This window comes from Pinus tabuliformis, chromosome 2_1 (assembly GCF_031772625.1).
Source record: "Pinus tabuliformis cultivar Carrire ecotype Pingquan chromosome 2_1, CPIR1, whole genome shotgun sequence".
In the NCBI taxonomy this organism is placed as follows: Eukaryota; Viridiplantae; Streptophyta; class Pinopsida; order Pinales; family Pinaceae; genus Pinus; species Pinus tabuliformis.
Window position 1 is genome coordinate 342,887,263 of NC_142299.1, and position 121,896 is coordinate 343,009,158.

The 121,896-nt window shown below is 38.9% G+C and overlaps 2 protein-coding genes and 2 long non-coding RNA genes across 7 annotated transcripts; all 4 read right to left on the reverse strand.

Annotated features, from left to right (window-relative positions):
- Positions 1-45,612: 45,612 nt before the first annotated feature.
- LOC149200256 (protein TOPLESS-RELATED PROTEIN 2-like) lies at positions 45,613-48,798 on the reverse strand. 4 transcript variants are annotated; one of them, XR_016253811.1, is made up of 6 exons: positions 48,357-48,514; positions 47,378-48,204; positions 47,078-47,265; positions 46,800-46,984; positions 45,916-46,678; positions 45,613-45,873 (listed from the first exon to the last, which is right to left on the reverse strand). XR_016253811.1 is itself a non-coding variant. In XM_089402645.1 (5 exons), the coding sequence occupies exons 2-4, from the start codon at positions 47,126-47,128 to the stop codon at positions 46,667-46,669; spliced, it is 168 nt and encodes a 55-aa protein (XP_089258771.1). In that variant the 5' UTR covers positions 47,129-47,265; positions 47,378-47,762; the 3' UTR covers positions 45,613-45,873; positions 45,916-46,666. The 4 variants fall into 4 exon arrangements, 3 of the variants coding, with proteins under 3 accessions (XP_089258771.1, XP_089258768.1, XP_089258769.1); XM_089402645.1 differs by lacking the exon at positions 48,357-48,514 and having other exon boundaries at positions 46,800-46,904; positions 47,378-47,762; XM_089402642.1 differs by lacking the exons at positions 45,613-45,873; positions 45,916-46,678; positions 46,800-46,984; positions 47,078-47,265 and adding an exon at positions 48,664-48,798 and having other exon boundaries at positions 47,390-47,692; positions 48,043-48,204; positions 48,357-48,467.
- Positions 48,799-49,355: 557 nt separating this feature from the next.
- Positions 49,356-69,754, reverse strand: LOC149200257 (uncharacterized). The gene is made up of 11 exons (XM_089402646.1): positions 69,549-69,754; positions 69,337-69,418; positions 68,899-68,975; positions 68,304-68,808; positions 68,082-68,142; positions 50,466-50,561; positions 50,315-50,351; positions 49,982-50,051; positions 49,783-49,841; positions 49,585-49,695; positions 49,356-49,444 (listed from the first exon to the last, which is right to left on the reverse strand). Exons 6-11 carry the CDS (start codon positions 50,475-50,477, stop codon positions 49,380-49,382), a joined length of 354 nt encoding a protein of 117 aa, XP_089258772.1. The 5' UTR covers positions 50,478-50,561; positions 68,082-68,142; positions 68,304-68,808; positions 68,899-68,975; positions 69,337-69,418; positions 69,549-69,754; the 3' UTR covers positions 49,356-49,379.
- A 12,395-nt stretch (positions 69,755-82,149) lies between these two features.
- Positions 82,150-84,021, reverse strand: LOC149200258 (uncharacterized). The gene is made up of 6 exons (XR_016253346.1): positions 83,935-84,021; positions 83,768-83,844; positions 83,441-83,649; positions 83,219-83,300; positions 82,737-82,813; positions 82,150-82,646 (listed from the first exon to the last, which is right to left on the reverse strand). It is a non-coding gene; the product is annotated as an uncharacterized LOC149200258 (long non-coding RNA).
- A 6,302-nt stretch (positions 84,022-90,323) lies between these two features.
- On the reverse strand, positions 90,324-119,495 carry LOC149200259 (uncharacterized). Its single transcript, XR_016253812.1, has 23 exons — positions 119,417-119,495; positions 119,087-119,298; positions 118,865-118,946; positions 118,381-118,457; positions 117,798-118,290; positions 117,576-117,657; positions 112,979-113,055; positions 112,660-112,706; positions 112,439-112,519; positions 111,951-112,032; positions 111,472-111,548; positions 110,883-111,381; positions 110,661-110,742; positions 105,206-105,292; positions 105,039-105,115; positions 104,712-104,920; positions 104,490-104,571; positions 104,008-104,084; positions 103,411-103,917; positions 103,191-103,272; positions 90,727-90,804; positions 90,560-90,636; positions 90,324-90,441 (listed from the first exon to the last, which is right to left on the reverse strand). It is a non-coding gene; the product is annotated as an uncharacterized LOC149200259 (long non-coding RNA).
- Positions 119,496-121,896: the final 2,401 nt, after the last annotated feature.

Here is a 121,896-nt window from a genome sequence, read left to right on the forward strand (position 1 = left end):
TTATAGAAAAGCTCTCTATGATGTTCTCTAAGAAAGTTAATGATACACAATTAAAGCATGCAAAGTTTACCAATCATTTCATATAAATATAAGCATTTAGACATGGAACGTAGAAACCCAAGCAATATTCATTACATGCAATAATCATGAAAAATATTCAACAAAATGTACTCGCAAGAGATCCAAGAACAAGCCTTCTTTATCCCAAAGTGAAGTCTCCACAACAAGTACTAGTCTCCAATAGCCAAAAATCCATTAAAGATCAACTCTCCACAAAGTAGCAAAATACGAATAGCTAGGTCGAGGGATCTATACGAGGTTAAGTTTTCCACAAGTGGTGATGAAAAAAGTGATAAAGGCGATCCTCTATTTATATGAGTTCTAACTCTTCTAATTTTGAATAAAAAGCCCCTACACAAGTTTGATTTTTGAGTGGACAAAAATTTAAATTGGGTTACAAGCCAACACGCTAGCTTTAAAACAAAGTATGCCAATACAATCCCACACATGTTAGCTGTAGACCTAAAAAGGTGATGACGTCATGCCCTTTTAGTGATCCAAATGCTCCATGAAGGTAAAATCAAGGTTGAAAATGTCATCAAGCTTCATGATCATTCCCATATGAGGAAAATCCCTAAATCTTGCATCAAGGCAACTACAAGGGTCCAAAATCTAGATGTGGGTGCCACACGTCATCTTCATGGGTGTTAAGTGAGCAACTTGGTGCTCCCTCACTTGAGTGTTAGAGCTCCATAAAGTGTAACAAGCCCTCCTCAATCATCCTAAGGATGATCATTCTCACATGGGCCTTTGCTCATGGCATGCTCATCAAGTAGTGTCAAGGTTAGCTTGGGGGCATGTTGGGTCCATTTGTACATCATCAATAATCCTCCATGATAAGTAAGAGAAACCCATAATTTCCGTTGTTAGGCTTAGGGATGTATATCAATTGCTCAAGTCATCAAAAGGCCAAACACTCTACCAAAAGTTGGCAATGTTGCATCTACAAAGTCATCATGCTCTATGGAATTTAATGTATGGCTTGGTCATCATGTGGAATATGGTTCCCTCGAGGCCTTTGTTGCTCTGGACCACTTGGTAAAACCAACTCAAACTCAAATGAAAGCAACCATTTGTTGGAAACTAAGATAATAAATGCATTTAGATGGGGCCATACTTAAGTGTTATGGGCATATTCATACTTCAAGTTGAGATCACCTTCAAATATATAACTAGACCAAGTCCTGTAAAGCTATTACCCACCTTTGTAGGGGTGGCTAAGTAGTCAACCCTATTAGGTGCTTCTAGTCCCCAAGGGGAGGTGGATTTTCCAAGGATAATCCTTTAATTAATAGGTGTTGGTGTAAGTAAGTGGCAATGGAGAGGAAAAACTTCATGGCCAAGTGGCCTCGTTAAGCATTAGGGGACTTTTGAGGTCTAAAATGGGCCTCCTAAGAAAAATGTACAACCAAAATAAACTTTATAAGAACCAATAGGATTCAAGATGATGATGTCAACCATGGGGGATGATTCACCATTTTTGGAGTAAAAAGTAAAAAGATTAAAAAATAATAAAATAATAAAACTACTTTTTCAACTCGTATTTTCAACTTATCTCTCTATGGGTTTACTCAAATTTCGAGTGGAAACACTCATTGGATGCATAATTTGATTCCTCATCCAAGGAGTACCCATGTTGCATACTTTCGATGAACCCTGCTACACAAAAAATGAGAAATACATGAAAAAACAAGATTGCAATAATGTTTTTAATGTATTTCTCAATTTGCGTGTCATAGGGTCCATCAAAAGTATGCAACATGGGTACTCCTTGGACGAGGAATCAAATTATGCATCCAACGAGTGCTTCTGCTCGAAATTTGAGTAAATCCATAGGGAGATAAGTTGAAAATACGAGTTGAAAAAATAATTTTTTCTTTTTTCCCTCTAAAATTTGATGATGTCATCTAATCTGATTTTATTATTTCCACTATTATTTTATGATTTCCTTAGGAGGCCCATTTTAGACCTCAAAAATCCCCTAATGGGACCAACTAGTGGGAAATCATATATAGGCTAGGGTAATTATCCTTGTTCACATAGGTTAATCTGCACACAATCTACACATTAGTCTCTATTGTTATCAATACATCAACCATTAAAATGCCTTAAGAAATAACACATGCAGAAATAAACCATAAAGCACAAATAAAATCAAGACATTACGAATTAGGTACACAATTGCGAGGGGCCCTCTCATAGGTAGCGCCTAGCTAAATTACTATCAAAGAAAGACTAAAGATTGCAACGAAACCATGGATCAAAACAATCTTCTATTAATCATAATCGAATTAAAACATACCTGCTAATGCATGACTCATACACAGATTCTACAAACTCTGAAAACAAGATATGAAAATGAATACTGACTAGCTTACCCAACATTACAATGTCTGGTTCCATTTATAAGCATTGTATTCAGATATCACCGACAAGAGGCCATGATACAAAGATTACAATAGGCCTGCTAATGCATCGCTGTTAACTTATGATATGTTCTATGCTTATAATAGTTTACTTATCTTTCTTATTATTTATCCACAGATTAGCAATCACATGTACATAAAGTAAAGTGCAGATAGAACATTAAACGATCGACAAAAAACAAGCCAAGACAAGAGACATAAGATGTGGCGGCTAGCCAGGGGCAAACCCCAATGTGGGGAAACCCTTTGATCAAATCTTCCTTTATTTTTAATAATCCAACAAAGAGAAATAATACATAAATTTGATTTACATCAGCAGCAACAAACCCTAGATCAGTCTGAAACAAGGGCAAACAATATCTCGCAAACCGACCGTAGGATTGGCATGATTCCACCACCAAAAAATGCAGCCTTTAGAGGAGATCCAAATGGACCTACAACGCAGTTCTGAGGAGGGAGTCTTCTGGTCAACGCTGGTCAAACTTTGGTTCTGCAGTCATTGCCTTAAAACTGCGTCCTTCCTTCCACATGTGTGAGAGAGAGTCTCTTTTCTGCGCAGTAGAGAAGAGCCTTTTCCTGCGCAGGAGAGAGAGAGAGAGATGTGATGAGATGAGTGAGTGCAAATGAGGAAAAGTCCTGTATTTATACACAACTGTTGATGTTTGAATAGATGCGACTGTTGGGCTTCTGAGCCTACATGCTGTAGGTCGACTTGATAATTATTCCATAATCAAAATAAATTCATATCTCCATAAATACTTATCGGAATTGGATGATCTTTATATCAATCCTACACCTCTCGACGAAAGGAATTTAATAGAAATATTATCAACCATGAATAAGATGACCCACATGGATTTTGGCTTTAGTTGCCAATTTTAACACTCCCTCTCAACTAGGGAGAACTCCATCTGCAATCTGTTTGTTGGTCGCTACTATTCATCCATCAAATGCACTGCCCTTTACAGATTGACCCCTGCTCTGCTCTGCTCTATCCTGCCTGCTCTGCTCTGTTCTGCCTGTTGTGCTTTGTTCTGTTATGCCTTGTTATGATCTGCTCTGCTCTGCTCTGCTTTGTCCGAATTATGAAGAGGAAGAAATGATCAAAGATGTATCACACTGACTTAAAGTCAGTCTCAGAGTATGTACCACTGGTCCCAGACCAGTCTTAACTGACCCGAAGTTAGCGTTATAGTGGGTACAACACCTACCACTAGTCCCAGACCAATATCATCCTCCACTGACTCAAAGTCATTGTCAGAGTGCATACCATTGGTCCCAGACTAGTCTCAACTAACCCGAAGTCAGCGTCATAGTATGTACCACTCCTACCACTGGTCCCAGACTAGTCCTTCACTGACTCGAAGTCAGTCTCAGAGAATGTACCACTGATCCCAGACCAGTCTCAATCGACCCAAAGTCAGCGTCATAGTGGGTACAACTCCTACCATTGGTCCCAGACTAGTATCACTGACTCAAAGTCAGTCTCAGAGTGTGTACCACTGGTCGCAGACCAGTCTCAACCGACCCGAAGTCAACGTCATAGTGGGTACAACTCCTACCACTAGTCCCAGACCAGTATCATTGATCCCAGATCAATGAAGGTCATCCTCGCATAGGGAGTACGGTAGATACAACGATGCGTCTACTATGGTCCCTATCCTCATTTCCCTGCTCATTGATCAGATGAGAGCTACTTCCCATGAGTCCCAGACTGCGTGGGTAGGATGCCTTGACAGGGGAACATAATCAATCATGTCCTCACAGGAGAACTAATCATCCTGCTACATAAACGCCATGGAGAACACATCATCCAAGCCTCACAGGAGAACTAATAATCTTGCTACATAGTCACCATGGAGAACACATCATCCAGGCCTCACAGGAGAACTAATCATCCTACTACATAGTTGTCATGGAGAACACATCATCCAGACCTCACAGGAGAACCAATCATCCTGCTACATAGTCGCCACGGGGTGTACATGTATACCACCAGGGGATGGTGAATCACCCTGTGGTCATATGTTGCTCCAAGAACTACCCCGCACCCCCACAGAGCTCCCAAAGCTCAATGCATCATACAAGACCCTCATCAGAGGGTCTTTGAACAACACCAAGTCGTTCTCGGAAAGTAAAAAATTTGACCTTTCCTAGGGGATTTGTCAGAATGTCGGCGACCTGTTCGTTTGTACCGATATGTTGGAGCCTTATAGCTCCCTGTGACACCATATCTCGAATATAGTGGTCCCTGATATCGATATGCTTGGAGCGATCATGAAATATGAGATTCTCTGACAAATGAATCCCACTCTGGTTGTCACATAGGATCACGGCGGTATCCAATGTAAATCCAAACAGCTCACTGAAGAACTTTCATAACCAGATTGCCTCACAGGAGGCCATGCTAGTACCAATATACTCTGCTTCGGCGGTGCTCAAAGTCACCGATTTCTACTTCCTGCTCATCCAGGATATCGAAGCAGATCCCAAGGAGAAACAGTACCCGGAAGTGCTCTTATGGTCCTCCACATTGCCTGCCCAATCAGCATCAGTGTATCCAAGTAGTCTCACATCTCTGGCAGTGTATCTTAACCCATAAGTGATTGTGCCACGAAGATATCTCAATAGATTCTTGGCACCAATCCAATGTATGTGCTGAGGTTCAACCATATGTTGACTCAATGTGTTGACTGCAAAGCATATGACTGGACAGGAGTTCACTAAAACATTAATGCTCCGACGAGTTGACGATACTCAGTGGCATTTCGCAAAACAGATCCAGTAGCACTACTGCTTAACTTTTTAAAGTCGGGGTAGTTATGGGCTTGCAGTCCACCATACCGAATCTTTCCAGAATCTTCACCACATATTTTCCTTGAGATAGGAAAATTTCCCCTGGCTTCTGCCACACTTCAAGTCCTAGGAAATAGTGCATTAGTCCTCGGTCCTTCATTTCAAATTCAGAAGCCAACTCCTTCTTACATTTGTGAATGAGAGGGTCTGCACCTGTTAGGAAGAGGTCATCCACATACAACACCAGTATGAGAGGTTTTCCATCTTCAACCTTAAAGTAAGGGTTAGGATCAACTTCACTCCTAGTGAATCCCAAATTTATCAAGTAGCTATCGATCCTCTCATACCATGCTCGGGGTGCTTGCTTCAGCCCATAGAGAGCTTTCTTCAACTTGCATACATGAGATTTTCGATCATAAATCTCAAATCCTTCGGGTTGCTCCATGTAGACCTTTTCTTTGATCGAACCATGCAAGAACGCGGTCTTGACATCCCTCTGATGTAGGTTCCATCCTTGTCAAGCCACAAGGGCTATGATCGAGCAGATGGTCATATATCTGGAAAAATATCTCATCATAGTCTATACGTTCCTTGTGGGAGAAGCCACAAGCAACAAAACATGCCTTATACTTTTCCGTACTTCCATCTGCTGCATGCTTTATCTTGTAAAGCCATTTAGAAGTTACCACTGTATTGTCCTGGGGTTTGGGAACTACTTCCCAGACATCATTCTTCATAATAGACTCATATTCTTTGGTCATAACATCCTACCATACTTGATGTTTGACGACATCTGAGAATGATGAAGGCTCATTTTGTATGATCGTGCTCATGATGGTCAGGTATCCCTGATACTTGTTAGGTTTCTTACTTTCACGGAAGGTTCTTCGGGGTGCAGCATGTCCTTCAGCATCATCAAGTAGCCCTTTAAGCCATGAAGGCCTCTTCCTAGAAGAGGAAGGCTCAGGTGGATAAATAGGATCCATGGGTTCCTCCACATCAGGCATTGTTACATCATCTATCCATAGAAACTTCGAAAGTCTTTGATCATGGAGCATGGCACGGACAACTTCCACAATCGTATGGTTCTTCCTTTCCGCCACACCATTCTTCTCAGGAGTATGTGGTGTAGTAGTCTCCCTCTTAATGCCAGCCTAAGATATGCTTGAGTGAACCAACTGTAATATATAAGAGGTATTGCTTTGGCTTGAGGGGAATGGTCCCCTTTTGAGCTTTCCTTCGGCACATCCTAGACATACACCTTCTTTCTCTACTTGAGAATTCGAGCATCCCTCTTACCATTTGTCTTACATCGGGTAGAGCTTTATAATGAAGGTGGGAAAATCTCCGATGCTAAAGTTCAGATTGAAGAGATGTGTCATAAGACATGACACCTAGCGGACTTCCATCGACCTGATATAATGAATCAACATGAAACCGAAGAGTAAAGGAATCTTTAACATTATTTTTCCATACGCGTACCTTGCCATCGCTGAAGGTCACCTTGTAGCCTTTGTCTTCCATTGTCGAGATGGACACCAGGTTCTTTTTGAGGTCAGGTACATATAATACATCCTGTAAGTGGATCATATTACCTTGATTCAATTTGAGAGAGACATTGCCTACACCTTTCACGAGATATTTCATATTATCTCCAAGGAAAATTTTCAGATTAGTTTCTTTCTCTACCAGATTATGGAGAACTTTTTTGTAACCAGTGAAGTGCCTTGAGGCACCACTATCAATGAGCGAAATTCCCATTGAGTCCGAAGGAGCAGAGGTAGATAGAGCAGCTGGTAGATAATATTCATCTTGCTTATTTTCAACAATGTTAGATTCATACCTGGAATTTCTAGCCTTCTTGAATGGTTGTCCTCTTCCTTGATTTCCAGCATTCCTTGTACCTTTGCTATTGAATTTTCCATTCCTTTGAATGCCATGAGAGGGATTTTGATCATCGTCTTGGTGTGAGTCCTTTCTATTAGGGCACTCCCTTGCATAGTGACTTGCTTTATCGCAAATGTAACATCGTCATTTTCTTCCACCCTTAGGTCCAACTTTTCTTTTTGATTTAGTCCCGGAATTATTTCTATTCTTAGCATGAGAAGAAAAGGCAGCAGGAGGACCTTTAGGTATGGGAATTTCTTGCTCTTCTACCCTTGTTTCTTCTTGAATGCATCTAGCCATTAATTCCTTGAAACCAGGAATTACATTATTGTTTAGAAGAGTAGTCATGAACACGTACCATTCGGATGGTAATCCTCCAAGAGTCGTGAGTGCCATTTCCCTATCAATGATAGTCTCCCCAATAGATAGGAGATCGTTCCTGATTTCGGTGATCCTTAAGAAGTATGCTTGCATACTCTCATCTTTACCCTTCTTAATTTCCTTAAGCTTATTTCTAAGAAACAAAACTTGATTTGCATCATTAACTTTAAATAAACTCACCAGTTTATCATAGATTTCCTTGGAGGTGTTCAGGTCGGAGATGTAGGCCACGAAGCGCTTGTCGATAGAGTCCCGGATGATCTTCTTTGTTTTGACTTCTCCGGTTTTCCATTTGCTCTTGGCAGTAGCGATGCATTTGATGGATGCTCAACAGTATTGCCTCTCACATGGTCCAACACTCTTTGATCTTCTAAGGTTAGATTGATAGACATCTTCCATTCTTGATAGTCAGCATTCTCACGGAGCTTGTCCTCGGCAGGAAAGAGTGATGAGGACCCCATAGTTCTTTTAGGATAGCCTTGCCAATCTTTTCTTCGGTGATTGCTCTTGCTCTTGCTCGGGCTTTGTCTTTACCTCAGCTTTGATACCATGTTAAGTTATGGTATGTTCTATGCTTATAACATTTTACTTATCTTTCTTATTATTTATCCACAAATTAGCAATCACATGTACATAAAGTAAAGTGTAGATAGAACATTGAACGATCGACAGAAAACAAGCGAAGACAAGAGACACAAGATGTGGTGGCTAGCCAGGGACAAACCCCAATGTGGGGAAACCCTTTGATCAAATCTTCCTTTATCTTCAATAATCCAACAGAGAGAAATAGTACATAAATCTGATTGACATTAGCAGCAGAAAACCCTAGATCAGTCCCAAACTAGGGCAAACAATATCTCGCAAACCGTTCATCGGATCGGCTTGATTCCACCACCAAAAAATGCAGCCTAAAGAGGAGATCCAGATGGACCTACAACGAAGTTCTGAGGAGGGAGTCTTTTGGTCAACGCTGGTCAAACTTTGGTTTTGCAGTAGCTGCCTTAAAAGTGTGTCCTTCCTTCCACATGTGTGAGAGAGAGTCTCTTTTCTGCGCAGTAGAGAAGAGCCTCTTTTCTGCGTAGGAGAGAGAGAGAGACGTGATGAGATGAGTGAGTGCAAATGAGGAAAAGTCCTCCTGTATTTATACACAACTGTTGATGTTTGAATAGATGCGACTGTTGGGCTTCTGAGCCTACATGAGTTGTAGGTCGGCTTGATAATTATCCCATAATCATCCCATAATCAAAATAAATTCATATCTCCATAAATACTTATCGGAATCGGATGATCTTTAGATCAATCCTACACCTCTCGACAAGAGGAATCTAATAAAAATATTATCAGCCATGAATAAGATGACCCACATGGAGTTTGGCCCTAGTTGCAAATTTTAACAATGGCTCATACATGGATTCCACAAAGTTTGAGAACAAGGTCTAAATCTGAATATTGACTAGATGACCCAACATTACAATGTCTGTTTCCATTTATAAGCATTACATTCAAAAATTGCCTAGGAGAGGCCATAATACAAAGATAAACTTTAATTGTTCTATGAACAAGGCTCCTTGTAGTTACCAAAATAACAGATAAGAGATCTTCTCCTACCTCTATAACCGTCGCTAAGCTTTTCAGTGGTGCAGTGAGGTCGACCAGATCTCGTATGTGTGTTGGTCAACAACTGAAATAGGGTTTTGTTATGGCTCCAATACCGATTGGTGTGGTATGGTACCATCAATGCTTCAATTTGACTTTAGGGTTGCTTGAAAGGGTTTAAATGTGCGCCAAGGGGAAGAATTCCATGCTGCCATGCTCTTTTCCAAGTCCATGAGTCTGATCCTTACGTGGATGGCCACGAATGTGATGAATGATGACTACATGGCCCCCTTGGTGGTACCAGAATCCTTATGTTGGTATGGGAAGTGAACTACATTTCCATCATTAGTAACATAACCTCAAATACACTTAAATCTAGTTGAGAACATAATATTTTAAAAGTTAAGTAAGAAGTACCTCGTCACACTGATGTTAGGTGTTTGGGATCAAGATTATGGGTTTCTGGAGCAACAAAGGCATAATGAAAAAATATAGTATAGAAAAACAATGGTTGGAGATGATAGTGTTAAGGGCCAACACTTTGTATTTTGGTGCATAGTTCAATGATTAAAGCTTGCTCTTCATGGTATAGCATTTAATTAACCCCTTAAGATGAAGCAATTTATCACTTATCAGTGCTGGGACATGTAAGGGTTCCTTTTTATGAGTTGGAACATCAAGTGCTTAGGAACTAGGTGACATTATCTAATGAGTGTAGAGTTGATGTTAGGATTTCCCCACACGCTAACTTATGTCCTGACCATATTTTTCATTTCGATCTTCTTTTTCTTAAATTGTGGCCATATCATGCTTTTAAATTCTTTTAACTGCATCAACTTGCAGGGTAATGTTTTTTGGCCCTACTCAAGGACGTGGATAAGAGAGTGCCAATTCTTAAGTAATTAATCGCAGTTGAAGCCAAAGAATGGAGATGGTATCAAGGGCTAATAATGTGACTTGAAAAGTGTTAAGTATGGTAAAAGGGAAAATGAACACAATATGTCAATCTAGGCCTTTCACATAGTTCCCCTCCTATAATGTAAGGCCTTAAGGGAGGTCTTGCTAGACTAGGGCTAAAGATTAAATCCTTTGTAAGGTGAAAGAAAAAAACTTATAGTGAAGATTAGTCAATCATCCATATCACTCCTTTATCCATACTAAATGCCCAAAACATTACGTAAAAGTGCCTGATTGCACAAATGATCATGAGCGGTAGGCCACCTTCATTCAAGAGAAATGCTAGATGGTGAGAGGTGTAATAACTGGTGCATATGGTGGCGCTGGAATATCATCATCATCAAATAAGGTGTAGGGCTCTTTGCTAGCTTGCTATCCAAAATAGGAGAATAGGAGAAATTTTTTTCTTTGAGGGGGTTACCTATTTTGGTGGGTGGCCGACCTTAAATTTATTAATTGATTCTAGCTAGTTGTGAAGTGGATTTTGCACATCATCATTTTATTGATTTGGTATGGTACAATAACTCTTAAATCCAACAAAAAGTTCTTAAAAGATTAAACATTGGTAAAAGTGTTTGTGAATGTGCACATTAACAAATCCTTTTTTCTTCAAACTCAAAGCTCTAAATGAATAGAATAAACCTCCCTGCCAAGAACAAAAATCCATCAAGGCAAAACACGACTGCTAGGATATTGCTACTTGAACACATGCTATTTGTTTGAAAATGTAGGATATTTGAAAATGACCTCGAATTTAAATGAAATCTCTTCCAACAATTGTATCAAATTTTTCCAAAAAATCTATTTAACCCTATGGTTGTGTTCCAAATCATTACTAGGCCAGATATCCTTATTCATTTAATGGTGTGATGTCTTTAGATTTGGCGGAATATACACCTATTCATTTGAATCTTTGTACAAAGGCCAATTTTTTTTTATTTATTATTGTTTCTCTAATTGAAGACTGAGGTACACATACGACAATGATCTCGACTCTGCCCTAGCTTCAAATTTAAATTGTATTTTTTTTTTGGCTTAGTTATCTATCAATATTAATTAATATATGGAATTTAAAAATTATCCACTTTTCATTAAAAATAACTAAATTAGTTCTTAAAACTATAATACATAATCTTAAAATAAAAATTAACTACTATATATATACATTAAATAAATAAATAATATGTTTTTTGTAAGTTAAAACAATTCATTTCACTATCTTGGTATTTGTGTATGTTACAATTGCCAGTGTCCTCTCACCTTGTGTTGTGTGCCATTTTAAATTTTGGACCTCATTTTGGTTTATGATCAATGGGAGGATTTGTGACAGATTTGATTTGTTTGTAAGCAAATGGGGCAAAGTAAATGGAAGAAAAGAGGATAGGAAATACTATGCATGCTATAGAACAATCTTGCACCACGGTCCACAATTGTGCTCATTTATTCCCATTGTAAATGAACAGAAATGGATTTTTTTTACCATCCTCTAGTGGTGGCAGTACATCTTGCAAGATATTGGCTGCTATATTTTGTTGTAGAGCACATATTGTTGATGTTCCCATACCACAGTCAATATAAAGGCATGTGACATTTTATTTGATTGATGCAGTTGATGCAACACTTTCTAGTGACCCAGAACCACGCTTGCGTAGGCTGGAGAAGGGAGAAGAGACCTATATATAATGGAATGGCTATCCATGTGCTTGGTAAGAAACTAATTTCTCTAGCAGAGTTCAGAATGTATTGAGGTGGAAATTCTCAGGAATCAGTACCCATAACAGGTGGGGAGCTCCCATACCTTGCATATAAGTATGGGTAAGCTAGCTGGATAAATGGGCATTATCTGTGAAACCTTGCCATGTAATGTTCTTAAGTTTCATTCAAGCAATTTTGTTGGGCAGTCTAAGCAACATAATACATGCATGAAAAGACAAATATTGAAACTAGAATCAAAACCAAGCTTGTAAATGTGGCAAGTGGCACCTTATTGGCTCTCCAAGTGGCACCATACTATTATGGAAGTGCTATGGTAATGACTCATCAGTGGTGTCGTTAAACAAGCCCTGTAATGGTTCAATTATTTGATTACAAGTGGCATGGTAGCTCGCTTGGAAATGGGGCCATATTTGATGCCAAGTGGTGCTTATGTGATTCCAAGTCGTTCCTTTTTTTGCAAGTGGCGCCTTGAGCTGGGGCTAAGTGGCATAGTAGAGTTGGTGCTAGGTGGCATAGTAGAGCTGGTGCCAAGGCATCACTTTTGAATCCCAAGTGGTGTTAATATGAATGCCAAGTGGTTTAGTCATCTGATGTGAAGTGTTCCCTAGCTATTGCAATGTGGCAAGTTGAGGGCCCTCAAATCTCGACCATTAGATAGGTGACAAGTGGCAGCCTCAGGGCCCTCGTATTTTGTCACTACAAGGGCGATAATTGGTGGGCTCAAGGCTCTCGGATTTGGGCACTGCATGAGCGAGAAGTTGTGGGCTTAGGGCCCTCAGATCCGGGAGCTGCATGAGCGAGAAGTGGCGGGCTCAGAGCCCTTAAATTTGGGCTTTAGATGATTAAAAAGTGGTGAGCTCAGATCACTCAGATTTGTGCTCTTTTAGATGACAAGTGGCATGTTTAGGGTCCTCAGATCTAAGCTCTCATTGGATGAAAACTGGTAAGCTCTGGGTCATTGGCTCTGGGCTCTCGTTTGATGACAAGTGGCATGATCAGGCCCGTCAAATTTACACACTAGATGGGCGACAAGTGGTAGGTTGAGGCTTGCCAGATTTGCGCACTGGATGGGCAAAAAGTGGTTGGATAAGGACATCAAATGTGCACATTGGATAGGCGACAAATGGCAGGATCATGCCCTTCGTATCTACACACTAGATGGATGAAAAGTGGTGGGCTTAGGGCTGTCGGAGTTGTGCACTGGATTGACGACAAGTGGCAAGATCATGCCCCTTGTATCTGCGCATTGACTGCTAAAAAAGTAGCAGGCTTAGCGCCCTCAGATTTTGGCTTTAAATGGATGACAAGTGGTGGGATCTGGGCCCTTAGATCTGGGATTTAGATGGAGGACAAGTGGTGGGCTAAGGGCCCTTGGATTTGGGCTTTCGTTGGATGACAAGTGGCAGGCTCAAGTACCTCGGATCTAGGATCTGTTGAAGAATGTGTAACTAAGTTCGGTGTTTATAAGTATGAAATGTATTCTTGTAAATAATAAAATGAAAAGAAATTATTATTAGAGCATGTGTTTCATGCTCAAGTTATTTTTATTTTATAGGTAAAGCACCCATTGGGTGCTTCTAGGGTTTGTCCTAGGTTAAAGAGTCATTGTCATATATTGAAGACCCTATGGGCACATTGTATCTTGTAAAGAAAATTTTATTGTTTTTAAAGTGTCGAAATATATCCAAGATCAAGTCGGTCTAAGGAGTTGCCAAATCAGCATACATGAAGAGCCACGTCTACCCTTGGAAGAGCCTATATATAGAGAGGAACTCGTCCTCCATTAAAAACACTCACTCATGTCATTCTATGTGAAGAAGAGGAAGAGAAGAAGTCGAAGAAGAGGGTACGAAGAAGAGGAAGTGGAAGTGCTTGGGCTAGTTCTATCTCTCTTATGAAAGTGGAAGTTAGGGTTTCTGTGTTGGGTCTATCTCTAGATCGATCTTGAAGGAAAAAGAGAAGGAAAGGAAAGTGAAGGTTACATAGGGAATCTCATTAGACCTAAGTCTCAAGGGAAGGAAAGCGAAGGGAAGATAAGGCTATTCAAGGGGGATCAAAGTCTCTAGGAGGAGCAACAACAGTTGTAGCAGTTGCTGTGAGATAGAATTTCAGATCTACAATGGGAGGTCGAAGTCACTACAGTAGGAGGCTGAGTTGATCTTGATATTGGAGGGTATTTGTCTGAGTCACTAGGTCACAATATTCGTTAATAGAAGAATCTATAAGAAGAGAAGAGATTTACAGGTTTTACCCTCAAGAGGAGGGGTTTTGGCCCTGGCTTGCAACCTATATATTGTGTCATTGTTCTTATTGTTTTGATCACTGTTTGATGTATCTCACACTGTAATAGTAAGGAACAAAGCTAATAACGAAAGAGGTAACACAAACAATTATCAAGTTAAGAGAATTGACATACTTACTGCCCTATTGAATTCTCAACATAGTATTAGAGCCAAGGTTACTTAAGGGCATCATGAAGATCTCCTCTACAGTGAACAAGTTCATCAAGAAGATTGCAAGCCATCTCAAGAAAGGTATTAAGGAAACATGGAATTTATTATTCTCTACAAAGAAAGTATTAATCAAAGAAAGGGATGAAGGTCTCTTCTCAACTCTCTCTGGCACTTTTCAATATGAAGACATTTGGGTAATTGATAGTGGTGCATCAAGCCACATGATTGGCCATTCCAATAGATTGAAGACCTTATCATAAGGAAATTCTGCTTATTCAATGGAATTTGGAAACAACAAGAGTTATCCCGTGAAAGGTATTGGATCAACCTCCATAAATTTGGAAGACGGAAGCAACATCCACCTCAACAACATTCTCTTTGTTCCAGGTTTGCACAAGAATTTACTTTCTATTTCGAGTCTAGAAGATAAGAGTGATATAATAGCCTTAATTGATGGAAAGGTTGTTGTTTGGGGAAAAATTCAAGTATAGATCAAGCCAAAGTTATAGGCATTCGAGAAGGAAGACTCTACAGACTGATGACTCATGTGGCCCAAACCCTAGTTCACATTGAAAGTATCCCATGTGAGCTTTGGCATCGAATATTTGGTCATCTACATTTCAAAATTCTTCCAACCCTAAGTTCCATAGTAGATGGAATTTCTAATCTGAAAGAAGATCACAAAGATGTCTGTAAGGGATGTGCACTGGGTAAGAATACCAAGAGACCATTTGGAAGCAATGCTTCACGGTCAAAAGAAATCTTGGATCTCATTCACTCTGATGTATGTGGTCCTATGACTCCTAAATCACTTGGAGGTCATCTATATTATGTCACATTTATAGATGATCATTCAAGAAAGACCCAGGCTTACCTAATGAAAACCAAGGACGAAGTATTTACAAAATTTCAAGACTTCAATGCTGAAGCGGAGAACCTTATGAAAAGAAGAATCAAGATACTAAGATATGATAATGGAGGAGAATATATATCCAAAGAGATTATAGCATTTTGTAAGGAGTTTGGGATTAAGAGGGAGCTGATAGTCCCATATAATCCCAAACAAAATGGAGTTGCAGAAAGAAAGAATAGATCCATTGAAGAAGGTGTAAAAGAAATGTTACACAATCAAGATCTACCTAAGTTTATGTGGGAATAGGCTATGAAACCAACTATCTACATTCAGAATTGAAGTCCCCACAGATCTCTAGACAACAAAATTCCGGAAGAATTGTTCACTGGAAAGAAGCCATCTGTAGATCATCTTTAGATCTTTGGGTGTCTTGTATATATCCATATACCAAAGGACAAAAGAAAGAAGTTGGATCCTTTCGACATGAAGGGAACATTTTTTGGATATAACAACTCATCGAAAACTTATAGGATCTACAAGAGAGATGGACATCACATAGAAGTCAGTCGCGATGTCATATTTGATGAGAGCATAACATTCAAGAAATCAAAGGAACTTTCCAAGATTCGCGATGATGATGATGAGTAGCGCTGAAGCTGAATATGTTGTAGCATGTGAACTAAGCAGAGAAGTAGTATGGTTGAGGACGCTGCTATCCGATCTGTTTGAGGGCCCTTATGGTATGGTTGCACTCATGAAATGCTTGCCCTACAGTGATATGTTGTGATAACACTAGTCGTATATGTTTGTCTGAAGATCTAGTATTTAATGGAAATACAAAGCATATAAACAACAAGTATCACTATATCTGAGAGCTAGTACAAAATGGTGTGTTGCAGCGACAATACATCTCCACTGATGAACATGTAGCTGACATATTGAAAGAGTCACTTCCAAATAAGAAGCTTGTATATTTAAGGGACAATCTTGGCTTGGTCGATGTATCCTCCCTAATTGAGAGGGAGAGATAAACACTACATTCTTGTCTTCACTTGGGAAGAAAGAGTGGAGGATTTGGTAACCATCTAGCATCCGATACTCTTTGAGAATGTGGTAGGGAATTCAAGACAAGAGTAGTAGTGGACCAATATTCTTTGAGGACTAGATATCCAAGATAAGAATAGTCCAAATGAAGGTCAAACTCTATGAACACCTGGGTGGAGTATGTACCTTCAGAAACAATGATTATGGTGTCTATGAATCATTGGTCTCACCAGCACTGTGCTCTGATCATGTGGATAGAGTTGTTAGTTAAGGCCTTGCTATGTAACAATGATGGTTGATATGATGCCAAACAAATGGGTTACCAATCCGAATCTTTTTATGAGATCTCTTCAGATTGAGAATGACCATGACTTCTTATGAATACCTCCCTAGTTAAGAAGGACTGTTGAAAAATGTGTAACTAGGTTTGGTCTTCATAAGTATGAAATGTATTCTTGTAAATAATAAAATGAAATGAAATTATTATTGGAGCATGGGTTTCATGCTCAAGTTCTTTTATTTTATAGGTGAAGCACCCATTGAGTGCTTTTAGGGTTTGTTCTAGGTTAAAGAGTCATTGTCATATAGTGTAGACCCTATGGGCACATTGTATCTTGTAAAGAAAAAAATATTTTGTCTTTGAAGTGTCGAAATACCTCCAAGATGAAGTCGACCTAAGGAGCTGTCAAGTCGGCCTACATGAAGAGCCACGTCTACCCTTGGAAGAGCCTATATATAGAGAGGAAATCATCCTCCATTAAAAACACACTTATGTCATTCTATGCGAAGAAGAGGAAGAGAAGAAGTCAAAGAAGAGGGTACAAAGAAGAGGAAGTTGAAGTGCTTGGGCTAGTTCTATCTCTCTTGTGAAAGTTGAAGTTAGGGTTTCTGTGCTGGGTCTATCTCTAGTTCGATCTTCAAGGAAAGAGAGAAGGAAAGGAAAACAAAGGTTACTTAGGGCATCTCATTATCCCTAAGTCTCAAGGGAAGACAAGCGAAGGGAAGAGAAGGATATTCAAGGGAGATCAAAGTCTCTAGGAGGAGAAACAACAATTGTAGCAGTTGTCATGAGACATAATTTTAGATCTCCAGTGGGAGGTCAAAGTCACTGCAGTAGGAGGCCGAGTTGATCTTGGTTTTGGAGGGTATTTGTCTGATCCACTAGGTCATGGTATTGGTCAATTGAAGAATCTATAAGAAGATAAGGGATTTACGGGTTTTCCCCTCGGGAGGAGGGGTTTTGGCCTTAGCTTGCAACCTATATACTGTGTCACTGTTCTTATTGTTTTGATCGTTGTTTGACGTATCTCACATTGTAATAATAAGGAACAAATCTAATAACGAAAAAGGTAACACAAACAATTATCAAGTTAAGAGAATTTACATACTTACCGCCCTATTGAATTCTCAATAGGATCTAGATGGATGACGAGTGGCATGCTAAAATCGCTCGAATTTGGGATCTAGATGAATGAAAAGTGGCGGGCTCAGAACCCTCGATTTTGGGCTCTCATTGGATGAAAAGTGGTGCACTGAGGTCCCTCAGATCTTGGAATCTAGATGGATAGAAGGTGGTTAGATGAGGGCCCTTGGATATGTGATATACATGGATGCAATGTGGTGGGATTAGCGCCCTTAGATCTGGGCTCTAAATGGATGGCAAGTGGAGAGTTCAGGGCCCTCAGATCTGGGCTTCCGTTGGATGACTATCAACAGGATTAGGCTCGTTGGATCTGGGCTCTGATAAGTGGTGGGCTTAGGGACCTCGGATTTGGGTTTTGGAAAGTAGTGAGCTCAGGGTCCTCAGATTTGGCCTCTTGATGGATGACAAGTGGCGGGCTTAAGGTCCTGGGATTTGGGCACTAGATGGATGATAAGTGGAGGGATTAGGGCCCTCATATTTGGGATCTCGTTGGTGTTGGAAACATTGAGAGGGAGGTGAATTAGTATTTTACTTCAATTAATTAATTATTAAATTTTCAGAGCATTAACATCAAATCAAAACATAGAACAACAACGCATCACAAGAACAATGCACAATAAATTTTTAGGTGGAAACCCATCCAAGAGAAAAACGACTTAACACTTTTCGAATAATTTATGAGTACAATATTCCACAATTCCAACTGAATGGGAAGCTAACTTCCTAGAACTCTAGAAAAGCATTCTATTTAGCAAGAAGCTGCAACCCCTGAAAGGATGCTCGAACACCTTGATTTATTAGTTCCAATTGGAAGGGTGCTCCAATGCTGTTTTATTAGCTCTATCTAAAAGGATACTCCAAAATCCTGTGTGATATAACTTGCCTTAGCATCACCATGCCACCCTGAAGTATTTTTAGGCTACAACTTGAAGGAGACTTCAGTGTCTGCCTTGCATCACCCAACCACCTTAATTGTGGGCTTCTATACCAAGGACAATGACCCACTTACAAATATATTCAATTAAGCCCTTTTGGCTGATGCATGCTTCAAATATGCAATGGTGTGCCACACTTTATCAATCTACTTCCTATACACTGCTTCAACTCTACTATCCAATTCTCGCTTTAACAATAACTTAATCATAAATAGAACAATTTACCAAGTTGTCTTATACCTCAAGTAGGTTTGCTAATGGAAATATGTGCCACTGATTTGCTCCAGATTTTACCGAGTGTTATGTTCTAAATATGCCCTTATTCTATCCTTAAGACAAGTCTTATGCAAGTCTGAGTTGACCCTTCATCAGTCACTAAACACATATAGGAATCAACTTGAAAAACTGCTCTCATATATGTTGAATGGTGGTGACAGATCTGCCACAAAACTTCCTCAGGTTTTCCTTCAAATCTGTCTAAGATAGGCCTCTTTATTCTGCTCCTAATCACATATCATGGCAAGGCCCTTTCCCAAGAAAACCCTTAACCAACGCTTTAGATCAACCCTTTAACAATGTTTTAGATCAACACTTGAGGAGAACTAACTAGTCTTCAACTGAGGTTTCAATAAGACCTTGAACAATGCAAAATAAATGTCACAAAATTGGGCCTCTTATACCCAAAATACCCTTCAGAAGCAAGCTCAATAAAGACGGAAATACACCAAGAGAATAGACCTTAATTTTACTAATTAACCAACCCCGGTTTGAGTCACAAATATACCGTTTGGTATGCATAGAAATCACTTTTGTACTGTGCTCTGCCCTAGCCATAGTGGGGACCGAATTGGGGCTTGATAATTGTTATGAAACAAGCCTTATGTCTGCTTCCGATGCTGGCCTTAGACTGATCGAATATAGCCCTTGAATTGCCACAAAAAGAGATGTTGAAATGAGCCCCATACCAAGTCCGAATTGACCCACAAAATCCTCCAAAATAGTGTGAATAACTCCTTAGATTTTCCTCAGTAAACGTTAAAAAATGGCCTTAGAATATACAGGTTCAAGCTTTAGAACAAGGTCTATACAACCATCGAGTACTACCTCAGAGAAGTGTTTATTTTCTAGGGCACCTACTAGAATTAACTTTTGCTTCACTCGATAACTACTTCAATGATCAATTAGACATTAGTTTCACATAAAATTAAGTTCAATATCATTTAGGTAGTTATACAGAAGGAAAATATCAACTAATAAACATGAAAGAACAATAAGGTAACCATGAAACAAAGAGATAAGAGAGACAAAAAATTAGGCACACAACTAGGGCAAAACTTTTCGAGAGAGAGTTTCTAGATTTATCAACACATCATAAATAAAAAATAGTAGAATAATAGCCAAAACAGTAACAAAAATCATGATCAAGTGCCATGTCAAAATCCAAGTCCCTGAAATTTTGGCCCTCAGAATTTCGGCCTTGTCTTGAAATTTTGGCAGCCTCCTAAAATTTCAGCCCTCCTGTAATTTCTCTGGATCATAGATGCATGAAACCAAGTTGATGTGTCCAAATGAGGAGAAATGATCTCCTTTATATGTTCTTCACGTGAGGGTTGAATGGGTGCCTCTTCAGGGCCCAATTGACCTAATAAATTTGGAGGCAAATTTGAAAAATTCAAATTTCCATTTTTTCTTCAAGATGAAAATACCGATCATGACTACCATATTTTCCAACAAGTTTAGACCTAGCCTTAGAAAACGCTGAGATAAGTCCCTAGATTTTCCCTTTAGTTCTGCCACAAAAGGAGGCCTTAACTAGCTTGAGTTGGGCCTCGAAAGGTTTGAAAATATAGGTACGAACCTTGGAAAATATGTGAAGATATGCCACAAGTATATCACAGGAGGGTCGAGATGGGCCTCAAGAAGCTCTAGAACAGGGTTGAAATGTCCTTCAAACAACCTCAAAACTCTGCTTCTAACTGTGCTTCTCAAACATAGAAATTAGCCCTTTAATACAACCTAAAAACAAGCCTAAAGAGTTCATAATACATCTCAGGTTGCATAGACAAAATTCTCATAAGAACCATGCCTTAGATATGTTGAGATTAGTCGTTGAGTCATAGAGATAAGACTTGGATTGGCCTCAAAATCCTTGATAAAGCCTCTTTAGCAAACCAAATAGGGCTAGGATAGTCCATATTTGGAGGACAAATTAGCCCAACGTAATTTAAATAAATTTTCTAGAGTTTAAATACCATCATTTAACCAATCCAAAAGCTACTATTATTTTTTCTTTTAGGGACCATGAGCACACAGTCGGGGCTTCAATTTTGATAAGGTATATTTTATCAACCGTGAGGAGTTATATGGCATGCCACCCACTGTTGTAATAGACATGATGAGGACAATCAAACGTTGGAGTTTTTGCATGCAAAAACACCAATCTTCCTTGTCCTTGGTTGTTGCTTGGGTTGACATAAATGACAACCAAATTCCAACAATCTCTCCCTTTGGCATTGATGGCAACACACTTACTCCCCTTGCGACTGATTCCCCCATTGACTTCATGCTTTTGATCTTACTCTTCTGAGTGCTCTCCCCCTTTGACATCAATGGAAAAGGGTGACTCCCTCCTGCCGAAATATCTTCCTCTGTCTTCCTGCAACATGCCTTTCTCCCCTTGTCTACTTGTCTTGATGGAACACATATCAATGTGAACTTGGTAGCATCTCGAGATTCCGCTGAAGATACTAAAAAATCTCTCTAGGTAAAGTTTTGGTGAAGATGTCAGTGATTTGCTCCTTTTTTCCCAATATACTCTACATTGTTACCGAAGAAAATGGTATTTAATAGGAATGTGTTTCGTTTTTGAATGCATTACAAGATTCTTGGAGAGACTTTTGGCACTGGTGTTGTCATAGAATATCATAATGAGCTCATCAAACTTCAATTGAAGATCTTGTAGGGTTTGCTTCATCCAGAGAACTTGAGTACAACATGCTTATGCTGCTACATATTCTGCTCCAGCGGTGGACAAGGACACTAAAGACTGCTTCTTGCTCAACCATAACGCGAGGCAATCAGCCTAGTAGAAGGTTTCTTCACTAATGCTTTTGTGATCATCAACATTCCCTGCCCAATTTGCATTCATATAAGCTGTCATAGTCAATTCGTTCCCTTTTGGATACCATAATCCAAAATCTGTGGTTCCCTTGAGATATTTGAAAATCCTTTTCACTGCAACAACTTGGGATTCTTTTGGTGCTTCTTAGAGTCTCACTACCTATCCAACTGCCTACATCACATCTGGTCTTGAGGCTGTCAAATACAATAGGCTACCAATCATCATTCTATACAATCTTTGGTCTGCTTCCTTGGATTCATTGTCCTTGCTTAACTCGTAACATTTTTTTGATGTACTTGGTGTTGGGGGGAAAAGTATCTAATGCAGAATGCCTCTATCCCACTCTGAAGGTGATAGTACTCCAGCAACAACTGAATGCAAAGCTATTCAAAGTTTCTTCTTTATGAGATGAGAGAGGGAAGAAAAGGATGATCTACTAACCGTTATCTTGCGCTAATAGTCGATCCAGTCTTCACTCCTTGTTGCTTGCTCCTAGCTCCTTGCTCTTTCACCGGCCCAGCTGCACACAGATCCTGTAAAAGCACAAGAAAAGGAAACTACAATAAGCATACATCCATAATCGATTATAGGATTAGCATAAATCAAATATACAAGCATCTATTCATCATAAAGACACATGCATATAGAATAACCTCAAATACTTTATTGATAATAGAAGTAAAGTTCTGAGAGAGTTACAACCACAATGGGTCCAATCCAGCAACACCTCCCAGCTGAAAGAAATCTCCTCTTCACCTCCTTCAAGCAAAACACCCAATAGCTCTATACACAAACCAACAGCACTTCCTTACTTGCACAAAATTCTAGCCCCTTTAGACCTCATGAGAGAGCTCTATATATAGGAGATTTGGAGAAAGGATGAGTCAGCTTGTAGCTGGCATGAAGCTGACTAGTGTCCTCTCCCACTTCAGTTATTCTTCAGTTCTTGAGTCCACTTGGAGGTTCTTGCTTCCACTTGGAGATATAGACCCTCTTACTCATCACCAGTCGAATTCTTTGATGCAAGTGTCACTTTGGAAGCTTCCTGGGCTCTGACACCTTGAGGAATGAGTCTGCCACATGTCCAAACACGTTCAGCGCAGGTAGCTAGTGTTGGAGTTGACATTCAGCGCAGGTAGCCAGTGTAGCAGTTGACATTCAGTGCAGGTAGCCAGTGTAGCAGTTGACATTCAGTGCAGGTAGCCAGTGTAGCAGTTGACATGATCCAGAATTTGCTTGTTTTTGAGTGTTTTCAGGTGGAGAACTGATATTTAGTGCTGTGGTTTGCTGACCTTGTTCCTCTAGGGGGAGGAACAACATGTTTAGGGACTTTGGATCCCTTAGATTATTGACATTTCATGCTTCATGCTGTAAGGCACAAAAATGTCTATAACAGTTGCCCCCTAAAGTATGAGGTCGTTTATCAGGTGAAATGCTTTATCAGGAGGATCCGAAGTTCATTCAATCGCTGAGAGGCGCCCTGTAATAAAATACAATACAATACATTATTTTTCATTCTGCTTTCACGATCTAGCTGAGGCGGGCATTCCCATGCTCAGCTTTATAAATTCATTTTGGTACATAGAACAGATGATCGTCTGATGGTAGACTGATAATTCTCTGCTGAAATTATCATCCTTTGAGTAGGATGATCATCTGCTGCAATGATGTACATAACAATTGTCTTTATATCCTGAATATATATCGCAGCCCGGATGGATGAAACTAGATCCGGGGTCTTCAATCTCGTTCGATCTTCACTCTAAGTACAAGTCGATCCATGTGAGAATTGCGCTGAAGTCGAACATGGAAAGACATCGCTTGATTACCGGTCAATAATGTAAACCGTTAACAAGCGCGAGAGGAATCACCAATAATGACAATGACCCTCAAGGTACTACAGTACAATTCACGTGGTGTGAGTAAAGGACTTGGCGTCGAACACCACGCAAAATCTTCTGGTCGAAGGTCATTGATGTATACCTGTCGCCGGAAGTGAGAAACTTGCCATTGAGGCATGCAAACTTCAAAGTACTGGGGGGGTATTCCTAGATCGACTTCTTGGATAATGAGCTGAAGTCGACAAGAAGCGATCCGTCAAAGGAGGGCCTTAATGAATCCCACATCAGTGACACGGAACGGAGCTAATGACTTTAGTGGAGGTGAAAACAAACTGTGAGATATGATTCAGGGTGGCGATCATGGGTGGATGAAGGATAATGTACGGCAGTGGATGGGACACGGTTGACTCTTTCTGAACACATCTCTTGAACATATAACGACACTAATGTGATGGATTGGTAGCATTACCCCAAATACGGATGGTTTGGCGAGGACCATGGTGATGAGACCGGTGAATGAAACAACCCAACCTGACGTGGTACGGAGGACAAAGTGTCATGTTCAAGAGCGACTTGCTACCATCAAAGCTTCGAGGTTCTCCCAATTTTTCCCCAGTCATTTCTGACCAGTACCTCTTTATTTTTGTCAAGCTTGAGGAGGATAACATATGCTTGTTCTATAACCTGCCCTTCGGGCAAGCCCATCGCTATGTTTTAACGAGCCTAGCGATAGGGAAACTCGTTCTCGTCTAAAGACAAGCTTGTCGCTATTTAATCATTTTAACGAGTCTAGCGACAAAGACAACTCGGTCCTTTTCATTTTTAGAGAGTCTGAAAAGGTACAGAAAGTTAACTCCAAAATTCCTTTTTCGTCATCTAATCCCTTAAGTCCGAAAAAGTATAAAACAATACAGAAGGGATGAGTTTTCGATTACTTTAACGAGCCGAATAAAACAAGCGCTCGACCTTTTTGTGCAATAATCCCTCAGGTCCAAAAAGATTAAAATCTAGAGGAGGGATAGCTCTTCCGGTCCTTTTAACGAGCTGGAAGGCCAAAACTCGACAAACTTTTCATATTTTACGAGTCAGATGAAAAGAGCTCAAAGAAGACTCGTCTTTTGAGGAACGAGTGATAAACAGGGATAGCAGCAGATTCCAGGTACAGGTTGGAATTTTCCAATCACGACAGTGTCACAAGGATGGCTAAGTGAAATCACTCTTCGCAGCTGTTCCTCAAAATGGGTAAACAATCATATGGAGGTGAACGATGGGCCAAATGGAATGGAGGTGGCAGGTGCAAAACACGACCAAGGCTTTTATGGCTAATAAATTTACGATCACAATGGTTATTTACCGGGATAGGTTCATTTTTTAATGAGCTTGAACTCTGGTGGAACCCTTGCTCACGCTTTTCTATTTTTTAACGAGCATAAATTCCGCGGTAAAACTGCTCGAAAGCTTATGTTTATTTTTTAACGAGCATGAACTATGACGCTAAAACTGCTCGGATCTTGCGTTTATTTTTTAACGAGCATGAACTTTATGCTAAAACTGCTCGATATACCAGTCACAAGATAAGAAATGTCTTCCTGCAAGATTCCAATTTTTATAGAGCTTGCACCTCACATAAGCTATGCTCTAAATTTAGCAATTTTTGACCTTTGCCCCACATCCTTTCTTCATGCAAGTTTGGAAACGGTTAATCCTACGAGTTTAAAGGGTTAGACCTACAGGTTTAAAGGGAGGACCTAAAAATTTAAAAAATAAATAGTCGTCCCTTGCTTGCACTCCAAAAGGTTGCATGCCCCCAGGTATAAAGTACGATTTCAAAGTTACCCCTCAATTTGCAGGTAGAACAATTGTTCTACCGGGAAAGGCCTACCTCTTTCTGGTTACCCAAAGAATGGTTTTATTTGCTGCCGCAAATGAAACTCTTTCTTTGGCGATGTCTATCATTAGGTTACTCAAAGATGGTTACTACTTGTTGCAGCAAAAGAGTCCCCTTCTTTGGGGGCTGCCCCTACTTATCCTCTAAAACATTAGTTTTAATGGGTGAGGCTTGCCTTTTACCCAAAGATGAGTATCATTTGCTGCCGCAATAGAATCTCTTTCCTTGGTAGCCTACCTTTTTAGACAAAGTTGAATGACCTTTGTCATACAAGTAACCTTATCAAAAGAATCCTATTCTAGAACAACCCCTCTTCCATCCACGGACGGGGTACGGACTAGTCATATTCTTTCGCGGAAATTCTACTTTATACCCAAGGTTTCCTCTGCCCGAAGCAGACCAGGATGCATGCCCCCTAGGTTCCAGTCCTATCTTTCCGAATCACTCGCATTCATCAGGAAGGAGGATTGGGGGTGGAGACATTTCTTGGGTGAATAGACCATTGAGGGTTGGTATTTGACTATTTGCGATGCGTGATCCCGGAAATGAAAGTTGGTCTACGAGCTTGACCATCCTTCCTTCGTGTGGAAACACATTACTCTAAAGAGTGAGGAGACTATAGCTCCCATGCAATATATATAGTCACGTCCAAGGAGTAGGTTATAATCCAAGGGTCCTTGAACGACCATCACGTTCAAATTAACGGTCTTCCCTTTCAATGTAACAGACACATTGGGGAGGATCCCTAATGGTCGACTGGTTCCTTTATCAAAGCCCGAGAGATTTCTTATCTCAGGCAAAAGCGTCGGGGAACCCAGTGCTTTCCAAGCAACAGAGGAAAGGATACTCATAGATGCCCCTTCATCAATGATAGTTCCAGCCATCACCATTCTATAAATTTGGACTATGATTCTGAATGGTATACTGGCTGGTAACCGGGGTCTGCCCAGTTGATTCCAATCAAAGGACACAACCAGGTTGCTTGGTGGTGGGACCGAATACACGGCCGGATATGATCCTGACGATGTTCCTTCCTGCGATAAAGGAATGGGCGCATTGCCCTGATGCTCATCAGAATCTGTGTTGATGAAAAGAATCTGGATGGTGTCATCCTTATTCTCTTCCGTGAGGGTGTCATTTGAAGATGAATCTTCAGTGACGGAGTCATTTGAGGATGAAACCTCTGAAGGAAGAACCGGGTCAACTGCCGTATCGACCTTTAGACTTTCGTCTGGTCTGGATTCAGTAGGTTCATTTTCAATGACTGACACTTCAGCTGACCACTTGAGCGGGCCAGCTGTATTTTCAACCAACGAAGGACTTGGCACGAGTTTTTTGTATCTAGGAGGAAGTATTACTGGAGAAACCAGACGATCTTCCAAAACTCTCTTCGCTTCGTCTAAGAAGGGACAACGGTGGATGGCGTGACCGCCTTCACACAGTCTGCAGGGGGATCTTGCTCCCCCTCTTTGTCTTGAACCTTCACTTTCGCTGGTTGACGGTAAGCAATCAACATGGCTATCAGAGGTTGATGCTCCTGAATTGTGCAAACGAGGTGACCAGTCCCTTAGTATCCGGGGAATACAGGGACAATCTCTATGGAAGTGGTCTCCTCTACATATGACACATGGCGATTTAGGCCCAGTCTGTGCTGTGTGTGGGTTTTTGTTAGATGTCTTTTGCTTGCCGCCAGTCGCCTTAGGCTCCTTCTTCTTCTTCTCTTTCTTCTTCTTTTCCTTCTTCTTCGTGGGAGCTTGGCTCTTGCCGGCTATGCCTTTTGAAGATGAAGGATTGGAGGAAGGGTTAGAGGAAGTAGAAGGCTGGTGGGAGGCTCTAGACTCATCTAACTGTTGACTCGACTGCTCAGGAACCATGGTGTTCTGAACTACACTAGTTGAGAATAGCCAAACAGGCAGGCCAATTGTCAGTCCTGGAAGCGACAGTGTGGCCATGTGGGGCGCACCAACTTCTCCCCAAGAGGAGAATGGGCTAGGACTTCCATCATGTGGAGTTCCTTGGTTGGGGCGTTCCATGTTCTCAACTTAAAGATCAACGCTGGAATAGGAGGTGATTATGTTCCGTTTAAAATAAATTTTATAACGACGCTTAGACACAACTTGCTTTTTCACTTTTTAAGAGTCGAGAAAAAGCTAAAGATGACTCTAGTCTCCTTCGATGTTTTAACGAGCCCGAAGTGACAAATGCTCGGATGGACTTTTTCAGTTATAGAGTTTGAAAAAGGCCAAAAGAAACTGCTCTGGAGTTTTAGGCAGAGGGTGTGCCAAACTTTTCGCAAAACCACAGAATACGTTTTACGGTACGAGTGGTCGATCTTCGTGAATGCTGTGTTCACTGCATTGCGATCAGTAGGGCGACCGACATGGTTTCCTATGGATAAAGGCTTTGATCCTATAGGGGTCTCCCAATATATACGCGACGATACGTGGGAGCACAAGTCCGTATTGATACTTATCGCTTCACCGTGGAGGAATCACCCAACCACTCAACGCTAAGATATCACGTTTAACGACGCCGGAACACGTCTCTAGCTTAGACCTCTAGATGTTTGCGTTATGTTTCAATGCGTTGTTATGTAAATTCAATTTATTTTAAGGTTGATCTTGTTTAGTAGTTTGCCTTTATGGATCACCACGAGATGTATATAAACACTCCTGAATGCAATCTAAGATGATAAGCAAGCTTTTCAATCTTTCAACTTTGAAAACCTTAACTACTGAGGGAGAAGGAAGATAACACCTTTTCACACAGATCATAGAGCACACACTAATGCACTTTCCTAAATCAACATGCAAATTGTCATAATGTACATGCACAATACAAGTATTTCTTTTCTCTTTCTTAATGTTGATGAAATGCAAAAAGAAAGTTGTTGTATAACTTTGAATTCAATTTCAAGCGACAGCAAACAAGTTTGTCCAAAATCGAAAGACACCTTACGATTAACTTGTTTCGACACTTAGAAATATATAAATTCAAACCATATAACGAAAGCGACAAACTCAATCAGCTATGAACAGCAAATAAACTAACTCTTAAGATCAGAACGACACTTAATCACAGGTCTAGATCTAAGAGGTCAATGCAAGACTGGTTCACTTTCATTATGGGAAACTGTAAATGACACAAGAAATACAAAAGAACAAATACAGTTTCTTTATACAACTGAGGCAGAATAATGACAAAGGAAGATGGTTTCAGATAGGCCCACTAACTGGCAGCAAACAACAAAAACAAGAGTGAAAACAAATCAAGACACAACAGGAAACCTCAGTAACTCAAGCCAAGACTGGTCCAGCGCAGGTGTAACACTGCCTGTTTGACCTTCAGCGCAGGTAGCCCCTTCGGGAACTGCGCTGAAATGCAGACTGCTAGTGTACAGCCTGCAATGAAGAACGAGACTTTCGTCCGTCTTGGTTTCCGGGTCACAGATTGCTCAAAAATTCACAGTTTTTGCTCAAATCAGAAGCTATCAGTCAAGGACACACTAAGGGATGTAAAGGAGGATGAAAAGCTATCACTAAGAGCTTATTAGAGTTCTTGTGGATCAGCTCTTCAAATCATAAACTTGCCCAGAAACTGAGCTAGAGTAGCTGCCCTCTACTTTGTGTTTGATGGACTCAAACACAGTTCGATTCGGTACTCTCCTTGTTTATGAAATGAATAGCAAGAAACACAACAAACCAACAATATACGCTCCCCAGCGGAGTCGCCAATTTGTTGGGGGGAAAAGTATCTAATGCAGAATGCCTCTATCCCACTCTGAAGGTGATAGTACTCCAGCAACAACTGAATGCAAAGCTATTCAAAGTTTCTTCTTTATGAGATGAGAGAGGGAAGAAAAGGATGATCTACTAACCGTTATCTTGTGCTAATAGTCGATCCAGTCTTCACTCCTTGCTGCTTGCTCCTAGCTCCTTGCTCTTTCACCGGCCCAGCTGCACACAGATCCTGTAAAAGCACAAGAAAAGGAAACTACAATAAGCATACATCCATAATCGATTATAGGATTAGCATAAATCAAATATACAAGCATCTATTCATCATAAAGACACATGCATATAGAAGAACCTCAAATACTTTATTGATAATAGAAGTAAAGTTCTGAGAGAGTTACAACCACAATGGGTCCAATCCAGCAACACCTCCCAGCTGAAAGAAATCTCCTCTTCACCTCCTTCAAGCAAAACACCCAATAGCTCTATACACAAACCAACAACACTTCCTTACTTGCACAAAATTCCAGCCCCTTTAGACCTCATGAGAGAGCTCTATATATAGGAGATTTGGAGAAAGGATGATTCAGCTTGTAGCTGGCATGAAGCTGACTAGTGTCCTCTCCCACTTCAGTTATTCTTCAGTTCTTGAGTCCACTTGGAGGTTCTTGCTTCCACTTGGAGATATAGACCCTCTTACTCATCACCAGTCGAATTCTTTGATGCAAGTGTCACTTTGGAAGCTTCCTGGGCTCTGACACCTTGAGGAATGAGTCTGCCACATGTCCAAACACGTTCAGCGCAGGTAGCTAGTGTTGGAGTTGACATTCAGCGCAGGTAGCCAATGTAGCAGTTGACATTCAGTGCAGGTAGCCAGTGTAGCAGTTGACATTCAGTGCAGGTAGCCAGTGTAGCAGTTGACATGATCTAGAATTTGCTTGTTTTTGAGTGTTTTCAGGTGGAGAACTGATATTTAGTGCTGTGGTTTGCTGACCTTGTTCCTCTAGGGGGAGGAACAACATGTTTAGGGACTTTGGATCCCTTAGATTATTGACATTTCATGCTTCATGCTGTAAGGCACAAAAATGTCTATAACACTTGGTTTGAGAAATGAATATTCCATCATCCACCTTAGATATCTGGAGTCCCAAGAAGAAAGTCAACTCACCAAGTAAGGACATCTCAAACTCACTTTGCCTATCGTTGGCAAACTTCTTACTCATCTTATCATCGTCAATTCCAAAGATGATATCATCCACATATACTTCAATGATGGTCAAACTGTCTCGTTTAATCTTTATATATAAGAAGAAACACCTTTGTTGACATCATTCAAATTCTCTCACACAATTGATGTGAAGAATTGCAAACCAAAGTTTTATGTTAGTGAAATTGAAGAAAATCCACATCTGCTATTTGTAGACTCAAATTAGGGCATACTCCTTGATTGTGGTTAATGACCATAAACAACGATATAATGATCCAAGGCATTGTTACCCCTTGAAAATGTGATGGGAAACACATGGAGCTCAATGATAGTTACAAGTTGTGAGGAGAGACTTGGGGGCTATACACCCTATTCTATCTTTGCCTAAACATCGTTCTACTAACCATCATTCACATCGAGCACAAAGGTGGAAGGGGTGATGGTTGCTTAATGGAGGCACTTCCACTTATTTGGAGCCACATTTCACTATTGAGGTTCCATTTGTCACATTGACACATTTGGAGTTGTATTTCATCTTTGAGGTCCTTTGGGGTTGAAGGCACGTTGCTGGAGGGAAGTTTCACATTTTGGAGAATTTAATCTTTGATGTCCTTTGGGGATGAGGGTACATTGTTTAAAGGATTTATCATATATGTTTATCCAAAATTTAGGTGTAGCGTTGTGTGAATGAATGGACTGACCATCGCTTGTCATTCCCACCATCTGCCCATAAAACACAATTATGACTCCACATGCTATTATCCCACATTGTTAAATAGAGATATTTCCTACAAATTTATAAATAATCACGTACAACAAAAGTACATATCCTATGTTGCCCATCTAATCTATGGGTTAACTGTGTTGCCATGTGTCACTCCTCCAAAGGAAAAATTGGACAACTCACTGTTTTTCCATGTGTCACCCAACCAACAAAGAAATCTTGGGGTTTCTGATTCCACGTGTCGCCTCTCCATGGACAAATCCTAGGGTTGACTGCTGTCATGTGTCGCCCATCTAATGGGTAGATCAAAGGGCTAATGAGTTTCCAAGTGGCGGCCATCCAATGCCCTAGATAGGTGGTTGATACACCGCCAAGTGGTGCCCATCCAATGCACAGATTGAAGGGCTGAGAAGTTTCCAAATGGTGCCCAAACATGCCTGATATTTCAGGGCTAAGATGCTACCAAGTGGCGCCCATCCAACACACATATCAAAGGGTTGAGATGTTGAAGTGGCACCCATCCAACACAAATTGAAGGGTTGAGAAGCAGTCAAGTGGCGCTAACCAATGCATAGATTGGAGGGCTGAGACACTGCCAAGTGGCAACTATCTAACACAACAAATCATAGGGTTGATAAGTTTCCAAGTGGCAGTGATCTAACACAAATAAGAGGGTTGAGACACTACCAAGTAGCGCCCATCCAACGCCCTAGATTGTAGGGATGGGATGTTGCCAAGTGGCGCCCATCTGATGCCATAGATCAAAGTGTCGAGATGATACTAAGTGGCGCCCATCCAACGCCCCAAATCAAAGGTTGATATGCTACCAAGTGGCATCCATCCAACACCGCAAATCATAGGGTTAAGAAGTTGCCAAGTGGCGCCAATCTAATGCACATATTGGAGGGTTGAGGTGCTGCCAAGTGGTGGCCATCCAATGCAACATATCAAAGTGTTGAGACGTTACCAAGTGGTAGACATTCGACGCTCAGATCAGAGGGCTGAGACACTACTAAGTAGCACCCATCTAATGCCCCGGATCACAGGGGTGAGACGCTGTCAAGTGGCGCCCATCCAATGCCATAGATAGGAGTGTTGAGACACTACTAAGTGGTGCCCATCCAACACCCCAGATGAAAGGTTGAGATGCTGCCAAATGGCGCGCATCCAACTAGGGTTGAGACGATGCTAAGTGGTGCCCATCCAATACCCCAAATCAGAGGTTTGAGACACTACGAAGTGGCACACATTTGTGGGCCCCCAAATCCGAGGGTTGAGAAACTGCCAAGTGGTGCTAATCCAACGCACAGATTCAAGGGTTGAAACACTACCAAGTGGTGCCAATCCAGTGCACATATCATAGCATTGAGACCAAGGTTACTTGGGAGCAGAAGCAAAAACAGGAGCGGGGAGCTACATTTTCAAAACCACCCAGGTCGAGAGCGAATCTAGAGCGAATTTTTATATAATATATATTTTTATATATTTTGATGCATATATTTCCACAGTTACAAGTTCTCATTTATATAGCATGTAAGGGTGCACATAACAAAAATAACATTGAATGCAATCCATCTCTGAACCGAAAATACATCAACAAATAGGCTCTACATAGCCTCTAGCATCCAAAAAAATCATGCTACAATAAATAGCTACATATCATCAAAAATCATTTCCTATCTTCGGATCTTTGTCATTAATACCACCCTATAAAAAATTATCATAACATAGAAAAAATGTAGCGTGTCAAGTCAAGATTTTGTTTGAGTGATGTGTACATTTTTAGTAGGGTCATGATAGAGGAGTTCGACAACCAATGTCACTAACATCAAGGTGCATAGAGGGCTTGGTGCTCATGATTAAATATGAGTCCCATACTCTAATACATGGCAAAATCCAATGGAAACATTGCAATCCCCCCAATCTTGAAATCATGAAAAACTAATAACTCTGTTGTATTTTGAGTGAGATTTAAAATTCTAATTTCTCCCACTATGACAACCCTTGTTTCTGTGCAACCATTATCCACCAACTATTGCACAACTCTTGTTTCTTTGAAAAAATATCGCATTTGGAACATCTTTGTGACAAAACTTTTGTGAAAAAATCAGGGAGCAATTCACTCCCACTCGGAGCACGCTTTGAGAGAGATTCGAAAGGGGGAGTCACTTCCTCGCAACCCTGGTTGACACTTGCAAGTGGTATCCATCCAACGAAATAGATCAGAGCTTTGAGAATTTTCCAAGTGGCATTGATCAAACACACAAATTCGAGGGCTGATACACTGCCAAGTGGCTCCCATTCAATGCATAGATTTGAGATGTTCCCTAGTGGCCCCATCCAATGCACAGATCAGACGTGCCAATCCAACACAGATAAGAGCGTTGAGATGCTACCAAGTGGCGCCAATCCAATGCTACAAATCGCTGGGCTGAGACGCTACCAAATGGCATCCATCCGATGCCCTATATTTGAGGGATGAGAAACTGCCAAGTGACTCCCATCTAATGCATAGGTCAGAGGGTTGAGACACTCCCATCTTGTGGTTATCAAACACATAGATTTGAGGGCTAAAACACTACCAAGTGGTGCCAATCCAATGCACATATTAGAGGTATGAGACGCTGCCAACTGGCATTTGACCAACACATAAATTAGAGCACTGAGACTCTACCAAGTGGTGGCCATCCAATGAAACAGATCAGAGCTCTGTGACACTGCCAAGTGGTGGCCATCCAATGCACAGAGCGAAGGAATGAGACGCTGCAAAGTGGCACCCATTTGATGCACAAATCAAAGTGCTAAGCTGCTACCAAGTGGCACTAATCCAATACATAGATCATAACGCTAAGACGCTGCCATGCAGTGCCCATCAAATGACCCAGATCGCAAGGATGAGATGCTTCCAAGTGGCACCCATCCAACGTACAAATTGCAAGGCTGAGATGCTGCCAAGTGGTGACCATCCAACATACAAATCACAGGGTTGAGACACTGCCAAGTGTCACCCATCCACACCCCAGATCCAAGGGACAAGACACTTCCAATTGGTGCCCATCCAACGCATAGATCCGAGGGTTGAGATGCTACCAAGTGGCACCAATCCAACGCTGAGGGATAGAACACTGTGAAGTGTCGCCAATCCAACGCACAAATCAGAGCACTGGACACTGCAAGTGGTAGCCATCAAATGCTTAGATTGGAGCACTATGGTGTTGCAAAGTGGTGCCAATCCAATGCACAGATCACAGTTGCCAAGTGGCATCCATTCGATGCCTTGGATCGGAGGGATAGATGTTGCCAAGTGGCATCCATTCAACGCTCCGAATCGGAGGGCTAGATGTTGCCAAGTGGCGTCCATTCAATGCCCCAAATCAAGTGGCACCTGTCCAATACCCAGATCGGAGGGCCTACAAGCTAGCAAGTATTGGATCTGGGTATTGTATGGGTGCCACTTGGTAGTGTCTAGCCCTCTAATTTGGGGCATTGAATGGACGCCACTTGGTAGTGTCTAGCGCTTCGATCTGGGGCATCGAATGGACACCACTCGGTAGTGTCTAGCCCTTCGATCTGGAGCATTGAATGGATACCACTTGGTAGTGTCTAGCCCTCCTATTTGGGGCATTGAATGGGTGCCACTTAGCAACTCTGCCCTCCAATATGGGATGTCGAATGAATGCCACTTGGCAACGTCTCAACACTCTAATCAAGGGCCCCAAATCCGACGCCCCAGATCGAAGGGCTAGACACTACCAAGTGGCATCCATTCAATGCCCCAAATCAAGTGGCACCTGTCCAATACCCAGATCGGAGGGCCTACAAGCTGCCAAGTATTGGATCTGGGTATTGTATGGGTGCCACTTGGTAGTGTCTAGCCCTTTGATTTGGGGCATTGAATGGATGCCACTTTGTAGTGTCTAGCCCTTCGATCTGGGGCGTCGAATGGACACCACTTGGTAGTGTCTAGCCCTTCGATATGGGGCATTGAATGGATACCACTTGGTAGTGTCTAGCCCTCCTATGTGGGGCATTGAATGGATGCCACTTAGCAACTTTGGCCCTCTAATATGGGATGTCGAATGAATGCCACTTGGCAACGTCTCAACCCTCTGATGTGGGGCGTTGATGGATGCAACCCTTTGATCTCAGGTGTTGGATGGGCGCCACTTGGTAGTTTTTCACAAGCTTGCCACGCTTTACTTTTCTATCCATTGCACTGAGTTGGTTGGTCGGGGGTGTGAAGAATGTATCTTCATTGAGGTGAATATGGTTTAGCGATAAAGATGTTATAAAGAGGCTATTGGCTGGTTGGTGGGCGATTGGGCGGGCAAAAACCTATCTTTTACTTCCGTACACAGAGTAACCACACCCTTCTCCCACCGCACCCGACTCCACACCCCACCCGCTTTAATGAGTTAGGTAAATCTCTAGGGAAACTCAAAATAGGTGATTCGAAGATTTCAATATTTGATTCACTGGTTCTTTCGTATGTTTTTCTACCCATCTCTCTACTATCCACTAGAGGAAATAGGGAGTTAGATTAGTGCATTTAACAACAGCTCCGTTGTAACTTTGAACTTCATTGAAAACTTACAAGAACAGAGCCATGGAAACTTTGAACTTCACTGAAAACTTCAGAGGTTATCTTTTTTAGTTTACAAATACAGAATCAATACAAAATCACTTTCGAATTCCCGTGTTTGAAGTTAAAACCCTGCTGGGGTTCGGCTGAGCTGCCACTTCGTTTGTCGGCATGGAATGGTTAGAGTCGAGCAGGTCAGCAGTACCTGCAACAACCGTCGAATCCAAGGAGAGGACGTCGAGCAGAAGGATAATGGTAATGCAAATTTGAAGAGTTGCCCAACCCTCCCGCTGTGGCGGCATGGTGCAGAGGAGATTCGATAGGGCGGAGGACTTCCGTAGCTGTGGCACAAGTGGAATCCGCTCCGGCAGGCAGCGGCGGTGTAAATTTGTGCAGGCGGCTGCGCCCAGCGATTTCCGCCATGTCCTTCGGAAACGAGCTGCGCCCAGCAATTTCCGCCATGTCCTTCTCGGCCACCTGGTGAGCCATTTGGTGGATGGCCGCTTGTTTGCCGAGGCTTCCGCCATTGAGAAGGTCGGTCTCTTCGTCGACCAGCAGCTTGCCTGTCCCAAGTTATTTGGCGGATAAATGAGGTATTGTAAGATACGTTATTGCTGTAAGGTAAGATAAGTTTCCGCAGGTAACCGATCATCACATAAGTTATCAGCTAAATAGTCAGATGATAAGTCGAAAGGGACGAGAACTGAGAACTTATAAACTGATAACTTATTAGCTATAACCTATCAGCTGAACTTATAAACTGATAACTTATTAGCTATAACTTATCATCTGATAGCTTATAAACTGAGTACTTATGGGATGATAACCTATCAGCTAAGGACTTATCACCCGATAGCTTATAAACTGATGACTTATACCTGATGGCTTATAAACTGATAACTTATCTGAGATAACATATCAGAAGATAACTTATCATCCGATAAGATAACCTATCAGAATATAACTTATCATATGATAACTTATAAACTGATAAGTTATTGAATAACCTATCAGAAGATAACTTATATACTGATAACTTATCAAATAACCTATCAGAAGATAACTTATCATCTGATAACGTATAAACTGATAACTTATTAGCTAATAATTTATCATCTGATAAGTCATCTATACTTATTTGCTGATAACCTATTAACAGATAAGTTATCATTGGAGAACTTATTAGCTGATAATTTATCATTGATAAGTTATTGCTGATAACCTATATCTGATAACTTCTTCGCTGATAAGGTATCAGAAGATAAGTTATCGTCTGATAACTTAAAAACTGATAATCTATCAGCTGATAACTTATCGTCCATAACCCACATTTTATAACTTCTTAGCTGATAACTTATCGTTGATAATCGATCATCTTATAACCTATAAACTATAACTTATTAGCTGATAACTTATAAGTTATTGGCTGATAACTTCTCTGATAATACCTGCCGGATAACTTATTCGCTGAAGAAAACCTCATCTATCTGCCAAAAAACTCGCCGGAGAACTTCTGTTCTGCACAAAAGGAACATCATTTTTCCGCCGGAGAACTTATCGCCATCAATTTGTTCGCGCCTTTCATCGCTCCGGATGTCTGGAACTGCAGCGTTCTTACCATTCTGAATATCAGAAACAACCAATTTCTGGTTTTATTTCTCCAGATCTGGGTAATCTCGTCAGCCTTCTGGTTTTATTCCTATTGAACTTGGTAATCTGGTAAGCCTGAGTACGCTCTTGATAAGATATAAATGATCTGAGTGTTACTATTCCTTCGCCTATCGGAAATCTTTGGAGTGTTGAGACAATCAAGGCAAATACTGTGACAATTTCAGTCAGCTGCGAATTTTATACTTGGATTCTTCGGGATTGCAAGGAAAGATTCCATGGGAAATTGAGGAAATAGTCCTGAAAAATCTGAGATATTTACGGGACTATAACAATCATCTTACTGGCGCCATCTCCAGAGGCTAGGCTTTTTCACCAGACTGCCGAAGTTGGAGGAATTTGATGCATCTGACAATAATCTGACTGGGGTTCAATTTATTTTGAAATAAATTAGAACTCATATTTTCCCTTTCAGTGACTGCTCTGTAAAAACTTATTTATTAAACATTTATTATACCTCACCCATTCAATTGAACATCCGACAAAGCTGGAGCCAAGAGCATGTGGGTTGGATTGCGATCCGGGAGGAGCAACCACCACAACAGCAATGCCTCCATAAGCAGTGTGAGACTAGCAACCACCAGAACAGACGCACTGTTTTCATGGGGAATGAATGTTAAAATAACTTTATATTTGTATTTTGGTTTTCATGAGCTACATGTTCATGTACTGATAGAGTTCAAATTTCAATTTTATATATGTTAAATTCTAAATATTAATCTTAAAACCTTAATTGTTTTATCTTAATTGTTTTATGTAAATGTAAGTAGGGTTGAAATTCAGATAGATTAGATACATTACTTTATAAGTTATTATTATTATTTTTTATTAATTTAAAATAGATATAAAAACATTAGTTTGTTTAAATGTCAAAAAAACTCTAACTATGTGATTAATCCGAAACACTGGTATCTAGACAAAAAAATTCTAACTATGTGATTAATCCGAAACACTGGTATCTAGATATAAAAAGTTAAGATGCTTTTATTTATTTAAGTTATATACTAATTAAAAATAAATAAAAAGTTTGGATAATTTAAGGAGAAGTTCAATTTTCACATAGAGTTGGTGCATCAATTTTTTATGGTTTAGATGCATCAATTTTTTATGGTTTAGATATGGTTTAGATAGAAGGTGTTTACATGATCTCACCATATTCCATGGGAAGAACATTGTTAAGTTTGAAATTTATAAGCAACTCCAATAGTATATAATGCTCCATATGAAAAAGAATCATTCTTTTTATTAAAGAATCATAAAGTTAAAAGCTTTCCTCTCTCAAAATGTATAGTGTTGAGAAAAAAAATGATCTAGTGAAGATGGAGGAAGACAACCAATAATATTTGTGAGAAATGATCTAGTGAAGATGGAGGAAGACAACCAATAATATTTGTGAGTGGATTTTTAAGAGTAGAATAGAAGTAATTGATCATAAGAGTATTTAGGCAAACCAATTGAGTTACCATCGTCTGACAGAAATTCATGAGATGAGATTGGGCAGTGTGGGCATAGGACCATGCCCATCCCCATTCTCCTCAGAAATGGAGGAGAGGCTAGTTAGAGAATGGCCCTCTAGAAAGTAGAAGGGATATCCAAATATACAAGATCCAAGTTAGAACTCTCCTACATGCACAAAGGCATGTAGGGGAAAAATATATATACACACCACAAACAAAGGAAAAAAATGATTATTCTAAGATCCTCAAAGTGTGTCTTGGCAAGGCCAACACGGACATTATTCACATACTCATGAATCACATGGATGCTTATCAAATTTTCACATCATACGGTCACGACTTTGAAGGACATTGCAATAGAGGAATTATGTGCAGTTGATCCACCATCTAGCCATATTTCTTGCACCAATAAAGCATTAACTCGTTCAATATTTTTTCACCATCATCATTTAATCCACATTCATGTTGAAAATCTACTCGATTGATGGTATAACAATCACCTGAGAAGATCACATTTCTTAATATTTCACAAGGTTTATGTCATAATGCTACTTCATCTTGTTGTTTGTGTTAAAGAAGGTTTGTGTTAGTGATTGTTAATAAATAACCCATTCCCAACATGGTAAGGCATTACATTAGTAACCCAACAAACAAATTGATAGGTTGTGGTTGGCTAAACACAATAATTTTGACACAATAATTCTGAAAATAGTATATGATGCAATATTGTGAAAGCATGGTGAATGAAGCAATAATTTTTAGATATTTTTTCCTAAAGAGGGCATTGTGGTAGTGATATTAAAAAATAAAATTTATTTAAAAATTAAAAAAAGCATACCACGACAATTCATTCATTTAAAATTCATGTACATGGAACATGTGCAATTGAATGATGAAAACCTTCAATATTTCATGTACATGGAACATGTGCAATTGAATGATGAAAACCTTCAATATTTCCTAGTGAATAAAAAAATGATTCATGTTAGATGTTATTTAATGTATGTGTGTTTTTAGATGTAGCCTATAATTTCAATGAGAATATAATTCAATACTTCATCATAAATTGCACCCTTGAAATAATTCATTCAAGCCAATTAAACGCCAATTAAACTAATTCACTGAAATTATTTGTTACTTTTAATTATTCATTTTATTCATTGTTTAAACTTCGCTTTAAGTTTCAATTATCTTTTCCTTTACGATTTTGGCTTTTCAACCATTTATTTTTCAATATTTTGATAAATAAAAAATAATAAAACCAAATATTACAGAGACATAATTTTGGTATTCATCTATTTGATCCAATTATTTTCAATGTCATTTTAATGTATTAGTACTTTTCATTTGATTATATTAAGCATTTTTCAATTTGCAACAAACCCTTTTCAATTTATGATAAAAGTTTGAAATGACAATTTGAAATGCATTAATAAGTACTTTTCATTTGATTATATTAAGCATTTTTCAATTTGCAACAAACCCTTTTCAATTTATGATAAAAGTTTGAAATGAAAATTTGAAATGCATTTATAAATTGCATAGGTTGATTATAAAACATCAATATGCATATTTACTATTAAAATATCAACAGTAATTGAAATGTCCATTTTTGTCTAATCTTACTTCAATTTTAAGTCTAGTGGTATAATGTACAATGTTGACTTGATAGTTCATTTCAACAAGCATTCTAATCCATTGCTAGATACAATATATTTTAAGTCTAGTAATATAATGTACAATGTTAATTTAATTCATTTCAAGAAGCATTCTAATCCACTGCAAGATACAATATTATTATGAACCATGCAACCAAAACTAATTGTGAAAATCTAATATAAAATTGTTGCAATTTAGTGGCTTATGTTCACTTGATGTTAAGTAGTCCTTATGCCATCAATGCAGTGAATATGTGATATTTGCATGTCCTTTGGATGGTAACGTTTCCTCTAATTGGCACAATATATGTGATATTTGCATGCCCTTTTGGTAACTTTTCCTCTAATGATGCTCTAATTGGCACATTAGACATGAGTCCAAATGAGGCAACTGGTGTTGTAATTGATTCTTTAAATCACTCTCTCAGTTGTCAATTACACCTTAATGCATATTTAACTCACATTACCCCAATTCAATTAATTCCATCCTTTGGTGGTGTAATTAATTATTTTAAATCACTCTCTCAGTTGTCTTACCCCAATTCAACTAATGCCATCCTTGAGAGTGACTTTGAAGTACCCTTTCATTCTTAGCATTCCTTTACCTATTTGATTTTGTCATTTCTGAAATTTCAATCAATTACACTTTACTACATATTTAACTCACCTTAGCCCAATTTAACTAATGTCATCATTGAGAGTGAGTTTGATGATCTCATCATTTGTAGCATTCCTTTAACTAATGCCATACTAATAAAGCTTGTAATAACTAATGCCATACTAATAAAGCTTGTAATATTTATTTAAGATAACTCATAATAAAACAAGTTAATATAATAAATTGGCAATTGTTGACATTGTAGTCTTCTTCACAACTATTCCACAAGGTCCATCTATTGATTAATTGGATCAATCTTAGGGGCTAGTGCCAATGTTAAATCCTTGTTAATGTTGACTTGTGGATTTATCTAGGTGCAAGAACTAGTAGTTCCCCTTTTTATGTTTTATCTTCTCAACAATAATAATTGCACATTTGTTGCATCCTCTTCAATTTATTAGTTGGATTGCTTGTCAATTTGCTTGAGCTGTTCAACCTTTTCATGTCCATTCTTCAAACAAGTTGAACTCTCATCAAAAGGACATTTAGAGTACATAATCAATATCTTTCAATGCTCATACTTTAAACAAGTTGGCCTCTCATTGGAGAGACATTCAAAATACACCTATGTATTCCAACAAAACATACCCTTCACATTCAATAACCTTTTGTGAATTTTTGTTAAGATAACTGAAATTCATGGCATGTAATTAGCACTAAGGCTCACATAGTTCCTTACACATACCTCAATTTCTCTATATAGATGTTCAATGTTATATTTAAATATAATGTAGAAAAACAAACAGTTTTTAAAAACCATTCGTTACATAATGGAAAAATGTGCCTGCACAATACGAAAGTAAACATGATGATTTTATCTTTTTTATTGTGTTGTTCTATCCCTTGTGTTTGTAATCCCTTCCTTGCATTGAAACATGGTCTTTAAATCAAGTTTTCCAATTTCTATAAGCATCTATCTTGTCTATCTTCACAATTTTTTTGCCTAATAAAAATTAGGCACAACTGCACTCTCAACACTCTAAAACTTACACGGATATGTGTTTTCATTTAAAAGAACATGGATATGTTGTTTTCATGAAAAAGAAGTTCCTCCCTCTGAGAGTTATGAATAATATCCCCATGAAATGAAAATCAATGCCAATGAGAGCGTAACATTAAATAAGTAATCAACTAAGATAATTGTGTCTAAACCTCTAAGAGCATCCACTAAAGGGTGACTAAGAACAATGCCACAACTCAACTCTCATCTCTCATCTGGATATTTTGTTTTCATGAAAAAGTCTAAGGGTTATGAATATGAATAAGTCTGAGTGTCTAAAGGTTATAAATAATATCTCAATGAAATGAAAATCAATGTAAATTAAATATGAGTTTAAAAGTTATGAATATGAATAAGTCCTTGTGTGATTTATGAATAATTTCTCAATAAAATGAAAATCAATGTAAATTAAATCATCTGGATATTTTGTTTTCATGAAAAAAAACCTTTGTGTCTAAGGGTTATGAATATGAATAAGTTGAGTGTCTAAAGGTTATAAATAATATCTCAATGAAATGAAAATCAATGTAAATTAAATATGAGTTTAAAGGTTATGAATATGAATAAGTCCTTGTGTGATTTATGAATAATTTCTCAATAAAATGAAAATCAATGTAAATTAAATATGAGTTTAAAGCATTAAATCATGATCATTTGATATATACTCATGCAATTTAGTTTTTCTTTTTTTCTTTTCTATATATTTAGAAGAATTTATTGTTAAATGCTATCAATAAGTAAGTTTCATCAATCAAGATTTAGCGTCTTGGAAATATTATTTACAAATTATTTTAGTTTCATCAATCAAGATTATGCGTCTTGGAAACGTTATTTACAAATCATTTTATTTTAAGGTTATAAATAATATCTCAATGAAATAAAAATCAATGTAAATTCCAAATTATTCTATTTCAAGGTTATAAATAATATCTCAATGAAATGAAAAACAATGTAAATTAAATATGAGTTTAAAGCATTGATTTATGAATAATTTCTTAATAAAATGAAAATCAATGTAAATTCCAAATTATTTGATTTCAAGGTTATAAATAATATTTTGATGAAACGAAAATCAATGTAAATTAAATATTAGTTTAAAACATTGATTTATGAATAATTTCTTAATAAAATGAATATCAATGTAAATTAAATATAAGTTTATAACATTGATTTATGAATAATTTCTTAATAAAATGAAAATCAATGTAAATTAATTATGAGTTTAATTCATGATCATTTGATTTACAATTTCTTATTAAACACTATCAACAAGTAATCAACGTTTCATCAATCAAGATTATGGGCCTTGGGCCTTGAAATATTATTTATAAATTATTTTATTTCATTTTTGAATTAAAAATAATAATAATATCATTAATACGAAAATCGCTTTTACAATTGTGTTTGTTCAAATAACTATGAATAGGAATAGGAATATATTTTCATAATTCCAAGAGTACATAATCACGATATAATTTGTTTCCCAAGTCACTTTTATTATGTATTATCTATCATTACATGTCCAGTTATACGGTGTGATGGTTTTCCAGGTGTATACAATCATGAAATATCGACAAAAATGCCATTCACACCATATAACTTCCCTGGTTCCAGCGTTTTAGCTTTCCTGGTAATCAATTTCCATCACTAAAAAGGCAAATACACCGAACACCTACCATTCAGTTTCTCGATAAAAGTGCCCAAAAACAATTAAGATTACGCGTAAAAACTTGTAAGGGCATCCACTAAAGGGTGAATGAGGACTTACATTATTTCAGCGTTATTTCCATTTCCACTTGGAGTGTGTGAAAGAAACATTATTTCCATTGGGCAAAAGTGAGTTGTGTATGCTGTAAAGCAGAGCTTAACAGAGTAGAAGAGCATATTCTAGCAATGACCTTATTGAATTGCTTACCAGCGAAAAAACGATTTTAATCTGCTAAATTACAATAAACTATATTCTGTCCATGTTATTAAAGCAACTAGCATTCGTAGATAGTTGCAAGCGCTATATTCTCTCCATGTTATTAAAGCAGCATAGTTACAGGCGCTGTCTTGTCATTTACGAGCGCTATAAACATACTAAGTCTGGTAAATAGCTTAAAACCTTGGGCAGCTACCAATGGCATAAATGAAGCCTCCTATCAAGCTTATATCCAAAAATTTTAATATTACAACTTCCCAGGGAAGGATCTCTCCATCAAAAACAATGACAAAGGCAGCAATGAAAAAATAGGAAATTAGAAGCAGTGTTCCATCAACTGAAAGATATCTGTATCAATATGTTTAAACAAAAACCATGGCCAGGAAGCTTGCCAACCTAGAATTTCAAAAATATTGTATCAATATGTTTAAACAATAATCATTGTAAATAGCTTAAAACCTTGGACAGCTACCAATGGAAAAAATGAAGCCTCCTATCAAGCTTCTATCCAAAAATTTTAATATTACAACTTCCAAGGGAAGAATCTCTCCATCAAAAACAATAACAAAGGCAGCAATGAAAAAATAGGAAATTAGAAGCAGTGTTCCATCAACTAAAAGATCTGTATCAATATGTTTAAACAAAAATCATGGCCAAGAAGCTTGCCAACCTAGAATTTCAAAAATATCTGTATCAATATGTTTAAACAATAATCATGGCCAAGAAGCTCCTCATGGATATGTGATGAAGATGAAGATGATTCAACTCCATCAAGTAGCCAAGTCGATGCTCCTCATGGATATCATGGATACTTGTTTTTAGCCCAATCGATGCTGCTCATGGATAATTGTTTTTTAAAGAGCCTAATATTTTTTTTTAGAAGAGCCTGCTAGATAGGCATTGCTCTAGTGTTTACTATAGATATATAGATAGATATAGATTCAAGCACTTAGATATCTATAGACTCAAGTCCTTAGTCCAGGATTTTCAACTTTTGGTATGAATTTAATGATTGAACTTATTTTTATTTGCCTAATAACATACCAAGAAATACTCTAGTCCTTAGTCCAAGATTTTCAACTTTTGGTATGAATTTAATGATTAAAGATTATTTTTATACTTCTATCTAATTTTCCTAATAACATACCAAGAAAAATAAATATATAAGACAGAACAGCCCATCAAAATATAATACAGAACAACAAGTCCATCAAAACACAAAGGCAATGATCATATGATCAGTATCCCATCAACTGCTTTCAGTAGATATCAATGTCCATGTCCAGCATTTTCAACATGTGCCTAATAACATACCAGAATTTTTTTATACTTTTATCTAATTTGCCTAATAACATACCACGAAAAATAAACATATAATACAGAACAACAAGTCCATGAAAACACAAGGCTGCAGCAATGATAAATAAGAGCAGTATCCCATCATCAACTGCTTTCACTAGATATCAATGTTTAAACAATAGTCATCATCAAACAAGAAAGAATGTTCGTTGAATCAATTGCAGAATTAATGTTTTCTCAGTTGAATTACTTCAATCTTAGTTTCAATAGTATTCAAAGAGTGTTCGTTGAATCAATTGCAGAATTAATGTTTTCTCAGTTGAATTACTTCAATCTTAGTTTCAATAGTATTCAACCCAAAAAAGTTGATTGAGTTAATAAATATAATATGAAAAATACACATAAATCAGGTTTGTATGAATGCACATGAGCCTATGAAAAATACTCATAAACCAGGTTTTGTCTGAATGCACATGAGCATATGAAAAATAGTCGTGGTAAGAAGAAAGGTTTCAAAATAGAAACTGAGAAACAGGCTTTCAATTTTTACACGACCTAGAAAAATTATAGTGACCACGATTGCACCTAGATACTCATTTAGGTATGATTTACAGTTGCTTATTGCACCTAGATACTCATTTAGGTATGATTTACAGTTGCTTAACCTCCATCTATAGCTCTGAACAATATCTGATGAATATTACAATCTTGATGGAACGCCTATAAACTGGAACACAAGTGAAACATTTCACTGACAATACGCTAAAATCCAAAACCCAACTTATTGACCAACTGTTCAGAGTCGCCGTTAAATTCGGTCCATGTGCTGACGCGTGGCTGGAAAGTCGCTAATGGGCTCATGCGCGTTCCTTTCAGCTGTCCATCTCTGAAAAAGATAAAGCGTGCAGCATTCAACCTCAAACACAAATTTGATTCCTTATCGTTTTATCCAAAACAAATACCTGCCTTTCCCCTGGAAATTGGTACAAGGGGAAATTGGTGTGTAGAATTGGTTGTTTGTTGCGGGCCTGGGCCCGGGCCCGAGAGAAGGCAGTGCTTAACCTCCATCTATAGCTCTGAACAATATCTGATGAATATTACAATCTTGATGGAACGCCTATAAACTGGAACACAAGTGAGACATTTCACTGACAATACGCTACCATTATTCATAGTACTCTTGTAAATAAAGAGTCGGTAGACACTTGTTCTTATGTTGCCATTGAACTACCAACCTTGAGGGTGATTCCGAACCTTGGTTACTTAATGTTGGATTTGATCCGACAGTTGCATTATCTGGGGGAGGGTGTAACACCCCATTTCCCATCTGTCATTCCAATAGCAAATTGATTCGGTTCGGATGGATGTGATGCAACGATTAGAGGATATACTGCAGCATAAATAACCCAAATAATAAATTAAATCATAATATGCCTTGAACAATAAATTAAATCATACCAAATCTGAAAGATAGATGCATCAACCATGACAGAATGAAAGAGCCCATTTACCTGGTCATTCCCGATGATAAATATGCATAAGCTGCAAATACGACAGTGAGGCCTCAAGCTTTCTGCATCAAACACTCCAACTGCATCATCAGAGAAGCTCGCCAACTGCACCATCACCGAAGATCGCATACACATGAGTATATGGCACTTGAAATAGGAGTAGATAGGGAATCATGAGGAGACCACTGCAATGCAACCATGTAAAAAGGTCATCCAATCAGATACAGAAGAAAAGTGACATTATATAACTGTTTATGTTTGAATTCAAGATTGCTTACCGTACTTACATAGCGCAAGCGCTCCAACTTGGAAGCATCAGAGGCTCTCATGCACAATCAACAAGGGAATTTAATCATTATGAAACTGTACTGTTGCATCCCCAAACTGGTGGTGATGATCTTCCTGGCTATACTGGTACAATTTTTGACTTCCGCTTGTCTCATCCATCTATGCCCCAGAGACATAACTGCCAAAAGACGTGGTTGTGAGTGCATAAACATTTCTACCCGGTAAATTTATGTAAACTTTAATTAAACATTACGGAGTCAGACTATATAATAATAGAAGAAACCACATACCTGGCGCTGATATCTGTGCATCAGCTCCAGAAGACACCAACATCCAAAACATGTGAAAAAGCCAGGCCTGTGATTTTCTTTTGGTGGCCCTTGAGCTTTGTTTTTACCATTAAAAATTGCAGCAAGTTGCATGCCACTTAAAGGTCATTTTTGGTAAAAGGGCACAATGAAGAAAAATGATAAGAATTTTAAATTCAAAGATATATTCACAGGCAGCACCTCATCAATTCGAACATTGTATATTATGAATTGATGAATCTTCCATGCCAATTGCAATGACGTTATTGTCCTAAGGGTGGAAAGCCAGAAAAATGGCTGCAGGAGGAGGTATTGTCCTAAGGGTGGAAAGCCAGAAAAATGGCTGCAGGAGGAGGTAGCATGAAAGTTGTCATGACCTGCAATGAATCACTAATTAGGATGCCATGAAACCAGTGATTTAGATAATTTGGGAGCCTTTGAATTCTTAGCCTATTGTGAGGAAGAATAGGCAAAAACCTTGTAGAGTGATTCTGAACTGAACACCATTACCCACATAATTTGAAAGTTGCAGGTGAAACATTAGAGAATAAAACCCCTAAGCAGAACAACGTACCAAGACTGAACTTATATATATATAACCAAATACATAAAAATGAAACTGGTCCTTAGGTAAAAGGCTCTGTTACCTTAAATGTCATATTGAATAAGGAGACATTGCCACCGGAAGCTCAAATAACATAGGAATCATTCTTAGACAAAGCTATATAAGCAACGACTTCTTCTGGATTTGTATCACCAATGTCATTATTCATAACAATCCCACTAGCTGGTGGAATACTCGTTGTAGACTGTGGAACAAGATACTAACTCTTAATTACTCAATCATTACTCCATAAAAAACAGCCGCAAATTATGTACCCATAAGTATAACAAACAAACAAACAAATAAATGAAACAAGCTGAAATAAAAAGGAAGCAAACAACTACTAAAAAACCCCACCTCCCCAGATGGATTCCGGTCACTCATCAGCCATTTTCGTAGCTTATGGAGAGCATTGGATGCCAGTGCTAAAACAACAACACCGGAATTGGTGTATATCAGTATTACTACCTGCAAGAAATAGCACATTACTTGTTTGGATCAATGTCGACAGAATTTGTAGCTTATGGAGAGCATTGGATTCCAGTAATAAAACAACATCGGAATTGGTGTATATCAGTATTACTACCTGCAAGAAATAGCACATTACTTGTTTGGATCAATGTCGACAAAATTTGTAGCACATAAAATTGGAAAGTATGTCAACCATTAGTGTTTTCTGTAATAGGAGGATGATTACATGCATCGCTCTCATGCGTTGTGTCAGGCAACCTGAGAGACCTACACTGACCCAAATCAGTGATTCAATCAATTTCCCGTTCTTGCTCGTCTGTAACCTCATCTAGAAGCCTTCGTTTGTCTAAAGTGTCAGATAATTGTTAGAAACCATTGATCATATCATCTTACTGCCAACCTGAGAGACCTACACTGACCCAAATCAATGATTCAATCAATTTCCCGTTCTTGCTTGTCTGTAACCTCATCTAGAAGCCTTCTTGCTCGTCTGTAACCTCATCTAGAAGCCTTCGTTTGTCTCAAGTGTCAGATAATTGTTAGAATCCATTGATCATATCATCTTACTGCCAACAGGGAACCATCTTTACTGAAACGAAGGCGAGGACTAGCCTGCAGATTTTTGGAAATAACACAACTATACATTGGGATGTGATCAAGAAAACTTGAAATAATGGGTTGAAATTTTTTGGGTCAAAGTCATTATCTCTCAAACTCCAAAAATAAACCATCCTCATCAACTTCTTACCAAACTACCCTCGACATCAATTGTTGTCGAGATATTGGAGTTATCCATTTCCCGGAACTTTATTTGAAATTCATCACCAGCTGTCAAGAACCTATTTCTAGTTGTATCACATTGCACAACACTTGAGGAATGCTTCCTAAAACCTTGATTGTTCCCTCACTTTAATTCCACTCGACCAGGTATGAATCACCATCTTTACTTGTTACTTGTTCCACAGGAGAAGAGCCTAACAAAAATACAAATGATTATGTACTTCAGAAAGGGCATAGTCTTGACAGAGCAAATATAGAAAATTGGAGAAAGTAAAACTTAGATCAACATGAAGACACTTTACAAACTAAACACCATTCCAAGTTGGCATTTTACCTTGTTGCATCAGCACTATAAGCCATTGTAGTGCACCAGAGGTCCGGAGCATTACAGTACACCTTAGATCCTGCAAGATCATACAGCCAGGCTTTGATCTTTCATCAATAGCTGTAGAAAAAATAAACAGTATAAGCCATACAACCAGGCTTTGATGTAACATTTCCTAAAACCAAAATATGTCGATTGTTCCCTCACTTTCATTCCACTCAACCAGGTATGAGTCATCATCTTTACTTGTTCCACAGGAGAAGAGCCTAATAAAAATACAAATGATTATATGCTTCAGAAAGGGCATAGTCTTGACAAAGCAAATACAAAAAATTGGAGACAGTAAAACTTAGATCAACATGAAGACACTCTACAAACTAAACACCATTCCAAGTTGGTATTTTACCTTGTTGCATCAACACTATAAGCCATTGTAGTGCACCAGAGGCCCGAAGCATTATATTCCACCCTAGATCCTGCAAGATCATACAACCAGGCTTTGATCTTTCCATCAATAGTTGTAGAACAAATAAACTGCATAAGAACAAAGAATCATAATCCATCTATCTTTAGTGCTTTTGTGCAATATTAGTGCAATAAATTATTTTTCATATGGCCAAAAACCAAACATCAAACAAAAATAGAATATGCAATATGCAATGTAACTTAAAAACAACTAGAATTTAATATTACTCAACTGCAATGCACATAAATTGTTCAAGCTTCAATGAACAAGTACCTTCAAATGTGTACTGCTTTTGATCAGTTACTGCATCCTACAAGCACATACATTTTTTTTTTAAATTTTCATATACAAATAAGTAAACGACAACTATTAGAGTGAGACAACTATTAGAGTGAGTCTGGACACATATGATAAAGCAGATTACCTTGATGGTCATATCATCCCCACATGTAATTATGCAGATCTGGGAGGTAGGGTGTGAAAAAGCAATATCCTTCACACCACCAGCATGTGCATCAATCTGTATAAATTATATCAATGTTAATAAATTATACTTTCAATACTAATTTACTTTTACAGACTTACGTGAATGTACAGGTTGGCCTTTAAGCATGTAAGCCACAATATAAGAATATATTTGAACTATATGCTTGGAAAATGCAACTCGGAGTAGTGCACTATTGTATTGGTGCGCAACCAACCAAAAGGAACCAGAGGCATTTGTAGATTACATTATTGCAAATCACTCACATTGTTGTATGAAGGAAATGATATCAAAACATCTTATTAATAAATACAGAGTATAGATTAAGTTACCAGGCACTGCCCCATTTGGGCTCCAAATACAAAACTAATCTATGAAAAAAACCATCTACCTGCTTGTGAAAACAAATGATACGAGGTGCTTATGAAACAAGGCCTTGTTCCAACTCATAATGCTCCAACCATGGGGTTAGTGTAGGATAGGGAGGAAGCAAACAAGCTATCGGTATTTGTTTTGAAGGTTAGCATGAACCATCAAACTCTATTGCGGTGGGCAAAGAAACACTTCCAGCATGAGGCCGTTGAGTACCGAAGTGAAAGTATTTTAAGCTTACACAAGCCAGGGGAAACAAGGGAAGTTTAGGCCAATAACTATCCCCAATTCAAAAGAAGAACCTCACTAACTCACCTCAGTAACCCGCACGTATATGATTGGCTATGAGTGGTTATGACCTTCAGGCAATGCCTCCTAGCTATGACTACCGGCTACTAGCGGCTATCATCAATGACAACCGGCTATCGTTTTCTTTGGGGGTTTATACATTCCTCAAGGCTGCCTAGTTACCCTAGCTGCTGCTTTCTCTGCTTCTAAGCCTCTTACTCGATCTGCGAGTGGAAGCTACGGGTAACTAGAAACGGAACTACTACCCATGCCTCTCGTGGGCCCACCTAACTAACAACTAGGTAAAGGTAGATAGGCTATAGGCTAAGGGAAGGAAGATAGGCTATAGGTGAATCAATATATAAGGCAATGTTCATATATTATGGATACAATGGTAAAGCTTAGTCTAACTAACACGAAACGGGAAGAATATTCTTATTGCCATCAAACCAGCATTAACTCATCAAATCAAGGAGGCTTCTTATCAATCAAGACCTCACCCTACCCCTTGAAAATAGAGGACAAATCGTGGTTCCATGAAACAAACCTTTGCCCTGCCCTTGCCGTAGCTTTTGACTTTGCATTTCAATCTGGGTCTGGAACCATAATTGCGAGAGGATGCTAGGCGAAGTAGTGCTACTTAAGGTGTTTATAAGAAAAGCACGTTATTGAATCGGCAAACATCTCTATAAATGGACTCTTAGATGTTAAAGGTTTTGTAAGCTAATTTTTCTTGAGATGTCACTTCCTAAATTGGAGTGTCACCAACATTTGTTCCAAATGATCGATAAAGCCAACAATCCAAATTTGAACTAGTGAACATATTTATAAAACATCTCTATAAATGAACTCTTAGATGTTAAAGGTTTTGTAAGCTAATTTTTCTTGAGATACCACTTCCCAAATTGGAGTGTCACCAACATTTGTTCCAAATGACCGATAAAGCCAGCAATCCAAATTTGAACTAGTGAACATATTTATAAGATAAAAGGCACATCTTCCAAATTAACTTATTTAAATGAAGAATTGTGGAATTTATTTAAATCAAGAATTATACTAAATGGAAATTGAAATCACCTAGCAGAATTGTTTGTTGCAGACGATGGAGCCCTAAGTAGTTAATAGAAAGAAAAATCAATAAAACACAAGACATATGAAGAAGGGTGGTAAAAAAAAGAAGGGTGGTAAAACAAAGGGCGAGGTAACTCATGTACCACGATTGCTTACTCCAACATCTATACACCCAATGTGTGGGCTTCACTCATTATAGCTACCCTTGTACCATGGCATGTGGCTTGGAACCTTCCCTGTTGCCCCACACCATTCAACCATCATTTCATATGACACCTACCATTTGACGGATACACTATGAACTTGTTACTTCTCTAGAGGTTGAAACCACTTAATAGGGTCCTTTATTAACCTCTCTTGTTGAGCTTGGTGACGCATGTGCACTCTAAAGCCCATTTGGAAGGGCATGCCACTATGAAGTGTCCACTTTTACCCCTGATTAGAAAGCTTATTTACTCAATTGCACTAATGGATTGTTGTACTAGAAGGTGAGGAGACGCATTGGATCTTATATAAGATTGCAAGTGGGTCTCCATTTGGACTTGGTCTCCCTATTCGGGGTCTAAGCCCTTCAAAGGGTCATAATGGCACTTGTAGGGTGAGCATTAAGAGCCATGGACCTCCACTACAATAGAGCATTGATTGCCACGCCATGGGTTTCTTCACCGCCACACACTGCATGTTTGTGCCCCAAACATAGAGAGATGATTATGCATTTGGACCTTGTTGCCCAACTAACCACACATTTGCACCTAATACTTGGCCACTGATCCAGGGCACATGTCATCATTCTAGCCCTTATTGATGGAGCATCGACATGTTTGATCCAGTTGGAGACCCATGAGACCATTTCCTATGCCCAAGAGGCACCTTAGAGCACCACAAGATCTTTTGCTTGGAAATCAAGGGGCCACCCCCTAATCATCATTTTGGAGCCCTCTTTGTCATGGCACATTGAGGACTCACCTAAGCCTTCCAACAACCCTTTGCACCATCATTTTATCATTTTGGCCTCATTAGGAAGGCTTATTTCACACATTTGAGCTATTTGGTGGACTTGTCACCAAAATTATTGTTATTTTGCACATTAAAACATTTTTAGGGGCTTCATTAAGCGAATGGACTTTTATCATTTTGGCCTCATTAGGAAGGCTTATTTCACACATTTGAGCTATTTGGTGGGCTTGTCACCAAAGTTATTGTTATTTTGCACATTAAAACATTTTTAGGGGCTTCATTAAGCTAATGGATTTTTATCATTTTGGCCTCATTAGGAAGGCTTATTTCACACATTTGAGCTATTTGGTGGGCTTGTCATCAAAGTTATTGTTATTTTGCACATTAAAACATTTTTAGGGGTCCATTAGAACTTGTGGGAGGCTCATATAAATTGAAGGAGAGCCTCATTTTACAAATCATCACCATTTGGACTGAGATTTTCTCTAATAAAAGAATTTAGATTTGCAATTGATGGACGAAATTGGGTGTTATTGATGCATTTTGATGTTTGGGATTTTCGCTATCTTGTCTTGGGTCGCTATCTCGTCTTGGAGCTTCTATTTGCAAGTTTGATGGATGGATATACTCACATGTTCTTGTAAGTGTTATTTTGATGCTATATTTTACATTGTTACATGTCTAATGTATGGAATATATTGTCATAATCTTGTATGTGCCCTAATTTAATGCGAATTCATGAAAAAGGCTATGACTATTAAGTATCGCATGCATTAATCAAAGATGATGTCAATGAATGTTCGTGTTACATATTGCATCCTCGAATTCCCATCAATCCTTGCCAAGCGAAGTATAAATACCTATTGTAGCCGAGTTGCTGCTTCTTACGGTTAGCAAAGAGCTACATAGATCTCCTTGATAGAGCGAAGACATAAATCAAAGGAAATCTTGACTCCATTTCTCCCAATTGACAAGGCACTGGGTCTCATTCCTAGGTGATCAACCTCAAGCCTCTTTCTTTCACCTTTTTAAAATTTATGCCCTAACCATAGAAGGTCAACTAGGGCCTAGTGTGAATTGCATTAGAGAGGTCACCTTGAGGAGAAAGTTGGTAGGATACTGCATTGTAGTTTCCTCTAGTTTCCCTCAAAATTTGAAGCAATTCCCATGTCTAGTTTGAGAGAAATCTCAAGCCCTAGCTCCAAAGTCAATTCTACCATTAAACTTCTTTGGTTAGCGGCATTCCAAAGGTCATTTTCTCTTGAAAACTTAAAGGAATTTAATCATTCTTTGGGCCTTTCTCATCCTTGCTTGACCTAAATATCTCATCAGAGATCATACTCACATGTTCTTGTAAGTGTTATTTTGATGCTATATTTTACATTGTTACATGTCTAATGTATGGAATATATTGTCATGATCTTGTATGTGCCCTAATTTAATGCGACTTCATGAAAAAGGCTATGACTATTAAGTATTGCATGCATTATTCAAAGATGATGTCAATGAATGTTCGTGTTGCATATTGCATCCTCGAATTCCCATCAATCCTTGCCAAGCGAAGTATAAATACCTATTGTAGCCGAGTTGCTGCTTCTTATGGTTAGCAAAGAGCTACATAGATCTCCTTGATAGAGTGAAGACATAAATCAAAGGAAATCTTGACTCCATTTCTCCCAATTGACAAGGCACTGGGTCTCATTCCTAGGTGATCAACCTCAAACCTCTTTCTTTCACCTTTTTCAAATTTATGCCCTAACCATAGAAGGTCAACTAGGGCCTAATGTGAATTGCATTAGAGAGGTCACCTTGAGGAGAAAGTTGGTAGGATACTGCATTGTAGTTTCCTCTAGTTTCCCTCAAAATTTGAAGCAATTCCCATGGCTAGTTTGAGAGAAATCTCAAGCCCTCGCTCCAAAGTCAATTCTACCCTTAAACTTCTTTGGTTAGCGACATTCCAAAGGTCATTTTCTCTTGAAAATTTAAAGGAATTTAATCATTCTTTGGGCCTTTCTCATCCTTGCTTGACCTCAATATCTCATCAGAGATCATCCACTAGCCCTAGGCCTCGCTTGGATTCTCCGAGGTCTCTCTATTTGTTTCTAAGCCTTTTTTGTTAATCATTCTTCCAATCCCTTAGAGAGAGGTCTTGCTCCTTAGGAAGCCTTAAGTCTAGGAGTATCCCTTACAATTGAATAACCTCTTCTCATAGGTCTAAGTCTCCTCATAAGCCTTTCTTGGAGAACCATTAATCTTTTGAAGCATTAAGCCATTATTTGAGTCTCTCCTTGAATGGCCTAGGAAATCACATCATACCTTGCCGTAGATCCTATCACTCAAGTGATTTCCCTTATATCAGGACTCCTCCCATCGGCGAAAGTCCATAAAGAGAAGGGGACACTAATTAAGATGACAGTAAGTGTTTTGTTTGTTTTTGTAGCATTAGATGTGTTCTAGCCACGAAATTCGGTGGAGGGGCTAGAATACAAGAGATCTCCAAAACCCAAAAAATCGTTTCTGGAAACTCTGCCTATAAATGACTTAATTCGATTAGTAACCAGTTTTTAAATATTTCCTAAGTCTGAACTTAGGGAATATGGTAAATTAATCAGAATTAATTAAATCAAGGTGTGAATGTTCTAGAAACTCACTTGGATCGACTTCAAGTTAATCCTAGCCATCGATTAAGATTTAGTCTTGATCGTTGGAGTCCCAATAGAGGATTATAAGAAGTCGTCAACGGGCACTTGGAGATGACACTTGAAAAGTTGGATTTTATGAGCAAATCGATTTCCAGAGTAGCAACAATCAGTTGCCGGAGAGAGGGCCAGTGAAATTGAAGCAGTGAGAGAGGGGAAAAGAGAGTGAACATCGAGGAAGATTTCCAAATCCAGTGAGTGCATTTGCAGAGAGGCAAGTGAGCCACAGTGAGGCTGACGCAGAGCAACGCAATAGCCTCTAGAGGCAATTTTCGAAATTGCTGGAGAAAGTCGAGTTTCAATGCCAAAAGTCGGGCAAAGATTCCAGAGGCCAGGAGAGACATTCTCTTGGACAACAACAAACCAGACAACTTGAGGAGAAGCTGGTTCGAGCTGAGTACAGAAGTCACTGTGCTAGGGTGATGCAGTAGCTACACAGAGCTAGTTTGGACGACTCAATTTGAGTTGAGGTCAGAGCTCGGATTTGCCTGTGGAGTGAGGAGATTTCCTCACTACATTTTTCTTGCCAGTATTTCTCTATAGGATTGCCAGTTTCGGCATCCAGTTGTACTCAATTTTTTTCACTACTGCTTAATATTAAAACCCTCAATTGTTGCACCAGTTTTCCCAAGTTGGGTTTTTCCGGGGATATTGGTCCAAAAATAGCTATGTTATTTTCTGTGTGCTAGCTTTTCTTCTAGCGTTTATTCTTCCGCAGTTTTATTTGTGTAGGTTGCAATGTGAGTTATTCAGTATTTGTTGTAGGAAATAGTAAATAAATTGTTAATTTTAAAATAACAATTAGGAGAATAATTTCCAATTGCTGCAATAGGATTCCGGGTTTCGGAATTTTCACATGGTACCAAAGCACAGTGGATCAGCCAGAGAGCTCAGTAGCGAAGACAAAGGGAGTTTCATTGTTCAATGTGGGTAGCAGATCGAAACCCAAGAGGCAGCGCAGTCACTTTTCTAGACGCCGAATTTCTTGAGGAGATTTCATTTTTCTGAGTGAGGGACAAAAAATTTTGATCTCTCTAGATCGAGGGATTCCAGAGGCAGAGAGAGCAACCCAGTATTTTTGCAAAGCAAATCTCTAGCTGGATGCAATAGTATTGCAACAGTTTGCTATAGCGGAGCTAGCATAGGGTGGAAGAAGAGCACACACTGAGGAAACATTTTCTTCAGGGAACTTCTAGTCTCAAGAACTTCTAGCCTGAAGCCATATATTGATGCAGTGGTAGCAGTGCCCCAGGATGCAAATCCGCTGAAGGAGTACAAAAAGGAGATGGCGTGGGGTTAGAGATTCATCCTAAATGGTGTTTGGGATCATGTTGTATCACATCTAACGGCCAAAGGAATGACCAAAGAGATGTGGGATACATTTTCCACGTTGTATGAGGGAACTTCCGAGCAGGAGAAGATGTACTTAGAGGAGAAGCTGAGGCTCATTCGCATGCAGAAGGGGGAAGGCATAGACTCCTTCCTCACTAGGATTCAGGAGGTCCGAGACCAGTTGTCAGTTGTTGGGGCAGCGCCTCAACCCACAGAGCTAGTGTGATTGGCACTAAACAGTGTCTCCGAGGAGTGGCAGGTATTCGTCCAAAGTATCTTGGGCAGAGATACCTTGCCAAGGTGGGACAGGATGTGGGTCGATTTGCAACAGGAGGAGTTGAGACGAGCTCTATTGAAGAGCTCCATCAGTGGCAGCAGCGGATCGAAGTAGGTGAAGGAGGAGGAGAATGTGGCCCAGTCAGGGACATGGGGAGTAGCAAAAGAAGGACTTGTCGAAGGTCAAGTGCTTCAGACGTGGTGACCTTGGTCACTACAATACCCAGTGTCCTCTTAGGAAGCAGGACCAACAGGTAGCATCAATAGAGATCGATAAGCTGTCCTCCAGGTGGGAGGAAGACTTCACCATGTTTGCTAATATACCTCCAGGAGTGAGGTTGAGTGACTTGGTGCTGTAGCCCCAGAGTGCTACAGATGGGCAGGATCCTTGTGGAGTCCACCTCTTGGATTAGTACCTTGCTACGGGGGCCCGCAATATTCAGTCGCAGGATGGATCAGTGACAATTGATGCAGTAAGATGCTAGAGTGATAGTTGCAGAGACTAGTAGCAGTCAGATGCTGGGGAGCACAGTGTAGAGTTGGCAACAGTGTAGAGTCAACAACAACAAAAATTCTTCAGTGACAGTGTAGATACTAGTAGCAGTCAGGACTCGGGAGACAGATGCATCATACTAATCACCCTTGATTCAGTAATTAGGATGCTTCTTAGTTGTAGTTGTTGCAGTTGCAGCAGCAACAAATGAGAGGGAGTTGCAGTGCAGATGAAGTGTTGGCAACAGTTTAGCAGGGTCAGCACCAACACAGATGCAACACATATCAGATTTGTGTAGTGGTTGGTGGGCAGCAACAACCAGACATCAACAGCATGACAAGAGATGATGCAGAGACAGGGCACTGCTACAGGGGGTAGTAGAGCACTATAACACATTCCTCGCTAAGAGGGAGCGTTAGTTTTGTAGCATTGGATGTGTTCTAGCCACGAAATTTGGTGGAGGCTATAATACAAGAGATTTCAGAAACCCAAAAATCGTTTCTGGAAATTCTGCCTAGAAATGACTTAATTAGATTATTAACCAGTTTTTAAATATTTCCTAAAGTCTAAAATTAGGGAATATGGTTAATTAATCAGAATTAATTAATTCAATGTGTGAATGTTGTAGAAACTCACTTGGATTGACTTCAAATTAATCCTAGCCATCGATTGAGATTTAATCTTGGTCGTTGGAGTCCCAACAGAGGTTTATAAGGAAAAGTCGATATGAACTTAGAGATGACACTTGAAAAGTTCGATTTCATGAACATATCGATTTCCAGAGTAGCAACAGTTAGTAGCCGGAGAGAGAGCCAGTGAGATCGAAGCAGTGATAGAGCGACAAAGATAGTGAAGCCGAAGGAAGATTTCTAGATTCAGTGAGTGCATTTGCAAAGAGGCAAGTGAGCCATAGTGAGGTTGACACAGAGCAGCGCAATAGCCTCTAGAGGCCATTTCCAAGCTGCTAGGGATAGCGAATTTCAGCGCCAGAAGTCAAGTAGAGGTTCTGGAGGCCAGGAGAGACATTTTTCAAAACAACAGTAGACTAGATGACTTGAGGAGAAGCTAGTTCGAGCCGAGTGCAGAAGTGACTACACTAGGGTGACACAGTAGTAGCGTAAAGCCAATTTGGACGGCTCAATTTGAGCTGAGGTCAGAGCCCAGATTTGCGTGTGAAGTGAAGAGATTTCCTCACTAGATTTTTCTACCTAGTATTTCTCTGTAGGATTGCCAGTTATGACATCCAGTTGTACTCAAATTTTTTCACTGCTGCACTGGTTTTCCCAAGTTGGGTTTTTTTCCAGGGACATTGGTCCAAAAATAACCGTGCTATTTTATGTGTGTGTGCTAGCATTTCTTCAAACGTTTATTCTTCCACAATTTTATTTGTGGAGATTGCAATGTGAGTTATTCAGTATTTGTTGTAGGAAACAGTAAATAAATTGTTAATTTAAAAAAACAATTAGGATAATAATTTCCAGTTGCTACAATAGGATTCTAGGGTTCGGAATTTTCACATGTTTGTCCCATTGTTGTCATTTGGTCTAGTGGTTGTCCCTTGGATACCCCTCGTGGCACCTTTGTTAGATTGTGTGGCAACAACCACATAGTGTGGGGCTATGTTGCGGGGGAGCGCCCCCCCCACCCCCCTCGAACCCGCTCCCGAATCGCGCTCCGGGCAGGAGCGGCGCTCCCAAAATCGCTCCCGGACGGGAGCGATTTTCAGGAGCGCGCTCCCTCAAAAAAATTTGCGCTCCCTGGTCTGTTAGGAAGCGATATAGGGAGCGATCGCTCCGGCGCTCCCGGAGCGATTTTTAACGCTCGGGAGCGATCGCTCCCTGATCGCTCCCAAGCATTAAAAATCGCTCTGGGAGCGATTCGAGCCGGGCCGGGAGCGGTTCGGCGGAAAAAAAATCCGTGGACTCGAAAAAATAAAAAAATAAAAAAAAAATTAAGAAAAATAAATAAATAAATAAATAAATAAAAATTTGGGTTTTAAAAGCCCAATGGGCCAAAAAAAATTCATTCTAACTTCATTGAGCCTGAGTTTGGAGCTGGAGCAAGAGCAAAGGAGCGAGGAGCAAGTGCTGAGGAGCGAGGAGCAAGTGCCAAGGAGCGAGCAGCAAGCCTGCAGAGGTAAGTAACTTAGTAATTTAGTTAGTTTAGCTGATTAGATAGTAATTTAGTTAATTTAATTTAACTGTTTGAGTTTAAAAATCATGTATTTAAATTAAATTAATAAATTAAATTAATTAATCTCAATAATTAAATTAATTTGCAGATTCAAGAATCAAAACCCTACAAACATCAAACACCATGGACCTGGCTATATTTATTGGCATTTTCCTCTTCCTGGTCCCTTTTATGGTTATTATGGTGCCGGAGAGTAGGAAACGGAGGGGTCCCCAAACTGAAGAGGGGCATGAAGAAGCTGGAGAAAGTCAAATGGGTGAAAACCCCGATGAGGAGGAGCTGGAGAAGGGTGAACATGACCCTCAAAAAACTAAACAAGACCAAACTCCATTGTGGAAATATGTTCACAGGGCTGAAACAGGAAGAGGGGGTGGAACCACTAAATTTCATTGCCCCCATTGCAACACTGATTACACAGGTTCATACACCCGTGCTAGAAGACACCTCTGCGGGAAAAAGCCATGTAAACAAATAGGAATCAAAACTTGTACAGCGGTGTCAACAGCGGATAGAGCCAAATACATAAGGGAAGAGGAGGAAGCCCAATACAGAACAAAAAAATCAAGGGGTTTCTTTGAACCAAGCTCACAATCACAAAGAACTCCTTTAGCATCCTCCCAAGGCAGTGGATATGGACATGGAGGCACAGGGTCATCATCTTTAAGGCGTAGAACCATATCAGATTTCCTTGATGAGGGGTGTAGGAATGATGTGGATTCAAAAGTTTACAGGTTTCTCTATGCATGTGGGATACCATTCAATGTTCTACGCTCACCTTATTGGCATGAAATGGTTTCTGCCATAAATGATGCCCCTAAAGGATACAAGAGCCCTCGGTATGACAAGGCAAGAACTGTTGGCCTTGATCATGAAAAAGCAAAAATATCACATTCTTTGAATAAAATGACAAGTTCTTGGACTGACCATGGGGTGTCCATTGTATCTGATGGATGGACAAATGTAAAAGGCAAGCCATTGATAAGTGTTCTTGCTGTGTCTATTAGTGGTCCCATCTTTCTAGCTGCACATGATTACTTAGACAAGTTCAAGACCGCCATCAACATTGCAGAAGCATTACTTGAAACAATTGAGCGTATTGGCCCATACAATGTCATCCAAGTCATCACTGATAATGATCCTAATTGTAAGGCAGCGGGAGCAGTTATTGAGGATAAATACCCCAACATATTTTGGTGTGGATGTTTGGTTCACACATTGAACCTTCTGTTGCATGATATTGTCAAAAACAAAAATGAACAATACCAATGGATTGGTAATTTGTATAAGAAAGGCAAACAAATGATAAAATTTATTACAAATCATAGCAATACCCATGGCCTTTTCCGCAGTCACTCGAGATTGGAGTTGCTGAAGATTGCGAAGACTAGATTTGGTAGCTATTACCTCACCTTCAGGCGCCTTTTGAAGGTAAGAGAGGCATTAGCTAGCATGGTATGAAGTCCACATTGGCAGGTGTTAAAGGAAAGGGCCAGTGTTGCAGGAAGCGCCCCCCCCCCCGGATCCTAGGCCGGAATCGCGTCCCGTACGGAAGCGTTCCGGAAGCGCCCAAGGAAGCGCGATTCCATTTTTTCCGAAGCGCGATTCCGCATTTTTTATGCGCTTCCTGGTTTTTGAGAAGCGTTGGCCCCGAAGCGCGCTTCGGAGGGCGCTTCGGGCCTCCGGAAGCGCCACGCTTCGGGCCCGGAAGCGCACGCTTCACGAGCGCTTCGGAGCGCTTCCGAAAAATCCGCGCGGGCTAAGGAATGACACTTCATTTTTTTTAATTTTTTTTAAAAGTTAACTTAACTTAGCAATGAGGGGGTGGGTTAGGGTGAGTTTAGGGTGAGTTTAGGTGAGGAATGAAAAGCATAAAGCTCCCATTCATTCCTCATTTTCTCACTTTGAGTTTATGAGAGTTGGAGAAGAGAAGAGAGGAGAGGAGAAGAGAAGAGAGGAAAGGAGAGGAGAAGAGAGGAGAGCTTGGAGGAGTGAAGGAGGAGCTAGGAGAAGGAGGAAGAGCTTGGAGCAAGAGCTTGGAGGACTTCATCTACAAGAGCTAAAGAGGTAAGTTCAAACCCCAAACTCCCTTGTTTTTTTGAAAAAAAAATTGTATTTTTCTCCTCCCTCTCCTACTCTTTCCCATTGTTTCTACTTGCTCCTTTATTTACAGGTTGTCCACCACCTATATCCATATTCCAAGATGGTGTTCTTTTGGCTTCTATGTATCATTCCACTCTTGGTTTTAATGATGGCAAGGGTGAGGAATAGAAGGGAAGAGGAAGGGGATGAACTTGGTCCTAATAGTAGTGACCCAATGTATGATGAGGAGGAAGGGTTTGAAGAGGAAGGGGATGAACTTGAAGGGGACACTGAAGCACAAGATGGGAAAGGTACATCAACACCCTTGTGGAACTATGTGACCAAACTTGATGGGGGAAAGGGTGGTGGATCTTACAAATTTGTGTGCCCTCATGGTTGTCATGGAGGAAAACCATATTGTGGTTCATATACCCGTCTGAGGAGGCATCTTTGTGGGGTGCTGGACAGTGATGAAAAAAAGGGTTCTGTGGGGGTACAAATTTGCCCAAACATTTCAACTGAAGAAAGAAGAAAATACATCCAAATAGAGATGGCTGCACAACAAAAAAACAAGAAACAAAAAACTCATTCTGAATCAAGTGCAACCTCTAAATTTGGTAGTTGCCCATCTCCTCATGGTACTTCTGCAACCTCTGGAGGTAGAAGAACAATAGGGGATTTCCTTAATGTTGCTGGGAGGGATGATGTGGATGGAAAGATAGTCCGTTTTCTTTTTGCTTGCGGTGTACCATTCAATGTGCTTCGCTCTCCCTATTGGCATGACATGGTAAAGGCCATCAATGAAGCCCCAAAAGGATACAAGGCCCCCAACTATGAGAAAGCTAGAACAGTGTTATTAGAAAGAGAAAAAGCTAAGGTTCAAAGAGCTTTGACACGTTTTACACATGAGTGGGTGGATTCTGGGGTATCCATTGTATCAGATGGGTGGACAAATATTAGAAACCAACATTTGATAAATGTTCTTGGTGTTTCTTCTAGTGGTGCAGTATTTATTGCATGTCATGACTCCTCCATCAGTGCAACTGCACAAAACATTGCAGATCTCCTATTGAAATCAATCAAAGATGTTGGTCCGAATAATGTGGTTCAAGTGATCACAGATAATGCAGCAAATTGTAAGGCAGCAGGAAAAATTATTGAGCGTACTCATCCACACATCTTTTGGTCTGGGTGCCTGGTTCACACATTGAACCTTTTGATGCATGATATTGTGAAACACAAAGATTGTGGGTGGATTGCTGAGGTTTACAGGAAAGGGAAGCAGCTCATTAAATTCATCACAGGGCATACAAGGGTAAACTACTTCTATGGCACTTACTCCAAGTTGCAATTGCTTAAAATTGCAAAGACAAGATTTGCTAGTTATTACCTCACCTTTAGGCGGCTAGTGAGGGTGAGACAAGCTTTAACTAATCTGGTGTGTGCTGAAACATGGGATGAAATTAACACTGACACAGATGGTGCTAATGCAGTCAAGGACACTGTTCTTGACAGCTACTTTTGGTCACAGGTTAAATATGTTTTGCAATTCACCAAACCAATTTATTACATGATCAAGTTTGCAGATTCAGATCGACCAGTAATTGGGGAGGTGTATGAGCAAATGGATAGCATGTTGGGGCAGATTAAAGACATTGTTGAGCCTAGAGATACCACCTTGTACAATTATATTCGTGTAGAGGTGCAAAACCGATGGGAAATGCTAAATATTCCATTGCATGCATTAGCATATGTTTTGACACCTAAATACTATCATCCATCATGGCTTTCAACACCAGCACCTGGGGGGGGAAGCAGGAAAAAACCACACCAAGATAGAGAGGTTCACGAAAAATATATGGCTGCATTGAGTAAATTAATCCCTGATGAGGAGGAGGCTGCATTGGTACGGAGACAGGTGAGCAACTATACGCTCAACACTGGTCCATTTGGGAGCATGCATGCAATTCAAGATCGAGAGACTTTTTCTGCTCTTGAGTGGTGGAACATGCATGGAGGGGGTACTCCACTTCTACAGAGTTTGGCATTGCGGATGCTATCACAGGTGGTAAACACTTCTTCTGCAGAGAGGTGTTGGAGCTCTTATTCTTTCATCCACAGTGTTAAAAGGAACAGGTTGAATTTAGACCGGGCAGAGAGCTTGGTTTATGTTCATTACAACTTGCGATTGTTGTCCCATTACTGTGAAGATGCAAAGTCTAATAAAGACTTGTTGATTTGGGACAAGAATCCAGAGGAGCCCAATTTGGAGGATGGAGTGTTGCGACTAGAGCAATTAGAGGATGCTCTTATCCAGGTATGTCCATTGTGGTATGAATTTTCCAATTTTCCCTTATAAAGCATTTCTCTAATTCATGTTTTTAATTTTTTTGTTAACTAGTGTTTTTTTGTTTTGCATGAATTTTTTGAGCGATTCTAGGATGATGATGACCGTGTTGATATGCCACCACCCCCACCCCCATCTGGTCCCTTGGTTCCTAGGTTCCATGGTTCAACACCAACAGCAGGGGGTTCTTCTTCATCAGTTTCAGTGCCACGACTTACACAGGGACCATCTTCTTCATTGCCACCACGTGGAGGCCCGCCATCACGTTCTATTCGTGGTGGAAGGAGGAGAGATTAGTAGATATATTCACAATCTACTACTTTTTGTCATAGATTACTCATTAGACTTGTAGACTTGTGAATTTGAATTTTGAACCTTTTTGGCTTGGCGGTGACCAAGTGACATATTTTGTAAACATTATTATTTGAATTTTGGACATGACAAATGTTGACAGTTGCTCACTTGCTAGATAAATCATAATATGCTCTATGTTTTATGTTTTATAATATGCTTAAATGTTTTATGTTTTATAATATGCTTAAAAATTTGATGTATGTTTGTAATAGCTAGAATATAGATGATTGTTGTACATACTAGTAACTACAATGGAATCATGGATGCCATATCTATCTTGATTTATGCAAAAATATGCATGTTTTCATGTCTTCTACAATTAATTTGGTATTTGGGATGTTTGTTTTGAGTATAAATGCAAAAAAATATAAAAATATATATATATATAGCAGACGCTTCCGCGGACGCTTCGCTTCCTAGATTTTTGGAAAATGACGCTTCCGCGCTCCCGCTTCCGCTTTCGCGCTTCCGCTTCGCTCCCGCTTCATGCAACATTGGAAAGGGCTACAAATGTAGCTGACATGGCAGGTTTTGAAATGGTGGAGGAGGCCGCTCTTGATGGGCAGTTTTGGACAAGTGTGAGGCAGGTATTGGATTTCACCAAGCCAATTTATCACATGATTCGATTTGCAGATATAGACAAACCAGTGATTGGCGAGGTGTGTGAGCAAATGGATACCATGTTGGGGGAAATAAAAGACATTGTTCATAATAGAGATCCCAACTTGTACAAACTGATTCATGATTGTGTGTGTGAATGGTGGAATAGGCTTAACCTTCCACTACATTGCTTGGCGTATATCCTTACGCCAAAATACTACTCTACATCTTGGTTGGGCCAACCTGCAGCAGGGGGTGGGGTTAGGACCAAACCCCATTTAGATCCAGAGGTAACTAAAGGATATTTGGAAGCATTAGAAAAGTTGGTACCTGACAGGGGGGAATGTGCAGCTGTGCGCCTTGAAATAGGCAGATACTTCAGTGGCACTGGTTTGTATTGTAACTTCCATGCAATGGACGACAAAGATAAATTTGAATCTCTCACATGGTGGGAAACATATGGCGGCCACGGACTTTTGCCAAAATTGGCAAAAAAAAAAATTCACAGGTTGTAAATTCTTCTTCTGTAGAGAGGTGTTGGAGCACCTACAGCTATATACATAATGTGAAAAGAAACAGACTCTATGAAAACCGAGCAGAAAGCTTGGTTTATGTGCACTACAACTTGAGGTTGTTGAGTAATTACTGTGATCAGGCTAATGAGGATCCCACATATAAAATTTGGGACAATCACCCAGAGGATGACAATTTGGAGGATGGCATTGTACATATTGAAGAACTAGAAGAGGAACTTGTAAGGGATGAAAATGAAGCAGCAGCTATGCCACCTCCACCTCCACCTCCACCATCCAGTAACAGTGCTCGACGTCCGAGTCTTGTTCCTTTGCTGTCGCCACCTCCATCTATACCCTCGCGTGGAGGTTCTAGTTTTGGTCGTCGGTCTATGCGGGAGACTCCTAGAAGACCACCACGACCTGCTTATACTCCCGGACACTCTCGTGGCAAGGGCCACATGTAGATTTACAGTTTACTTGTCTTTTTTAGTTTCTATTAGACTTTAGTTTTCATAACTGTTGAGTTTTGAGTCCTTGACTCTTGACTCTTGACTCTTTCATATCATAATGATATTTTTTGTAAACATTATATCACTGTGACAATGAAAATTTGAAGTTTGAAGTTGGGCCTTGGCAATTATAACTCATTGGTAATGATTGTGAATTATGAATATGATGCTTTGTGAAAGACTAAAGTTGTTTCATTTCATCTCATTATTCATGTTTCATTTTATAAATTTTTAACATTTCATATCATGTTAACAGTTAGAAGTTAGGACTTAGAAATATCTTCGATATTACTTCTTGTAATGGTTAAACTTAGCTTACAAGTACCTTTGGTGATCAATGATGATAAATGTTATTGAATTTTCAATTCTGAAAGCTTGAAGTTGAAACTTTAAGATTGAATTTGATGAATCATGATTTATAAGACTCAATATGTTGCAGTTGTAATATGTATTTTACTAACTTGTGGACATGGTTGATGACGATTATAATTTCTAGATTATTGATGTGATATGGTTCAATGATCAATCTATGTTTTTTTATGTTTTTTATGTCTAATTCATCATTCTACATGTTTTTGTTGACATATATGTATCAAAAATTTAAAAATAATATATATATATATATATATATATATATATATATATATATATATATATATATATATATATATATATTTTTAAAAAATCGCTCCCGGATTCGCTCCCAAACTGGGAGCTTCTGAAAATGGTCGCTCCCGCTCCCGCTCCCGTTTTCGCTCCCGCTCCCCGCTCCCGCTCCCAAGTAAAGTTTGGTGTGGGGGTGTGCGTGTGATGTGTAGTAAGAAAGCATATAAATTTAAACATAACTTTTGATGTATATGTGTTGGGAAAAAGCCAAGCAAGCGAATAATATTAACACTATTATGTTGGAAAACAACATAACTCACTCATTCATTGTGCTCCATCTACATTGCCTAAGGTATCTTCTCCATTTGACCCTCCCAAACATTACAGTTGTAATCAGTCACTCCACAAAGAACTATTATATATGAGATCACAAATATAACACAGTTACAATTGTAATTAGTCACTCCACAAAGTACTATTATATATGAGATCACAAATATACCATAGTTACAATTGTAATTAGTCACTCCACAAAGTACTATTATATATGAGATCACAAATATACCACGGGAGCTTAAATAACAAATATACAGCACGATAAATTAACCATACACATACCTACCCTCCCTTCACCAATATTATAACAGTGACAATCATGAACAATAAGCCCTGAACATCTGAACTCTAATATAACTTTTCATTCCTTTCATATCAAAGTTGTATGGAAAATCCAAGAGAAAATCATGAACCTGACACCTATGAATAAGATCATACTACCTCGAAACAATGACAAAATGATGTGCAAAAAAAATATTTTCGTGTATTAAAGGACAATAGTACTTTGTAGGAGAAAAGTATGCCTCACCCATTAAGTGTGCCATGTTTGTAGAATGTCTAGTGCATCTTCACCACTTGACCTTTGTACACTGTACAATTGCAATTGTTCACTATATAAAGAAGATCAATATATGTGATAATAAGAGCATAGATAAAACAAATAATAGATTTAATAGCAAACAAATGGAGCCACAAAATAGCAAAATATACTTTTAACTGAAGAGCATTGCATATAGCTACGTTGACTCACCTTCGTTTACGAACAATAACCTCAATTTTCTCTGTCTGCTTCCTTTATTTCCTTTTCCACGTCGAACAAACAAAACTAGGGCCAAACTACAAAAAACATGAAAAAAAAAGCAAAACAAAGGAACGCAAGTAGAACACATCCAACAAACAAAGCCAAGATCAAACTACAAAAGCCAAGGAAAAAAATCAAAGAAAACAAAGGAAAATGAGTACAACACAAAGCGTGGCCATGCTAAAACTCAATAAAATAAAACATCTATACAAGAACAAAGAAAGAAATGCAAACATCCCCTCTGCACGTCATATATCCTCCAATGTTCTCTCCTGTGTTCAAAGGAAAAAACATGGGTTGAATAAGGTTTAAATACACACAAATAGTAATGGTAAGTATATTTCAAAATAAATAATTATTCATAATAGGAAACACAACTCCCCTAGAGTTTGTTTTATAATGATGAACACTCTCTTTTGTATTCCACTTGCTCGTGCTCATCAAAACAAGATATCTACAAAAGATACAAAATAAGATATTAGATGTGTTATATAAAATAAATTGGAGAGTCAAACGCAATAATTAATTGTAATAACAAACACACCTTTCTTTGAGATTGTTATATAAAAGAGGAGAGTTCATTTTGTATTTCACGTATTCATGCTAACAGGAACAAGCCATCTGCAATAGATACACAAAAAAATAGATTTCTAATAAATGTTTAACTAGAGATTTGGAAGGAATGAAATTGTTAGGCAACCTAGTTCAAGTCTAGCTATATTCCACACCTTATCTCAAAAAGATATAAATTTTCTAAACTAGATGTACTACTAGGAATAATACAAAGTTCAAACAGATATAAACATATTGAACACACCAAATACTAGGGTCCATAAGGCGGTAGTGTTGTATGTTGGCATGATCGTAGATTATTTGAAGGGTACCTTGAAGCCATGACAAAAGAATACATTGTTGTGCAAATAAAAAAAAATTGGTGGATTAAAGCACAATAGTTATTATGTAGGAAAAAAATATGGCTCACCAATTGTTTGCATTGTGATTGTAGAATGGTTATGGTATCTTCACCACTTGACCTTCATAAACTATACAACAATTGTCGTTCACTACACAAAGCATATCAATATAGTTAAGTATCATACAACATATAAAACATATAATAAATTGAAAAGCCAGCAAATGGAGTCACAAATGAATTGTTAATGAAGTGCATTGTGTATCATTACAGTGATTCACCTTCATTTATGAATGATAACGTCTATCTCATCTCTTTTCTTCTCTCCCCTCAAACAAAACTAGGACCAAACTACAAGAAATGAGAAAACAAGGACACCAAAAAGCATTCCCATTCTCCAACTCAACAAAAACAAAACATTTAGACAACAATGACCAAAAAATTGCAAACTCCCTCCTTGTGCATTATCTCTACTGCAGTGTCCTCTCCTCTGTTGCATTTAAAAAAACAAAAAACAAAAAATGGATGAATAAGGTTAAAATACAAAAACATATATGTAATGATAAGCATATTTCAAAACCAATAATTAGTCATAATAGGAAACATATGTCTGCTATAGTTTGTTACATGACGATAGACACTCCATTTGCATTCCACTTATTCGTGCTCACTGGAACAAGCCATCTACAACAAATACATATTAAGATATTAGAATCATTATACAAGTTAAACTGGAGAATTGAATGTAATAATCAATCATAATATGAAACATACTTGTCTTTGAGTTTTGTTATATAAAGGGGGATAATCCATTTTGTATTTCACGTATTTGTGCTCACTAAAATCAACCATCTGCAGTAGATACACAATAAAATATTAGAATTCTAATAAAAGTTAAACTAGAGAGTTGAAGGCATGAACTTGTCATCCAACTTAATTCCAATCCATTTATATTCCATGCTATATCTCAAAATATATAAATTTTCTAAACTAGATGTAATTCTACTAGGAATAATGCAATCAATGTTATCATAAGAGAAATAATTATTTTTGTAAGAGGGATCTAAGCATATTTAAACATATTGAACACCCAAAATCATAGGTGCCACAAGGCAATAGTGTTGTCTATTAGCACAATGGTTGAATGGTTGAATGGCAAGTATGCTTACTTGCTCGTCCTTACCATCCTCCTCTCTAGGGCACTGTCACCCACTGCCAGTGGGTGACCCCTATAGGAGAATTTGTCTCCTTGATTTGTCTTCGGGCTACAACCAACAGCCACTTACAGCCACCAAATAGCTCGATGTGCCATTCTCCGCCACCTGAGCCAACCATTATGTGCCTTTGCCCATCTATTATGATCGTATGTTTGAAAGTGCGTCTTCCAACCATGAAAGTATGTCTTTTCATTATGTAATTAGGTGTTTATGCTTGCTTTTTCTTGGACACATTTGGACATGGATTAGTAGGGGGATTTGGTAGAAAGAATGGGCTTGGATTATACTCTTGTTCCCTTGTCCCAACTTGGTGGTTAATCTTGTATCCTAGCCCCATGGGATCTCCTATATTGGCTATTAGCTTTAGGAGTGGCACTAAATGGGAAACCCCGAGTTTGGTTGCATGGTCCCGTTTCCGATACCACATATCTCACTCCCCTCTCCTCATTATAACACCTTCTCACACTTTTTACATCTGGGTCCACATTTCTCCATTGGGTCCATAAGGTGTTAGCCTCTCCCTCCCCTTGTTTAAACTTTGGGTTGGGCCTGAAATGATGCCCCGAAGGTTGATGTAGCTAAAAAGAAAGTTAAAAGCATAAATTGGCAACATATAACAGGAAATGTACCACAAAAATGCAGAAGATGGTCAAGACATAAAAATTTAGTGTGTGTGAAAAGCCAAACATGAGTTCTACCCCTTATCATTACGGCCATCACCCTGGTTCCTAGGGCGCCTATGTGTGTCGCTATATCATTAAGGAACCCATGATTGTCCCAACCCCTGGTGGGTGATGAACTGCCAAACCTTAATGGGGTATTCACTACTTTATCATACACAAAGCGCTCTCATCCCCAGGAGCCCCGAGCAGTTAATAGAAATAAAAATAAACAAAAGGAAAAGAACATATGAAGAAGGGTGGAAAAATAAAGGTCGAAGTAACTCATGTACCACGATTGCTACCTCCTACATCTATACACTCAATGTGTGGGCTTCCCTCATTATAACTACCCTTGTACCACAACATGTGGCTTGGAGCCTTCCTTGTTGCCCCACTCCACTCCACCATCATTTCATATGACACTTGCCATTTGACGGATGCACCATGGACCTGTTACTTGCTTAGATGTTGAAACCACTTAATAGGATCCTTTATTAACCTCTCTTGTTGAGCTTGGTGACACCTATATACTCTAAAGCCCATTTGGAAGGGCATGCCACTATGAAGTGTCCACATTTTCCCCTAATTAGCAAGCTTATTTACTCAATTGCACTAATGGATTGTTGTACTACAAGGTGAGGAGACGCATTTGATCTTATAAAGGATTGCAGGTGGGCCTCCATTTGGACTTGGTCTCCCTATTGTGAAAATTTGGATGCCCAAATTTCTATTGCAGCAACTGATTATATTTCTTCCATTTGTTAATTACTTGAACAAAATTATTTATTGTCTCCTATAGTAAACACCGAAACTAATACACTGCAACCTTCACCATTTAAATAAAATGTGGAAATAAGAAATTGAACAAGAAAGAAATACACAACACATCTACATAGTTATTTTTAGACAAATGTCCCCAAAAAAAACTAGAGTGGGAAAATTAGTGTAGCAGCTGAGGGTTTTATTATTAAGCAGTAGTAATTTTGAATACAATCTCTAGATGCCCTCCTGGCTATCCAGTACAAATAATATCATTGACAGAGAGATAAGTGAGATTACCTCACACTATCACTGGAGATCTGACTGATCCAGCCACTGAATGACTAGCCCCTAGCTGCCTCTAAGTTGTCTCTACGCAATCACTGTGTCAATCCAACGTCAGAGTGTCTAGGGTCTGCGTCACTCCTCTCGGCGGACTGATTTGCCTCTGAGATTCTGACTTCTTCTCTCCCAGTCTCACACCCCGGCTTCCAGCTACAAAAATCGATCCCTCCAGCAAATTTTGGATCTCCTCAATGTTGAAGAATCTAGGGCAATTAATATTAGTAGGATTCTTCTAGACTTTATAACAATTTGTGAAGTCCTTTAACAATTTATCTTAGCTTGATCTTCTTCTTATTATTAGTGTGTGTGTTTGCTTCATCCAACTACTACCAAAACAAAGAGACAAGAACACAAGATGTTTGGCTTTCTTCCAGGGTCAAAACCTCTCCCTCTTGGAGAGGAAAACCCACACAAAATTCTTCTTATAGAGATTTCAATTGACGAACACCAAGACCTTTACCCTTGACATATTATGCCACTCCAAGACCAAGACACCAATCCTCTTCTTTGTTACTATTGAGTTCTTCATCATCACTGCTGCTTCACCGAGGTAATCATTGTTGCAACACAGAGGTTATTACAGCTGCACCATTGTTGCCTCTTCACTTATATCCTTGTTGCTCCTTTACTGAGACCAAGATCATGATTGTGTTCAGTATGCCGAGAGTGCATTATTGTGTGATCATCGAGCTTCTTCTTGTCACAAATATGTAGAGACAAAATGTATCACAGTGGGATCACTATGATCCTTCTTATCATTATTGCAAGGCTGCAACTCCATTCAGTATGTCGAGACAGTGATATCATCACTATGAAATCATTTCAATGTTGAGGTTGTGTGTACTATTGTGTGATCTTGAGATCATCTCCATCACTGAGATCATGATTGTGTCTTCTTCTTGTACCAATACCCTGTGACTGTGTTCTCCTTGTTGTATTTATGTCGAGACTGGTACCTCCGAGAAGGTTACATTGTCCACCGAAATCTTCATTGATATCCGAGATCCTGTACTCACTGTTCCATCCGAAAATCTCAGACAAGTTCGATTTTTTGCACTATTGTTTTGTGGATACCCTAACTGGGTATTTATAGTGGTTCGTCCTCCATAATTAGCCGACATGATAGTGTGAAGAGGTGTGTTCGTTGATGCAAGCCGACATGACTTATATTTAATTTGCAAGCCAACATCACTGTGTTTGTACATTGTTTATCTTGCAGACTTCTTTGTTGAAGAATGGTGCTTGTCTTAGAGGGCTTCTTGACACTAGATTGACCTATGTACTTTACATAAATGCTCATAAAGAGCTCTTTGACATAATCTTGACTCTTTGACTTTCCTAGACCTATGGAATGAGCAAGAAACTCATTCATATAATTTTATAAAAACAATATTTCTTTTCCTTGACAAGTACAAAGATCAAAATTACATTGACAAATATTGAACCTAGTTACACTTTTCTTCAACACTCCCTCTTAGGGAGGTATTTACAATGGTACTTGGATATTCTCAATCTGAAGAATTTCTCATAAGAAGTATCGGATTGGTAATCCCATCTGTATAGCATCATATCAATCAACATTGTCATAGTGCAAGGCCTTGACTAACAACTCCATCTCTCCACGAGACCATGAGCTACAATGCTGGTGAGACCAATGATTTATAGACACCTTCATCATTAGTCTCTCAAGGTACATACCCACCTGGGTGTTCACTAAGCATGACCTTCTAGGACTATTCTTATCTTGGGTTCCCAGCCCTCAAAGAATATCGATCCTCTTGCCTACTCTTATCTTGGATGCCCTACACATCCTCAAAGAGTATCAGATGCTAGATGATTACCCAATCCTCCCATTCTTTCTTCCCAAGTGAAGACAAGAATGTTGTGTCTATCATGTGTCTACATTTCCATTCATGGCCTTCATCTAGACTTACGGTTGTTAGTCTTGGTCTAGTGCATGACACATGACATGGAAAAACATAATTGTCACTCCTTTGTAATCAGGGGTGATCTTAATTCAAACTCCCTCTTGATCAGGGACCTGTCAGAGCTCCCTCTTAGCTAGGGACTCTTCTATATATTAGCAACTTTTTCTTTGTGGGTCCTTCAGCTGCTTGATCAACTTCTCTCCTTGATGTCATGAAATTTAGTTGAGCTTCTTTCTTGTAGGGCAACAACCATCGATCACTTTCCTTCTTATTTTGTCATGTCATTCCTTTCTTCATGGAAAGTGGCCTTCTTGGTACATATCTGGAACCTTCTTCATATGGCTACTTCTTTTCTCTCCATGCTTCTTTCGGGAGTTTCCATCCATCACATGAACGTTGGTTGCATTTGTGCTTACAAGTCTTGTTCTAGTAGCCCTGCATGAACTCGTCCAGATGTTACTCAATAAATTATATTAAATTAAATCATACCTTACGAGATGGCTCTTCATCATGACATCTTCTTGTAGGTATCAGCATCCTGCACACATATTGTCACATCTCCCAAAGATATCCATTATCAAGGGTCTTCATTCTTTTCAGACTTTTATCAGAGTCTTCATATCTTTCTGGGAGATTTCCTAGTCAAATCTTCTTGGTATTTTGGATGTTGATTGCCTTTCATCATGGTTGCATATCTCACGATCTCTTCCTTCCTCACACATTCCATAACTTTCAATCAGAGTTTCTTTATTGTAGTCAATCACCTCATACTTCATATGAGGACATATTATGTTGATTTCATCTAGTGTGACTTATGCCTTCCTGCATCTTTTCAGAGGAAGAAATCATTTTTCTCTTGTTCGTGCTTCTCAAGATAGAAGCAATGATCCATGTTACCTGCAACCATATGACATGACATTATAATATTAAACATAAGCATACATACCTTGTTTTACCTTCAAGTCATCGAGGCTTCTTCCAGTAGCTTCCTTGATTGAAAAGATTTGCAGTCCCTTGATTTGCTTCATGTCATCACATCATCATCTCATGGATTCCATAAGTTGGAGTTCCTATTGAAACATTCGCTTCCTCTTTAGATTAGTGAACCCTACGATGAGGATTCCATCAGAGAATTTTGAGGATCTTGTATATCCCCAAATGGCAGATGTTTCCTTTTTGACTTGATGTGTGATGAGCCTTAGATGACTCCTTTCTTTCCTTCAATGTCCACTGAGGTTCCCAAGAGCTATATATCCTACATGTTGTCTGCCATGGATTTTTGTCCTTCATTATCCCTATGGAGATGTTATGTGCTCTTGTTTCTAATGCTTCCATGATGCATCTTATTATCATTGTCATATCTTATAACACAAGATCTAGGAGCTTATGATAGGACCTTTTTGTGAGGGATACTATCTTACTCATAGGAGAAATTTGTTACTCCCTCTTTCCTTGGCCCTTTTCTTCAGCTTCCTCCATCTTTTAGTGATATGAGCTTCCAAAATATTTCTATATCCCCAAATGGCAGATGTTTCCTTTTTGACTTGATGTGTGATGAGCCTTAGATGACTCCTTTCTCTCCTTCAATGTCCACTGAGGTTCCCAAGAGCTATATATCCTACATGTTGTCTGCCATGGATTTTTGTCCTTCATTATCCCTATGGAGATGTTATGTGCTCTTGTTTCTAATGCTTCCATGATGCATCTTATTATCATTGTCATATCTTATAACACAAGATCTAGGAGCTTATGATAGGACCTTTTTGTGAGGGATACTATCTTACTCATAGGAGAGATTTGTTACTCCCTCTTTCCTTGGCCCTTTTCTTCAGCTTCCTCCATCTTTTAGTGATATGAGCTTCCAAAATATTTCTATAACATTGAATCTTAACTATACTTATTTTGTTTTGCTTGAGGACCAACTTTGCCTTCCTTTTCTGCACATGGTTTAACCTTCAATATTTTTGCCATCAACTTGTCCTTCTCTATCTGGCATAGAGACCACAAGTTGTTGAATGAGGTAACCTTCTTGTTCATGGACATTTGTTACCTTGATTGTTAGTGCATTATGGTTATCTTCCTTTCTAGGTCTTGTAGATGGAAGATATCCTACATCCTTTGATACCCTTTACTTTCATGTAGATCAGATTTCATGTGACCTTCTTCATTGCACCTTAAGAGAATGAGTTTATTATCTACATCACTTTGATATCTCCAATTTTGCTATGTGAGGAATCTTTCATAAATATCCCTTTTCATAAATTCAAAGGAGACCATTTGATGACTTCAGCTACTTAAGAGGACTATGTCTATTATCCTTCTTCATGCAAGGAATCTTGATAACCCATCCAATTCATAGATGTCCTTGCAATCATGAAGTCATTTAACCAAACTTGAATATAGAATAAAAAGATACTTACTTGTCATGTGAAGATGAAATCTTCACCTTGATGCTTTCTTGAATGATCTCCTTCAATGAGATTCTTGCTTGAGCTGCCTGGTACAATAGAGTTCCAGAACCTTTCTTGAGACTTCCTTGCATTGTTCAGCACCAAGCACTACTGCCTTTTATGATATGTTGAGATTATTTGATTCCTTGACTGTGAGGGTATGGAATCGAAATCAAGAATTTTGAGAGCACTGTCATGATGTCCACCCGAGATGTGGCATTGTGTTCTCCTTTTGAAGTGATATTGTTGTAATGTATGTTGTGACTGTATATCTTTGTAACCTTGTTGCAATGCTCCTTGTTGGAGTAGAACCTTGCTTGAGTTGACTAGCATGAGCAAAGATCTTTGTGGCCTCCGAGCATTATTCAATACCAATCATCGAAACTGCTTAAGTCATTAAGATTGTTGTGGTATGACATGGGTTGTAATGACACCCAATTTTGAGGCTAGCATCAGGACTATGAAAGGTACTGTGTTTCCCTTTTGTTGTAGTGTAGATTAGGACTGCCCCTCGAATTTTCGATCTTCTCCAAGATGATAATCTTTGACTATGGAGAAAAGGTTCTTTGCTGATGTAGACTACTTCTTGTAGACTTGATCCTTTATTCTTGACAAAACCCTTAACTTACTTTGATGCCTTTCTTGAGGACTAATCCTTGTATGTCTCTTTTGCTGCCCTTCCTTTGACTTTTGCACCTTAGCTTCGATACCATGTTGAAGAATCTAGGGCAATTAGTATTAGTAGGAATCTTCTAGAATTGATAACAATTTGTGAAGTGCTTTTACAATTTATCTTAGCTTGATCTTCTTCTTATTATTAGTGTGTGTGTTTGCTTCATAAAACTGCTACCAAAACAAAGAGACAAGAACACAAGATGTTTGGATTTTTGCCAAGGCCAAAACCTCTCCCTCTTGGAGAGGAAAACCCACACAAAATTCTTCTTATAGAGATTCCAATTGACGAACACCAAGACCTTGACCCTTGACATATTATGCCACTCCAAGACCAAGACACCAATCCTCTTCTTTGTTACTGTTGAGTTCATCATCATTGCTGCTTCATCAAGGTAATCATTGCTGCAACACAGAGGTTATTACAGTTGAACCATTGTTGCCTCTTCACTTATATCCTTGTTGCTCCTTTATTGACACTGAGATCATGATTGTGTTCATTACTATGTGATCACTGAGCTTTTTCTTGTCACAAATATGTAGAGACAAAACGTATCACAGTGGAATCACTATGATCTTTCTTATCAGTATGTCAAGACTCCAACTCCATTCAGTATGCTGAGACAGTGATATCATCACTATGAAATCATTTCACCATAATTATGTTGAGGTTGTGTGTATTATTGTGTGATCCTAAGATCATCTCCATCACCAAGATCATGACTATGTCTTCTTCTTGTACTAATACCTTGTGACTATGTTCTCCTTGTTGTATTTATGTCGAGACTGATACCACCAAGAAAGTTACATTGTCCACTGAAATCTTCATTGATATCCGAGATCTTGCACTCACTGTTCTATCCGAAAATTGCAGAGGTATGTCCGAAAATCTCAGACAAGTCCGAGTTTTTGCATTGTTGTTTTGCAGATACCCTAGCTGGTTATTTAGAGTGGTTTTTCCTCCATAATTAGCCGACATGATAGTGTGAAGAGGTGTGTCCGTTGATGCAAGCTGACATGACTGTGTTTGTACATCGTTTATCTTGTAGACTTCTTTGTTGAAGAATGGTGCTTGTCTTGGAGGGCTTCTTGACACTAGACTGACCTATGTACATTACATAAATGCTCATAAAGAGCTCTTTAACATAATCTTGACTCTTTGACTTTCCTAGACCTATGGAATGAGCAAGAAACTCAACCATATAATTTTATAAAAATAATATTTAGTTTTCTTGACAAGTACAAAGATCAAAATTACATTGAAAAATACCAAACCTAGTTACACTTTTCTTCAACACTCAAGGCTCTGCATTGCCTCTACATCAGCCTACGCTGCCTCTGCGTGGCCCTGCGTCAGCGTCTTCTGGCTTTGCACTACCTCTCCCGAAGACCTCTAAAATTTAGCGCACGGGCAAAAGCTAAACCCGAGCTCTACCCCCTATCATTATGGCCATCACCTTGGTTCCTAGGTCCCCTATGTGTGCCCCGTGCATCATTAAGGAACCCATGATTGTCCAAACCCCTGGTGGGCAATGAACTTCCCAACCTTAAGGGGGTATACACTTCTTTATCATACACAAAATGATCTCATCCTAAGGAGCTCCGAGTAGTTAATAGAAAGAAAAATCAATAAAAGGCAAAAGGCATATGAAGAAGGCTGGAAAAACAAAGGTCGGGGTAACTCATATACCATGATTTCTCCCTCCTACATCTATGCACCCAATGTGTTGGCTTCCCTCGTTATAGCTACCCTTGTACCATGACATGTGGCTTGGAGCCTTCCTTCTTGCCCCACTCCATTCTATCATCATTTCATATGAAACCTGCCATTTGACGGATGCACCATGGAATTGTCACTTCCTTAGAGGTGAAACTACTTAATAGGGTCCCTTATTAACCTCTCTTGTTGAGTTTGCTAACACGTCTACACTCTAAAGCCCATTTGGAAGGGCATGCCACCATGAAGTGTCCACTTTTGCCCTTCATTAGCAAACTTATTTACTCAATTTCACTACTGGATTGTTGTACTGGAAGGTGAGGATACGCATTGGATCTTATATAGGATTGCAGGTGGGCATCCATTTGGAGTTGGTCTCCCTATATGGTGTTCTAAGCCCTCCACGGAGTCATAAAGTCACTTGTGGGGTGAGCATTGAGAGCCATGGGCATCCACTAGAACAAAGCATTGATTTCCATGCCATGGGCTTCTTCAGTGCCACACATTGCTTGTTTCTTCCCCAGTCATACAGAGATGATGATAAACTTGGACCATGTTGCCCAGTCAGCCACACATTTGCACCTAACCCTTGGCAGTTGATCCAAGGCCCAGATGGGGTTTTGTCTCATTTGAAGAGACAGGGGAGGGCACATGCCATCATTATACCCCTTATTGATGTAGCATTGACATGTTTGATCCAATTGGAGACCCATGAGACCATTTCTTGTGCCCAAGAGGCACCTTCGAGTACCACAAGATGTTTTGCTTGGAAATCAAGGGGTCATTCCCTTAATCATCATTTTGGAGCCCTTTTAGTCATGGCACATTGAGGACTCATCTAGACCTTCCAACGACAATTTGCACCATTATTTTATCATTTTGTCCTCATTAGGAAAGCTTTCCTCCTCTTTGTCATGGCACATTGAGGACTCATCTAGGCCTTCCAACGACCCTTTGCACGATTATTTTATCATTTTGGCCTCATTAGGAAGGCTTATTTCACACATTTGAGCTATTTGGTGGGCTTGTCACCAAAGCTATTGTTACTTTGCACATCAAAACATTTTTAAGGGCTTCATTAGGCTAATTAGTCCATTCAAACTTGTGAGAGGCTCATATAAATTAAAGGAGAGACTCATTTTGCAAATCATCATAATTTGGATTGAAATTTTCTCTTGCAAAAGAGTTCGGATATACTTGCACGTTTGATGGATGGATCAAGTGTTATTTTGATGTTATATTTTACATTGTTATGCGTCTAATATATGGAATATATAGTCATGATCTTCTATGTGCCCTAATTTAATGCGAATTCATGAAAAACGATAAGATTATTGAAGTATTGCATGCATTACTCATAGATGATGTGAATGAATGTCCCTAGAGGCTTGTATTGCATAAGTATAAATACCTATTGTAGCCGAGTTGTTGCTTCTTTGGTTTAGCAAAGAGCTGTGTAGGTCTCCTTCATAGAGCAAAGACCTTAAATCAAAGGAAATCTTGACTCCATTTCTCCCAGTTGACAAGGCACTGGGTCTCATTCCTAGGTGATCAACCTCAAACCTCTTTCTTTCACCTTTACAAATTTTTGCCCTAATCATAGAAGGTCAACTAGGGCCTAGTGCGAACTGCATAAGAGAGGTCACCTTGAGGAGCAAGTTGGTGGGCTATTGCGTCGTGGTTTCCTCTCGTTGCCCTCAAAATTTAAGGAAATTCTCGCAGCTAGTTTGAGAGAAATCTCAAGTCCTAGCTCCAATGGCAATTCTACCCTTAAACTTCTTCGATTAGTGGCGTTCCAAAGGTCACTTTCTCTAGAAAACTCAAAGGAAGTTAATCATTCTTTGAGCCTTTCTCATCCTTGCTTGAAATAGATATCTCATCAAAGATCATCAACTAGCCCTAGGCCTCGCTTGGATTCTTCTAGGTTTCTATATTGGTTTCTAAGCTTTGTGTGTTGCGTCCTTAGGAAGCCTTAGGTCTAGGAGTATCCCTTGCAATTGAATAACATCTTCCCCTAGGTCTAGGTCTCCTCATAAGCCTTTCATGGAGATCCATTAATATTTTTCAAGCATTGAACCATTATTTGAGTCTCTCCTTTGAATGGGGCTTGGAAATCACATCATACCTTGCCATTGACCCATCATTCAAGTGATTTCCTTTATATTGGGACTCCTCCCATTGGTGAAAGTCCATAAAGCGTAGGGGATACTGACTGAGGTGACAGTGGGTCTTTATCCCATTGTTGTCAATTGGTCTAGAGGTTGTCCCTTGGACACCACTCCTAGGGCTTCTGCTAGATTGTGTGGCAACAGGCACATATTGTGGGGTTGTGCATGTGATGTGCAGTAAGAAAGCATATAAATTTAAACATAACTTTTGATGTATATGTCAAAACACTAATTGAGTACTACTACCTAAGAACCATGCTAGAACGATAAAACATCAAGCAAGCGAATAATAATAACATTATTGTGATGGAAAACAACATAACTCACTCATTCGTTCTGCTCTTACCTAAGGTATCTTCTCCATTTGACCCTCCCAGACACTACAGTTGTAATCAGTCACTAGACAAAGTACTATTTTATATGAGATCACAAATATACCACATGAACATAAATAACAAAGACACTAAGCGATAAATTAATCATGCACATACCTACCCTCCCATCACGAATGTTATAGTAGCGACAATGATGAATAATAACCCTGAACATATGATCCCTAGTATAACTTTTTCATTTCTTTCATATCAATGTTCTAGGGAAAAATCTTGAATCTAACACCCATGAATAAGATCATGCTACCTTGAAACCATGACAAAATGATAAATCATAGTGCAAACAACAAACATTTCAGTGTATTGCAAGCCAATAGTATTTTGTAGGAGAAAAGTATGCCTCACCCATCAAGTGTGCCATGCTTGTAGAATGTCTAGTGCATCTTCACCACTTGACCTTTGTAGACTGTAAAATTGCAATTGTTCATTATATAAAGAAGATCAATACGTGATTAAAAGTGCATAGATAAAACAGATAATAAATTTAATTGCAAACAAATGCAGCTACAAATTAGCAAAATATACTTTTAACTGAAGTGCACTACATATAGCTATGGTGACTCACCTTCATTTATGAACAATAACCTCAAATTTTTCTTTCTGCTTCCTTTGTTTCCTTTTCCACATCTAACAAACAAAACCAAGGCAAAACTACAAAAAACATACAAAAAAAAAAGACAAAGCAAAGGAAAGCAAGTAAAAAACATCCAACAATCGAAGCCAAGACCAAACTACAAAAACCGAGAAAACAAACCAAAGAAAAACGAAGGAAATGAGTACAACACAAAGCATGGCCATGCTCAAACTCAACTCAACAAAACATCCAGAAAGGAACAAAGAATTGCAAACATCCCTTCTGCACATCATATCTCCTCCAATGTGCTCTCCTGTGTTCAAAGAAAAAAACATGGGTTGAATAACGTTAAAATACACACAAATAGTAACGGTAAGTATATTTCAAAATAAATAATTATTCATAATAGGAAACACAACTCCCCTAGAGTTTGTTTCATAATGATGGGCACTCTCTTTTGTATTCCATTTGCACGTGCTCATTAGAACAAGCCATCTACAACAGGTACAAAATAAGATATTATAATTGTTATATAAATTAAACTAGAGAGTCAAACGCAATAATTAATCGTAATAACAAGCACACCTTTCTTTGAGATTGTTATATAGAAGTGGAGAGTCCATTTTGTATTTCATCTATACATGCTCACTGGAAGAAGCCATCTGCAATACATACACAAAAAAGTATTCGATTTCTAATAAATGTTTAACTAGAGATTTTGAAGGAATGAAATTGTCATGTAAGCTAGTTCAAGTCTAGTTATATTCCCCACCTTATCTCAAGAAGAAATAAATTTTCTAAACTAGATGTACTTCTACTAGGAATAATACAAACAATGTTTTCATAAGAAGTAATTTTTTTAGAAAAGGAATCTACGCATATATAAACATATTGAACACCCCAAATACCAGGGTCCACAAGGCGGTAGTGTTGTGTGTTAGCACGATGGTTGATTGGTTGAAGCGTACTTTGAAGCCATGACAAAAGAATCAATTGTTTTGCAAACAACGAATACTTTGGTGGACTAAAGCACACTAATTATTATGTAGGAAAAAAATATGGCTTACCGATCGTTTGTGTTGCGATTGTAGCATGTCTATTGTATCTTCGCCACTTGACCTTCATAAACTTTACAACTATTGTCGTTCACTACACAAAGAAGATCAATATAGTTAAGTATGATACCACATATAAAACATATAATAAATTGAAATGCAAGCAAATGAGATCACGAATGAGCAAAAGATAATTGTTAATGAAGTGCATTGTGTATTATTAAGGTGATTCACCTTCATTTATGAATAATAACCTCTATCTCATCTCTTTCATTCTGTCCCTGCAAATGAAACCAGGACCAAACTACAAGAAATGAAAAAATGGGTACAACACAAAGCATTCTCGTTCTCAAACTCAACAAAAACAAAACATGTAGATAACAAACAAAAAATTGCAAACTCCCCCCTTGCGCATTATCTCTACTCCATTGTCCTCTCCTCCTCTGATAAAATAAAATAAAATAAAAATAAATAAATGGATGAATAAGGTTAAAATACAAAGAAATATAGTAATGATAAGCATATTTCAAAACCAATAATTATTCATAATAGGAAACATACCTCTTCTAGAGTTTGTTACATAACAATAGACGGTCCATTTTGTATTCCAATTAGTCGTGCTCACCAGAAAAAGCCATCTACAACAAATACAAAATAACGTATCAGAATCATTACATAAGTTAAACTAGAGAGTTGAATGTAACAATCAACCATAATATGGAACATACCTGTCTTTGAGTTTCGTTATATAAAGGGGGATAATCCATATTGTATTTCACGTATTTGCGCTCACCAGAATCAACCATCTACAATAGCTACACGATAAACTATTAGAATTCTAATAAAAGTTAAACTAGAGAGTTGAAAGCATGAACTTATCCAAATTAATTCCACTCCTTTTATATTCCATGTTATATCTAAAAATATATAAATTTTCTAAACTAGATATAATTCTACTAGGAATAATGCAATGAATGTTACCATAAGAGAAATAATTCTTTTTGTAAGAGGGCCCTAAGCATATTTAAACATATTCAACAACCAAAATCGTATGTGCCACAAGGCAATACTGTTGTCTATTAGCACAATGGTTGAATGGTTGAACGCCAAATATGCTTTCTTGCTCAACGTTACCATCCTCCTCTCTAGGGCACTGTTACCCACTTCTAGTGGGTGACCCCTATAGGAGAATTTGTCTCCTTGATTTGTCTTCTGGTTGCAGCTAGCAGCCACCGGATAGCTCAATGTGCCAGAATTCTCTGCCAACTAAGCCAGCCATTATGTGCCCTCGCTCATCTATTATGATTGTATGTTTGAAGGTGGATATGTTTGAAGGTGGGCCTTCCAACCTCTAAGGTATGGCTCTTCATTATGTAATTGGGTGTTTATGCTTGATTTTCTTGGACACATTTCAACATGGATTAGTGGGGGGATTCGACGAAAAGAATGGACTTGGATTATACTCTTGTTCTCTTGTCCCAACTTGGTGGTTAATCTTGTAGCCTAGACCCGTGGGATCGCCTCTATTGGCTATTACCTTTAAGAGTGGCACTACATGGGAGACCCCGCTTCTGGTTGCAGGGTTTGTTTTCCCGATACCACATATATCACTCCCCTCGGTGCATTATAACCCCTTTTTACAGTTTTCCCATTCGGGTCCACATTTCTCCATTAGGCCCACAAGGTGCTAGCCTCCCCCACGCCTTGTCCACACTTTCGATTGGGCCTGGAACGATGTCCCGAAGATTGATGCTGATAAAAATAATGTTAAAAGTATATATTGGCTACTTATAACAGGAAATGTACCACAAAATGCAAAAGATCGCTATGAAAAAATTTTGCGTGCGGACAAAAGCTAAACATGACATCTACCCCTATCATTATGGTCGTCACCTTGGTTCCTAAGCCCCCTATGTGTGCCCCCCGCAGCATTAAAGAACCCATGATTGTCACAACCACTGGTGGGCAATGAACTTCCCAACCTTAAGCGGGTATTCACATCTTTATCATACATAAACTGGTCTCATCCCAGGGAGCTTCGAGCAATTAATAGAAAGTAAAACCAATAAAAGGAAAAAGGCATATGAAGAAGGGTGGAAAAACAAAGGTCGGGGTAACTCATATACCATGATTTCTCCCTCCTACATCCATACACCCGATGTGTAGGCTTCCCTCATTATAGCTACCCTTGTACCATGGCATGTGGCTTGGAGCCTTCCCTGTTGCCCCACTCCATTCCACCATCATTTCATATGACACCTGTCATTTTATGGATGCACCATGGAGTTGTTACTTCCTTAGAGGTGAAACTACTTAATAGGGTCCCTTATTAACCTCTCTTGTTGAGTTTGCTAACACGTGTACAGTCTAAAGCTCATTTCGAAGGCATACCACCATGAAGTGTCCAGTTTTTCCCTTGATTAACAAGCTTATTTACTCAATTGCACTAATGGATTGATGTACTATAAGGTGAGGATACACATTGGATATTATACTTGATTGCAGGTGGGCATCCATTTGGAGTTCGTCTCCCTATATGTTCTAAGCCCTCCACAGGGTCATAATGGCACTTGTAGGGTGAGCATTGAGAGTCATGGGCCTCCACTAGAACAAAGCATATATTTCCACGTCGTGGGCTCATCTACGATGATTTCTCCCTCCTACATTTATGCACCCAATGTGTAGGCTTCCCTCGTTATAGCCACACCTGCCATTTGACGGATGCACCATGGAGTTGTTACTTCCTTAGAGGTGAAACTACTTAATAGGGTCCCTTATTAACCTCTCTTGTTGAGTTTGCTAACACGTCTACACTCTAAAGCCCATTTGGAAGGGCATGCCACCATGAAGTGTCCACTTTTGCCCTTGATTAACAAACTTATTTACTCAATTTCACTACTGGATTGTTGTACTGGAAGGTGAGGATACGCATTGGATCTTATATAGGATTGCAGGTGGGCATCCATTTGGAGTTGGTCTCCCTATATGGTGTTCTAAGCCCTCCACGGAGTCATAATGTCACTTGTAGGGTGAGCATTGAGAGCCATGGGCATCCACTAGAACAAAGCATTGATTTCCATGCCATGGGCTTCTTCAGTGCCACACATTGCTTGTTTCTTCCCCAGTCATACAGAGATGATGATAAACCTGGACCATGTTGCCCAGTCGGCCACACATTTGCACCTAACCCTTGGCAGTTGATCCAAGGCCCAGATGGGGTTTTGTCTCATTTGAAGAGATAGGGGAGGGCACATGCCATCATTATACCCCTTATTGATGTAGCATTGACATGTTTGATCCAATTGGAGACCCATGAGACCATTTCTTGTGCCCAAGAGGCACCTTCGAGTACCACAAGATGTTTTGCTTGGAAATCAAGGGGTCATTCCCTTAATCATCATTTTGGAGCCCTTTTAGTCATGGCACATTGAGGACTCATCTAGACCTTCCAACGACAATTTGCACCATTATTTTATCATTTTGTCCTCATTAGGAAAGCTTTCCTCCTCTTTGTCATGGCACATTGAGGACTCATCTAGGCCTTCCAACGACCCTTTGCACGATTATTTTATCATTTTGGCCTCATTAGGAAGGCTTATTTCACACATTTGAGCTATTTGGGGGGCTTGTCACCAAAGCTATTGTTACTTTGCACATCAAAACGTTTTTAAGGGCTTCATTAGGCTAATTAGTCCATTCAAACTTGTGAGAGGCTCATATAAATTAAAGGAGAGCCTCATTTTGCAAATCATCATAATTTGGATTGAAATTTTCTCTTGCAAAAGAATTCGGATATACTTGCACGTTTGATGGATGGATCAAGTGTTATTTTGATGTTATATTTTACATTGTTACGCGTCTAATATATGGAATATATAGTCATGATCTTCTATGTGCCCTAATTTAATGCGAATTCATGAAAAACGATAAGATTATTGAAGTATTGCATGCATTACTCATAGATGATGTGAATGAATGTCCCTAGAGGCTTGTATTGCATAAGTATAAATACCTATTGTAGCCGAGTCGTTGCTTCTTTGGTTTAGCAAAGAGCTGTGTAGGTCTCCTTGATAGAGCGAAGACCTTAAATCAAAGGAAATCTTGACTCCATTTCTCCCAGTTGACAAGGCACTGGGTCTCATTCCTAGGTGATCAACCTCAAACCTCTTTCTTTCACCTTTTCAAATTTTTGCCCTAATCATAGAAGGTCAACTAGGGCCTAGTGCGAACTGCATAAGAGAGGTCACCTTGAGGAGCAAGTTGGTAGGCTATTGTGTCGTGGTTTCCTCTCGTTGCCCTCAAAATTTAAGGAAATTCTCGCAACTAGTTTGAGAGAAATCTCAAGTCCTAGCTCCAATGGCAATTCTACCCTTAAACTTCTTCGATTAGTGGCGTTCCAAAGGTCACTTGCTCTAGAAAACTCAAAGGAAGTTAATCATTCTTTGAGCCTTTCTCATCCTTGCTTGAAATAGATATCTCATCGAAGATCATCAACTAGCCCTAGGCCTCGCTTGGATTCTTCTAGGTTTCTATATTGGTTTCTAAGCTTTGTGTGTTGCGTCCTTAGGAAGCCTTAGGTCTAGGAGTATCCCTTGCAATTGAATAACATCTTCCCCTAGGTCTAGGTCTCCTCATAAGCCTTTCATGGAGATCCATTAATATTTTTCAAGCATTGAACCATTATTTGAGTCTCTCCTTTGAATGGGGCTTGGAAATCACATCATACCTTGCCATTGACCCATCATTCAAGTGATTTCCTTTATATTGGGACTCCTCCCATTGGTGAAAGTCCATAAAGCGTAGGGAATACTGACTGAGGTGACAGTGGGTCTTTATCCCATTGTTGTCAATTGGTCTAGAGGTTGTCCCTTGGACACCACTCCTAGGGCTTCTGCTAGATAGTGTGGCAACAGGCACATATTGTGGGGTTGTGCATGTGATGTGTAGTAAGAAAGCATATAAATTTAAACATAACTTTTGATGTATATGTCAAAACACGAATTGAGCAATACTACCTAAGAACCATGCTAGAACGATAAAACATCAAGCAAGCGAATAATAATAACATTATTGTGATGGAAAACAACATAACTCACTCATTCGTTCTGCTCTTACCTAAGGTATCTTCTCCATTTGACCCTCCCAGACACTACAGTTGTAATCAGTCACTAGACAAAGTACTATTTTATATGAGATCACAAATATACCACATGAACTTAAATAACAAAGACACTAAGCGATAAATTAATCATGCACATACCTACCCTCCCATCACGAATGTTATAGTAGCGACAATGATGAATAATAACCCTGAACATATGATCCCTAGTATAACTTTTTCATTTCTTTCATATCAATGTTCTAGGGAAAAATCTTGAATCTGACACCCATGAATAAGATCATGCTACCTTGAAACCATGACAAAATGATAAATCATAGTGCAAACAACAAACATTTCAGTGTATTGCAAGCCAATAGTATTTTGTAGGAGAAAAGTATGCCTCACCGATCAAGTGTGCCATGCTTGTAGAATGTCTAGTGCATCTTCACCACTTGACCTTTGTAGACTGTAAAATTGCAATTGTTCACTATATAAAGAAGATCAATACGTGATTAAAAGTGCATAGATAAAACAGATAATAAATTTAATTGCAAACAAATGCAGCTACAAATTAGCAAAATATACTTTTAACTAAAGTGCACTACATATAGCTATGGTGACTCACCTTCATTTATGAACAATAACCTCAATTTTTTCTTTCTGCTTCCTTTGTTTCCTTTTCCACATCTAACAAACAAAACCAAGGCAAAACTACAAAAAACATACAAAAAAAAAAAGACAAAGCAAAGGAAAGCAAGTAAAAAACATCCAACAATCGAAGCCAAGACCAAACTACAAAAACCGAGAAAACAAACCAAAGAAAAACGAAGGAAATGAGTACAACACAAAGCATGGCCATGCTCAAACTCAACTCAACAAAACATCCAGAAAGGAACAAAGAAAGAATTGCAAACATCCCTTCTGCACATCATATCTCCTCCAATGTGCTCTCCTGTGTTCAAAGAAAAAACATGGGTTGAATAACGTTAAAATACACACAAATAGTAACGGTAAGTATATTTCAAAATAAATAATTATTCATAATAGGAAACACAACTCCCCTAGAGTTTGTTTCATAATGATGGGCACTCTCTTTTGTATTCCATTTGCACGTGCTCATTAGAACAAGCCATCTACAACAGGTACAAAATAAGATATTATAATTGTTATATAAATTAAACTAGAGAGTCAAACGCAATAATTAATCGTAATAACAAGCACACCTTTCTTTGAGATTGTTATATAGAAGTGGAGAGTCCATTTTGTATTTCATCTATACATGCTCACTGGAAGAAGCCATCTGCAATACATACACAAAAAAGTATTCGATTTCTAATAAATGTTTAACTAGAGATTTTGAAGGAATGAAATTGTCATGTAAGCTAGTTCAAGTCTAGTTATATTCCCCACCTTATCTCAAGAAGATATAAATTTTCTAAACTAGATGTACTTCTACTAGGAATAATACAAACAATGTTTTCATAAGAAGTAATTTTTTAGAAAAGGAATCTACGCATATATAAACATATTGAACACCCCAAATACCAGGGTCCACAAGGCGGTAGTGTTGTGTGTTAGCACGATGGTTGATTGGTTGAAGGGTACTTTGAAGCCATGACAAAAGAATCAATTGTTTTGCAAACAACAAATACTTTGGTGGACTAAAGCACACTAATTATTATGTAGGAAAAAAATATGGCTTACCGATCGTTTGTGTTGCAATCGTAGCATGTCTATTGTATCTTCGCCACTTGACCTTCATAAACTTTACAACTATTGTCGTTCACTACACAAAGCAGATCAATATAGTTAAGTATGATACCACATATAAAACATATAATAAATTGAAAAGCAAGCAAATGAGATCACGAATGAGCAAAAGATAATTGTTAATGAAGTGCATTGTGTATTATTAAGGTGATTCACCTTCATTTATGAATAATAACCTCTATCTCATCTCTTTCATTCTGTCCCTGCAAATGAAACCAGGACCAAACTACAAGAAATGAAAAAATGGTACAACACAAAGCATTCTCGTTCTCAAACTCAACAAAAACAAAACATGTAGATAACAAACAAAAAATTGCAAACTCCCCCCTTGCGCATTATCTCTACTCCATTGTCCTCTCCTCCTCTGATAAAATAAAATAAAATAAAAATAAATAAATGGATGAATAAGGTTAAAATACAAAGAAATATAGTAATGATAAGCATATTTCAAAACCAATAATTATTCATAATAGGAAACATACCTCTTCTAGAGTTTGTTACATAACAATAGACGGTCCATTTTGTATTCCAATTAGTCGTGCTCACCAGAAAAAGCCATCTACAACAAATACAAAATAACGTATCAGAATCATTACATAAGTTAAACTAGAGAGCTGAATGTAACAATCAACCATAATATGGAACATACCTGTCTTTGAGTTTCGTTATATAAAGGGGGATAATCCATATTGTATTTCACGTATTTGCGCTCACCAGAATCAACCATCTACAATAGCTACACGATAAACTATTAGAATTCTAATAAAAGTTAAACTAGAGAGTTGAAAGCATGAACTTGTTATCCAAATTAATTCCACTCCTTTTATATTCCATGTTATATCTAAAAATATATAAATTTTCTAAACTAGATATAATTCTACTAGGAATAATGCAATGAATGTTACCATAAGAGAAATAATTCTTTTTGTAAGAGGGCCCTAAGCATATTTGAACATATTCAACAACCAAAATCGTATGTGCCACAAGGCAATGCTGTTGTCTATTAGCACAATGGTTGAATGGCTGAACGCCAAATATGCTTTCTTGCTCAACGTTACTATCCTCCTCTCTAGGGCACTGTTACCCACTTCCAGTGGGTGACCCCTATAGGAGAATTTGTCTCCTTGATTTGTCTTCTGGTTGCAGCTAGCAGCCACCGGATAGCTCAATGTGCCAGAATTCTCTGCCAGCTAAGCCAGCCATTATGTGCCCTCGCTCATCTATTATGATTGTATGTTTGAAGGTGGATATGTTTGAAGGTGGGCCTTCCAACCTCTAAGGTATGGCTCTTCATTATGTAATTGGGTGTTTATGCTTGAATTTCTTGGACACATTTCAACATGGATTAGTGGGGGGATTCGACGAAAAGAATGGACTTGGATTATACTCTTGTTCCCTTGTCCCAACTTGGTGGTTAATCTTGTAGCCTAGACCCGTGGGATCGCCTCTATTGGCTATTACCTTTAAGAGTGGCACTACATGGGAGACCCTGCTTCTGGTTGCAGGGTTTGTTTTCCCGATACCACATATATCACTCCCCTCGGTGCATTATAACCCCTTTTTACAGTTTTCCCATTCGGGTCCACATTTCTCCATTAGGCCCACAAGATGCTAGCCTCCCCCACGCCTTGTCCACACTTTCGATTGGGCCTGGAACGATGTCCTGAAGATTGATGCTGATAAAAATAATGTTAAAAGTATATATTGGCTACTTATAACAGGAAATGTACCACAAAATGCAAAAGATCGCTATGACAAAATTTTGCGTGCGGACAAAAGCTAAACATGACATCTACCCCTATCATTATGGTCGTCACCTTGGTTCCTAAGCCCCCTATGTGTGCCCCCCGCAGCATTAAAGAACCCATGATTGTCACAACCACTGGTGGGCAATGAACTTCCCAACCTTAAGCGGGTATTCACATCTTTATCATACATAAACTGGTCTCATCCCAGGGAGCTTCGAGCAATTAATAGAAAGTAAAACCAATAAAAGGAAAAAGGCATATGAAGAAGGGTGGAAAAACAAAGGTCGGGGTAACTCAGATACCATGATTTCTCCCTCCTACATCCATACACCCGATGTGTAGGCTTCCCTCATTATAGCTACCCTTGTACCATGGCATGTGGCTTGGAGCCTTCCCTGTTGCCCCACTCCATTCCACCATCATTTCATATGACACCTGTCATTTTATGGATGCACCATGGAGTTGTTACTTCCTTAGAGGTGAAACTACTTAATAGGGTCCCTTATTAACCTCTCTTGTTGAGTTTGCTAACACGTGTACAGTCTAAAGCTCATTTCGAAGGCATACCACCATGAAGTGTCCAGTTTTTCCCTTGATTAACAAGCTTATTGTTGGAAATAATACTGAGAGGGGGGGTGAATCAGTATTATATAATTCTTTTAATAAATCTTCTTTATTTGTTCTTTGAATTATTTTTGCATGTCAGTACCATAAAATAATGAGCATGAACAAAAGAAAACAGATAGTCACACCAAAGAACACAAGATGTAAGGTGGAAACCCAATGTGGGTGAAAACCACATGCTGCAATATGTCTCTATCTTCTTTCAAATTAGAAACTCCTTTTACAATGGTTTTGTACTGGTGCAGTCCTTTACCAGTACGCAGGCTGCAACCTGCAGAGAGCTACAACTCTCTCTCGTTTTCCAGTCTCTCCTGGAAGGGAGCTACAACCCCCTACTTCTTTTCATACAAGGACCACTTTTCATAAATTTTCAAACTGGATCCATAAGCATCAATTGATCATCAAGTGTAAGAGAATCACCCAATCAACTGTAGTAACCAGATCAACAATAATAGGACCAAACCCAGAACACAACAATGATAAACAAAGATTTTAAGAGAAGTAAGCACCCTGCTCAACTGCTAGCCTGAGTCCCGGACTCACCCTGCTCAACTGCTAGCCTGAGTCCCGGACGCACCCTGCTCAACTGCTCGCCTGAGTCCCGGACGCACCCTGCTCAACTGCTCGCCTGCGTCCCGGACGCACCTGAAACGCTTCGCTCCTGCGTACGGACGCACTTTTCTCTTACTGCACCTGCGTCCCTCCGAGCATAGATGATTTCAAGACTTCAGAAGTAACCCAGACAATCAGATCTACAGATCTGAACATGCGCCAAGAGATCTCGGTCCATCAATAGATTCGCCTTGTTTAGATCTAGACCAGATCAAGCCCTCATAAGATATTCAACCCAAAAACATGCTCAAGCCAAATGATCTCCTTTGCTTTATATAGGCAAGCTCCTCCTAAAATCATGGAACAATACCACGAGCCGACACCATAATAACCCAAAACCGTCAGCTAAATACCAAGAGTAAAACATAAGAAACCCCCACGTGAGCTTTTCTCTGCCTTGAAATGTGTGCACTGGGTGGACGCACCTCCTGAACGGCTGGCCTGCGTCTCTGGACGCGGTCCCTGCATGGTGTACCTGCGGGTACGCAACTTCTGAACTGATTTCCTGCGTCCTTCTTAATTTTTCAATAAATGGAGAGCCTTGTCATGGGAGTTGCCATCAAGTACAACATCTGTAACATATAGCCATACCAGAAACATAATGCCAACAATCTCCCCCTTTGGACTTGATGGCAACCTCACAAACTTCAGCTTCATTCTCCCCCTTTGACATCAAGGGCAAAGGGGTATGCTCCCCCTAAGATCATGCTCCCCCTGAAAATGAACCAGATTTGCAGCAAAGAACCATAATCCACCATGAAAGAGATAGAGACATATTGCAGCTATTTCCAAGATCTCCTTCTGACCATCCTCCATAATGCCAACAATGCATTATATGCTCCCCCTGAACCTGTACCATCAATCAGAAAGGTTCAACAATAAGATGATGCATCAACAACCCCCAGCTTTTGCCTGAGGTATTCAAAAGTGTCCCTGGGCAATGGTTTGGTGAGAATATCAGCAACTTGTTCCTTAGAAGGAACATACTCCAACTTGACCTTCTGTTCAAGTACTTGTTCCCGGAGAAAATGGTACTTGATTGGTATGTGCTTGGTTTTTGAATGCATAAACGGATTCTTTGAGATGCTGATTGCACTTGTGTTATCACATAAGATGGGGATAGGTGGTGTACAAGTGATTTGAAAATCCTGCAAAGTCTGCATCATCCAAAGGAGTTGAGTGCAACAAGATGCAGCAGCAACATATTCCGCTTCAGCTGTAGACAAGGCAATCGAATTCTGTTTCTTGCTGAACCAAGATACCAGTCTGGAACCCATAAAGAACGCACCACCACTTGTGCTTTTCCTGTCATCCACGCTTCCGGCCCAATCTGCATCTGTATAAGCATGAAGTGTAAGATCTGTATCTCTAGGATACCATAAGCCATAATTTTGAGTCCCTTGAAGATATTTGAAAATTCTCTTCACTGCCTGAAGATGAGTCTCCTTCGGATTTGCCTGAAATCTTCCAACTATTCCAACTGCATGCATGATGTCCGGTCGGGTACCTGTCAAATAAAGTAGACTTCCAATCATAGATCTGTAGGTTGGTTGATGTACTGCTGCAGATTCATCATTTGCACTGAGGCTACATCCTGTGACCATGGGTGTACATACTGGTTTTGCATCTTCCATACCATATTTCTTCAAAATCTGTTTGAGATACTTGGTTTGAGATAAAAAGATTCCTCCTTCTTTTTGTTGGATTTGCAAACCAAGGAAATATGTCAGTTCTCCTAGCAAAGACATTTCAAATTCTTTCTGCATGACCGAGGCAAAGCTTTGACTCATCGCTTCTTCATTGCTCCCAAAAATAATGTCATCTACATACACAACAAGTATTAGCAATTTGTCATTTTCAACTTTTATATAAAGATTGATATCTGCTGATCCTTTTGAAAAACCTTGTTGATGAAGATATTTGTCCAAACGGTAGTACCAAGCCCTTGGAGCTTGTTTGAGACCATAGAGAGCCTTTTTCAATCTGCATACAAGATTTGGATCATTTCCAAGAATGAACCCATCTGGCTGTTCAATGTACACTTCTTCTTCCAACTCTCCATTCAGAAAGGTTGATTTCACGTCCATTTGAAATACTTTGAAGTTTTGAAAACTTGAGAGAGCAAGGAACATTCGGATGGCCTCAAGTCTTGCAACAGGAGCAAAGGTTTCTTCAAAGTCTATTCCTTCTTGCTGCGCATACCCTTTACAAACAAGTCTGGCTTTGTTTCTAATTACTTCTCCATTTTCATTCAATTTGTTTTTGAAGACCCATTTTGTTCCGATAACATTCTTATCCTTTGGTCTAGGAACCAGCTCCCAAGTGTTGTTCTTTTCGATTTGCTCAAGTTCTTCATCCATTGCTTTCACCCAACATTCATCTTTGCATGCCTCTTTCACACTTTGTGGTTCAGTAGAGGAGAGTAATGCCAAATAGCTTGAAGCTTCTGCAACTGTTCTTCTTGTTTGTACACTTGCTTCTTTCTGCCCCATAATCTGAGATCCTGGATGATTCTTCTGAACATATCTGGATGGAGTCTTTTCTTCTATTCTTGTCTGCTCCTCTGGTTCTTCTTGAGGTTCTTCTGGGGATTCTTCTTCTTCATCATTCTGTCTTTGAGGGTAGCCTTCATCTTCTTCGATGTCTTCATGATGTACTTGCCTAGGAATGTATCCCTTCTCATCAACCACTACATCAATGCTGTCAACAATTCTGCCAAGTCTTTTATTGTAGCATTTGTATGCTTTGCTATGTGGAGAGTAACCAAGAAAAATGCCTTCATCTGCTCTAGGTTCAAGTTTGCCAAGTTGCTCATCAGTATTCTTGATATAGCATTTGCTCCCAAAGATTTTGAAGTGCTTTACCGAAGGAGTCTTACCACTCCAGAGCTCATGAGGAGTTTGAGTGCTGTTCACCCAGACATTTGTTTTGTTGAGAATAACTACCGCAGCATGTGCAGCTTCACCCCAGAAAGTTGCGGGAGTTCCTGATTCATCAAGCATAGCACGAGCCATTTGTTGGACTGTTATGTTCATTCTTTCCACAACTCCATTTTGCTGAGGAGTTCTAGCTGTAGAGAATTCTCTTCTTATCCCATGTTCTTCACAGAAATCGAAAAATTCATTTGAGGTAAACTCCCCACCTCTGTCGGATCTGAGGCACTTAATTTTGTGACCTGATTCATTTTCAACCAAGGCTTTGAAGGCTTTGAATTTTTCGAATGCTTCATCTTTGTGCTTCATAAGTCCTAGCCAGACAAACCTGGAGAAATCGTCAATGAATAATATCAAGTATTCTTCTCCTCTAGGTGTTCTTTTCCTGAATGGACCGCATGTATCTGTATGAACTAGCTCAAGAGGCATGCTAGCTGATCCTTCCTTCTCTGGAAAGTTAGTTCTGGTTTGTTTTCCAAACTGACATGATTTGCATATGGTGTTGTCAGGAATTTTGATATCTGGAAGATCACGAACTGCCTGATATTTGCATGCTTTCCTTATTTGTGAAAAGCTTAGATGTCCCAACCTCCGATGCCATAACCAGTGCTCATCATCCTTGCTCAGATAGCATTGTTGTTGTCCTTCTTCAAATATGTACAGATTATTTGGAGTTCTTTTGCCTTTGATCACTGTTTTACCTGTATCAAGATCACGAACAAGACATCCATTTGATCTGAATATAACCTCGGTTCTTTGATCACACATCTGGCTGACACTTAGAAGATTATGCTTCAATCCATCAACATACAAAACATTTCCAGCCTTGACCTTTTCTTTTAACTGAGCAATGCCTTTTCCTTTTATAGTTGCAGGAGTATCATTTCCAAAAGAGACTTTCTTTCCCTTTTCTAGAGTAGAATAAGACTCAAGTTTTTCTTTATCACCTGTCATATGCTTCGAACATCCACTGTCAATGTACCATAGATTTTCCTGTCCCTCTGCATAAAATGCTATTCCACATCTTTCTGTTTGAGGTTCCTTTATTCTCCATGTTTTGGTGCTTGAGGCTTGTTCCTTTTTCCGCTGAAACCTGCTCCTGCATTCAGAGTCTTTATGACCAAAGTTATTGCAAATAGAACATTCAACTTCATTTTCAAGAACCGAAAAATTGTTATAGGTCCTTTTTGTAATCCCCGTCATACTTCTTTGTTTTTGAGCTTCCCTAGTCATGATCGTTTTATATGCAACACATTGAGCTGCTTTGTGACCAAAGTTATGGCAAGAAAAGCATTGTCCATTGAAGAAACTTCTGCGGTTATCGAATCTACCAGCCAATTGATTGTAATTTCTATTGTCATCTATTCTTGAACCAAATTGAGAAGATTTTACCTGTGGCTGGTTGTAGCTTTTGTTCACCCTTAAGATGGATTGCCCCTGATAGTTTCTGTTTGTAATTTGTCCCTGCTTTACCTGATGATCTTCATTGTGCTTTTGCTCATTTCTTCTTGCTGCATCAAGATAACTTTTTGAAGTGGATGCTTGAGAAGTTTCTCCATTATAGCCCAGACCTGTCTTGTTTAGTGGAGACCGCTGCACACTGATAATCTCATCCAAAGTTTCAGATCCTTTGACAAACTTGAGATTAATAGCTTTTGTTTTCTCAATCTCTTTTCTAAGACCAACAATTTCACCTTCTAATTTTTCAAGATGTTTTTCCTTTTCATCAATTTGAAATTGTAGAGTATCAATGATCATGTTCTTTTCTTCTATACATCTCTTGAGTCTAGTAATTTCATCATAAAGGTTATCCACATCTACAGCATCCATATAATCATCATCTTCAAATGCCATTAACAACTTATATTCATTACCTTGTTCATCTTCATCACTGTTTGATAGCCCATCACTATCTTCATGAGTGTAGTAGCTTTTCTTATTTGCATTCTGTTTCTTATTCCATCTAGCAGGTTCTTTTCCTTTATCCTTGTAAGGACATTTTGCAACATAATGACCTACTCTTCCACAAGCAAAGCATTTAAAAGGTAACTTACCTCTGAACCTTCCAGAACCCCTTTGAAGATTTCTGACAAAATTTGATTCTTCTTCCTCTTCTTCTGGGACACGGCTTGCTTCATAATAATCTCCTTTGCCTGATGCCTTGAAAGCAGCTTCTCTTCTATCTGATGGACCTCCCTTTCTCATTTCATAAGCAGTTAGAATTCCATGTAGCTGAGACATAGTAAGAATTCGTAGATTTTCCTTTTCTTCTATTGCAGATACTTTAGATTCAAACTTGGGAGACAATGATCTTAGAACCTTTTCAACCACAATAGCCTCTTTAATTTCCTCACCCAAATTTTTCATACAATTAACAACCTCATCTACCCGAAGAAAATAGTTAGCCACACTTTCATCATTATACATTTTGAGAGTCTCATACTGAATTCTGAGAGTTTGAAGTTTAGCACGCTTTACCTGTTCATCTCCTTCATAGCTCGTGACAATTTTGTCCCATATCTCTTTTGCGGATTTATAGTGCATTACCTTCATGAATTCTGATTGAGATATACATCCTAATAGAGTACTGACTGCTTTCGCATTTGTTTCATACTTCTTTTTCTCGGCTGCATCTGTAGGAGTAGCTGAAGGAAAAGCGTAGCCTGTTTCTACGATGTCCCAAACTTCTGTACCAAGAGATTGAAGATAGGCAGTAACTCTTACCTTCCAATAATTGAAGTTTGTCCCATCAAAAACCGGTGGCCTGATTGATGCTTCTCTCTCGTAGTTGCTCATGATGAACGATCTACCTTCAAGCGATCAAGCTTCTCTGAAGGACCTGCTCTGATACCAATTGTTGGAAATAATACTGAGAGGGGGGGTGAATCAGTATTATATAATTCTTTTAATAAATCTTCTTTATTTGTTCTTTGAATTATTTTTGCATGTCAGTACCATAAAATAATGAGCATGAACAAAAGAAAACAGATAGTCACACCAAAGAACACAAGATGTAAGGTGGAAACCCAATGTGGGTGAAAACCACCTGCTGCAATATGTCTCTATCTTCTTTCAAATTAGAAACTCCTTTTACAATGGTTTTGTACTGGTGCAGTCCTTTACCAGTACGCAGGCTGCAACCTGCAGAGAGCTACAACTCTCTCTCGTTTTCCAGTCTCTCCTGGAAGGGAGCTACAACCCCCTACTTCTTTTCATACAAGGACCACTTTTCAAAAATTTTCAAACTGGATCCATAAGCATCAATTGATCATCAAGTGTAAGAGAATCACCCAATCAACTGTAGTAACCAGATCAACAATAATAGGACCAAACCCAGAACACAACAATGATAAACAAAGATTTTAAGAGAAGTAAGCACCCTGCTCAACTGCTAGCCTGAGTCCCGGACTCACCCTGCTCAACTGCTAGCCTGAGTCCCGGACTCACCCTGCTCAACTGCTAGCCTGAGTCCCGGACGCACCCTGCTCGCCTGAGTCCCGGACGCACCCTGCTCAACTGCTCGCCTGCATCCCGGACGCACCTGAAACGCTTCGCTCCTGCGTACGGACGCACTTTTCTCTTACTGCACCTGCGTCCCTCCGAGCATAGATGATTTCAAGACTTCAAAAGTAACCCAGACAATCAGATCTACAGATCTGAACATGCGCCAAGAGATCTCGGTCCATCAATAGATTCGCCTTGTTTAGATCTAGACCAGATCAAGCCCTCATAAGATATTCAACCCAAAAACATGCTCAAGCCAAATGATCTCCTTTGCTTTATATAGGCAAGCTCCTCCTAAAATCATGGAACAATACCACGAGCCGACACCATAATAACCCAAAACCGTCGGCTAAATACCAAGAGTAAAACATAAGAAACCCACACGTGAGCTTTTCTCTGCCTTGAAATGTGTGCACTGGGTGGACGCACCTCCTGAACGGCTGGCTTGCGTCTCTGGACGCGGTCCCTGCATGGTGTACCTGCAGGTACGCACCTTCTGAACTGATTTCCTGCGTCCTTCTTAATTTTTCAATAAATGGAGAGCCTTGTCATGGGAGTTGCCATCAAGTACAACATCTGTAACATATAGCCATACCAGAAACATAACGCCAACACTTATTTAGTCAATTGCACTAATGGATTGATGTACTATAAGGTGAGGATACACATTGGATATTATACATGATTGAAGGTGGGCATCCATTTGGAGTTCGTCTCCCTATATGTTCTAAGCCCTCCACAGGGTTATAATGGCACTTGTAGGGTGAGCATTGAGAGTCATGGGCCTCCACTAGAACAAAGCATATATTTCCACGTCGTGGGCTCATCTACGATGATTTCTCCCTCCTACATTAATGCACCCAATGTGTAGGCTTCCCTCATTATAGCTACACCTGCCATTTGACGGATGCACCATGGAGTTGTTACTTCCTTAGAGGTGAAACTACTTAATAGCGTCCCTTATTAACCTCTCTTGTTGAGTTTGCTAACACATCTACACTCTAAAGCCCATTTGGAAGGGCATGCCACCATGAAGTGTCCACTTTTGCCCTTGATTAACAAACTTATTTACTCAATTTCACTACTGGATTGTTGTACTGGAAGGTGAGGATACGCATTGGATCTTATATAGGATTGCAGGTGGGCATCCATTTGGAGTTGGTCTCCCTATATGGTGTTCTAAGCCCTCCACGGAGTCATAATGTCACTTGTAGGGTGAGCATTGAGAGCCATGGGCATCCACTAGAACAAAGCATTGATTTCCATGCCATGGACTTCTTCAGTGCCACACATTGCTTGTTTCTTCCCCAGTCATACAGAGATGATGATAAACCTGGACCATGTTGCCCAGTCGGCCACACATTTGCACCTAACCCTTGGCAGTTGATCCAAGCCCCAAATGGGGTTTTGTCTCATTTGAAGAGACAGGGGAGGGCACATGCCATCATTATACCCCTTATTGATGTAGCATTGACATGTTTGATCCAATTGGAGACCCATGAGACCATTTCTTGTGCCCAAGAGGCACCTTCGAGTACCACAAGATGTTTTGCTTGGAAATCAAGGGGTCATTCCCTTAATCATCATTTTGGAGCCCTTTTAGTCATGGCACATTGAGGACTCATCTAGACCTTCCAACGACAATTTGCACCATTATTTTATCATTTTGTCCTCATTAGGAAAGCTTTCCTCCTCTTTGTCATGGCACATTGAGGACTCATCTAGGCCTTCCAACGACCCTTTGCACGATTATTTTATCATTTTGGCCTCATTAGGAAGGCTTATTTCACACATTTGAGCTATTTGGTGCGCTTGTCACCAAAGCTATTGTTACTTTGCACATCAAAACGTTTTTAAGGGCTTCATTAGGCTAATTAGTCCATTCAAACTTGTGAGAGGCTCATATAAATTAAAGGAGAGCCTCATTTTGCAAATCATCATAATTTGGATTGAAATTTTCTCTTGCAAAAGAATTCGGATATACTTGCACGTTTGATGGATGGATCAAGTGTTATTTTGATGTTATATTTTACATTGTTACGCGTCTAATATATGGAATATATAGTCATGATCTTCTATGTGCCCTAATTTAATGCGAATTCATGAAAAACGATAAGATTATTGAAGTATTGCATGCATTACCCATAGATGATGTGAATGAATGTCCCTAGAGGCTTGTATTGCATAAGTATAAATACCTATTGTAGCCGAGTTGTTGCTTCTTTGGTTTAGCAAAGAGCTGTGTAGGTCTCCTTGATAGAGCGAAGACCTTAAATCAAAGGAAATCTTGACTCCATTTCTCCCAGTTGACAAGGCACTGGGTCTCATTCCTAGGTGATCAACCTCAAACCTCTTTCTTTCACCTTTTCAAATTTTTGCCCTAATCATAGAAGGTCAACTAGGGCCTAGTGCGAACTGCATAAGAGAGGTCACCTTGAGGAGCAAGTTGGTAGGCTATTGCGTCGTGGTTTCCTCTCGTTGCCCTCAAAATTTAAGGAAATTCACGCAGCTAGTTTGAGAGAAATCTCAAGTCCTAGCTCCAATGGCAATTCTACCCTTAAACTTCTTCGATTAGTGGCGTTCCAAAGGTCACTTGCTCTAGAAAACTCAAAGGAAGTTAATCATTCTTTGAGCCTTTCTCATCCTTGCTTGAAATAGATATCTCATCGAAGATCATCAACTAGCCCTAGGCCTCGCTTGGATTCTTCTAGGTTTCTATATTGGTTTCTAAACTTTGTGTGTTGCGTCCTTAGGAAGCCTTAGGTCTAGGAGTATCCCTTGCAATTGAATAACATCTTCCCCTAGGTCTAGGTCTCCTCATAAGCCTTTCATGGAGATCCATTAATATTTTTCAAGCATTGAACCATTATTTGAGTCTCTCCTTTGAATGGGGCTTGGAAATCACATCATACCTTGCCATTGACCCATCATTCAAGTGATTTCCTTTATATTGGGACTCCTCCCATTGGTGAAAGTCCATAAAGCGTAGGGAATACTGACTGAGGTGACAGTGGGTCTTTATCCCATTGTTGTCAATTGGTCTAGAGGTTGTCCCTTGGACACCACTCCTAGGGCTTCTGCTAGATTGTGTGGCAACAGGCACATATTGTGGGGTTGTGCATGTGATGTGCAGTAAGAAAGCATATAAATTTAAACATAACTTTTGATGTATATGTCAAAACACTAATTGAGTACTACTACCTAAGAACCATGCTAGAACGATAAAACATCAAGCAAGCGAATAATAATAACATTATTGTGATGGAAAACAACATAACTCACTCATTCGTTCTGCTCTTACCTAAGGTATCTTCTCCATTTGACCCTCCCAGACACTACAGTTGTAATCAGTCACTAGACAAAGTACTATTTTATATGAGATCACAAATATACCACATGAACATAAATAACAAAGACACTAAGTGATAAATTAATCATGCACATACCTACCCTCCCATCACGAATGTTATAGTAGCGACAATGATGAATAATAACCCTGAACATATGATCCCTAGTATAACTTTTTCATTTCTTTCATATCAATGTTCTAGGGAAAAATCTTGAATCTGACACCCATGAATAAGATCATGCTACCTTGAAACCATGACAAAATGATAAAGCATAGTGCAAACAACAAACATTTCAGTGTATTGCAAGCCAATAGTATTTTGTAGGAGAAAAGTATGCCTCACCCATCAAGTGTGCCATGCTTGTAGAATGTCTAGTGCATCTTCACCACTTGACCTTTGTAGACTGTAAAATTGCAATTGTTCACTATATAAAGAAGATCAATACGTGATTAAAAGTGCATAGATAAAACAGATAATAAATTTAATTGCAAACAAATGCAGCTACAAATTAGCAAAATATACTTTTAACTGAAGTGCACTACATATAGCTATGGTGACTCACCTTCATTTATGAACAATAACCTCAATTTTTTCTTTCTGCTTCCTTTGTTTCCTTTTCCACATCTAACAAACAAAACCAAGGCAAAACTACAAAAAACATACAAAAAAAAAGACAAAGCAAAGGAAAGCAAGTAAAAAACATCCAACAATCGAAGCCAAGACCAAACTACAAAAACCGAGAAAACAAACCAAAGAAAAACGAAGGAAATGAGTACAACACAAAGCATGGCCATGCTCAAACTCAACTCAACAAAACATCCAGAAAAGAACAAAGAAAGAATTGCAAACATCCCTTCTGCACATCATATCTCCTCCAATGTGCTCTCCTCTGTTCAAAGAAAAAAACATGGGTTGAATAACGTTAAAATACACACAAATAGTAACGGTAAGTATATTTCAAAATAAATAATTATTCATAATAGGAAACACAACTCCCCTAGAGTTTGTTTCATAATGATGGGCACTCTCTTTTGTATTCCATTTGCACGTGCTCATTAGAACAAGCCATCTACAACAGGTACAAAATAAGATATTATAATTGTTATATAAATTAAACTAGAGAGTCAAACGCAATAATTAATCGTAATAACAAGCACACCTTTCTTTGAGATTGTTATATAGAAGTGGAGAGTCCATTTTGTATTTCATCTATACATGCTCACTGGAAGAAGCCATCTGCAATACATACACAAAAAAGTATTCGATTTCTAATAAATGTTTAACTAGAGATTTTGAAGGAATGAAATTGTCATGTAACCTAGTTCAAGTCTAGTTATATTCCCCACCGTATCTCAAGAAGATATAAATTTTCTAAACTAGATGTACTTCTACTAGGAATAATACAAACAATGTTTTCATAAGAAGTAATTTTTTTAGAAAAGGAATCTACGCATATATAAACATATTGAACACCCCAAATACCAGGGTCCACAAGGCGGTAGTGTTGTGTGTTAGCACGATGGTTGATTGGTTGAAGGGTACTTTGAAGCCATGACAAAAGAATCAATTGTTTTGCAAACAACAAATACTTTGGTGGACTAAAGCACACTAATTATCATGTAGGAAAAAAATATGGCTTACCGATCGTTTGTGTTGCGATCGTAGCATGTCTATTGTATCTTCACCACTTGACCTTCATAAACTTTACAACTATTGTCGTTCACTACACAAAGCAGATCAATATAGTTAAGTATGATACCACATATAAAACATATAATAAATTGAAAAGCAAGCAAATGAGATCACGAATGAGCAAAAGATAATTGTTAATGAAGTGCATTGTGTATTATTAAGGTGATTCACCTTCATTTATGAATAATAACCTCTATCTCATCTCTTTCATTCTGTCCCTGCAAATGAAACCAGGACCAAACTACAAGAAATGAAAAAATGAGTACAACACAAAGCATTCTCGTTCTCAAACTCAACAAAAACAAAACATGTAGATAACAAACAAAAAATTGCAAACTCCCCCCTTGCGCATTATCTCTACTCCATTGTCCTCTCCTCCTCTGATAAAATAAAATAAAATAAAAATAAATAAATGGATGAATAAGGTTAAAATACATAGAAATATAGTAATGATAAGCATATTTCAAAACCAATAATTATTCATAATAGGAAACATACCTCTTCTAGAGTTTGTTACATAACAATAGACGGTCCATTTTGTATTCCAATTAGTCGTGCTGACCAGAAAAAGCCATCTACAACAAATACAAAATAACGTATCATAATCATTACATAAGTTAAACTAGAGAGCTGAATGTAACAATCAACCATAATATGGAACATACCTGTCTTTGAGTTTCGTTATATAAAGGGGGATAATCCATATTGTATTTCACGTATTTGCGCTCACCAGAATCAACCATCTACAATAGCTACACGATAAACTATTAGAATTCTAATAAAAGTTAAACTAGAGAGTTGAAAGCATGAACTTGTTATCCAAATTAATTCCACTCCTTTTATATTCCATGTTATATATAAAAATATATAAATTTTCTAAACTAGATATAATTCTACTAGGAATAATGCAATGAATGTTACCATAAGAGAAATAATTCTTTTTGTAAGAGGGCCCTAAGCATATTTAAACATATTCAACAACCAAAATCGTATGTCCCACAAGGCAATACTGTTGTCTATTAGCACAATGGTTGAATGGCTGAACGCCAAATATGCTTGCTTGCTAAACGTTACCATCCTCCTCTCTAGGGCACTGTTACCCACTTCCAGTGGGTGACCCCTATAGGAGAATTTGTCTCCTTGATTTGTCTTCTGGTTGCAGCTAGCAGCCACCGGATAGCTCAATGTGCCAGAATTCTCTGCCAGCTAAGCCAGCCATTATGTGCCCTCGCTCATCTATTATGATTGTATGTTTGAAGGTGGATATGTTTGAAGGTGGGCCTTCCAACCTCTAAGGTATGGCTCTTCATTATGTAATTGGGTGTTTATGCTTGATTTTCTTGGACACATTTCAACATGGATTAGTGGGGGGATTCGACGAAAAGAATGGACTTGGATTATACTCTTGTTCCCTTGTCCCAACTTGGTGGTTAATCTTGTAGCCTAGACCCGTGGGATCGCCTCTATTGGCTATTACCTTTAAGAGTGGCACTACATGGGAGACCCCGCTTCTGGTTGCAGGGTTTGTTTTCCCGATACCACATATATCACTCCCCTCGGTGCATTATAACCCCTTTTTACAGTTTTCCCATTCGGGTCCACATTTCTCCATTAGGCCCACAAGGTGCTAGCCTCCCCCACGCCTTGTCCACACTTTCGATTGGGCCTGGAACGATGTCCCGAAGATTGATGCTGATAAAAATAATGTTAAAAGTATATATTGGCTACTTATAACAGGAAATGTACCACAAAATGCAAAAGATCGCTATGACAAAATTTTGCGTGCGGACAAAAGCTAAACATGACATCTACCCCTATCATTATGGTCGTCACCTTGGTTCCTAAGCCCCCTATGTGTGCCCCCCGCAGCATTAAGGAACCCATGATTGTCACAACCACTGGTGGGCAATGAACTTCCCAACCTTAAGGGGGTATTCACTTCTTTATCATACATAAACTGGTCTCATCCCAGGGTGCTTCGAGCAATTAATAGAAAGTAAAACCAATAAAAGGCAAAAGGCATATGAAGAAGGGTGGAAAAACAAAGGTCGGGGTAACTCATATACCATGATTTCTCCCTCCTACATCTATACACCCAATGTGTAGGCTTCCCCCATTATAGCTACCCTTGTACCATGGCATGTGGCTTGGAGCCTTCCCTGTTGCCCCACTCCATTCCACCATCATTTCATATGACACCTGTCATTTTATGGATGCACCATGGAGTTGTTACTTCCTTAGAGGTGAAACTACTTAATAGGGTCCCTTATTAACCTCTCTTGTTGAGTTTGCTAACACGTGTACAGTCTAAAGCTCATTTCGAAGGCATACCACCATGAAGTGTCCAGTTTTTCCCTTGATTAACAAGCTTATTTAGTCAATTGCACTAATGGATTGATGTACTATAAGGTGAGGATACACATTGGATATTATACATGATTGCAGGTGGGCATCCATTTGGAGTTCGTCTCCCTATATGTTCTAAGCCCTCCACAGGGTCATAATGGCACTTGTAGGGTGAGCATTGAGAGTCATGGGCCTCCACTAGAACAAAGCATATATTTCCACGTCGTGGGCTTCTTCAGTGCCACACATTGCTTGTTTGTGCCCCAGTCATACAGAGATGATGATGCACTTGGACCATGTTACCCAGTCATCCACACATTTGCACCTAACCCTTGGCAGTTGATCCAAGGCCCAGATGGGGTTTTGTCTCATCTGAAGAGACAGGGGAGAACACATGTCATCATTATAGTCCTTACTGATGGAGCATTGACATGTTTGATCCAGTTGGAGACCCATGAGACCATTTCTTGTGCCTAAGAGGCACCTTCGAGTACTACAAGATGTTTTGCTTGGAAATCAAGGGGTCATCCCCTTGATCATCATTTTGGAGCCCTCTTTGTCATGGCACATTGAGGACTCATCTAGGCCTTCCAACGACACTTTGCACCATTATTTTATCATTTTGTCCTCATTAGGTAGGCTTTCCTCCTCTTTGTCATGGCACATTGAGGACTCATCTAGGCCTTCCAACGACCCTTTGCATGATTATTTTATCATTTTGGCCTCATTGGGAAGGCTTATTTCACACATTTGACCTATTTGGTGGGCTTGTCACCAAAGTTATTGTTACTTTGCACATCAAAACATTTTTAGGGGCTTCATTAGGCTAATTAGTCCATTCAAACTTGTGAGAGGATCATATAAATTAAAGGAAAGCCTCATTTTGCAAATCATCATAATTTGGATTGAAATTTTCTCTTCTAAAAGAATTCGAACTTGCAATTGATGGACAAAATTGGATGTTATTGATGCATTTTGATGTTTGGGATTTTCGTTATCTTGTCTTGGAGCTTTTATTTGCAAGTTTGATGAATGGATATACTCGCATTATCTTGCAAGTGTTATTTTGATATTATATTTTACATTGTTACATGTCTAATGTATGGAATATACTGTCCTGATCTTGTATGTGCCCCAATTTAATGTGAATTCATGAAAAAGGCTAAGATTATTGAAGTATTGCATGCATTATTCATAGATGATGTGAATGAATGTTCCTAGAGGCTTGTATTGCATATTGCATGCTAGAATAACCATCAATCCTTGCCAAGCGAAGTATAAATACCTATTGTAGTCGAGTTGCTGCTTCTTAGAGTTAGCAAAGAGCTGCATAGATCTCCTTGATGGAGCGAAGACCTTAAATCAAAGGAAATCTTGACTCCATTTCTCCCAATTGACAAGGCATTGGGTCTCATTCCTAGGTGATCAACCTCAAACCTCTTTCTTTCGCGTTTTTCAAATTTCTACCCTAACCTTAGAAGGTCAACTAGGGCCTAGTGCGAATTGCATTAGAGAGGTCACCCTGAGGAGCAAGTTGGTAGGTTACTGCGCTGTGGTTTCCTCTAGTTGCCAACCCCTTGATCATCATTTTGGAGCCCTCCACTTTTCATGGCACATTGAGGACTCATATAGGCCTTGAAACGGCCCTTAGCACCATCATTTTATCATTTTGGCCTCATTAAGAAGGCTTATTTCACAAATTTTCAGCTATTTCATGGGCTTTTCACCAAAGTTATTGTTACTTTGCACATTAAAACATTTTTAGGGGCTTCATTAGGCTAATTAGTCCATTCAAACTTCTGAGAGGCTCATATAAATTGAAGGAGAGCCCAATTTTCTAAATCATCATCATTTGGATTGAGATTTTCCCTTATAAAAGAATTCGGACTTGCAATTGATAGATGAATTGGATGTTATTGATGCATTTTGATGTTTGGGATTTTCACTATCTTGTCTTGGAGCTTCTATTTGTAGTTATGATGGATGGATATACTTGCATTATCTTGCAAGTGCTATTTTGATGTTATATTTTACATTGTTACATGTCTAATGTATGGAATATACTGTCCTGATCTTGTATGTGCCCCAATTTAATGTGAATTCATGAAAAAGGCTAAGATTATTGAAGTATTGCATGCATTATTCATAGATGATGTGAATGAATGTTCCTAGAGGCTTGTATTGCATATTGCATGCTAGAATAACCATCAATCCTTGCCAAGCGAAGTATAAATACCTATTGTAGTCGAGTTGCTGCTTCTTAGAGTTAGCAAAGAGCTGCATAGATCTCCTTGATAGAGCGAAGACCTTAAATCAAAGGAAATCTTGACTCCATTTCTCCCAATTGACAAGGCATTGGGTCCCATTCCTAGGTGATCAACCTCAAACCTCTTTCTTTTGCGTTTTTCAAATTTCTACCCTAACCTTAGAAGGTCAACTAAGGCCTAATGCGAATTGCATTAGAGAGGTCACCCTGAGGAGCAAGTTGGTAGGTTACTGCGCTGTGGTTTCCTCTAGTTGCCATCAAAATTCGAAGCAATTCCCATGGCTAGTTAAGAGATAAATCTCAGGGCCTAGCTCTGAAGGCAATTCTAGCCTTAAATTTCTTTGGTTAGCGACATTCCAAAGGTCATTTGCTCTTGAATCTCAAAGCAAGTTAATCATTCTTTGGGCCTTTCTTATCCTTGCTTGAGCAAGATATCTCATTGAAAATCATCCACTAGTCCTAGGCCTCGTTTGGATTCTCCTAGGTCTCTGTAATTGGTTTCTAAACCTTGACTATTAATCATCCTACCAAGCCCTTAGAGAGGTCTTGCCTCCTTAGGAAGCCTTAGGTCTAGGAGTATCCCTTGCAATTGAATAACATCCTCTCCTAGGTCTAGGTCTCCTCATAAGCCTTTCTTGGAGAGCCATTAATCTTTTCAAATCCTTGAAACATTATTTGAGTCTCTCCTTTGAATGGGGCTTGGAAATCACATCATACCTTGCCACTGACCCTATCATTCAAGTGATTTCCTTTATATCGAGACTCCTCCCATTGGTGAAAGTCCAGAAAGAGCAGGGGACACTAACTTAGGTGACAGTGGGTATTTGTTTTATGGTTCTCATTTGGTCTAGTGGTTATCCCTTAAATACCCCTCCTAGGACCTCTACTAGATTGTGTGGCCACAGGAACGTTGTGTGGGGGTTTGCATGTCATGTGTAGTAAGAAAGCATATAAATTTAAACATAACTTTTGATGTATATGTCAAACCAGTAATTGAGTTCTAGTACTTAAGAACCATGCTAGAAGGAGAAAACATCAAGCAAGTGAATATTAATAGCACTATTGTGTTGGAAAACAACATAACTCACTCCTCTGTTGTGCTCCATCTACACTGCCTAAGGTATCTTCTCCATTTGACTGTCCCATACACTACATTGAAACCAGTAACTACACAAATTACTATTATATATGAGATCAAAAATACACCACAAGATCTTAAATAACAAATATACAGAGCAATAAATTAACCATGCACATACCTACCCTCCCGTCACTAATATTATAGCAACGAAAATCATGAACAATAAGCCCTGAACATCTGAACCCTAGTATAACTTTTTCATTTCTTTCATATCAAAGTTATAGGGAAAATCTAGAGAAAAAACTTGAATCTAACACCATGAATACCTGGAAACCATCAATAAAATGATAAATCATATAGTGCGAACAACAAATATTTCAGTGTATTAAAGGACAATAGTATTTTGAAGGAGAAAAGTATGCCTCACCCATCAAGTGTGCCACGTTTGTAGAATGTCTAGTGCATCTTCACAACTTGACCTTTGTAGACTGTACAATTGCAGTTGTTCACTATATAAAGAAGATCAATATATGTGATTATAAGAGCATAGATAAAACAAATAATAAATATAATAGCTAACAAATGGTACCACGAATTAGCAAAAGATACTTTTAACTAAAGTGCATTGCATATAGCTATGTTGACTCACCTTCATTTACGAACAATAACCTCAGTTTTCTCTGTATGCTTCCTTTGTTTCCTTTTCCACGTCTAACAAATGAAATCAAGGCCAAACTACAAAAAGCATGAAAAACAAAACAAAACAAAGGAAAGCATGCAAAAGACACCCAACAAAGGAAGCCAAGACCAAACTACAAAAATCGACAAAAAAAAAAAACAAAGAAAAATGAGTACAACACAAAGCATGGCCATGCTCAAACTCAACTCAACAAAACATCCAGACAAGAACAATGAAAGAACTGCAAACATCCCTTCTGCACATCATATCTCCTCCAATGTGCTCTCCTGTGTTCAAAGGAAAAAATAGGGGTTGAATAAGGTAAAAATACACACAAATAGTAATGGTAAGAATATTTCAAAATAAGTAATTATTCATAATAGGAAACACAACTTCCCTAGAGTTTGTTTTATAATGATGGACACTCTCTTTTGTATTCCACTTGCCCGTGCTCATTAGAACAAGCCATCTACAACAGGTACAAAATAAGATATTAGAATTGTTATATAAATTAAACTAGAGAGTCAAACGCAATAATTAATCGTAATAACAAGCACACCTTTCTTTGAGATTGTTATATAGAAGGCGAGAGTCCATTTTGTATTTGATGTATTCATGCTCACTGGAAGAAGCCATCTGCAATAGATACACAAAAAAGTTTTTGATTTCTAATAAATGTTTAACTAGAGATTTTGAAGGAATGAAATTGTCATGTAACCTAGTTCAAGTCTAGTTATATTCCCCACCTTATCTCAAAAAGATATAATTTTTCTAAACTAGATGTACTTCTACTAGGAATAATACAATGTTTTCATAAGAAGTAATCTTTTTCAGAAAATGAATCTAGGCATATATAAACATATTCAACACCACAAATACTAGGGTCCACAAGGCGGTAGTGTTGTGTGTTAGCATGATGGTTGATTGGTTGAAGGGTACCTTGAAGACATGACAAAAGAATCAATTGTTGTACAAACAACAAATATTTTGGTGCATTAAAGCACAATAATTATTATGTAGGAAAGAAATATGGCTTACCTCTCGTTTGTGTCGTGTTTGTAGCATGTCTATGATATCTTCACCACTTGACCTTCATAAACTTTACAACTGTTGCCATTCACTACACAAATCATATCAATATAGTTAAGTATGATACCACATATAAAACATATAATAAATTGAAGGAATGAAATTGTCATGTAACCTAGTTCAAGTCTAGTTATATTCCCCACCTTATCTCAAAAAGATATAATTTTTCTAAACTAGATGTACTTCTACTAGGAATAATACAAACAATGTTTTCATAAGAAGTAACCTTTTCAGAAAAGGAATCTAGGCATCTATAAACATATTGAACACCACAAATACTAGGGTCCACAAGGCGGTAGTGTTGTGTGTTAGCATGATGGTTGATTGGTTGAAGGGTACCTTGAAGCCATGACAAAAGAATCAATTGTTGTACAACAACAAATATTTTGGTGCATTAAAGCACAATAATTATTATGTAGGAAAGAAATATGGCTTACCTATTGTTTGTGCTGTGTTTGTAGCATATCTATGATATTTCACCACTTGACCTTCATAAACTTTACAACTGTTGCCATTCACTACACAAATCATATCAATATAGCTAAGTATGATACGACATATAAAACATATAATAAATTGAAAAGCAAGCAAATGGGGTCATGAATGAGCAAAAGATAATTGTTAATGAAGTGCATTGTGTATCATTAAGGTGATTCACCTTCATTTATGAATAATAACCTCTATCTCATCTCTTTCTTTCTCTCCCTGCAAATGAATCCAGGACCAAACTACAAGAAATGAAAAAACGAGCATAACACAAAGCATTCCCATTCTCAAACTCAACAAAAACAAAACACGTAGACAACAACAACAACAAAAAATTGCAAACTCCCCCCTTGTGCATTGTCTCTACTATAGTGTCCTCTCCTCTAATAAAATAAAAATAAATAAATGGATGAACAAGGTTAAAATACAAACACATAGAGTAATGATAAGCATATTTCAAAACCAATAATTATTCATAATAGGAAACATACCTCCTCTAGAGTTTGTTACATAATGATAGACAGTCCATTTTGTATTCCACTTAGTCATGCTCACCAGAACAAGCCATCTACAACAAAAACATAATAAGGTATCAGAATCATTATGTAAGTTAAACTAGAGAGTTGAATGTAATAATCAACCATAATATGAAACATACGTGTCTTTGAGTTTCGTTATATAAAGGGGGATAATCCATATTGTATTTCACGTATTTGTGCTCACTAGAATCAACCATCTACAATAAATACACAATAAACTATTAGTATTCTAATAAAAGTTAAACTAGAGAGTTGAAAGCATGAACTTGTTATCCAAATTAATTCCACTCCATTTATATTCCATGTTATAACTCAGAATATGTAAATTTTCAAACTAGATGTAATTCTACTAGGAATAATGCAATCAATGTTACCATAAGAGAAATAATTCTTTTTGTAAGAAGGACCTAAACATAGTCAACAACCAAAATCGTAGGTGCCACAAGGCAATACCGTTGTCTATTAGCACAAAGGTTGAATGGTTGAACGACAAATATGCTTGCCTGCTCAGCCTTACAATCCTCCTCTCTAGGGCACTGTTACCCACTTCCAATGTGTGACCCCTATAGAAGAATTTTTCTCCTTGATTTGTCTTCAGGTTGTAGCTAACAACCCCTTGCAACCACCAGATAGCTCGATGTGCTAGAATTCTCCGCCACCTAAGCCAACCATTATGTGTCGTCGCCATTCTATTATGATCGTATGTTTGAAGGTGGGCCTTTCAACCTCTAAGGTATGGCTCTTCATTATGTAATTGGGTGTTTATGCTTGATTTTCGTCAACACATTTCAACATGGATTAGTGGGGGCACTCCTCGGAAAGAATGGGCTTGGATTATACTCTTGTTCCCTTGTCCCAACTTGCTGGTTAATCTTGTATCCTAGACTCATGGGATCGCCTCTATTGGCTATTACCTTTAGGGGTGGCACTACAAGGGAAACCCCGCTTTTGGTTGCATGGTCAGTTTTCCCGATACCACATATATCACTCCCCTCCGCGCATTATAAGCCCTTTTTACACTTTTCCCATCCGGGTCCACATTTCTCCATTAGGCCCAAAGGTGCTAGCCTCCCCCTCCCCTTCTCCACACTTTGGGTCAAGCCTGGAACGATGTCTCGAAGGTTGATGCAGCTAAAAAAAATGTTAAAAGTATAAATTGGCCACTTATAACAAGAAATGTACCACAAAATGAAAAAGATTGCCGCGACATAAAATTTAGCGCGCGGGCAAAAGCTAAACATCAGCTCTACCCCCTATCATTATGGCCATTACCTTGGTTCCCAGGGCCCCTATGTGTGCCCCCTGCTTCATTAAGGAACCCATGATTGTCCCAACCCCTGGTGGACGATGAACTTCCCAACCTTAAGGGGGTATTCACTTCATTATCATACACAAATTGGTCTCATCCTAGGGAGCTCCGAGCAGTTAATAGAAAGAAAAACCAATAAAAGGCAAAAGGCATATGGTGAAGCGTGGAAAAACAAAGGTCTAGGTAACTCATATACCATGATTTCTCCCCCCTACATCTATGCACCCAATGTGTAGGCTTCCCTCGTTATAGCTACCCTTTTACCATGGCATGTGGCTTGGAGCCTTCCCTGGTGCCCCACTCCATTCCACCATCAATTCATATGACACCTGCCATTTGACGAATGCACCATGGAGTTGTTACTTCCTTAGAGGTGAAATTACTTAATAGGGTCCCTTATTAGCTTCTCTTGTTGAGTTTGCTAACACGTGTACACTCTAAAGCCCATTTGGAAGGGCATGCCACCATGAAGTGTCCACTTTTGCCCTTGATTAACAAGCTTATTTACTTAATTGCACTAATGGATTGTTGTACTGGAAGGTGAGGATATGCATTCGATCTTATACAGGATTGCAGGTGGGCATCCATTTGGATTTGGTCTCCCTATATGGTGTTCTAAGCCCTCCACGGGGTCATAATGCCAATTGTAGGGTGAGCATTGAGAGCCATGGGCCTCCACTACAACAGAGCATTGATTTCCACGCCATTGGCTTCTTCAATGCCACACATTGCTTGTTTGTGCCCTAATCATACAGAGATGATGATGCACTTGGACCATGTTGCCCAGTCAGCCACACATCTGCAAAGATAGGGGAGGGCACATGTCATTATTATAGTCCTTATTGATGGAGCATTGACATGTTTGATCCGGTTGGAGACCCATGAGACCATTTCTTGTGCCCAAGGGGCACCTTCGAGTACCACAAGATGGTTTGCTTGTAAATCAAGGGACCATCCCCTTGCTCATCATTTTGCAGCCCTCCACTTTGTCATGGAAAATTGAGGACTCATCTAGGCCTTCCAACGACACTTTGCACCATTATTTTATCATTTTGTCCTCATTAGGAAGGCTTTCCTCCTCTTTGTCATGGCACATTAAGGACTCATCTAGGCCTTCCAACGACCCTCTGGACCATTATTTTATCATTTTCGCCTCATTAGGATGGCTTACTTCACACATTTGAGCTATTTGGTGGGTTTGTCACGAAAGTTATTGTTACTTTGTACATTAAAACATTTTTAGGGGCTTCATCACGCTAATTAGTCCATTCAAACTTGTGAGAGGCTCATATAAACTAAAGGAGAGCCTCATTTTGCAAATCATCATAATTTGGATTGAGATTTTCCCTTGTAAAAGAATTCGGACTTGCAATTGATGGACAAAATTCGATGTTATTGATGAATTTTGATGTTTGGGATTTTCGCTATCTTGTCTTGGAGCTTTTATTTGCAAGTTTGATGGATGGATATACTCGCATTATCTTGCAAGTGTTATTTTGATGTTATATTTTACATTGTTACATGTCTAATACATGGAATATATAGTCATGATCTTGTATGCGCCCTAATTTAATGAGAATTCATGAAAAACACTAAGATTATTGAAGTATTGCATGCATTACTCATAGATGATGTGAATGAATGTTCCTAGAGGCTTGTATTGCATATTGCATCCTCGAATTCCCATCAATCCTTGCCAAGTGAAGTATAAATACCTATTGTAGCCGAGTTGCTGCTTCTTCGGGTTAGCAAAGAGCTACGTCGATCTCCTTGATAGAGCAAAGAACTTAAATCAAAGGAAATATTGACTCCATTTCTCCCAATTGACAAGGCACTGGGTCTCATTCCTAGGTGATAAACCTCAAACCTCTTTCTTTCACCTTTTCAAAATTATGCCCTAGCCATAGAAGGTCAACTAGGACTAGTGTGAATTGCATAAGATAGGTCACCTTGACGAGCAAGTTGGTAGGCTATTGCATTGTGGTTTCCTCTCGTTGTCCTCAAAATTTGAAGCAATTCTCGTGGCTAGTTTGAGAGAAATCTCAAGTCCTAGCTCCAACGGCAATTCTACCCTTAAACTTCTTTGGTTAGCGGCATTCCAAAGGTCACTTGCTCTTGAAAACTCAAATGAAGTTAACCATTCTTTGGGCCTTTCTCATCCTTGCTTGAACTAGATATCTCATCGAAGATCATCTACTAGACCTAGGCCTCCCTTGGATTCTCCTAGGTCTCTATATTGGTTTTAAGGCTTCTGTGTTAATCATCCTACCAAGCCCTTAGAGAGGTCTTGCCTCCTTAGGAAGCCTTAGGTCTAGGAGTATCCCTTGCAATTCAATAACATCTTCCCCTAGGTCTAGGTCTCCTCATAAGCCTTTCTTGGAGAGCCATTAATCTTTTTCAAGCATTGACCCATTATTTGAGTCTCCCCTTTGAATGGGGCTTGGAAATCACCTCATACCTTGCCATTGAACCTATCATTCAAGTGATTTCCTTTATATCGGGACTCCTCCCATTGGTGAAATTCCAAAAAGCGAAGGGGACACTAACTGATGTGACAGTGGGTCTTTGTCCCATTGTTGTCATTTGGTCTAGAGGTTGTCCCTTATACACCCCTCCTAGGGCCTCTGCTAGATTGGGTGGCAACATGCACGAATTGTGGGGTTGTGCATGTGATGTGCAGTAAGAAAGCATATAAATTTAAACATAACTTTTGATGTATATGTCAAAACACTTATTGAGTGCTACTACCTAAGAACCATGCTAGAAGGATAAAATATCAAGCAAGCGAATAATAATAACATTGTTGTGTTGGAAAACAACATAACCCACTCATTCGTTGTGCTCTTGCCTAAGGTATCTTCTCCATTTGTCCCTCCCAGACACTACAGTTGTAATCAGTCACTAGACAAAGTACTATTATATATGAGATCACAAATATACCGCAGGAGCTTAAATAACAAAGATACAAAGCGATAAATTACCAATGCAAATACCTACCCTCTCGTCACGGATATTATAGTAGCGACAATAATGAACAATAAGCCCTGAATATTTGAACCCTAGTATAACTTTTTCATTTCTTTCATATCAATGTTCTAGGGAAAAAACTTGAATCTGACACCCATGAATAAGATCATACTACCTTGAAACCATGACAAAATGATAAATCATTGTGCAAACAACAAACATTTCAGTGTATTATAGGACAATAGTATTTTGTAGGAGAAAAGTATGCCTCACCCATCAAGTGTGCCATGTTTGTAGAATGTCTTGTGCATCTTCATCACTTGACCTTTGCAGACTATACAATTGCAATTGTTCACTATATAAAGAAGATCAATATATGTGATTAAAAGTGCATAGATAAAACAGATAATAAATTTAATTGCAAACAAATGGAGCAACAAATTACCAAAATATACTTTTAACTGAAGTGCACTACATATAGCTATGTTGACTCACCTTCATTTATGAACAATAGCCTCAATTTTCTCTGCCCGCTTCCTTTGTTTCCTTTTCATGTCTAACAAACGAAACCAAGGCCAAACTACAAAAAACATGAAAAAAAAACAAAGCAAAGGAAACCAAGTAAAACACATCCAACAAACGAAGCCAAGATCAAACTACAAAAACCGAGAAAAAAAACTAAAGTAAAATGAGTACAACACAAAGCATGGCCATGCTCAAACTCAACTCAACAAAACATCCAGAAAAGAACAAAGAAAGAATTGCAAACATCCTTCTGCACATCATATCGCCTCCAATGTGCTCTCCTGTGTTCAAAGGAAAAAACATGGGTTGAATAAGGTTAAAATACACAAAAATAATAATGGTAAGTATATTTCAAAATAAATAATTATTCAGAATAGCAAACACAACTCCCCTGGAGTTTGTTTTATAATGATGGACACTCTCTTTTGTATTCCACTTGCTCGTGCTCATTAGAACAAGCCATCTACAACAGGTACAAAATAAGATATTAGAATTGTTATATAAATTAAACTAGAGAGTCAAACGCAATAATTAATTGTAATAACAAACACACCTTTCTTTGAGATTGTTGTATAGAAGAGTGGAGTCCATTTTGTATTTCATGTATTGATGGTCACTGGAAGAAGCCATCTGCGATAGATACAAAAAAAAAGTATTTGATTTCTAATAAATGTTTAACTAGAGATTTCGAAGGAATGAAATTGTCATGTAACCTAGTTCAAGTCTAGTTATATTACCCACCTTATCTCAAAAAGATATAAATTTTCTAAACTAGATGTACTTCTACTAGGAATAATACAAACAATGTTTTCATAAGAAGTAATTTTTTTCGGAAAAGGAATCCAAGTATATATAAGCATATTGAACACCCCAAACACTAGGGTCCACAAGGCAGTAGTGTTGTGTGTTAGCATGATGGTTGATTGGTTGAACGGTACCTTGAAGCCATGACAAAAGAATCAATTGTTGTGCAAACAACAAATATTTTGGTGGATTGAAGCACAATAATTATTATGTAGGAAAAAAATATGGCTTACCAATCATTTGTGTTGTGTTTGTAGCATGTCTATGGTATCTTCGCCACTTGACTTTCATAAACTTTACAACTGTTGTCGTTCACTACACAAAGCAGATCAATATAATTAAGTATGATACCTCATATAAAACATATAATAAATTGAAAAGCAAGCAAATGGGATCACATATGAGCAAAAGATAATTGTTAATGAAGTGCATTGTGTATCATTAAGGTGATTCACCTTCTTTATGAATAATAACCTTTATCTCATATCTTTCGTTCATTCCCTGCAAATGAAACCAGGACCAAATTACAAGAAACGAAAAAACGAGTACAACACAAAGCATTCCCATTTCTCAAACTCAACAAAAACAAAACATGTAGACAACAACAAATAAAAAATTGCAAACTCCCCCCTTGCGCATTATCTCTACTGCAATGTCCTCTCCTTCTCTGATAAAATAAAATAAAATAAAAATAAATAAATGGATGAACAAGGTTAAAATACAAACACATATAGTAATAATAAGCATATTTCAAAACCAATAATTATTCATAATAGGAAACATACCTCCTCTAGAGTTTGTTACATAACGATAGACACTCCATTTTGAATTCCAATTACACGTGCTCACTAGAAAAAGCCATCTCCAACAAATACATAATAAGGTATCAGAATCATTATATAAGTTAAACTGGAGAGTTGAATGTAATAATCAACCATAATATGAAACATACCTGTCTTTAAGTTTCATTATATAAAGGGGGATAATCCATATTGTATTTCATGTATTTGTGCTCACCACAATCAACCATCTACAATAGATACACAATAAACTATTAGAATTCTAACAAAAGTTAAACTAGAGAGTTGAAAGCATGAACTTGCTATCCAAATTAATTCCACTCCATTTATATTCCATGTTATAACTCAGAATATATAAATTTTCAAACTAGATGTAATTCTACTAGGAATAGTGCAATCAATCTTACCATAAGAGAAATAATTCTTTTTGTAACAGGGATCTAAGCATATTTAAACATATTATACAACCAAAATCGTAGGTGCCACAAGGCAATATTGTTGTCTATTAGCACAATGGTTGAACGCCAAATATGCTTACTTGCTCAGCGTTACCACCCTCCTCTCTAGCGCATTGTTAACCACTTCTAGTGGGTGACCCCTATAGGAGAATTTTTCTCCTTGATTTGTCTTTAGGTTGCAGCTAGCAGCCCCTTGTAGCCACCGGATAGCTCGATGTGCCAATATTATTCGCCACCTAAGCCAGCCATTATGTGCCCTCGCCCATCTATTATGATCGCCTGTTTGAAGGTGGTCCTTCCAAACTCTAAGGTATGGTTCTTCATTATGTAATTGGGTGTTTATGCTTGATTTTCTTGGACACCTTTCAACATGGATTAGTGAGGGGATTCGACGGAAAGAATGGGCTTGGATTATACTTTTGTTACCTTGTACCAACTTGGTGGTTAATCTTGTATCCTAGCCCCGTGGGATCACATCTATTCGCTATTAACTTTAGGAGTGGCAATACATGGAAAAACCTGCTTTTGGTTGCATGGTCTATTTTCCCGATACCACATATATCACTCCCCTCGGTGCATTATAACCCTTTTTTACACTTTTACCATCTGGGTCCACATTTCTCCATTAGGCCCACAAGGTGCTAGCCTCCCCCTCCCCTTCTCCACACTTTGGGTCGGGCCTGCAACAATGTCCCAAAGGTTGATGCAGTTAAAAAGAATGTTAAAATTATAAATTGGCCACTTATAACAGGAAAGGTACCACATAATGCCAAAAGACCGCCGCAACATAAAATTTAGCGCACGGGCAAAAGCTAAACCCGAGCTCTACCCCCTATCATTATGGCCATCACCTTGGTTCCTAGGGCCCCTATGTGTGCCCCCTGCATCATTAAGGAACCCATGATTGTCCCAACCCCTGGTGGGCGATGAACTTCCCAACCTTAAGGGGGTATTCACTTCTTTATCATACACAAAGTGGTCTCATCCTAAGGAGCTCCGAGTAGTTAATAGAAAGAAAAACCAATAAAAGGCAAAAGGCATATGAAGAAGGCTGGAAAAACAAAGGTCGGGGTAACTCATATACCATGATTTCTCCCTCCTACATCTATGCACCCAATGTGTTGGCTTCCCTCGTTATAGCTACCCTTGTACCGTGACATGTGGCTTGGAGCCTTCCTTGTTGCCCCACTCCATTCCATCATCATTTCATATGAAACCTGCCATTTGACGGATGCACCATGGATTTGTCACTTCCTTAGAGGTGAAAATACTTAATAGGGTCCCTTATTAACCTCTCTTGTTGAGTTTGCTAACACGTCCACACTCTAAAGCCCATTTGGAAGGGCATTCCACCATGAAGTGTCCACTTCTTCCCATGATTAGCAAGCTTATTTACTCAATTGCACTAATGGATTGTTGTACTGGAAGGTGAGGATATGCATTGGATCTTATACAGGATTACAGGTGGGCATCCATTTGGAGTTGGTCTCCATATATGGTGTTCTAAGCCCTCCACAGGGTCATAATGGTACTTGTAGGGTGAGCATTGAGAGCCATGGACCTCCACTAGAACAAAGCATTGATTTCCATGCCATGGGCTTCTTCAATGCCACATATTGCTTGTTTGTGCCCCAGTCATACAAAGATGATGATGCACTTGGACCATGTTTCCCAGTGGGCCACACATTTGCACCTAACACTTGGCAGTTGATCCAAGGCCCAGATGGGGTTTTGTCTCATCTGAAGAGACAGGGGAGGGAACACGTCATCATTATAGCCCTTATTGATGGAGCATTGACATGTTTGATCTAGTTGCAGAACCATTAAACCATTTCTTGTGCCCATGGGGCACCTTCAAGTACCACAAGATGTTTTGCTTGGAAATCAAGGGGCCATCCCCTTAATCATCATTTTGGAGCCCTCCTCTTTGTCATGGCACATTGCGGACTCATCTAGGCCTTCCAATGACACTTTGCACCATTATTTTATCATTTTGTCGTCATTAGG

Coding starts and splice junctions, on each gene's coding strand:
- LOC149200257 (XM_089402646.1), bottom strand. Junction 49,842..49,981: donor TATAGTGTTGATGCAACAAG/GTAAAATACCAA, acceptor TATTTTTATTAG/GCTCTTCTCCTGTGGAACAA. Junction 49,696..49,782: donor CCTGGTTGAGTGGAATGAAA/GTGAGGGAACAA, acceptor TTTTTTCTACAG/CTATTGATGAAAGATCAAAG.
- LOC149200256 (XM_089402642.1), bottom strand. CDS start 48,798: ATGAGGTTACAGACGAGCAAGAACGGGAAATTGATTGAATCACTGATT. Junction 48,468..48,663: donor TATTACAGAAAACACTAATG/GTTGACATACTT, acceptor TATTTCTTGCAG/GTAGTAATACTGATATACAC. Junction 48,205..48,356: donor ACCGGAATCCATCTGGGGAG/GTGGGGTTTTTT, acceptor CTTGTTCCACAG/TCTACAACGAGTATTCCACC.